The sequence below is a fragment of the Mustela putorius genome, unplaced genomic scaffold (genome assembly GCF_011764305.1).
Source record: "Mustela putorius furo isolate JIRA1106 unplaced genomic scaffold, ASM1176430v1.1 tig00000139_pilon_pilon_pilon, whole genome shotgun sequence".
NCBI classification, from domain to species: domain Eukaryota; kingdom Metazoa; phylum Chordata; class Mammalia; order Carnivora; family Mustelidae; genus Mustela; species Mustela putorius.
The window spans coordinates 663,109-789,890 of NW_025421293.1; the positions used below are offsets into that span (position 1 = coordinate 663,109).

Consider the following 126,782-nt stretch of genomic DNA (forward strand, 5'->3'; position numbering starts at 1 on the left):
CGGGCCGCGTCCACGGCTCTGCTTCGCTTCCTGTCCTGGTTGCTTTTCCTTCTCTGTCCGACCTGGCGCAGGATCTCCAGCGCCTCGGCCCCTGGGCGGCAGCCAGCTCCGCTTTCCTTGAATGACTGGCGAGAGCAGCAGGGCCAGGCGGGAGTCATCATCAGACAGGGAACAGGCCAGTTCCACCGTCCCTGAAGTTCTGAGTCGTTTCCACCGGGTACTTGTACGTGACCGCGGGAGACCCGTGGACTCACAGTGGAGAACCTGCTTAACTAGAAGTGGCATCACGCATGAGTGACGTGACCTGTGTGCCTCCTGCTGTGACGGCAGCTCCCTTCTGGGGTGCTCCTGCCCCCCAACAGCAGACAGACTCAAGGTGAAGACTATTTTATAAATACACACGTGGAATGCCTCCAAGACAGAGCAAGAGTGAGGAAAGAGGCAGAAGTGAGGCAACCAAACGCAGCACCCGGGTGGGTGGAAAAACTCGCCGTGTGTGTAGCCGGGGCACGAGGGCGGGTTCGACCTCTCCGGGCTGACAGCATCTAAGTACATGGAGAGGAACAGCCGTGAAACCAGAAGGGGTTTCATTTCAGTGACACCCACACCGGGAGGACAGAAGACTAACATCTCAAGGCTGTCTCCAGGGGCTTCTGGGGGGCTCAGTCATTAAGCCTCTGCCTTCAGCTCAGGTCATGATCTCAGGATCCTGGGATCGAGCCCCGCATCGGGCTCCCTGCTGAGTGGGGAGCCTGCTTCTCCCTCTCCCACTCCCCCTGCTTGTGCTCCCTCTCTCGCTGTGTCTCTTTCTCTCTCTGTCAAATAAATAAAATAAAAAATCTAAGGAAAAAAAAAAGACCCTTTCCATAGTGCCGAAAATACTTCTAGGTTTCTACAAGGAAATCGTGGGACAAAGGTCGGAGGACACCTGCAGGCGGCCATGAAGGTCAGGTCATCACTGTCTTGGGGTCAGTCACAGGTGGGGTCTGGCTGGCTCAGGGCGGTCTTTGCTGGAGCGGGTGGTTTCACTTCCCACGGGGATGCTTTGCCTGCAGTCTCCTTCGCCTGAGTTCAGAGATAGCTGGAAAGAAGAACTTAATTAGAAATTACAGACTGGGGCGCCTGGGTGGCTCAGTGGGTTAAAGCCTCTGCTTCAGGGTCCTGGGATCAAGCCCCACATTGGACTCTCTGCTCAGCGGGGAGCCTGCTTCCCCTCTCTCTCTGCCTGCCTCTCTGCCTGCTTGTGATCTCTGTCAATAAATAAATAAAATCTTAAAAAAAAAAATTACAGACTGAGGTTAAAATGGGGGTTGCTAAAATCCTCTTTCAAAAAGGACATAATTGTGATGATTCAGAATGTGCATATGCACTGTATATTACATAAATTCAATAAATTTCCTTCACTGGGTCACGGAATAAGAGAATGTCTGTTTTTAGGAGATACCTGTGAAATAAAAAGGAACATAAGATACAGGGCCCAGGGCACCTTGAATGGCTCAGTCTGATAAGCGTCTGCTTTTGGCTCAAGTCCTGATCCCAGGGTCGTGGGATCGAGCTTCACGGCGCGCTCCCTGCCCAGTGGGGGGTCTGCCTCTCCCTCTCCTCTGCCATTCCACCCCCCCAACTTGTGTTCTCTGGCTCTTTCTCTCTGTCACATAAATGAAGAGTCTTTTTTTAAAAAAAGGCACAATGTCTGTAATTTATTATCACATGGTTCAAGAACAATAAAAATCTTGTATATTATATATAGACAGATAATTATATAGAGACAGATCTCAAACAAATGTAGCGAATATTAACAATTGGTGCATCCACAGTTGGGCACTTGGAGAACAATATATATACTGGACTTAACTGTATTATTCTCACCAATTTTTTCTATGTTTAAAATATTTCTTTTTTAAAAAACATTTTACTTACTTTTGTGAGGGAGAAAGAGAGAGAGAGAACATAAGCAGGAGCAGGGGGAGAGGCAGAGGGTGAGGGAGAAGCAGGCTCCCTACTGCATTGCGGGGACCCCAATGCAGGACTCGATCCCAAGACTCTGGGATCATGACCTGAGGGGAAGGCAGATATTTAACTGACTGAGTAACCCAGGCTCCCCTATGTTTAAAAACTTTCAAAATAGGGCACCTGGGTGGCTCAGTGGGTTAAAGCCTCTGCCTTCGGCTCAGATCATGATCTCGGGGTCCTGGGATTGGCCCCCAAATTGGGCTCTCTGCTCAGCAGGGAGCCTGTTTCCTCCTCTCTCTCTCTGTCTGCCTCTCTGCCTACTTGTGATCTGTCAAATAAAAAATAAAATCTTAAAAAAAATTGTTTTTCAAAATAAAGTTAAAAACAACAATAGGGTTTTTTGTCTGTGAATTACAGAGACGTAGAACACAGTGAATTGATGATTCTTAGGGGAAACTCTGTCCCATCATTCAATTTAATTCATCTCAACAAACATTCTAAGGTCTCTGTGGGTCCAGAATAGTTTTGGGTGCCGCAGAGAATATGCAGCAAATTCCATACACGCCCTTCCTGCCTGCAGAGGGTGAGGGAGGAGAACCAGACAAATACACAGAGAACAAGAATGCAAAGTTGAGCAGGAAGACTAAAGGGGGCACAAGTCAGAAGAGTCACAGAGATGAGACACTTGCAGTGGAGCTGACATCTGCAGGGTGTTCGGAGGTTGGCTGAATGTTCACAGCAGAGCTGGGCTGAGGTCAGGGCGGGTGGAAGAATGAGTATGAGCGAAGGATCAGACGTGGCGACCTGGGCACAGTGAGCGGCGAGCGAGTCTTCGTTGTCCTGAGTGCTTCTGCACTATGAGTCTCAGGAGTGGAATGTAGTGATTCGTCATTTACCCACAACACCCTGCGCTCAACACGCAAATGGCCTCCTTAATGCCCATCCCCTGTTTAACCAATCCCCACTTCCCCTCCAGCAACCTTCAGTCTGTTCTAAGAGTCCCTTATGCTATGCCTCCCTTTCTTTTTTTCTTTCTCCTATATTCATCTGTTTTGTTTCTTAAATTCCACATATGAGTGAAATCATATGGTATTTGTCTTTCTCTAACTCATTTCACTTAGCACAATACACTCCAGCACCACCTACATTGTTGCAAATGGCAAGATATCATTGTTTTTGATGGCTGAGTAATACTCCATTGTGTATATATACCACATCTTCTTTATCCATTCATCTGTCAAAGGACATCTGGGCTCTTTCCATGTTGTTGATAAAGCTGCTATAAACTCAGGGTGCATATATCCCCTCGAATCAGTATTTTTGTGTACTTTGGGTAAATACTGCAGTAGTGCAACTGCTGAATTGTAGGGCAGTTCTATTTTTAACTTCCTGAGGCACAAACTTCCATACTGTTCTCCAGAGGGGCTGCACCAACTTGCATTCACACCGACAGTGCAAGAGGGTTCCCCTTTCTCCACATCCTCGCAACACCTGTTGTTTCCTGTGTTGTTAATTTTAGCCGTTCTGACAGGTGTGAGGTGGTATCTCATCATGATCTGTCTTGTATTTCCCCAAAGACGAGTGATGCTGAGCATCTTTTCATGTGTCTGTTGGCCATCTGGATGTCTTCTTGGGAAAATGTCTTTTCATATCTTCTGCCCATTTCTTAGCTGGATTATTTGGTTTTGGGGGGGTATTGAGTTTGATGAGTTCTTTATAGATTTTGGACACTAACTTTATCAGATATGTTATCTGCAAATATCTTCTCCCATTCCATAGGCTGAAAGGCTTATGTTCTTATTTTCTTTTGCTATTGTTTCCTTTATTTTTTACATGCCCTTGTCATGAGGGCTGACTTCCAGCAGATCACAGGGAGGGAGCTGCTCTGCTACATAGGAAACCCTGACCCAGAAGCAGTCGTCAGTGAACGGTTTAGCACCAAGTTCCCCACGAATGTGCATTGCATGTGTGATAGGCGAGGGAGCAACCCCTGAAAGACTTAAAATCTTAAAAAAAAAATTAAAAGACTATATTTGAGAGAGAGAGAGAGAGCATGAGCAGGAGGAGGGGCAGAGGGAGAAGCCGACTCCCTGCTGAGTGGGGAGCCCCATGTGGGGCATGATTCTGATCCTGGGTCTCTGGGATCATGACCTGAGCCAAAGGCAGAGGCTTAACGGACTGAGCCACCCAGGTGCCCCGAAAGGCTTACATTTTTAACTTCATCAGGGAAATGAGGATTTGGGTTTCTAGGGACAGCAAAACATGTTAAGTATATAGTGGAAGATAAGGGTGATTGAGTAAGGGTTGTTATACAGACCAACTGACGATGAGGTGATCAGTTCTCTCTAAGTTGTTCTCTTCCTGGTAAGAGGGGGGAGCATCTTTACAAATAGAAATTTCCCTTATAAAAGGGAAATTTATGTCCTGTTTCCTGCAGAAAGGAAGAGGACAAAGAACTTGTGTTTTCTTTTTCTCCTTCTCTCTCTCTTTTTTATAATATTTTAAATTTATTTATTTGACAGACAGAGATCACAAGCAGGCAGAGAGGCAGGCAGAGAGAGAGAGAAGGGGAAGCAGGCTCCCCGCTGAGCAGAGAGCCCATGCGGGGCTTGATCCGAGGACCCTGGGATCATGACTCGAGCCGAAGGCAGACGCTTTAACCCACTGAGCCACCTAGGCAGCCCCTCTCACTTTTCCCCCCGTGTTTTCTGTTCCTAATTGCCTTCAACTCAAAATAATCGTTAAGCTACAATGCTAGATTTTGGGGTGGTGTTTCCCGAGCTCCTTCACATCTAATTAAATGCCAGGCTCTACATTAAAATACAAACCCAGTATGGACTGCAGGGGCCGATTTGCTCATGGCTGTGTCTTCAGCACCTCATGCCTGATGGAAGACATCAGGGAAGGAAAACCAAAGCCGCAGGTGAAAATAGCCCCTTGATTTGCGTCATAGAGGGCCTAGCAAGCCCTGTCCAAGAGGCAGGCTGTGGGACAAGAGAGCTGTTCCCTGGAGCGCCTCCCACCTGTCCCCTCACCCCTTCCCCAGAGCTTCTTTCCCTTGAAAGTCAGAGACTTGCCTGAGTAGAGTCAGCCCCTGTAGCTACTCCAACATACAGCCCCAAGCACTCGGCTTCTCTGATGTAACCTAAGACCCTCACCCTGGAGCTCTGGCTCGGCGGTCTTCAAACCTGGTAGGAGAGCAGGATTTAGCTTGGAGCTTTTGGAAAAATGAAGTGTAACAAATATACAGAAAAGTGCACATGTGACATAGTTTGATGAGTTTTCATGGAGTGAACAAACTGGGTAATTTCCAGGTCGGGAAACAGAACATCACCGACTAGCATCTCTCTAGTCCCCCTGCGCCACCTCCCAGTCACTACTTCACTTGCTGTCCCCCCACCCCGCCCCCGGCCCTGTGATTGGGGTGACCCTTCTTCCAGAGGTTCTGCTTCATATAACCCATGAGAGGCTTGGGGTCTAGTTTACAAAGCTGTACAGGTGGTTTATATGCAGAGCCACGTCTGAAAATCACTCCAGGAAGTCACATAATCTTTTTTGTTGTAAGTGGAGCTAGAGCCTTGCTCCCAGTCTGGGGCTCAGCACCCAGAGCTGTCTGGCTGGGTTTACCTGCGGGGCAGTGGGCATTTCCTGCATCTAGGGACTGCAGAGCATGTGGGTGGGAGCTCCCAGGCTCAGAAAGCCCGACTGGTTGGTTCCAGCCTGGGCATGTGGCCCTCGCTCCCTGGCAGGCGTTCCACGAAGAGGTATTTTTGGAAGGTGCAGGAATTCTGTAGCCATTTGGAAAATGCCTGCTCATAGGCTAGGCTGGATTTTCATTTTAAAATGCTGATGTGGCCGAGGGGCCTGACCTGGCCACTTTTCCTGGATCTAGGGGTGGGGAAAGTGCAGAGGCATGCTCTTTTCTTTTCCTTTTCTTTAAATTGTATCACCATTTTCTATCTGTCTCACATCCCTCTGTCCCACAAGCTTCAAGAGCACTGTGCGGTGTCACCTGGGACTTTGATGCTATTTGTAGGTAAGTGTCTCATTTTGTCCTACGTCAGCCAGGACTTGGGAGTCACTTTAGGCTGGGCCAAAATTTAACTTAACCCTCAATTTTCCAGTAAGGATCGTTGTCTCTGGAGCCCTCACCCTGTCTCTCTGCCCACCTAGGCAGGACCCAGAGTGCCTTTCAGTTCTCTTCCCCATGTCCCTTTGCTTTGCCTTTCTTGACAGCTGCAGCTTTTGCCATTTCTATCTCTATTCATTCACTCATCCATTCACTTAACGCACACTAGGCCCCGTGCTGAGAGCAGGACGGAGGGTCGGGAAGACACAGTCACCTTCTGTCATTACCATTTCTTCCCTTTGCCTTGAGACCTGCCTTTGTCCCCACTTCTCCACTCCCCCATTCTCCGGCAGCCACGTGTGTGTGCTCTCTGAAAGATCTCTGCTCCCTCACTTGCAAACATAACCTGTCTTCTCTATTTTCTGTTTCCAAGCCCCCTGCTCCTGACTCTCATTTCCAGCTCCCGTGGACTGGAATAGAGAATAAAAATTAAAAATTAGGACCTGGCATGATTCTCTTCCCCACATCCGAAGGCCTCTCCCCACTTCCACCGCTCACCTCTGCCACCATCCTCGGTCCACGCCACATTCTGGAATGGCGATGCCATGAAAGGAGATTTGCTGCACCAAAACCCAAATCAAAGCTAACCTACCCCCCAGGTAAAAGCAGTGGAGGGCTGTGCTGCCTCCCTAGTTCTCCTCCAAGCTGGAACGTTCCTCGATGTGTTGACCAGGCTTTCCTTCCCGGAGGTGAAATACCATGGTCCTTACCCTGGGACAGGCCTTCCTGGGAGATGAATCCTGAGGTGGGAGCTGTGCGAGGCTGGCTTTAGGGGGGCAGTGGGTTCCAGGCTGTCCCTGGGGTGTCAGCTTGCCCACTCCTCTTTTTCCTTGGGCCTGTGGGGGCTGCCTAGGCTGTTTGGAAGAAACAAGCCCGAGTCCTTTGAATTGCCCCTGGATGGCTTCGGGGATAAAGCTGTCTGTGCCCTCAGTGAGGTTATTGGAACCTGAGCAGGTCACCTGGAAGAGGTAAGGCTGGGGAGGGAAAGTCCCACGCTCACTCTATGTGTCCTGAATAGGTGGCTTATTAAATCACACAGAGCCCCATAACATGTCATGTAGAGGGGTTCATATAGACTTCATATAGACTTGAATGGTGAGTTTTGCAGAAGAGAGGGTTTATTTTTATTTTTATTTTTTAAAGATTTTATTTATTTTTTTGACAGAGAGAGATCACAAGTAGGCAGAGAGACAGGCAGAGAGAGAGGAGGAAGCAGGCTCCCTGCTGAGCAGAGAGCCCGATGTGGGGCTCGATCCCAGGACCCTGGGATCATGACCTGAGCCGAAAGCAGAGGCCTTAACCCACTGAGCCACCCAGGCGCCCGAGGGTTTCTTTTATTAATTCTGAATTTGTTTTAAACAGGTAAGCCAAGTACAGGACACAAACTTTCAAAAAGTGCCTAAGTATACAAATATGGTTAAAAAAAAAAAAAAGTCTCTTTCCCACTCCTGTCCCCAAGCTCTTCAGTTTTCCATCCAGAATCAGCCACTGCTCCAATTCACGTGCAACCTTCTAGCGATCCTTTCTCAGAACCACAAGCATGTGTGTGGGGGTGGGTGGGAGTGTGTTCTTACAAAAATGCAAACGGGTAAATTATATACACTGTTTTTAACTTTGTTCTTTTCACTTAAGAGTGTATTTTGGAGTGTTTTTTTCTTAACATACACTGTATGGGTTGGGGGTAGATTTAGAAACCAGAAAAAACTCTTCCCAAATGACTCTGAGCTTTGCTTCGCTTCAAGCAGCTCCTTGTTTCTGGCTGCCTTTTATAGTGTGGCCCCTGGGCCACCTAAAGCTGTCCTGCTTTGGGAGACATCCTGCCAGGGGGATGACAGGCAGGGGGCCCACCTCCCTGCCAGACTCCACCGAATTGATTTGTGTCCTCTCTTCTTCCTGGATCCCCCCATCTGGGACTTGCTCTCATGGTTTACTAGGTGAGACACAGCTCCAGCCCCTCACCTGGGTACTCAGTTGTTTTCAGGTCTTGTAGTTGGATGAAGTATTTTGGGGGCAGTAAGAACATGTCAGTTGCAATTCTGTTTTGCAGAGGAGAGGGGCTGGCGACAGGCAGTGGTTTCAGGTCACGGTGAGCATTTTTCCTGAAGAGTCTGGAACGCTGGAAGTAGAATGGGAGATAGCCCTCAACATTAAAAGGCCAGTTAAAGGACTTTGGGGGCAGCCCTTGGGTCTTTCTATAATCACTTTGTAGAGCTATCTCCTTCCTTCTCTTTCTCTTGCTCTAGGCCTGCTGATCTTGCTCATTTCCTTTTGATGAGCTTTGTGATCCCAGTGGTCCATTTCTTCTGCCCCAAAGCAGCTTGGGACAAATCAGACCATCTTCTTCATTTGATTTAGACGTTCCAAAGAAATTTATCATGCTGGTATTTGTTTAAATTTTCTCAGATCATATTGCTTACAAGATTTTGCTAACTGAATAAAGAAAAAACAAAGTTAGATATACTGATCTCTTGTTCTTAGAGATGCACCAGAGCCAGGGGCTTTCAGAGGTTTGTTGTCTCTTTTTTTTTTTTGAAAAGATAAAAATATTTTGGGGCACCTGGCTGGCTCATTTGATAGAGCATGTGACTCTGGATCTTGGGGTCAGGAGTTCGAGCCCACGCTGGTGTACAGATTACTTAAAAGTAAAATCTTAAAAAAACAGTAACAGCTTTATTGAGATATAAGTCATATGCCATACAATTCCCTTATTTAAAGTACACAATCCAATGGTTTTTAATATATGCATAAAATTGTGTAACCATCACACAATCAATTTTAGGACATTTTCATCAATCACCCCTAAAGGAAACCCCGTACGCATTAGCAGGCACTTCCCATTTTCCGCGATCCCCTCAGCCCAAAGCATTTACTAGTCTACTTGCTGTCTCTATGGATTTGCTTATTTCAAACATTTTGTATAAATGGGCGTCCGTAGTATAGGGTCTTCTGTGACTATTTTCTTTTACTCAGTGTAGTATTTTCAGTATGACAGTCCACACTGCAGCGTGTGTCAGAGCTTCTTTCCTTTTCACGGATGACCAAGATTTCATGTACGGATACCCCGAGTTGTGTTAAACCGTTGATGGACACCGACGTTGTTCCCGCGTCACTGGCTACCGCGGGGAAGTCCCTGGGCGGAGCTCACTGGGACGCGGCGGGTCTCATTCTGCAGCGGACGACACAACCCGGTGTGGCTGACAGGAAACGTGCCTCCTGGACTTCAGGGGTTCGATTCCGGAGCCCCAGCGTTTGCTATCTGGGCTCTGTCCAAGGGGAGGAGCTGACGCCACCGAGGCTCTTACCTGAGGGACCCGCGGCGCCCACTGACGGGGCAAGTGCGCTCTGGATTTCAAGGGCGCAGAAGCCCAGGCTTTCAAAGGCAAAAGCCACAAGGGCACATCGTTTGCTTTAGAATAATCAGGGCTGGCGGGGCGCCTGGTGGCTCGGCGGGTCGGGCCTCGGCCCTCGGCTCCGGTCGTGATCGCAGGCCCGGGATCGAGCCCCGCGTCGGGCTCTCTGCTCCGCGGGGAGCCTGCTTCCCCCGCTCTGCCTGCTCCGGGTCTGTCTGTCAGAGAAATAAGCAGAATCTTCAAGGGAAACACTCCGGATCGCCACCGCCGACCTTCCACTTGCGGACACGTGGCTGCTCGGCCGCGGCCGCGACCTCCGGACTCCGCCCGCGGAAGGTTGACGCGAGACGCCGCTGAAACGAACCCGCTGCCCCCGACAGGAGCCGAAGGTCCCGCCGACGAACGCGTCCGAGGTGTCCCCGGGGCCGGACGCGGCCCTGCTGCCTCAGCGCGACTCCGGCGACGGCGCGAGCGCGTCCCTCACGGCCCCTCACAGGCCGCCGCGACAGGCCGGCCGAGGCCACGCGGGTGGGAGGGGCGGCTGCGGGCGCTCCCCGCCGTCCCTCCCAGCGCCCCCCCCTTTTCTCGCATCCCCGCGTCACTTCTTCCTTCAGGCATCGGCCCCCGGCCCTGCGGCGGGGTCGGCGGTCGCTCGCCCTGTCCGTGCGGGACGCAGCGCGGCGCGACTGCTGCGGGCTCCGAGCTCCCTCCGGAGAGCGAGCTTCCGCCGGCCGCGGCCGGAGAGGTGGTCCTCGAAGCCACGCTCCCCGGAGGAGCTCCTTTTCCCGGAGCGCGCCCGGCTTTCCCGGATGAGCGCTGCGGGCGCCGGGATGGGGCGCCGTGGACCGCGTCCCCAACCCCGCTCCGGGTCAGCGAGGGCAGACGCGCCATCGCTAAGGCAACGCGCACTCCGGGGAGGCGGCGGCTCGCGGGCCTCGCGGGGAGCACGCACGCGCAGGGACGCAGGCACGCCCTCCGGCCGCGACGTCAGGCCCCTCCCGCCCCTTAGCGCGCGCCGGACCCGGCGCCGGGCCGACTGCCGCCTCCCGCGGGCGGCCCCTAGCGAGAACCACCAATCAGAGGAGCCGACACATCGGCCGGGCCGGGCAGGCTGCAACCAATCGCTGCGTCCGTGTGACCCCGGGCCCGCCCGCGAGGCTGGCGGCCGGCGCTGAGGCGGCGACGGCGGGAGTCGCTGCTGAGGCGGCCGCGGGCGCGGGTCGCGTCGGCGCTGCTCCGCGGGGCCGGGCCGGGCTGGCTGCCGCTGGCGCCTGGCGGTGAGGGCGGACTCCCGGGGCGGGCGGGATGGCCCCCGCCCAGGGCACTGGGAGCAGCGGCTGAGCGCAGGATGCTGCGGAGGCGGCGCGGCGGCTCCTCACTGGTCTCAGGTAAGGGGGCTCCGCGCTGGCCGTGGCCCGGCTGGGAGCGCCGCCCCGGTCCCGGCCCCGGCCCCGCCGCCCACCTGGCTCCGGGCCCGGCCGACTCCGTCCGGGCATCCCTCGGCCCCGCGTGCCCTCCTGCGCGCGCGCGTCCCCTAGTCCGCCCCGGGGCGGCCGTGCCGCCCCGCCCCCGAGCGCGGCGCCCCTCGCCCCGGCCGGCTGTGCGCCCGCGGCCGCTCCCCTTCCCGCGCGCCTGCGTTTCCCGGCCTCCGCCTGGCGGCCGCGGGCGAGCCCCCTCCCCGCTCATCCCCGCCCTCCCCCCCTTCCGCTCCCCGCTCCGTGCGCTCCCCTTCCGCGGCGCCGGCAAGGGTCTCCAGCCCTTCGGTCTGCAGCCCTTCGGGGCGCCGTCCGGGACCGGGACCCCCGCCCTCCCGGCCCATCCCGTGGGGATCGCACCGGACGGCTGCCCGCGCCGCACCTGGGCTTCTCCGCAGAGGCGCCCGCATCCCCGCCCTCGGAGCCGCATCCTCCGCAGCTTTCGTCGCCCCCGCCCCCATGTCCCGGGGTTTTGCCCTCTGGCTCCCCGCTGCCTTCCTGACCCAGCGCGCCTCTTCCCCGCTCGCGGTCGGCAGGCGCTTCTTTTCCTTTACGCGCAACCTTCGGCCGCCCCGACGCGCTCCGGGGCCCGATCTGCGGTCTTTCCCGGAGGCGCGCGGACCGCGGCGAGGCGGCCGGCGCGGGGCCTGGCACACAGTAGGCGCGCGGCGCGGGGTGCCTGTGCGGGGTCGCCGGCCCCTCCTCCCCGGTCCCCGCGCTCGGGATGGGGCCGCGAGAGGGCGGGTCCCGGAGGGGTCCGACCCGCCGTCGGGAGAGCGCGGGGAGCCGGCCGGACACGCTGTCGCGCTCCCGAGTGGGGCAGACGGATTACGCGGCCGGTTTTTACTCTTTGAATTCGTTCACAGAAAACCCTGAGTTTAGCTTTTTTTTTTCTTTTTCTGGTCACACATTGTTTTATGCTCCTGGGCTTTGTAGAAGATCCCTAGGGAGCGTCGCGGTGGGATCACCGCCCCCCCCGCCGCGTTCTCTCCCGGGACGCGCCCCTCGTTCGCCTCTGCGCGGGGCCGGCGCCGGGAGTTTTCCTCCTGGAGGAGCCTGCGGGACCCGTGTGGAGGGGTCGGAATCGGCCCTGGCGGGATCACGAACGCTGGGGACCGAGAGTTCCAGCGAGTTCTGTGAGCGGGAGAGCCCTCCCCCCGCCTCTCCCCACACGTTCTGGCGAGCAGAGCAAGTGGCTGCATTTTTTTTTTTTAAGTGAAATAAATGTTACTTTTCACAGTGATGAAAGCGGTGATACCGGCGTGAGCCCGCGCTTGCCACGTTGGCTTGAGTGGTCCACAAGCCGCGGGGACTCCACAGCGGCTCTTTCTCCTGGGGTCTCCAGAGCTGACCGAAGGTCGTGTCCCCGCCGGTGCTGTGCGCGCGCCCGGATGCTGCCTTTCCTCGGCCTGGCGGGAGGCTTGGGTTCGCGGCCTGCGCCGGTCTTAGGCTCTCCAACCTGGATGGCTTTCTACAGACTTTGTCACTCTCCTCTCTTTGTCCTACTCCTGACGCTTCCTCATTGCTTTCTTCACGAAGAGCAGAAAATTCACGGAAGAAGCAGGTGGTCTTTAGCCCGGAACGAGGAAGGGTCTGCCATTTTCCCGTGTGCCTGTGCCGGATTTCTCATCCCCTTTCCCTTTATCGGAAGCAGGAGTGTCCTCGCCGCGGCTGACGTCTTGGATCTCTCTGTTCTCATTTTCTCTCCTCTGTGCACAGGGTCAGGTTTACATCTTCCAAAACAAAAACAAAAAGCTTCTCTCTCTCTTTTTTTTTTTTTTAAGATGTTATTTATTTATCAGAGAGAGAGAGGGGGAGAGAGCGAGCACAGGCAGACAGAATGGCGGGCAGAGGCAGAGGGAGAAGCAGGCTCCCCGCTGAGCAGGGAGCCCGATGCGGGGCTCGATCTCAGGACCCTGGGATCATGACCTGAGCCGAAGGCAGCCGCTTAACCCACTGAACCACCCAGGCGTCCCCAAAAAGCTTCTCTTGATGCTTCCCTCTTTAATTTTCTCTGATTAATGGGGTCTTCTTTAGAGTTGCAGTTTTTGTTTTTTCTGTTCTCTAACAGAGAGATGGTGTGATGATACTTCCTCTCAGGGCTTCAAATAGTACCTGTATATTTAGGGTTTTCTAAGATGTGTATTCGGTCCCCATTTTTCTTGAGTTTCAGGTGTTCTCTATTTTCATGTATCTTTTGGACGACCAGACTTGGATACTGAGTGCTCCAGACTTGGTTTGCTTTTGCTTTCCCTTCCTTTTACTCACATAGCCCCCTCAAGTACATACAGACGCTCCTTGTCCTATTTTAGGCCTTCACCCTAGAAACGGTGGAATCTTCTTCTCTCCTTACAGTAAGTCAGTCATTGCTCCTGTTTTTTCTACCTGAAATCTTTTTCTCCACCAGAAGATTGGTTGAGGCCTGGGTTAAGTTTTTCCTGAGCAGACATGGTCATATCCAAGCCCAGCACCACCTCTTCCTCCCTCCCTCCCTTTCTTCCCTCCTTCCCTCCTTCCTCCTTCCTCCATTTACCCAGGCCCTACTTTAAAACCACCTTAGGGAGCCTTTAAACGTCAAGGATGAGGGGATGAAGGCTTCCACACAAACTGATTCAGTTGGTTTGGTGTGGTGCCAGATCTTGTCATTTAAAAAAATGTTTCCTTGGGCACCTGGGTGACTCAGTTAAGTGTCTGTCATCAGCTCCCATCATGATCTTGGGGTCCTGGGATCAAGCCCCATGTTGGGCCCCTGGGGAGTCGCCTCCTCTCCCCTCCACTCGTTCTCTCTCTCCTTCTCTCTCTCAAATAAATCTTAAAAAGAAAAAATTAAAAACATGCTCCCTCTGTGTTGGTAATTAAATGCAGCTAGGGCTGAGAACTGGGCTGAGAGCTTGAGGAGGGACTGATAGAACCCTGAGGAGTTATGGTATTTAACTCATTTAAAAATTAGGATAAGTGTTATCTTGTTGGCATGGTTAGTTGCTTATTTTCCTGGTATTTGGTACATGTACCTGTTAAAGTATATACTGTTTAAATTATTTCTCAAGGGCCAATTTTTGTCACGACTAGGAATTCCTTGAGGTCTGGGACCACGTATGCTGTTTCTTCTGCACTGCTCATGACCCTTCTGAGAGCAAACATGTGGGCTTTCCCCTTACAGTTCTCCAGCGGTCCAGACACCTTTTGGGTCCTACAGTTTAACCCAATTATGACACCACCTATCTGGAGTAAGTGCAGACCCCAGAGATGAAGAATTCAGCCCCGCCCACCTCCTCCAGACCCCACTGCTGTGCCACTTGCAAGTCCCTGTTCTGACCTGTACTTTTGACCAACTGGCTGTAAATTGGGGGCTTTCCACAACCCGCTCCTCAGGTCAATAATTTGCTGTAATGACTCACAGAACTCTGGAAAGCTCTTTACTTAACCATTACCTGCTTATTATAAAGGGTATAACTCTGGAACAGCAAATGGAAGAGATGCCTAGGGCAGAGTATGTGGGAAGGGGCATGGAGCTTCCCTGAGCTTCCTTGCTTTCCCTGGGGGCACCATCCTCCTGGCATCCCCATGTGTTCACCAACCCAGAAGCTCTCTGAATCCCTTCACTTAAGGGTTTTTATGGAGGCTTCATTGTGTAGGCATAATCATTGGGTGACCGTGATAAACTCAATCCGTAGCCCTTTCCCTCTATCCTGAGGTGAGGGATTGGTTCTTCTGGCATCCAGTCTCCATTCTCCAAGATAGGGTTGAAAGGGGCCTATTATGAATAACAAAAGATGATCCTCTCACCCTTCAAGAAATTCCAAGGGTTTTAGGAGCTCTGGGTGGGGAGCCAGGGGTGAAGACCTAGTTTCTACTCTGATAATTTTTGCGTCACAATATTATACCTTATTTTTTTGTCACGGCCTTGTACAGTACTTAATATATTTTAAAAACTTGATAAAAATTAGTTGAACGAATCAGTTGGTAAATAATGTAGAACAGATCTTGAATTCACAGTTTACAAGATGACCATCTGTTTCTTGGCTGATTAACAGGTCACTAGTCATACTTGGATAGTCACTCTTGTTTAAAAAAACACACACTTGTAATAAATTAGATTGGATTAAGATAAATAATATTTGCTCTTATGATTTGGCTTTTAACATGGCTAAGCTGTTGCATGATTATAGAAGTTCATTCAGACCTCGTCTTCAGTAGATGCTATTTAAAGTCGACTTTATGGATGGTTGAGACATATGTATCTTCCATCTTTTTTAAACAAATAGCTCTGATTTTAGACTTACAAGCTTTGGAATTTTCAAGTAGAACAAAACCTGTCAGATTGATAAAAGGTCTTGAACATTGGCAGAACTACTTCTTTTTAAGAGAATTAAGAAAGTAGGGAATGTGCATTAAGCCATCTACATATAAGAATCTCATTGGTTGGGGCGCCTGGGTGGCTCAGTGGGTTAAGCCACTGCCTTCTGCTCAGGTCATGATCTCAGTGTCCTGGGATCGAGCCCCACATCGGGCTCTCTGCTCAGCAAGGAGCCTGCTTCCTCCTCTCTCTCTGCCTGCCTCTCTGCCTGCTTGTCACCTCTCTCTGTCAAATAAATAAATAAATAAAATCTTAAAAAAAAAAAAAAGAATCTCATTGGTGTTTTTGAGGGGGAAGTTTGTAATTCCCAAATATTTAATTACTGTTATAAGAAGAACCTATAATTGCTCATATAATAGTACCATATACTTTGTAATAAGTTAGAACTAAGATAAAAACTATAGAGTTGTCTTCTTGTGTTCTTTAGTTTTCTTAATATTTTTGTTGGTTTTTCTTTATAGAATTTGTGGTTGATGGTTCCTTTTTATTTTTATGTTTTAAAGATTTTATTTATTTGACAGGGGGAGAGAGAGCACATGTAGGCAGAGCGGCAGGGAGAGGGAGAAGCAGGCTCCCCAGTGAGCAGGGAGCCCGATGTGGGACTCGATCCCAGGACCCTGGGATCATGACCTCAGCTGAAGGCAGTCACTTAAACAACTGAGGCACCCAGGCACCCAGTTCCTTACTTTTTAATATTTGAAAATGTTCTGCTGCCTTTTTCAGACCTCCATGATTTTAGGTGAGGTATCCTGTATGAGTGGAATTTGTGTTTCCCTATATGAGATGTATCCTGTCTCTCTGGCTGCTTTATTTCATTTATTTTTAAAATATTTTATTTGTCTCAGAGAGAGAGAGTGAGAGTGTGTGTGTGTGTGTGCTTGCACAAACGGGGGAGAGGCAGGCAGAGGGAGAAGCAGGCTCCCTGCTGAGCTGGAGTTGGAGTTGAATGCGGGAGATGGATGGGGGACTCAGGACTCATCTGGTTGGGGACCCTGGGTTCATGAACTGAGCCAAAGGCAGACATTGACTGAGCCACCAGGCATCCTTCTTCCTGGCTGCTTTAAAGGCTTTTTCTTTGTCTTTAGCTTTCAGAAGTTTAATTATGATATGTCTTGGCATGGATTTGTTTGGGCTTATCCTATTTGGAGTTCTTAACTTTTTTTTTTTTTTTTTTTTTTTTTTTTTAAGTAGGCTCCATGTCCAGTGTGGGGCTTGAACCCCACAACTGTGAGGTCAAGAGTACGTTCCATGCTGTACTGAGTGAGCTAGCGGGGCACCCCTCTGTTAGCTTTCAGAACTAGAAGTTTATGTCTTTTGCCATTTTGGATGTTTCAGCCATTTTAAGGATAAATTTTCTCTTTTTTTTTTCTTTTTAGAATAATTTTTCAGCAGCACTTAGGTTGGGTAATTCCTGTTGTTCTACTTCCAGTTTCAACTTCACTTGTTTTTTCTTGTATTCAGTCTGTGATTGAGCCCAGCTATTGACATTTTGTTGTGGTTATTTTTCAGTTCTATAATTTCCATTTGGTTCTTTTCTGTATCTGTTATTTCTTATAAACTTGATTTTGTTGTTTGTTTCAGTAGTGTATCATTGCTCATTAAAGCATGATGGCTGCTTTAAAATCCTTGTCAGGTAATTCTGACATTTGATTCATGTGTGGTATTAGTATATGTTAATTATCTTTTTTATTCTTGGTTCTTGGTATGATGATTGACTTCTGATTTTTTCCTAGACATATTTGATATTTTGTTTGGAGACTGGGGATCCTATTTAAATCTTTGGTTATAGAAAGCAGTCGACCCAAGAGGTTTAGTGTGTAGGTCCCAGCCTCCCTTTTTTTTTGGTAACAGCTTTATTGAGTTAATAAGTCACATACCATCTATTTGTCCATCTTAGGTATGAAATTTTTTAGTGTATTTACAGAGTTGTGCATGCATCATTACAATCAATTTTAGAACATTTTCGTTACCCCACAGAAAAACTGCGCACTTCTTACCTGTCACTCCCAGCTGTCCCATTTTATTTCTGGGCAACTAGTGATCTGTTTTCCATCCCGTAGATTTGCCTGTTCTAGACATTTCATGTTACTGGTTACTGGTTTCTTTCACTTAGCATAATGTTTCCAGTGTTCTTCCATGTTGATGAATGTACCAGCATTTTGGTTTTTTGTATTGCTGAATGATATTTTAATAATAATATTATTTTATATTATTGTATTATTTTAATACTATTTTATAATGCTTTTTAAAAAAGATTTTAAAAAATTTATTTATTCATAAGAGTCAGAGAGACAGAGAGAGGCAGAGGCAAGAGAAGCAGGCTTCCCGAGGAGCAGGGAACCCGGGGCAGGTTTTGATACCAAGACCCTAGGATCATGAACTGAGCCAAAGGCAGACACTGAACCAACTGTGCCACCCAGGCGCCCAGACATAATGCTTTTGACTTATCCGTTAATCAGTTGGTGGGTGTTTAGATTGTTTCCACTTTTTAGGCTATTATGAATAATGCTGCTTTGAACATTTGAGTTCAAGTTTTTGTGTGGATTGCTGGTCATATGGTAATTCTAGAACACTAAATCTAACATTTAGAGGAATTGCCAGATTGTTTTCCAAAGTGGTTGCCCCATTTCATATTTCTGCCAGCAATTTATGAAGGCTGCAATTACTTAGCATCCTCGCCAACACTTATTGTTATCTGACCCTTTGATTCAAGCTATCCTAATGGGATGAAGTAATATTTTGTGGTTCTGATTGCATTTTGCTGGTAGATAATAATGTTGAGCATATTTTCATGTGCTTTTTGGCTGTGTGTATGTATTGAGAGAAATCTCTGTTCCAGAGAGAAATCTCTGTTCTATTTTAAAATTAAGTTATTGTTGTAAGATGTCTTTATATAGTCTGGATACTTAATCAGCTATATAATTTGCAAATACAAATGTCCCATTCTGTGAGTGTCATTTCACTTTCTTGATGGTGTCCTTTCAAGCACAAAGGTTTTTAATTTTTGTGAACTTCAATTTATTAATTTTTTTCTTTTGTTGCTTGTGCTTTAGGTTTCATTTTTGTTGTTGTTTTCAGTATGCTCCATGCTTGACATGGGGCTTGAATTCACAACCCCAAAAGTCACATGTTCCACGAGCTGAGCCAGTCAGGCACCCCCTTTATAAACCATTTAGGCTTCATATTTATTGCTTCCATATTTATTGCCACAGACCATTGCCTGATTCAGGGTCATGAAGACTTAATCTTATGTTTTCTTCCAAGAGCATTAGAGTTTCAGCTCTTATATTTAGGTTTTTGATCTTACTTGTGAATTTTGTATGTAGTGTGAGATAGTGGTCTATCTTTATGTTTTTGTTTTAGATATTCAGTTATCTCAGCACCATGTGTTGAAAAAACCTTTTTTTTTTTTAATTTTTAAAAGATTTTATTTATTTATTGGGCTGAGAGAATGTGTACAAGTGGGGGAGCAGCCAAGGAAGAGGGAGAAGGAGACTACCCGCTGAGCGAGGAGTCTGATGCGGTTCTGTCCTAGGACCCCACAATCATGACCTGAGCTGAAGGCAGGTGCTTAACCGATTAAGCCACACAGGCACCCCTGAAAAAAAACTATTCTTTCCTCCTCTGAATTATCTTGGCACCTTTCTCCAGTTGGGATTTTGGAAGGGATTGCATTGAAGCTATAGATCAATTTGAGGAATATTGCTTTCTTAACAGTATTAGTCTTCCAGTCCATGAACATGTAATGTCTTTTCATTTGTTTAGATCTTCTTTTGAAAGATTTTATTTATTTGAGAGAGTGAGCGAGCACATGTTGGAGCACATGAGTGGAGGGAGAGGCAAAGGGAGAGGAGGAAGCAGACTCCTGCTGAGTAAGAAGCCCCATGTGGGGCTCCATCCCAGCACCCTGAGATCATCATCTGAGCCAAAGGCAGTCGCTTGACTGACTGAGCCACCCAGATGCCCCCATTTATTTAGATCTTTTTTATTTATTTTAAAAATATTTTATTTATTTATTTAAGAGAGAGAGAGAGAGAGACAGAGCAGGAACACAAGCAGGCCGAGTGCTAGAGGAAGAAGCAGGCTTCCTGCTGAGTAGGCAGCCTGATGTGGGGCCCCATCCCAGGACCCTGGGATCATGACCTGAGCTGAAGACAGACGTGTAAAGACTGAGCCACCCAAGCACCCTTATTTAGATCTTCTTAAATTGCTTTCAGTAATGTCTTCTCATTTTCCATGTATAAGACTTGCATTACTTTTGGTAAAACTTGTTTCTTAATCTTTTATTCTTTTGATGCTATTGTAAGTGGAATTATCTTCTTAATTCCATTTTGGGATTGTTATTAAATATAGAAATACAGTTGAATCCTATATATTAGTCTTATATCTTGCAAACATCCCTAACTCATTTAACAGTTCTGATGGTTTTTTAATGTGTTATTAAGGATTTTATGTATACTTGATATATCATCTCTGATGAGAGACAGTCTCACTTTTTCCTTCCAATCTGGATACGTTTTAATTTTTCTTGCCTAATTGCGTTGGCTAGAACCTCTTGTACAATATTGAATAGAAATAGTGAGAGCAGACATCCATCCAGTCTTGTTGATCTTACAGGGTAATCATTAAGTGTGAAGTTAGCTGTGAGTTATCTTAGATGTCCTTTTTCTTTCTTTCTTTCTTTTTTTTTTAAAGATTTTATTTATTTATTTGTCAGAGAGAGATCACAAGTAGGCAGAGAGGCAGGCAGAGAGAGAGGAGGAAGCAGGCTCCCTGCCGAGCAGAGAGCCCGATGCGGGACTCGATCCCAGGACCCTGAGACCATGACCCGAGCCGAAGGCAGCGGCTTAACCCACTGACCCACCCAGGCACCCCATCCTTTTTCATGTTGATGATGTTCTTCTCTATTTCTGACTTATTCCTTGTGTTTATCATGTTAATTTCTTTGCTGATTATCAGTCTGTTCAAGTTTTCTATTTCTATTTCTTCCTGTTTTAGTTTTGGTAGTTTATATGTTTTTTAGAATTTTATCCATTTCTTCCAAGTTGTACAGTTCATTAGTGTGTAATTTTTATAATATTCTTATACAGTTGTTTGGATTTCTGTTGTATTGGTTATGATCTCTCTCATTCGTGATTTTATTTATTTGGTTCCGTTCTGTTGTCTTTTCAATACGTCTGGCAAAGGGTTTATCAATTTTATTGATTTTTTTCTTAAACAACGGGCTTCTGGTTTCATCAATCTGTTCTATTGTGAGTTTAGTTTCTACATCACTTATTTCTGCTCTAATCTTTATTATTTCATTCCTTTTGCTGGTTTTAGGCTTCATTTGTTTTTTTTCTAGCTCCTTTAGGTGTAAGGTTATGTTGTTTATTTGAGATTTTTCTTCTTGAGGTAGACCTGTATTAATGTATACTTCCCTCTTAGCACTGCTTTTGCTGCATCCCAAAGGTTTTGGACTGTTGTGTTTTGTCATTTGTTTCCGTGTTTTTTTTTTTTTTTTTTCTTCTTCCTGGTTTACCCATTCATTGTTTTATTAGCACGTTGTTTATCCTGCATGTACTTGTGGTCTTGCCAGACTTTTTCTTGTGGTTGGCTTCTAATTTCATAGCGTTGTGGTCAGAAAAGGTTCATGGTATGTTTTCAGTCTTTTTGTATTTGTTGAGGCCTGTTTTGTGACCTATGTTATGTGATCTATTCTGGAGAATTTTCCGTGTATACAAAAAGGAATGTGTTTTAGGATAAAATGTTCTGAATATGTCTGTTAAGGCCATCTGGTACATTGTGTCATTCAGAGGCATTGTATGCAGAACTTTGCTTCAATAGAATTATTTTCATTTCTTCTCCTTTGAGTTCATCCAGATTACACATTTTACATTAAAAGCCCATCAACTGCAGTTTTGTAATTACTGCTTTATGCAGGTGTCTTTAATTCAGGTAGGAAAAGTGTTCTAAACAAACATTGCTTTTTAAGTAGGCTCTACGCCTAGTGTGGAGTCCAGCACAGGGTTTGAACTCACAACACTGAGATCAGGGGTCAGACTGAAGCACTCACTAAGCCACCCAGGTGACCCCTCAAATATTTTTATTTCTTGTCTTTTGTATTTGTGTAGCAATCTTTATTTGATGCTGTTTATTTTTCCGTGTGGATTTCATTTACTTACTAATGCCTTCATTTTAGCAGTAAGGGCTTCCTGTGTTTCTTGTACAACAACTCTCCAAGTGACAAATTCTCTGCTTTATTTATTGGAGTTTCTTAATTTCTCCTTTATTTTTGAAGGATAGTTTTGCTGGATATAGAATTCTTGATTGATAGTTCTTCTAGGTGTAGACTTTGTCTCCCACTGTATCTGGCTTCTGTGGTTTTTGATGAGAAGTCAGTTGTTAAATCTTGTTGAGGATTTTATGTGATTAATTTTTTCTCCTGGTGCCTTCACATTCTTCTGTCTTTGGCTTTTGAGCTTGATTTTATTGTGTCTAGGTGCACATCTATTTGACTTACCCTATGTGAGGTTTATGTAGTTCCTTGGAAGTCTAGATTAATGTTTTTCATTGAACTTAAGATTTCAACCACTTACTTATATAAATTTGTTTTTTTCTTTTGTCTCCTTCCAGAATTTCTGTTTTATGTATTTTAATCTGCTTGATGATATTCCACAAGTTCATTTCTCTTCATTCTTTTTTGTTTCTGTTCTTTAGACAGGGAAATTGATCTATCTTGAAGTTTTGTGATTCTTCTATCTTAAGTCTGGTGTTGAGCCTCTTTAGTGAATTTTTCATTTCAATTATACTTTTCAGCTCTAGGATTTGTTTGGTTCTTATGTATTTTTTAACTTTTTAAAAAAGATTTATTTTCGAGATAACAAGAACAGGAGGAAGGGGCAGAGGGTGAGAGTTTTTTTTTTTTTTTTTTTTTTGAAGAGGTATTTATTTTAGAGAGCATGAGCTGGGGGAGGGGCAGAGTGAGAGGGAGAGAAGAGAGAAGCAGACTCTACTGAGTGCAGAGTCCTATATAGGGTTTGATCTCACAACCCTGAGGTCATGATGTGAGCCAAAATCAAGAGTCAGTCACTTAACCAACTGAGCCACCCAGCCCCACCAAGGGAGAGAAAGCCTTAAGCATGGAGCCCGAATTTGGGGCTCAATTTCACCATCCTGAGATCAAGACTGAGCCAAAATCAAGAGTTAGAGGCTTAACTGACTATACCACCTAAGTGGCTCTTGGTTCTTCTTTAAATAAATTTTCATTCCTATTTATTTTCTCTCTTTGGTGAGAAATTATTCTCATAATTTACTTTGATTCTTTGGGTGTGATCTTAGTTTCTTGAACATATTTATATGATCTGATTTAAAGTCTTTGTCTAGGAAGTCTAACGTCTGAGCTTCCTCAGAGATAGTTTTACAGATTTTTTTTTTTTTTTTCCCGTCTGTGTATGGACAATACTTTCTTGGTTTTTGGGTGTGTGTCATAGTGGTTTGTTGAAAATGGACATTTTAAATAATATAATGTGGCTACACTGGAAATCACATCTCTCTCTCTCTCACTGTTTGTTGTCATTTGTTTTATTACTTTTGGGGATAAATTCTTTAAATTCTGTATTCTTTGTTCTGTGTGAGCACTGAAGTCTCTGCTTGATTAGAGCTTAGTGGTCAGTGAATGATTGGACAGTTTTCATTAACTATCTTAAACCTGTAATCATCCAGCCTTTGCTGAGGGGTTGTTTCTGTGTGTATGTGTGTGTGTTGTGGCTTCTTTCATGCACCAGCAGTTTACAATGTGCCTTAGCCTTTACTTCTGCCTTATATAGAATATCAAGCTAAAGATGATAGATTAAGGCCTTGCCAGGTCTTTCCTGGGCATGTGCTTGCCTTCTAGATACTTTGGAGCTTTTCTCAGTCCTCTGTGTACCTTTCATTCTTCAGTTTTTCCTTTTAAGATTTTTTTTTTCTAAAGACTTGCTAATTTATTTATTTCTTTCTTTCTTTCTTTCTTTCTTTCTTTCTTTCTTTCTTTCTTTCTTTCTTTCTTTCTTTCTTTCAGATTATTTATTTATTTGACAGACAGAGACCTCAAGTAGGCAGAGAAGCAGGCAGAGAGAGAGAGAGAGGAGGAAGCAGGCTCTCTGCTGAGCAGAGAGCCTGATGCGGGGCCCAATCCCAGGACCCTGGGATCACGACCTGAGCCGAAGGCAGAGGCTTTAACCAACTCAGCCACCCAGGCACCCTTCCTTTTAAGATTTTTGATGGTACGTATTGTTTGCCTTAACTGTTTGTCACTGCCAACAGCTGTGACATTAAGCAAGTGTCTCTGGGTTGTGTTTTTTTTTGTTTTGTTTTGTTTTTAAGATTTTATTTATTTATTTGATGGAGAGAGAGAGAGATCACAAGCAGGCAGAGAGGCAGGCAGGTGGGGGGGGAAGCAGACTCCCGCTGAGCAGAGAGCCTGATTCAGGACTTGATCCCAGGACCCTGAGAACATGACCTGAGCCGAAGGCAGAGGCTTAACTCACTGAGACACCCAGGCATCCCAAGACTCTGATTTAACAAAAGCCCTGGGGGCAGGATGGTTCCCACTGTGGAGGGTGGGGGGTGTCTTCTGAATATAAGCCCTGAGTAAGAAGCTTTTCCAATGAGCTGCTAGACAAATAATCCAGAGATGTGGTTCTAGGGGGAGCTCCTAACCTCTTCTGCCTTGTTAAGCAGCTACTAGAGTGCTGCTGTTGACATCTACCATGTTTTCAGGTTGTTGGTTTCCAAAGCTTCCATGGAGTTGAAGAGAGGGGGAGAGGGCAAATGAAAATGTCCTAATGCTCTCTGTGCTTACTGGAAGTCTGCTATTTTTCCTGAATAAAAGCTTCTTGGATTGTTGCAAGTCTTTGGTAAATCTTTAGATTTTTGAAAGAGTTGATTTTGACTGTTGTTGCCATTGTTCTCATTACTATTATAGAGGATCAGGCTTTTATTTTAGGTCCTTATTTTGTCATGCTAGGTGTGTTTTCTCCAGCCTTTTTTTTTTTTTTTTAAAGCATTGATGTAATAGGGTTTATGTATTACATTTTAGCAGATTTGTTTAGGTCATTGACAAGTCTGAGATTAAGCAGTTCTGTTTTTCCAGTTTTGTTTGCTATTATTCCCCTATATTCTGGCTAAGCTGATTAATATTCTCTGAATATGTGCTGTCTTCTTCCATTTTGAGGCTTCTTGTTATCTTATTTTCTCTGCTCAAAATATTCTTTCTTCCCTCATTCCCACAATGGGAGTCCTGCTTATTTTCTAGATTTATTCTTTGATGTCATTTTTCTTCTACCTTTTTGTGAGCCCATGCATGTAATCCCTTCTTTACATTCCTTTATGTCTTTTTTTTCATAACTTTTGTGTGACCTTTTTATTATTATATCATGTAATATATATAGTTTTTTATTTTCTTCCCCTGCTAAGTTAGTTCTTTGAAGGCAGATGATGAATCATAGTTACTTATATGTTCAATAAATGTTCATTTAATTGGAGTGTAGGAGTGAGGTTTTGTAGCAAGAATGTTCTACATTTTAGGTATTGTTACTGGGATCAAATTTTATTCATTCATTATTGAACCCAGGGAAATTATCTATTCTGGAAAATTAAAAAAATTTAGGTAATATATGACTGTACACACACATACAGTTTTTGAAGATGTACAAGAATACAAAATGATAAAGGAAAAAAATAAGTTTTTCCAATTGAGATTGTTATAGTTTCTCATTAGAGGTTTGAGGCTCAGCCTTTTTTTTTTCGGTCCTTAAAGGTTTTATTTATTTATTTTACAGGGAGAGAGAGAAAGAGAGAGAAAACAAGCAGGGGGCTGGGGCGCCTGGGTGGCTCAGTGGGTTAAAGCCTCTGCCTCAGCTCAGGTCATGATCTCAGGGTCCTGAGATTGAGCCCCACATCAGGTTCTTTGCTCCTTTCTCTCTCTGCCTGCCTCTTTGCCTACTTATGATCTCTGTCTGTCAAATAAATAAATAAAATCTTTGAAAAAAAAAAAAAAAGAAAAGAAAAGAAACAAACAGAGGGAGAGAGAGAAGCAGGCTCCCCACTGAGCAGCAGGGCTCCATGCCAGGAACATGGGATTGTGATCTGAGCCTAGGGGAGACACCTAACTGACTGCAGCACTTGGTGTCATAGACATAATATCTCATGACAGAAGTGGAACTTATTTACATGTGAGAATGACTGTGCTAAAATCAAACTAAATGATAAAAACCACAGGGAAGGTTGGGCTAATTGCCATGCTAATTTCTAGCCTCCATATATATCTTTTATCTCTTAGGACCAGCCCTAGTTCTCCATTCTTAATCCCATCTAGATGATACCTTCAGGGATTAGCAGAAAGTGTGTAAATGTGCATGTGATGCTCATTAATGCAAAGAAATAGGATGCATACATGCATTCCGAGTTTTCTTTATCATCTCATTAGATGAGTTGTTGATAATCGGGATAATTCAGAAGCTTGGTATATTTCTTAAAACATGCTTGCTAATGAAAACCTTGTAGCAATATTACCTAGTCTTATATTCAGTTAATTTGAACCATACTTGTTGCATACATGGCTTTTTGTTCCTGCCAAGAAAACAAAGCTATTGCACAGGTAGCACCCTGGAATAGCAGTTGCAGTTTCAGATTCAGACCTGGGTTTCAACTTGATCAATGGTTTGCAAAGTATGATAGATACTTTACGAGTTACCCTTTTTGAGCTTCAGGTTCCTCTTTATGTTCAGTGATTCTAAGACAGAAATATTACTTTATGTTCTGATTTTTGCACGGAGTCTAAGGGATTAAAAGAAATAAGATTTGATTTATTCATCAATGAGTGTGAGGTAATAAGAGGTAGATGAAATAAACCGATCAACAAACAGAATGGATTAGAAGAACAATGCTTGGAGGAGAAAAAAAGGTGAGTTTTGAAACGTCAGTCCTTCTGAACATAGTGAAAAACTATTTTAATGTTGGAAAGGGAAAGATCAGTATTCTATTCATAGGAAAATGTTAGGTGGCAGAGGTTTTAGTGAGAAAGAGTTTTAGTGGAGCCACTCAGTGCATATTTATTGAGTGCTCAATATGCAAATATTTTGTTATATGCTATAGGGGAGACTGAAAAGATGGTATTGTCAGTACCTTCCAAGAACTTATAACTAAATAACTCTCACAGAATTTAGTTACTTTAACTTACTGGTGGTCAAGAAGCCATTGACTTAAGACAAACCATAAGAGACTCTTAAACTCACAAAACAAACCGAGGGTTGCAGGGGGTTTGGGGAGGGGAGGCATAGGGTGGTGGGGGATGGACACTGGGTAGGGCATGTGCTATGGTGAGTGCTGTGAAGTGTGTAAGCCTGATGATTCACAGATCTGTACCCTGGGGAAAATAACACATTATATTAATGTTAATTAAAAAAAAACAATAAACCATTGATGTCTCAGAAGTCCCTATTTTCAAGAACGTCACAGTCCACTGAAGAAACAAGCAGATTATCCATAGAAGAAGTAAGATGATATGGATAAGTACCAGGGTGCTATGAAGGACACCTTATGTCATATAAGACAGAAAGCTGTCAGGAAAGCTTCCTAGAAGAGTTCTCATTGAAACTGAATTTTGGGGGCGCCTGGGTGGCTCAGTGGGTTAAGCCGCTGCCTTCGGCTCAGGTCATGATCTCAGGGTCCTGGGATCGAGCCCCACATCGGGTTCTCTGCTCTGCAGGGAGCCTGCTTCCCCTCTCTCTCTGCCTGCCTCTCTGCCTACTTGTGATCTGTCTATTGAATAAATAAAAATCTTTAAAAAAAAAAAAAAAGAAACTGAATTTTGAAGAATGAGTCAGTTATACGTGGTACAGGCCACACTAGGTGAGTGTGTGTGTGTAGGGGGGTGTTGAAGAGTGATGAAAGATGAGGCTAAAGGCTAGATCAGGAAGGGCCTCACATGTTGTGCTGATATTGAGGATATCTGGAAAGGTTTTAAGCAGGTGAGTGTCGTAAGTATATTTACATTTTACAAAGATCACTTCTGAAACAGGATAATGAATAAACTGATTGAAGGTCAGACAGTACCAGTTATTAGGCTATGGAGTTATGCTTGTGAGGAAGTGTGAGGGTGAGGATGAAGGTCATGCCAGCAGGGGAGGAAACGGGAAGAGAAGAGATTCATGGGACATGAAGCAAGAGGCATTGACCGCACTTCACAGGTTACCCATGGAGAGGTTAAGGGAGAAATTGCAAAAAGGCTCCCAGATTTTTAATGTGGGCATCTGAGAGGATGCCCACATACCAGCAGAAGAAATTGAGGTTGAGGGATTTACTGGGAAAGATGCATTCCATTTGGTCTTCCTTGAGTTTGACCTGCCAGTGGAACATAAAACATAAGAGTTGAGTTGTGCCTTTGCCTTTGAATGAGATTTGGGATAGAAGCCTTGGTTGCAGGCACGTTTGGGAGGCGTCAGAACATAAGCAGCAGGTAGCTGTAGATGAAGCAGAATGAGTGTAGGAATGTGGATGAGGGAACCCAATACCCTAAATTAAACAATTGTCACTGTTTTGTGATGTGTTTGAAACGTATTAAATTTGTGTACATAGTTGTGATGTTTTCTTGTGTACATAGTTTGTGATGTTTGTATACATAGTTGAGGCTATATTTTTCTTTACTGTTAGTGTCATAACAGTTAAAAGTTTTGTTAATACTTTAATATTTGTGTGGCCTTTTTCCCAAAGTCTTGGAAAAACTTTTTTTTTTTAACCTGCTATAAATGTACATTCAGTTTAAAAAATCCTATTGGGATAATGATTGAAATTGTAAAAATTTTTATGACTTCCAGATTACTTTGTTTTTGTTTATTTGTAGTTCTTGCTTCATTTTTGACATTTGTTAAACATTTGCTTTGTTTCACATGACACTGTAGGTATTTCACAGATTTGAAAAAATTTCACTACGTGTTTATTATTCATCTGTATTTTCCATGCTTTGTATCTTATCTGATATTCATGCACTCACTGCATGATAATGAATGTATTTTAGTTTGTGCTTTAAGGGAGTTTATAATCTAGTGGGGTAAACTAACCGTACAGTGCATGTGCATGAGTGTGCAAACCGATGTGTCTGTTATCAAGTGCTTTACGTTACAGAAGTTGGAACAGTGGATTCTGGGGTAAGGAGAACAGGAGAAGAACACTTGAGGAGACACGTCTAAAACAGAGAGAGGGGTAGGACGTGGGCGGTGGCAGCATGACTAGAGGGCAAGTGTGGAGGTGTGGATGGAGGAGCGGTCCTGAGGGCGGGCAGGCTGCCTGGGAGAAGTGCCGGGAAGGGTGCTGCAAAGGGTGCCGCAGCCTGTGGTCTTTTTTTTAAATTGTTGAAGTATGGTTGACATACAGTGTTGTGTTAGTTTCAGGTGTATGATAGAGTGACTCAGCCATTCCCTGTATCACCCAGTTCTCCTGATGCGCACTTTTCCCTGATCCGCGTCACCTATTTAACCCATCCTCCCCACCAGCCTCCACCAGCCTCGCCTCTGGAACTATCAGTTTGTTCTCCTTAATTAAGAGTCTTTTTCTTCTTTTCTCTCTCTCTCTCTCTCTCGCTTTTTTCCCACAACATAGTGATTTGACAGTTCTATGAATTACTCAGTGCCTACAGTGATAAATGTAGCCACCATCCATTACCATGCAACATTATTACAGTATTAGTGACTATATTCAGCATGGTGTACTTTTTATCTCTGTGACCGATTTTATAAATGTAAGTTTCTACCTTCTTCATTCCTTTCACCTGTTTGGCGCATTCCTCCAACCCCCTCTACTCTGGCAACCACCAGTTTGTTCTCTGTATTTATGAGTCTGTTTTTGTTTGTTCATTTTTTTTTTTTTTTACATTCCTTGTATAAGTGAAATTACACGGTTACTTGTCTTCTTCTGTCTGATTTATTTCACTTACAGTAATGCCCTTTAGGTCTATCCATGTGGCAAATGGCAAGATTTCATTCTTTTTTTCTGACTACTATTTCATCATACACACATACACACAAACACATATACATACTTAATGTGTGTATCGCATCTTTTCCATTCATCTATTGATAGACTGCTTTCATATTTTGTCTATTAGAAATAATGTTACAGTGAACATAGGGGTGATTTCATTTTCTTTGGATAAATACCTAGTAGTGGAATTACTGGATTAAATGATAATCTGTTTTTAATTTTTTTTGAGGAACCTCCATAGTGTTCCACAGTGGTTGCCTATTGGTTGTACCTATTTACATTCCCAGTAATAGTGCACGAGGGTTCTCTTTTCCCCACATCCTCACTCAACACTTGTTTCTTATCTTTTTGGTAATACCCATTCTTACTGGTGTGAGGTAATATCCCATTGTGGTTTTAATTTGCATTTCTATGATGATTAATGATGTTGAGCATCTTTTATGGGTTTGTTGGCCATCTGTATGTCTTCTTTGGGAAAATTTGTTAAAAAATGAATTAAAAATGTGATGTATCACATTAACAAAAGACAAAAGCCATCATATCAATAGATTCAGAAAAAGCATTTGACGAAATACCTAGTAGTGGAATTAAATGATTAATTTAATTCATATCCTTTAATTTAATTTACTTCTTAATTAATTATATTCATATCTTCATATCCTCTGCCCATTTTTTATTTGTTCTTTTTGGTGTTGAATTGCTTAAGTTCTTTTTTATATTTTGGGCATTAACCCTTTATTGAATATATCATTTGCAAATATCTTCCTCCACCCAGTACTTTGCCTTTTTGTTTTGCTGATGGTTTCCTTTGCTGTGAAAAAGCTTTTTATTTTGGTGTAGTCCCAGTAGTTTATTTTTGCTTTTGTTTCCCTTGCCTGCAGAGACATATTCATAAATATGTTGCTAAGACTAATGTCCGTGAAATTGGTATTTATGTTTTCTTTTAGCCGTTTTATGGTTTCATGTCTCACGTTTAGGTCTTTAATCCATTTTGAGTTTATTTTTGTGTAGAGTGTAAGAAAGTGAGAAAAGTAAGAAAATTTCATTCTTTTGTAGGTAGCTATATCCAGTTTTCCCATCATCATTTATTGATGGCACCGTCTTTCCCCATTATATATTCTTGCCTTCTTTGTCATAGATTAATTGACTAAGCACGGTTTTATTTCTGGGCTCCCTACCCTGTTGCATTCAGATCTATATGCAGATCCATATGTCTTTATTCGTGCCAGGACCATGCTGTTTTGATTAGTATAGCTTTGTAGTTTATCTTGAAATCTGAGATTTGTGATACCTCCAGCTCTGTTCTTCCTTAAGGCTGCTTTATTTATTTTGGGGTCTTTTATGGTTCCATATGAATTTTGAGATTGTTCTAGTTCAGTGAAATATACTATTAGTATATTGATAAAGATTGCATTAAATCTGTAGATTGCTTTAGGTGGTATGGACATTCTAACTTTAACACTATTAATTCTTCCAGTCCATGAGGATAGTTGTGTGTTTATGTTTGTTTGTGTTGTCTTCAATTTCTTTCATGAATGTCTTACAGGTTTTAGAGTATAGGTCTTTCTCTTCCTTGGTTAAATTTACATCTAGGTAATTTATTCTTTCGGGTGCAATTGTAAATGAGATTATTTTCTTTTAATACTAACTGTTGTTAGTGTATAGAAATGCAACAGATTATGTGTATTAAATCTGTACTCTGCACCTTTACTGAATTCCTTTATTGGTTCTCATAGTTTTTTGAGGGAGTTATTAGGGTTTTCTATATATAGAAATGTCTGCAAATAGTGACAGTATTATGTCTTTCTCAACAGTTTGAATTCCTTTTATTTTTCTCATCTGATTGCTATGGCTAGGACTTCCAGTACTATGTTGAATAAAAATGATGAGAGTGGGAGTCTTCGTTTTATTCCTGACCTTAGGAGAAAACTCCCGGTTTTTCACCATTGAGTATGATGTTAGCTGTAGGTTTTTCACATATGGTCTTTATTATGTTGTGATATGTTCCTCTAGATCCACTTTGTTGAGCGTTTTCATTATTAATGGATGTTCTATTTCATCAAATGCTTTTTCTGAATCTATTGATATGATGGTTTTTGTCTTTTGTTAATGTGATATATCACATTTTTAATCTGTTTTTTAAGATTTTATTTATTTGACAGAGAGCACAGGACGGGGAGTGGCAGGCAGAGGGATAGGGAGAAGCAGGGTTTCCACTGAGCAGGGAGCCTGATGTGGGACTTGATTCTAGGACCCTGGGATCATGACCCGAGCTGAAGGCAGACACTTAACTGACTGAACCACCCAGGCACCCTACATTTAAAAAAAAAAAAAACTTTATTTATTTGACAGAGAGAGATCACAAGTAGGCAGAGAGGCAGGCAGAGAGAGAGAGGGAAGCAGGCTCCCCGCTGAGCATAGAGCCCGATGCGGGACTCGATCCCAGCACCCTGGGATCATGACCTAAGCCGAAGGCAGACGCCTTAACCCACTGAGCCACCCAGGCACCCCTTACCCTACATTTTTTAACTGAACCCTTTTACATCCCATTTGATTGTGGTGGATTATTTTTTTTACTATGTTGTTGAATTTAGTTTGCCAATACATTGTTAGCGATTTTTGTATCTATGTTCACTAGAGATACTGTTCTGTAGTTTTTTTTTTTTTTTTTTTTTTTTGTAGTGTCTTTGTCTGGCTTTGGGTCAGGGTAATGTTGGCCTTTTAGAATGTATTTGGGAGTTTTCCTTCCTCTTCTATTTTTGGAATAGTTTGAGAGTAATAGGTATTAAGTCTTATTTAATTAAGCATTTGGTAGATCTCACCTATGAAATCATTTGGTCTTGGACTTTGGTGTGGTGGGAGTTTTCCATTACTGATTCAATTTTGTTACTATAATGGGTCTTTCCAAATTTTCTACTTCGTCATTCAGTTTTGGAAGATTGTTTCTAGGAACTTACCATTTCTTCTAGGTTGTTTTGCTGGCATATCATTTTTCATAGTAATTTCTTATAATCCTTTGTATGTCTGCAGTGTTGTTATTTGTCCTCTTTCATTTTTCATTTTATGTATATTTTTTTTTCTTTATTAACTTGAAGAGTCTGGCTAAAGGTTTATCAATTTTCCTTATCTTGTCAAAGATTCAGCTCTTAGTTTCATTGATCTTTTGTGGGTTTTTTGTCTTGATTTAATTAATTTTGCTGTTTGTTATTTCCTTCCTTATATTAACTTTGGGCTTTATTCTTTTTTCCCCCATAATTCTTTAGGTGTAAGTTTTGATTGTTTATTTGAGATTTTTCTTGTTTCTTGAGGTAGGCATGTATTGCTATAAATTTCCCTCTTAGAACTGCTTTTGCTGTATCCCAAAGTTTTGGACCATTGTATTTCCGTTTTTATTTGTCTCCATGTGTTTTTTTATTTCCTCTGATTTTTTCATTGACCTATTGGTTGTTAAGTAGCATGTTGTTAAACCTCCATGTGGTTGTGTGTTTTTCTAGTTCTTTTCTTGTGGTGGATTTGTAGTTTCATACTATTGTGGTTGGAAAAGATGCTTGGTATTGCTTTAGTCTTTTAAAACTTATTGAGACTTGTTTTGTGGCCGAATGTGATCTGTCCTGGAGAATGTTCCAGGTGCACTTGAAAAGAATGTATGTATTCTGTTGTCTTTGGATGGAATGTTCTGTATCTCTCTATTAAGACCTTCTGGTCTAATGTATCATTCAAAGCTACTGTTTCCTTATTGTCTGCCTGTATGACCTATCCATTGATGAAAATGTGTTAAAATCCCTTACTATTCTTGTATTCCTATTAGTTTCTCCCTTTATGTCTATTAATATTTGCTTTATTATTTAGGTGCTTCATTGTTGGATGCATAGATATTTAGAATTGCTATGTACTCTTGTTGGATTGATTTTGATCCCTTCATCATTATGTAATGCTCTTCTTTGTTCCTTGCTACAGTTTTTGTCTTAAAGTTTAATTTGTCTTATATAAGTGTTTCTACCCCAGCTTTTTTTTTTTTTTCCCCATTTCCATTTGCACGGAACGTTTTTTTTCTATTTCTTCATTTTCAGTCTGTCTGTGTCTTTGGGTGTTGGTTTTAGGTTTTTCCTTTCAGCATTTAGACTATATCATGTTATTCTTTTCTGGCCAGCAAAGTTCCTGCTAAAAAATCAACTGATTGCTTTATGGGGTTTCCCTCGTATGTAACTGCTTTTTTCTTCTTGCTTTTAAGATTCTCTCATTATCTTTTAATTTTTGCCATTTTAATTATTGTGTGCCTTGGTGTCGACCTTTTTGGCTTCATCTTGTTTCAGGCTCCTATTCTTTAAAAACCCTTTAAAACACATTATCCACTTGACTCTCTTAGCAGCATTGTGAAAAAGAGAACTTGCAGATTTTTAAAATGTTTTTGCATTTTTTCTCCCGTCTTCTTTTTATAATTTCTACTTTAAGTGCAAAAAAGAGTTCATTATCATTATCATCTTCATTTAACAGATGAAGAAACTGATGCTTAATGATTTAACTAGTTTCATAAACTTAAAAAAAATGGATTTCGGATTAGAGCCCAGGTCTAATACACTAGGCTTTTTTTTTTTTAGTATTATTATTACATTAATTCAATGCCTGCTTTTTTTCTCCTTTTAATTCTAAAAGTTAGGAGATTAGTAAAAACATTATATAATTGAATTATTGAATGAAAGTATGTACTTTGAGCAAATTTGCTTTTGTGTGTGTTCCCTCTCAAGGGTAGTATACATAGATGAGAAACATGAATGAAGAATCTGGAAGAATGGTTAGCCTACAATGACTCTGACTTACAGATCCGAGAAGGTTAGAATTTGGCAACTTAAACTAAATATTTTGTTTTACTTCACTTTAACCATTTATTATGAAAAATTTCAGTCATATCCCAAAATAGAGAAAATGATATTGAATCCTCAGGTACCCATCACTTAGCTTTTGTAGTTATTAACTCATAGCCATCTGATTTCATGTATAACTCCCCTCCCTACTCATAATCTGCTGTCAGATATTTTTGAAGCATTTCCCAGACATCATTTTATTTCACTGGAATCATTGAAAATGTTCTGTTTGAGTTTAACTTGTACTCTTGTGTCTATTTATGTCATAGGGATTAGGTCCAATTCTTTGTGTTTGACTGGCTCTTTTCCCTCTTGACCATGGGGTTTTTTGAAAACAAAACCCCAGAACACTGCTCCTTTAAGAACATGGGTTCCAGTAGACTTCCCAAAGATCATCAGCTTTGTATACTATATTCTTTTTGTCATTTGCCATTTGTTGTCAGTGGTTCTAGTTGCAGACCCCAGTATATGGCAAGTAAAAGGTGTTCCCCCAGCTCTGAGCTGACATGAGAATCAGTCTTGGGACAGTGGTTTGTTTAATGGAAGTTTCTGTGGAATGGCAAAGCTGTAATTTAAATTAACCCCTGGAAACAAATTAATTGACAAGTTTAAAGGCATGATATACTTATGTTTCCCTTTGCTAAAAAATTTAGGGAATAGAGAAACCCACTGTGGAACAGAGTTTAGACAGCAGGCAAAATAGCATTGGCTGTTGCTACTTCCTATATTGGTTGAATAGGTGGAAGAGAGGAGCTAATGGGTAACGTTGTAAAGAAACATTTTAGAGATTGTTACTTTGTTTAATTTATCTTTTCCTAGGGCATTTGCTCATCATTTCTTTGTATTGAGCACATGGCCACTTTGTGATTATAAAAGCAGGGTGTGATGTATGTGCTCTTGAGTACTCAGGCCTGGGACTATGTGCACTGAGTGTTTGGTATGGCCTTTCTGACTACTGACCTCCATACCCCTACTTCTGTTTACTGATCACTGTTTTTGATTAGAAATCTTTATAAAATTTGTAAAGATCTAAGTAGGGAAGTATAATGTCATCACTCTCTTCTCTAGAGAGTCTTTCATTTCTGGGAGTCCTGCATTTGGCTTACTGAGAAACAGTGGTCCTATTAATAGTGATTTTTCAGATATGTTTGTTGCAGTGTTTAATGTTTTTTCTTTCCCCTGGAGACAAAGCCAAGACTGAACTTTTTTGTGTTCTCTTCTAGCTCAGCCTCAGCTCTGTGAATGTCCCAGTTGGGAAAATACTGATACTGCTTGTTTGAAAATTAGTGAAATGGACAAAGGTCTCTGTGTGTGGATACATGTGCTTTTGTGTGTCTTTGTGTGTGTGTATGTGCATGTGCACAGTGGTTGAATATATAAGGATAATGGTCAGACCAGCTTTTGATGTACTTTTTTTTTTTTAAAGATTATTTATTTATTTGACAGAGATCACAAGTAGGCAGAGAGGCAGGCAGAGAGAGAGAGAGAGAGGAGGAAGCAGGCTCCCTGCTGAGCAGAGAGCCCGATGCGGGACTCCATCCCAGGACCCTGAGATCATGACCTGAGCCGAAGGCAGCGGCTTAACCCACTGAGCCACCCAGGCGCCCCTTGATGTACTTTCTACTTAAATTATAGGGCTACTTTTTAAAAAGAATGAGGAGAATTCATATCAAGGTGTGAATAGAGACTTCATTTCCACAGCATCTCTTGTCTAGAGCAATGTACTTCCCAGTTTGGTTGGTTTACTAATGCTTTTTGAGGACTCAGTGTACAATGTGACCTCATGCTCTGTTACTCATGCTGTGGTAGGGGGATGAAACCTAGACAAGGATTCTGAATTTCTGAGCTTAAATCTTTTGGAGTAGGGGCGTGTGGGTGGCTCAGTCGTTACCCATCGGACTTTGGCTGTGGTCATGATCCTAGGATCCTGGGATCATGCCCCACATCAGGCTGTCTGCACAGCGGGTGCCTGCTTTGCTCTCTCTCCCTCCTCCTGCTTGTGTTCCTGTTCTTGATGTCTCTCTGTGTGTGAAATAAATAAATAAAATCTTTTTTTTAAAGCTTTTGGAGTAAATAAAATATACATGATAAAATTAAAAGCAACCTTTGAAGAATGGGTAAGATTTAGGGGTGCCTGGGTGGCTCAGCCGTTAAGCGTCTGCCTTCAGCTTAGGTCATGATCCCGGGGTCCTGGGGTCGAGCCCTTCATTGAGCTCCCTGCTCTGCGGAAAGCCTCCTTCCCCCTCTCCCACCTCCTCTGCTTGTGTTCTCCCACTTACTGTCTCTCTCTGTGCCAAGTAAATAAATAAAATCTTAAAAAAAAAAGAATAGGTAAGATTTAGAGAAGTGGTGGGTAAAAACGTGCTGTTAGGTCCTCCATTTGTGTATCTATAAAATGAGAGCATTGGATCAAATTAGGCCCCTCTTAGCACTGATGCTGTCTGATTATGTGATTCTTCAAATTAAGAAACATGCACAGAGGGAAAAGTAGGCTTCATAAGCTTAGTGAAAAGCATGAGAATGTTTCTGGGAAACCCCAAATCCCTTTCTTTCCCATTTTAATACCCCTTACAAGGTCTTTGACCAGCATCTTACCTGAATTCAAACATGCTGAAGGGGACATTGAACATACTTTTTTCCCCCTTAATGTATTGGGGAAGACAGTATTTAATATAAAATACATTAAAAGTAAGACAGTATTTAATATAAAATACATTAAAAGTGAAAATTTGAAAAAAAATCCAAACTGTGTTGACACAATTATTAAGTATGCTTGGATATGTCGTAAGGCTTTGTTTTTCCACATTAATCTTAGTAGAGCAGGAGTTGGCCTTCATTTTAGTTCTTTTTTTTTTTTTTTTTAAGATTTTATTTCTTTATTTGACAGAGAGAGAGAGATCACAAGCAGGCAGAGAGGGAAGGGGAAGCAGGCTCCCTGCTGAGCAGAGAGCCCAATGTGGGGCTCCATCTCAGGACCCCAAGATTACGACCCGAGCCAAAGGCAGAGGCCTCAACCCACTGAGCCACCCAGGTACCCCTTCATTTTAGTTCTTATGAAACTTCTAATTTAAGAGGTATCTTCTCAGTTAGTATGAACAAGAAGATATATTGTCCTGACCTCTGTCAGTGTTATTTTTGATCTCTACAGAGATTTCTTGACAAAATCAATAGAAAAGAAATTTAACCAAATTTAATGTTGGATGTCTTAAGTCTTTTCAAGGCTATTTTGAAAAACAGTACTAGGCTGTGAGCAGAGGAATGATGTGTTCTGACTAAATTTTTAAAAGATCCCTCCCCTCTGGCGGTGCCCGGGTGGCTCAGTTAGTTAAGCGTCTGCCTTTGGCTCAGGTCGTGATCCTGGGGTCCTGGGATTGAGCCCTACATCGGGCTCCTTGCTCAGCATGGAGCCTGCTTCTCCCTCACCCTCTGTCTGCTGCTCTATTTGTGCACGCGCGCTCTCGCTCTCTCTCTCTCTCTGAAAAATAAATAAATAAAATCTTTAAAAAAAAATCCCTCTGACTGTTGAGTTGAGAATAGGGGACAGGAGTAGAAATAAGGATATCTTTCCATAATCCTGGTGAGAGATGCTGGTGGTGCAAATGAAGTGGTCAGATTGTGACTATATTTTGAAGATAGAGCCAGTAGAATTTTTATCAGATTTGGATGTAAGATATGAGAAGGATATGAATCAAATATGTATTAAATGTTTTAAATTTGAGTATATCCCACCCTTAGTATTCCACACACTTTGACCTCGCAATTCCTCTTTCAAAACTTGAGTTTAAGAATATCATAGCCTGGGTGGCTCAGTGGGTTAAAGCCTCTGCCTTAGGCTCAGGTCATGATCTCAGGGTCCTGGGATCGAGCCCCACATTGGGAGCAGGGAGCTGAGCAGGGAGCCTGTTTCCTCCTCTCTCTCTGCCTGCCTCTCTGGCTACTTGTGATCTCTGTCAAATAAATAAATAAAATCTTAAAAAAAGGAAAAGAATATAATCACATGGACAAAGATGTTTGTTTATACAAGAATATTTATCACAGTGTTAGAGTCATGAAAGTTTAAAAACAAGTAAATCATAATAAGAGAGTTGGCCAAATAAATGTTGGTACATCTGTAAGCAGAAAGAGTTAGGTGTCCACAGAAAAAGAAAGATATGACCTTTGTGACACTGAGAGGCCATTTTTAAAAGATTATTTATTTATTTGACAGAGAGGGAGATCACAAGTAGCCAGAGAGGCAGGCAGAGAGGGGGGGAAATCAGGCTCCCCGCCAAGCAAAGAGCCCGATATGGGGCTTGATCCCAGGACCCTTAGACCATGACCTGAGCCAAAGGCAGAGGCTTAACCCACTGAGCTACCATGGTGTCCCACTGAGAGGCCATTTTAAGCCCCCAGCTGTTGCCCCCCGCCCCCCCGCAATTATCTATGTCCTGCTTACCCAGGCGCACTTCTTGCAGAACTTTCTTGGAGATCAGAATTAGAAAGAAATGGAAAGGGCGCCTGGGTGGCTCAGTGGGTTAAGCTGCTGCCTTCGGCTCAGGTCATGATCTCAGGGTCCTGGGATGGAGTCCCGCATCGGGCTCTCTGCTCAGCAGGGAGCCTGCTTCCTCCTCTCTCTCTCTGCCTGTCTCTCTGCCTACTTGTGATCTCTGTCTGTCAAATAAATAAATAAAATCTTAAAAAAAAGAGAGAAAGAAATGGAAAAACCTAAGTAGTTAAGGGTTTTTGTTCTGTTTTGTTTTTTGTTTTAAGATTTATTTATTTTAGAGAGAGATCGAGCCTTAAGTTGAAGGCTCAAGAGAAGGAAAGACTCAAGCTGACTTTGTGCTGAGCTTGGAGCCTAAGCAGGGCTCAGTCTCACGACCCTGAGATCACGACCTTAGCTAAAACCAAGAGTCTGACACTTAACCAACTGCACCACCCAGGCGCCCCACTAGTTAATAATTTTAAGGAAATAAAGGGAATGCAAAAACTAAGTCTACCAGGCCAGGAAATAGCCCAACCATAGCAGGGACAATAAATCAGTGGTAAAAAAAATTCCAGTGCTGTTTCATAAGCAAGCAAAGCTCTGCATTCCTTTCCTGAGATAAGGAGCCCCAAATCCCAACCAGTTTATACAAGATCTCAGAGCATGCCCATATAGCCCCTCTAACGGTTATATCTGCTTCCTTGTAATGTTAAAGTCTCCATCCTAGAAGGAGCACAAGCTTCAATAACATAGCATAGGATGTATGTATAGGTCTGTTTTCTAAGTACAAGAGGGCAACCTTATGCCCACCCTTATAAGAGCTTCCGTTTCTGAGTATTTGTCCTAACCCTAAATAGAAGGAACCCGCTCACCCCTGCTCAGGGATTCACTGCTTTGGAAGTTATTTTTCATGATTTCCTTTATTTGCTGCAAATAGTTCCCTTTGTTTGCCAACTCTACTTTGGTGCAGTCTCTACCTGTAACTCACCAAGGAGCAAACTCACGGTTTGGTTAAAAGTTCTTTCAGTAAAGTATTACGCAGCCATTAAGATGATTTTATAAGTATGCTTCTGGACACATAAATATGTTAATATTTTTCCAGTTTTTGTCTTTTTATATGTTCTACTGAGAATTTGGGATATTTTAATGCAAAGTTATCAGATACTCTTGGTTGCTACTATAGTAACTTAGTGGTTCTTGTCATGTTAGCTTTTGGTTGGTGAATATTTTGTATCTGATATGTGCTTGGGGAAGAGTTGGTTTATGGGTATCTTGCTTTTTGTACACTGAATTTTAAATTGTTGCTCAGATAATTTTTGAAAAAGTCTCATTTATTTATTGCATATTGAAGTCAGAGGTTGGTAAGTTAAATGTAATTTAAAATACATATAGTACTAAATTTTATCAAAAAGCTTTGCCATTTTCAAGTGATTTCTTAGTGATTACTGCTCTTCCCTCATACAACATGCGGGATGCATCTGCCACCGCACAAACAAATGAAATGTGCTAGAAGAATCATGCCTATAGAACTATCTAGAATGAGGGACGCCTGGGTGGCTCAGTTGGTTAAGCAGCTGCCTTCGGCTCAGGTCATGATCCCAGTGTCCTGGGATCGAGTCCTACATCGGGCTCCTTGCTCCGCAGGGAGCCTGCTTCTCCCTCTGACTCTGCCTTCCACTCTGTCTGCCTGTGCTTGCTCTCGCTCTCTCTCTCTGACAAATAAATAAATTAAAAAAAAAATCTTAAAAAAAAAAAAAAGAACTACCTAGAATGAAACCCACCATTATTAGAGTTAATTTGGTTCCCTAAGAGCACTTTTCTTTGCTTCACTAAGTAAGTTTTATTTGCTTTGTTCAGACTTAAATGAATTTTTATTTCATCTCAGTGTTTATAAAATGGAAAACATAAGATTTTTCTAGGACCATTTCTCTGCTTTTGTCAGTGAAACCCATCATTTGTTTCATGTATTCCTATTACCACTGAATTTATCCCCACTAAATAATACTTGATCAGAAACATTAATTGGAAGATTCAGAATCATAAACTCTCCTGTTTTTGATCTTTAATCTTTTTTCCCTGTCCCCCACATTTCCTTGCAAATTTCTCTTGATTATTTTTTTTTGTTTTGTTTTAAAGATTATCATACAGTAAAATAGACTTTTTATTTCGGTGCATATTTCTGTGAATTTTAATACATATATTGATTTGTCTAACAACTACCACAGAACACAGAACACAGAATAAATATTTCCATCATCCCAGAAAACTTTATTGTGTTATATCCCTTTAAAGTTATAGTCTTGTGATCCTGGGTGGCTCAGTCAGTTAAGCATCTGCTTTTGGCTGAAGTCATGATGGCCCAGCATCCGGCTCCCTGCTCAGTGAGGAGTTTGCTTTCCCGTCTCCCTCTTGTTTCCCCCAACCCTGCTCATGCTCTCTCTCTCTCTCACTCTTTCTCAAATAAATAAATAAAATCTTAAAAAAAAATAAATTTACAGTCTTCTGGCATCCAATGATCTGTAGTTTTGCCTTTCAAGAATATTTTATGAATAGAACTGTTTTGAGACTGTCTTCTTTCTTTTTATACGATATACGTTACCTTCGGGATTCATCCACATTGTTGTGTGTATCAAGAGTTTGTTCTTTTTCAGTGCTGAGGAGTATTCCATCAGTGGATTTACCATGGTTTATCCGATTTACATGTTGCATGTGTTTTTAGTTTTTGGTGATTATGAGTAGAGCTGCTGAGGACATTCATGTGCAGGTTGGTGTAAACATAGATTTCGTTTCTCTAGGATAAATGCTCAGGAGTACAGTGACTGGGTGGTATGATAAGTGTATGTTTACAGTATCAGGATCCACCAAACACTTCTTCAGATGTAGCATTGTGCATTCCCAGAAATACAGAAGTCCCGCTACTCATGCTCGTCAGCACTTGATAGTGTCAGTGTTTTTTTATTTTAGCCATTCTAAGAAGTGTGTAGTGTGTTGTTGTTGTTTTAACACAATATTATTGAGATGTAACCACATACCAAAAAATTCTCTACAATCTAGGTTTAGAACACTTTCGTCACCCCAAAAAGAAACCATGTAGTAGTCAATTCCATCTTCCCTTTCTCTTCAGCCCCAGGCAACTACTAATTTTTCTGTCTCTACAGATTTGCCTGTTTTGGACACTTCATATAAATGGAATCATGTAATATGTGGTCATTTATGAGTTTCTTTTAATCAATTAGCATAATGTTTTCAAAGTTTGTGTATAAGAATTGTATATCAGTACTTCACTCCTTTTATGGCTGAATAATACCCTGTTGTTTGGATATACCATGTTTTATTTATACGTTTGTCAGTTGGTGGACATTTGTGTTACTACTGTTTTCTAGCTATAAGTAGTGATGCTTTGCACAAGTTTTCTGGAGCACATGTTTATATTTCTCTTGTGTAGACTTGCTGGATCATATGTTAGTTCTACATTTAACCTTTGGAGAAACTGCCAAACTTGTGTAAACGGGCTGCGGCATTTTACAGTCCCACCCACCAGCAGCATATGCGCAGTGGATATTCCAGTTTCTCCACGTCTTTATCACCACTTGTTATTTATTTGTGTTTTTGATCATAGTCATCTAGTCGGTGTGAAGTAGTTCTGATTTGCATTTTCCTGAAGAATATTGAGCATCTTATGTGCATGTTAGCCCATTTATGTCTCTTCTTTGGAGAAATGTCTGTATGGGTTTTTGCCTACTTTTTAATTGGGTTATTTATGTTTATTGTTGAATTATAATAGTTCTTTATATATTCTGGCTACGAGTCCTTTATCAGATACATGATTAGTTTCTCCCATCTTTTGTCTTTCACTTTCACATCAAAGAAGGATGATGTTCTTTGAAGCACAAATGTTTTAAATTTTGATGAAATCTAATTCATCTGTTTTTAATTTGTCTCTTGTACTTTTGGTCTTATGTCTAATGAACTGCAGCCACAAAGATTTATACCTCTCTAATCTCAGTTTTATAGTTTTAGCTCTGACATTTAAGTCTCTAGTTAATTTTTTTAAAAGATTTTATTTATTTATGTGAGAGAGAGAATGAGAGAAAGAGAGAGAGCATGAGAGGGGAGAAGTTCAGAGGGAGAAGCAGATTCCCTGCTGAGCAGGAAGCCCGATATGGGACTTGATCCTAGGATTCCAGGATCTTGACCTAAGCTGAAGGCAGTCGCCCAACCTACTGAGCCACCCAGGCCTCCCTCTAGTTCTTTTGAGTAAAGTTTTGTGAGCAGGTATTCAGCTTCTTTCTTTTACATGTGGATATCCAATTGTCCTAATACCATTTGTTGAAAACGATGTTCCTTCCTCACACAGTTGTCTCAGAACCTTGTCAAGAATCAGTTGACCACATCAAAAGATGCTCCACATCACTCATTATCAGGGAATCGCAAGTCAAAACTACAACGAGATATCATATTGCACCTGTCAGAATGGTCAAAATAAAAAAATATGTGAAAACAAGAAGTGTTGATAAGGATGTGCACAAAAAGGAACCCTGTGCACTCTTGGTGGGAATGCAACCTGGTGCAGCCACTGTGGAAAACAGCATGGAGTTTCCTCAAAAAGTTAAAAATAGAACTACCATAGGACCTAGTGATCGCACTACTGGGTATTTAATCCCAAATTACCAAAAAAAAAAAAAAAAAAAAAAATCAAAGGGATACATGAATCCCTGTTTATTTATTTTTTTAAAAAGATTTTTATTTATTTATTTGACAGAGATCACAAGTAGGCAGAGAAGTAGGCAGAGAGAGAGGAGGAAGCAGGCTCCCTGCTGAGCAGAGAGCCCGATGCGGGGCTCGATCCCAGGACCCTGGGATCATGACCTGAGCTGAAGGCAGCGGCTTAACCCACTGAGCCACCCAGGTGCCCCAAGAAACAGACTCTTAGTAACAGAGCACAAACTGATAGTACCAGAGGGGAGGTGGGTGGGGAATTCGTGAAATAAGTAATGGAGATTAAAGAATGTGCTTACCATGATGAGCACTGATCAATGTGTAAAATTGAGTCACTATATTGTACACTTGAAATTAATATAACACTGTGTGTTAACTATACTGGAATTGAAATAAAAAACTTAATTAAAAAAAAAAAAGAAAGAAAACTCAACTTACCAAAAATGTAAGGGTGTATTTCTGGATTTATAATCCTATTCTAGTCTTTCATATGCTTGTTTTTATCCAGTACTACATGGTCTTCATTACTCTAGCTTTGTAGTAAGTTTTCAGATTGGGAATTGTGAATATTCCAGCATTGTTCTTTTTCAAGATGATTTTGGCCAGAATGAGACTATATGAACCTAAAACAGGATTAAGTAACTCCCTGCTTAAAATTTTTAAATCAGCCATATCTGATTGCATCTTTCATAAAATGTCATATTCCTAAACTGACCCACAAGATTTATGATCTGACCCCTGTCCATTTTTCAAGTTTCATTATTCACCCACTTTTTCTCTTGCTTTACCCTGCTCCTTGAAGGCTTTGAACTGGCCTTCCATTGCAGGACTTCTGCATATCTACTTGCTTTTGCTTCGAATGTTCTCTGCACTTCACCTATATCCTGTTCACTGTTCAGATCTCTACCTAAATGTAATCTTTTTAGGTAGTCTGTCCCTATTATTTTAGAAGATTTTATTTATTTTTTGCGTGCGTGTGTGCACGAGAGAGAAGCGTGTGCGCGAGCGTGCGAGCACATGCACACATGAGCGGGAGAAGGGGGAGGGGTAGAGGGAGAAGCAGGCTTCCTGCTGAGCAGGGACTCCAACTCAGGACCCAGTCCCAGGGCCCAGGGATCATGACGTGAGCTGAAGGCAGAAACTTTGACTAAGCTACCCAGGCATCCCTGTTCCTGTTATTTTAAAAATATTTGTTTTTCTTTACCTACTCTGAGAAATAACAAATATCATTGAAAAATGAATTTTTTAATATTTTTTATTTATTTGAAAAATTATTTTTTTTTTATTTGAAAAATAAAGAACGGTGACTACTGGGAAACCAGAGGGTAAGCGTTTAGTGTGGTAGATACATCTGATGCCAGGTTATTATTTGATCCTTTGGTCCTTATTTTCTTTGAAAGCCCACAGAAGTATTTTCTTCTCACTTGAAATTGAAGGTTATTTGAAATTGCCAGAATGTGTCCAGATTGGGTTTATTGTCATTTATTTTGCTTAAAATGTTGGTCCTCACATCTATAGATAATTTGTTTCCATTTCAGCAATGTTTTCTTCATTTATGCTTAATAATTTTCAACCAAAATATTATTATTCTAGGGTTAAATCTTAATTTTGCAACTTAATTTTGCAATTTTGCTGTTTATAAAAAACATCTGACCCCTTTTAAACCGAATACTCGTATAACATCTTAAGTATGTCTTTTATATCATGGATGCAGTTTTCTGTATAGATAGTTCAGTGCTATGTTGTTACCAGTGTTCTTTGTTCTTGTTTTAGGGAGAGCACACTGGTGGGGGAGGAGGGGCAGAGGGAGTCGGGGAGAGAATCTTAAATAGGCTCCACACCCAGAGCACAGCCCATGCAGCCCATGCACAGCCCATGACCCTGACATCATTACCTGAGCCAAAATCAAGAGTCAGACACTTAACCAACAGAGCCACCCAGGTGCCCTACTACTAGTGTTCTTAATCAGTGCTTTTTTCTTTGGTGTCTTTTTTTTTTTTTTTAAGATTTTATTTATTTATTTGAGGGAGAATGAATGAGAGAGAGCACGAGAGAGGAGAAGGTCAGAGGGAGAAGCAGGCTCCCCAAGGAGCGGGGAGCCTGATGCGGGACTCGATCGTGGAAGTCCGGCATCATGACCTGAGCCGAAGGCAGCCGCTCAACCAACTGAGCCACCTGGGCACTCTTTCTTTGCTGTCTCATTAAGCTGATTGTTTAATCTCAATGTATTCTCACTTTGTTTTCCCATGCTGTAGCTTTATAGTACAGTACATTGCCTGGCACATAATATGTGTTCAGACACGCAGTGAAAGGAATGGATATATGAGCAAACGAAAACCAGATCTTGGTGTATCCTACTGAGACTCTCAAAATATTTTTCTAGGAAAGTATTCTTTAAAAAAAAAAAAAAACCAGCTGTGTTGAGGTATAACTTTTATACAATAAGATTTACCATTGTAAGCGTCCAATTTATTGATTTTTACGAAGTTTTCTAGAGGTGTATAACTAACACAGCAGTCCAGTTTTAGAGCATTTCCATTCCTGCAAAAACTCACTTCATGCCTTTGTCATTAAATTCCTGCTTCCAACCTCTGCTTTCTGTCTCCCTAACTTTGCCTTGTGTGGACATTTCATGTAAATCTGTGCTCATGGAGCTGCTCAAATGCACACCTGCACACTCAACATTGTTTTCATTTCTAAGCATGGCTCTCCAGGGGCTGCCTTCCTGTCAGTGTAGCTTAGTGGACAGTGATTGGGCTCAAGTGTCTTAAGACGGTGTGACCTTTCATCTGCCGGTGGATCTTCATGTGCGTAGCGGAGCACATTCAGAGTTCGGGCGTTTCATATCTGCGCGGGTGCTTACCTTCCCGTCACTCCTTTCATGTCTCCTCTTCGCCTCCGTGCACCTCTTCACTGGCCAAGAGCTCGCCAGTCATGACTGCATAATCGTCTCCACACACTGCTCACCCGTTCTCCTGAACGACTTCTTTCCTAAACATGCTGTGTTCGGTCATGTCTTAGTGCAAGTTCCTGCTGCTGAGAGTACCCTCCCTCTTGGGCTGTGTTCTGTCGTGTCATGGTGCGCAGGAAATTGTACACAGGTTCCTACTGCTCAGAGTACCCCTTCCTCTTACTTTCTTTTGAGGCTTTTATAGCTTCCTCTGGTAGACTGATGTACTTCTTTTCATTATACTGTCTTTGTCCTGTTGGCTTGTTTCTACTAAGGCTCTGGGTGCGTTTTGTCATCGTTTGCACATCTGTCTGCTCATGAGACTGTTTCCTGAGAGCAGGAGTGACGGCATTGTATTTGTTGTCAAAGCTTATCCTCAGCCAAGCCCAAGTATCTGGCCTGTAGTATCTAAATAAATGACTTGCAGGATAAATAAACTGAATCTTTGTTAAAGTTTCGGCAGTTGTATATTTCTTCTGTAATTTCTCTTTAGAGTAGAATGGAGAAAAATGACTTCTTAGGGGTGAAGCAAATCTGAATGCCAGTGGTTAGATTGCAGGCATACTTGGACATATTAAATATTTGCATGATTCACTGATAGAAATAGTTTTATTTTGCCATTCTCTGTAAGGTACCTAGCTTCAGAATTGTATGGTTTTGTTTTTTTTTTTTTAAGATTTTATTTATTTATTTGACAGACAGATCGCAAGTAGGCAGAGAGGCAGGCAAAGAGAGAGGAAGGGAAGCAGGCTCCCTGCTGAGCAGAGAGCCCAATGCGGGGCTCGATCCCAGAACCCTGAGATCATGACCTGAGCTGAAGGCAGAGGCTTTAACCCACTGAGCCACCCAGGCAGCCCAGCTTCAGAATTGTTAAATTAAGAAAAGCTGTCTCTGATTAGAAATGATTTCTTTTTGCTTGCATTTGTGTATACTTATGTTCCAAGAATATCACAGTATTTAAGACTGCTTCAGCTTCTTTCTAGCTAAAATGTAATGGTGATCACTGATGACTAAGTTGTAAACAATTTCTTTTTTTTGGTAAACAGTCTTAATGTGATGATAAAATAACTTTTTCCTTTTCCCATTAGATGTTCATCTGCTTTCTGCAACAGAATCTCCATGGCCTGAACATTTTCTGAAAATTATTTTGAGCAGACTATCTGTTTAATAACAAGATAACCACATCAAGATGGTTGGAAAACTGAAGCAGAACTTACTATTGGCATGTCTGGTGATTAGTTCTGTGACTGTGTTTTACTTGGGCCAACACGCCATGGAATGCCATCACCGAATAGAAGAACGTAGCCAGCCCCTCAAATTGGAGAGCATAAAGACCACTGTGCGAACTGGCCTGGATGTCAAAGCCAATAAAACCTTTGCCTATCACAAAGATATGCCTTTAATATTTATTGGAGGTGTGCCTCGGAGTGGAACCACACTCATGAGGGCCATGCTAGATGCACACCCTGATATTCGCTGTGGAGAGGAAACCAGGGTGATTCCCCGAATCCTGGCCCTGAAGCAGATGTGGTCGCGGTCAAGTAAAGAGAAAATACGCTTGGATGAGGCTGGTGTCACTGATGAAGTGCTGGATTCTGCCATGCAAGCCTTCCTACTAGAAATTATTGTTAAGCACGGAGAACCAGCTCCTTATTTATGTAATAAAGATCCCTTTGCCCTGAAATCTTTAACTTACCTTGCTAGGTTATTCCCCAATGCCAAATTTCTCCTGATGGTCCGAGATGGCCGGGCATCAGTACATTCAATGATTTCTCGGAAAGTTACCATAGCTGGGTTTGACCTGAACAGTTACAGAGACTGTTTGACCAAATGGAATCGTGCCATAGAGACCATGTATAACCAGTGTATGGAAGTTGGCTATAAAAAATGCATGTTAGTTCACTATGAACAACTTGTCTTGCATCCTGAACGGTGGATGAGAACACTCTTAAAGTTCCTTCAGATTCCATGGAACCACTCAGTGTTACATCATGAGGAGATGATTGGGAAGGCTGGAGGAGTATCTCTGTCAAAGTGAGTAGATGTCATTATTATTTTTATTACCCTATATTCAGGCAATAAAGGGGTGTGTGTATGTGTGTAAACTCCAGCTCTCTTTTGGAATAGATACAACTTCATCAGTGAGTTTTAAAAAAAATTCTCTAGCTAGCTCATTATAGACCTTTTCATTTATTTAATTCATCTGTATATTTAGAATTATGGTCCTTTTTATTTTTTTGATGGAAGCAAACCCAATTTATAGCAGTTAAAGGTCTTTTTCACAGACCTTAGGCCTTAATGTCCATCATTCAATTTTAGTGACTCCTGATTTCTAATTTCTAGATACTCTTATTAATAAAGATAGTTGGCTTTTTGTGTAGATTAACATGAGAAGCTTCTCACATGTTGGTAAGCAAGTGGTGAATTCTAAGCATTTAGGGATTTTTAGTAATAGAGAAAAATAAAGGCTAAGATGATCTAACCCAGTCCCTTCGCTTTACAGGTTGGAAAAGTGAATCAGAAAGTAAAAATGATTCACTCAAATTGAGGTGGAAAGACCAGAATTAGAATCCATGCCTTGGTCTCAGTGGGCTAGTGCTGTTTTCCATGGCATTTCATAACATGTAGTAATTCTTTTGTCATCTGAAGGGTATTGATTTTTACGTAGAGGTAGAGAACCCCACAGGTTGGAAGCTTAATCCCTAATCCATCTGTACGGGAAGTTCCTTAGATTCAAATACTTCTAAAACCATTGCATTTTCCCCTTTCTTATGAAGTGGTGACTGGGGTGCTCTGACTTGATCTGACATTGTGATTTGATGACATATGTACCCAGAATAAGGATATAAAATGAAACTACTTAATTCAGGTAGCATCTCCTTATGGGGAAAAGTTGGGTGTAAGTAAGTTTTATTTTTTTCCATTTATAAAGGTAATAAACAGGTACCTGCTGTTTAAAAAAAAGAAAGAAAGAAAAGATAAAACAGTGTACTTCTCCCCTAGGTACCCTGCTTCCTCCTACCAAGGAGTGTCTTCTTGATTCCTTTTTTCAGTGTGTAGCACTTGTGCCCGGAGTATTAATTCCTGATCTAGATGATTTGAAAGGAACAGCTGCGTTTCTGCACTTACCTTATGGGGTATTGGTTATAAATTATTAGGTATTATCACTCTAATGGTTCGAGGTTATTTTTATTGATTCAAAGGAAATTATATTCCTAGCTACTGTCATCATAGTTTATTGTTCTTTCCAGATAATAGACCGTAACTAATTTCTAATCACCTGTATTCCTAGGTAAGCATTTCACTTTATGTGCTTGAATTTTGGCCCAGATATTCTTTTTTTTTTTTTTAAAAGATTTTATTTATTTGACAGAGATCACAAGTAGGCAGAGAGGCAGGCAGAGAGAGAGAAGGGGAAGCAGATTCCCTGCTGAGCAGAGAGCCTGATGCGGGGCTCGATCCCAAGGACCCCGGGATCATGACCTGAGCTGAAGGCAGAGGCTTTAACCCACTGAGCCACCCAGGCACCCCATGGCCCAGATATTCTGATGCTGTTTCCTTCTAGTGGTTTAAAATAAGCCTGATAGACATCCCCACACCCACTCCCAGTCTGTCCAAGTAGGGATTAAGGAGATATGCTCAAGGTAGATTTCAGTGGAAATAAGGAAAAGATTATTTTACATATATAATTACTATGTTTAAGGCAAACATGGAGACTGAGGAAATTCTATAGAAACTACAAATAAATGGATTTTAGAAGGGGAAGAGACCTTACTTAGCATTCAGTTTGAGGCATGGAGACCCACTGAGGTTTTGCACCTTGTCAAGAATCACACCTGGCAGAGCCATGACTAGACCTTGCAATGTTTATTCCAAGATTCTTGGTATCATATGAGTTATTTTTAAATTAAGGCATACCTATAAGTAAATGCACAGATATTCAGTGTACAATTTGATATGTGTTTACATCTGTATACACCTGTATAATCACCATCCGTATAAATATATAGAAAATTACCAGTGCTCGGGAGGCTCCTTTATCCCTCTCTTGGTTAACATCTTCCTCAGCCCAAAAGAAACCACTGTTCTGACCTCTGTCACCAAGGGGCTCTGATGTTATGTGTGAAGTTCAGAAATAGTCTTGCTTGTTTTTGAACTTCATGTAATGCAAGCATGCTTATTCATTATTTTTTGCCTGGCTACTTCCATTTAACCTTAGATTTACCCATAACCTTGTAAAGAGCAGCTGTTGATTCTTTTTCATTACTATGTAATATTCTAGTATATAAATATAACAGTTTATCCATTGGTACATTGCTGGACATTTGATGTTTCCAGTTTGGGACTATTATGGGTAAAGTGGCTAAGATCATTCCTGTCCATTACTATTAGTGAACGGAGCATTAATTTCTCTTGGGTATATGCCAGTGAGTAGAATCGCTGGATCATAAGACATCTCTATATCTCCATATTTAGATGTCCTTAACAGATACTTGTTTTCCACACGATCTGTACCATTCACGTACGGCTATATTTTACAGAAATGTGTTCTAGTTGCTTTGCAGCTTTGCCAACACTTAGTATTCTGAGTCCTTTTAATTTTAGGACCGGTACAAGTATTTTTTGTTTTAAAGATTTTATTTATTTATTTGACAGAGAGAAATTACAAGTACACTGAGAGGCAGGCAGAGAGAGAGAGAGAAGGAAGCAGGCTCCCTGCTGAGCAGAGAGCCCGATGCGGGACTCAATCCCAGGACCCTGAGATCATGACCTGAGCCGAAGGCAGCGGCTTAACCCACTGAGCCACCCAGGCGCCCCGCAAGTATTTTTTAAACCTAAAAACAAAACAAAATAACATTTGGGTTCTTTCCTATAAATATTTTTTTTCTGGAAAAATTGTTTAAAATAAGTATTTTAATACTTATTGTGGTATTATTTAGTCCTGAAGTACTAAAAATATTTAGGCAGTTTTGAAGGCTTGAAGATACTACCAGATGACCCAGGAACATATGCAGAAATTATTGAAGACAGTGGTAAGGAAAACTTTCACAGTTCTACCTCCCCTATTGTGTTAACTAAAAAAGCAATGCTTTTTTTGCTTTGCTTAGGAATTTCCAGTTATTTTCAGTCAGAGAGGTACATCTCGCCTTCCTGGTCAGTTCCAGTTAGAGTAGGAGCATAAGTTAATCACTTGCTAATATATGTGAGAGTTTCTCTATGAAAGAATTTGGTGGAAGAAAACATTCTTTCATTCTGGGGTGGTTTAGGGAATCTTCATTAGAGACTACTGTGTATAAGTTAAGCTTTAAAAAAAAAAAACTGAAAATAAAATCAAAGGTTTTAATGAGTGGGGAAGAGATAGAAGCAGATTGCTTTAGCTGGCTAAAGTGTAGGTCTGCATTAAGATACAGCTATAGAATTTTAGGTACACTATTAATCCTTGATGTTTTTAGACAGTCATTTCAAGGCAAAGTAGTAGAATAGTTTCTCCAGTGATTGATGTTGTACCTTTGATGCTTTGAATACGGTGTTCTGTTTTAACAAATTATTTACCCATACTGTTCAACATTATATTAAATTGAGCTGTAGTCTTGATTACTATGGCTCCAAAAATGATACAGAGCTCACTGATCTCTTTATTTCTTCCAAACTAGTTGAGTAGAAAAAAAATTGAAGCATTTCTAAATGTCTTTTTGCCTTTATCTTTCAAGAAATGTTTATACAGAAAGGTAAGGAGGAGTACATTTTAAGGAAAATAACATGCAATTAGGTGGGTTCTAGTAGAATTCTCCAAGTGATTGAATATGTAGTAGGATTTTGCTAATGACGGAATGGTATCTACTGCCTGCCTGCTTCTCAGATAATTGGAGTAGGAAATGGAATAAAGTTTGAGGCTATTTACATTAACTTCGACTCATGAATTGTGGAATATTTGTGGAATTTCAGTCATTTCCATCTGGGAACATTCAGGAAATTACTAGTGTATACAGCATTGTTCCTGCTTTTAAACTCTTTCAGATACTATGAAATTACCTGGAACAAATAAAAATCATCAGTAACAATAACAGAAAAGTGCACCAAGGTATACTTAAGGTCGACTAAAATAAACAAGTAACCTAGGATCAGTAAACAGATTTACTAGGTGAAAAGAGCAAAGCCAGAAAACACTATAAAGATAAGCCTTAAACAGAAGCAGGTGTAAGAATCATAACTACAATTCAGAGAGAAGTTCTCTGCCCTTTGGGCAGAAAAAAAGGTGTAGAACTGTTAAGCACAAAGAGGTTAGAAGGAAAAATACAGTAGCAGTGGTAAGTACAAGAGAAAAAAATAGTACAATATTTGGTACTATACAATATAATATACTATATAATACAATAATTGACACTCTGAAACTTCTAGTAAGTAAAGCAGAGAGAAAACTAGAAATCAGATCCAGAACAGAGATAGTATTAAATAAAAATAAACTCAGTAAATTTTAAAGAACTAATTGGCTTTATTAATTCATGAATCATGCGTAGCCCATTTAGCAAGTGGGGGAGCCCCAAAAGTTTACAGAAAAGGGAAGGCTTTTAAAGATAAAGAGACAGTGGGAAAAATGAAATTATTCGGAAAGAAACCATTGTTTTAGGCAAGATTGCCCTCCTAAGGGGAATAGCTGGGGTCTAACAGTAAATTTGCTAGTGCTGACCAGGAAGTTCCCATGTAGAGTGATTAAAGGTTAACATTTCAGTGGATGTGAAGCTGCAGTTAGATGGGGTATTAAGACTTTTTTTTTTAATCTTTTAGGAACAAGAACCAAGTTTTTTATTTGTTCATTTCTTACATTCAAATTATTCCTCAAGGACAGTCCTTGGTCTGAGCCTCTTTGCTATCATACAACTGCAACCCACCTCTTTATGGGGTTTTCCCTCCCTGTCAGTTTTACAGAGGCCCACCCTAACCCTAACAGAGGAAGTAAGGACCTGCCAAAAGGAGTGAATTTTGAATCCTGCAAGCCTCCTAGTAGGTCCTTTAAACTCATGATGTAAATTCAGGGGAGTTGACCAATAAGGTGCCTTATTTTGCTTCTAGAAAGTTAGGACCATAGTTAGATTTTCTTCTAGCCTGAAATAAAAGGTTGTCCTAAATTCCAGAGGTTGACACCTGTATCAGTGGCCTGAGAGAGAAAGATGAAGACTTTATCTTTCTAGGCCAATGGCAGAGTAAAGGAAAGGAAAAGGAGAAAGATTTCAGGATCTGTTAAAGTAGGCAATCCTGATCCGTCGTCTTGAGTGGAAGTCTGTCTTGACGATGGATACTGCTCTTCCTCGTAATTTGATTTGAAGGTCTGCAGTGTCTGTATTGGGCTCGGTGTCTTGTGGAGCCTTTAGCTGGGTGATGCGGACTCAAGGCTTACCACCTTCTAATTTTGCAGACAGTGTCGGTGGCCGGGAGCAGTTGGTAATGTTCCTTCCAGGTGGGGCTGAGCTATTTTTCTCTCCTGTTTCCAACATGCCCAATCACCAGTTCTAAACTGTGACCTTTGGATTGGGATCCCGATAGACTTCTTCGGCCTGTTGATAGACTTGATCGTAAGACCTTAGAGGCTTAGAGTAGCTTGTACTTATGTAAAGTAACAGGGGACCAGAGGAAGGTTGTGTATTGATGGGATTCCAAGAAATCTGCAAGGTTTTTGTCTCTGGAATTAATCCTACGAGACTGCCAGCGCCCCGGAGCCCTTCCAGCAGTTTGCATTTTAAAAAGTCTTTTCCCCGTTTCTTTCTTCCTTGGGAGTCAGTGATAATGGGCTGTGTTTCTAACTCCAAGGGACTGAAAGAATAGAAGTTTCTCCAAGATGGACTTTTGCTTTCCTAAGGCCAATAATTTACAAGCTGTTTGAGATAAAGGAGTTTGGGGATTGGTGAAGAGATAGGTGAATTTTGAATTGCCTCTGGAGCTGAGTTTTGTTTTGCAAACAATTTGCCAGATTAGGACAGTTGCTTTCAGTTCCTCAAAGAATTGGGGTGTAATTTAAATGATTTCATACATTGATCCACTTATCCAACTAGATTATCCTCAATTGGTTTCTTTCCCTCTGGGTAAAGAATTTTAATTATAAATATTTCTGGCAGTATTGAATAACCCCGCTCAGGTGTAAGGGCCCCAAAGAGGGTAAAGGATATTAACTTCCCAAAATCCAGTCACTCCTACTAAAGATTCCCTAAAAAAGAACCAACAGCTTGTATGTTCCAGGCAGGCAAAAAGCCAAGTCCAGATGTGTAAACAAGAAGACAGTCCTTCAGATAGTGCATGAGGGTTCCTTTTTCTTTGTATCCTTTCCAACACTTGTTGTTTCTAGTGTTTTTTATTTTAGCCATTCTGGCAGCTGTGAGGTGATATCTCATTGTGGTTTTGATTTGCATTTCCTTGATGATGACTGATGCCGAGCATTTTTTCATATGTCTGTTGGCCATCTGTATGTCTTCTTTGGAGAAATATCTGTTCATGCCTTTGCCCAGATTTTGATTGGATTATTTGTGGGTTTTGGTGTTGAATTTTATTAGTTCTTTACGTATTTTGGATACTAACCCTTTCCCAGATTTGTCATTTGCAAATATCTTCTCCCATTCTGTAGGTTGCCTTTCAGTTTGTTGATTATTTCTTTTGCTGTGCAGGAGCTTTTCATTTTGATGTAGTGCCAGTAGTTTAGTTTTGCTTTTATTTTCTTGCCTCAGGAGACACATCTAGAAAAACATTGCTATAGCTGATGTCAGGTATGCTCTTTTCTAGGATTTTTGTGGTTTCGGGTCTTATATTTAGGCCTTTAATCCATTTTGAGTTTATTTTCATGTATGATATGAGAAAATGGTCCAGTTTTATTCTTTTGCAGATAGCAGCCCAGTTTGTCCAGCATCATTTGTTGAAGAGATTATCTTTTTCCCATTGCATATTCTTTCCTGCTTTGTTGAAGATGAACTGACCGTAGAATTGTGGGTTTATTTCTGGGCTCTATTCTGTTCCATTGATCTATGTATCTATTTCTGTGTTATTACCATACTGTTTTGATTACTACAGCTTTGTAATGTAACGGAAAGTGTAGAGCTGTGATGCCTCCAGCTTCGCTTTTCTTTCCAAGGTTGCTTTGGCTATGCAGGGTCTTTTCTGATTTCCATACAAATTTTAGGATTGTTTATTCTAGTTCTATGAAAAATGCTATTGGTGTTTTGATGGGGATTGCATTAAATCTATAGATTGCTTTGGGTAATACAGCCGTTTTAACAGTATTGTTCTTCCAGGCCATGTGCATGAATTATATTACCATTTCTTTGTGTCAACTTTAATTTGTTATATTAGTGTTTTATAGTTTTCAGAATATAGGTCCTTCACCTCCTTGGTTAAGTTTATTCCTAGGTATTTTATTATTTTGGGTGCAATTGTAAATGGGATTTTTTTTTTTTCTTTCTGCTACTTCATTATTAGTGTTAGGAAATGCAATGGATTTCTGTAAATTGTTTCTTTATCCTGCAACCTTACTGAATTCATTAATCAGCTTTAGTGTTTTTTTTGGTGGAGTCTTTAGGGTTTTCGGTATGTAGTATCATGTCATCTGCAAATAGTGAAAGTTTTCTTTCTTTCTTTCTTACCAGTTTGTATGTCTTTTATTTCTTTTTGTTGTCTGATTCCTGTGGCTAGGACTTCCAGTACTATGTTGAATAAAAGTGGTAAGAATGGACATCCTTGACTTATTTCTGATTTTAGGGGAAAAGTTCTGTTTTCACCATCGAGTATAATGTTAGCGGTGGTTTGGTTTTGTTTTGTTGTTGTTGTTTTTCATTTCAGGACTTCATTATGTTGAGATTTGTTCCTTCTAAGCCTAATTTGTTGAATGTTTTTTTATCAGGAATGTATGTTGTACTTTGTGAAATGCTTTTTCTGCATCTATTGAAATTATCATATGGTTTTTATCTGTTCTCTTGTTAACGCAATGTATTACATTGATTGATTTGAGGATATTGAACCATCCTTACGTCCCTGGAAGAGCACCTTATGTTTTCAGTGGCCATTTGTGGTTCTCTTGTGAAATGCCTGTTTGTGACTTTTGCCCATTTTCTAATGCGTAAGTTTTGTCATTTTCTTTTTGCTAGACTTTATCTGATATGTATGTTACAAACCGCTTCTCTTAGTAGCTTGTCTTTTTTTAAGATTTTATTTATTTATTTGAGAGAGAGAGTGAGAATGAGAGAATGAGCAGGCAGAGAGGGAGAGGAAGAAGCAGACTCCCTGCTGAGCAGAGAGCCGGATGCGGGGCTCAGTCCCAGGACCCTGAGCTAAAACCGAGAGTCAGATGCTTAACTGACTGAGCTACCTGGACACCCCTAGAGCAATTTTAGGTTCACTGTAAAATTGAGCAGAAAGTATAGGGAGTTTCCATATATTCTTGGCCCCCACATATGCAAAACTTCTTCCACTATCAAAATCCCGAACCAAACTGGTACATTTATATAGTTAACGAACGAACAGTGATACATCATTTTCATGCAAAGTCCGTATTTTATAGTAGGGTTCACTCTTGGTGGTGGTGTTCGTTCTGTAGGTTTTGGCAAATGTGCACTGTCAGGTATCCACCATTACAGTTATAGACAGAATAGTTTCACTGCCCTGAAAATCCTCTGTGGTTCACCTTTTTGTCCCTCTCTGCTCCCAACTCCTGGCAATAACTGGTCTTTTTACTGTCTCCATAGTTTTGCCTTTTCCAGAATGTCATACAGTTAAAGTCATACAATATGTAGCCTTTTCAGATTGGCTATTTTCACTTGGTAATACGCATTTAAATTTCGTGGCTTGACAGCTTTTTTTTTTTTTAAGCACTGAATTATATCAATTCTGTTGATTTTTCTCAAAGAACCAGGTTTTGGCTTTTATTTTCTCTATTGATACCTTGTTTTGTTTGTTTGTTTTAAGATTTTATTTATTTATTTGACAGACAAAGATCACAGATAGGCACAGAGGCAGGCAGAGAGAGAGGTAGAAGCAGGCGCCCCACTGAGCAGAGAGCCCGATCCCGGGATCCTGGGATCATGACCCGAGCTGAATGAAGGCAGAGGCTTTAACCCACTGAGCCACCCAGGCACCCCTGATACCTTGTTTTTAACTTCATTGAATTCTGTTCTAATTGTTACTTCTTTTGCTCCTTTTCTTTTCTTTTGCTCCTTCTTTTTTGAAATATGCACTTAATGGTGTAAACTTCCTTGTAAGCACCGTTTTCACTGCATTGCACATATTTTGATAAGTTGTATTTTCATTTTTATTTAGTTTAAAATATTTAAAATTATTCTTTGATCCACATATTATTTAGAAATGTGTTGTTTAATCTTGAAGTATTTCGAGTTTTACGAGCTATGTTTCTCTTATTGATTTCTAGTTTAATTCCACTGGAGTTTACAACAATACATTGGATAGGGGAGCCTGGGTGGCTTAGTGGGTTAAGCTTCTGTCTTCGGCTCAGGTCCTGATCTCAGGGTCCTGGGATCGAGTCCCGCATCGGGCTCTCTGCACAGCAGGGAACCTGCTTCCTCCTCTCTCTCTGCCTGCCTCTTTGCCTACTTGTGATCTCTCTCTGTTCAATAAATAAATAAAATCTAAAAAAAAAAAAAAGAATACATTGTATAACCTCTGTTCTTCAAATTTGTTTTTATGGCCTGAATGTGATCTATCTTGGTGTAGGTTCCATGTGAACCTAAGATAGGTATGTGTATTCTGCTGTTGTGGAGAGAAACGATAATGTCTGTTATATCCAGTTGGTTGATGATGTGTTGAGTTCAGCTGCATCCTTGCTGATTTTCTGCCTGTAGGATCTGCCCATTTCTGATAGAGGTGTGTTAAATTCTTCAACTATAATAATGGACTTATCTGTTTCTCCTAGAAATTCAGACCTTTGTTGCCTCATGTCTTTTGACTCTTTGTTGTTAGGTGCCTACACATTAAGGATTATTAGGTCTTCTTGAATAATTGATCCCATTATCAAGAATACAGCTACTCTACCTTTGATTGGTGTTAACATGTTATATCTTTATCCACCTGATTATCTTTAATCTATTTGTATAGATTACCTTTAATCTATATGTGTCTTTATATTTAAAATGGGTTTCTTGAAGCAAACATATAGTTGGATCTTGTATTTGATCCACTCTCACAATAACTTGCCTTTAATTGGTACATTTAGACCATTGATGTTCAGAATGTTTCTGATATAGTTGGATTAATATCTACTATAATTATTACTTGTTTTTATTCATCGCTTTGTTCTTTGTTCCTGGTTTTTTTTTTTGGTCACTCTTTTTGCCATTTATAGTTTTGACTGAGCCTCTTACATGATTCAATTTTCTTTCCTTTCTTAGCATATGAATTATACTAAAAAAAATAATTTTTTTGTGGTTGCCTTTTCGTCTGCAGGTAACACTATACCACTTGTTGGGTAGTGCAAGTACCTTATTATAACAAAATATTTCTATTTATTCTCTGTCCTTTGTATCATTGGTTTGATTCATTTCACTTATACATAAGTATTCATACTAAAATTCCTTATTGCTATTATTATTTTAACAAACTCTAGTAGAGCCGTTAAGAATAAGAAAAGTGAAAGTTTTGAATTTACCTTCACTTATTACTTCTCTAATGCTTTTCCTTTCTTTATGTAGATCCCAAGTTTCTGCCCAGTTCTAAAGAACTCTTTTAAATTCCTTGCAAGGTAGGTCCACTGGCAACAAATTCCCTTAATGTTTGTCTGTGACAGTCTTTATTTCCCCTTTACTTTTGAGGAATAGTTTCACAGTATACAGAATTATAAGTATGTGAGGTGCCCCCCCCCCATCAAGGCTTTAAATATTGCACTCCACTTTGATTGTTTGCTTGGTTTCTGAAGAGAAGCTGGAGGTAATTTTTATCTTTGCTCCTGTATAGGCAAGATTTTTTTCCTCTGTCGTCGTCTTTTTTTTTTTTTTTTTTTTTTATTTGACAGAGAGAGAGATCACAAGTAGGCAGAGCAGCAGGCAGACAGAGAGGGGGAAGCAGGCTTCCCGCTGAGCAGAGAGCCCGCTTTGGGGCTTGATCCCAGGACCCTGGAATCATGACCCAGGCTGAAGGCAAAGGCTTTAACCCACTGAGCCACCAGGCACCCCCCTTTTCCGTCTTTTTTCTCTCTCTCTCTTTTTTTTTTTTCAGTTTTGAAATTTCTGTTGACATACCCTCTATTGACAAAGCTCAGAGATTTTTTTCTCAGCTGTGTTCACTCTGCTAAAGAGTCCATCAGAGGCCTTCTTCATGTCTGTTATAGTGTTTTTTTTTTTTTTAAGATTTTATTTATTTATTTGACAGAGATCACAAGTAGGCAGAGAGGCAGGGGTGGGGTTGGGGGGGGGGGAAGCAGGCTCCCTGCTGAGCAGAGAGCCTAATGCGGGCTTGATCCCAGGACCCTGAGATCATGACCTGAGCTGAAGGCAGCGGCTTAACCCACTGAGCCACCCAGGCACCCCTGTTACAGTGCTTTTGATCCCTAGCATTTCTTCTTTCTTAGAATTTTTATCTCTGTGCTGTATAGTATCTCAGTTTTTACATGTTGTCACTTTTCCCATTAGAACCCTTACACATTAATCATAGTTGTTTGAATTCCTGGTCTTGTAATTCCAACATTCCTGCTGTATCTGAATCCAGTTCTGATGCTTCCGGTCCTTCAAACTGATTTTTGCCTCTTAGTATGCCTTATAATTTTTTTGTTGAAAGCCATGCGTGGTGTGTACTGGGTGAGAGGAACTCTGGTGAGTTCTTCAGTGATGTGGTGCTGTGGTGTTGGGGGCCAAGGAGGCCTTCTGTCATCTGAGGAGTAGGTCTCAGTCTTGTCTTGAGCTGGTGCCCTTCAGCAGTGACCTTCACAAGTACCCTTGTTGTGTTGCCTTCCCCTGCCCCCGTCCCTAGGTTAAGCAGGATGACTGGAGAGGACTGAACCGGAGTATTTTCCTTCCCTCAGGTCAGGTAGCCTCTGGTCAGTTAGTTTCTTTTGAGGGCAGCCTTTATTAAGGACAAAGGCTCTGGCATATTTCAAAATGGTTACTTTTCTCCTATCCCTGACAGAAGCAGGAGGTTTTTCTCTGATTTTTACAGCGAGACCTGGTTGTATTCCAGATGATAAAACTCTGGGGGTGCCCCTCAAATCTTTAACTCATAGGTTTGCCTACTCTGAGCCTCCAGCAGTTTGTCAACTATAGTTCAGGTTTTCCTTTTTTTAAAAAATTTTATTATTTTATTTTATTTTTATTTTTATTTTAGAGAGGGAGTGAGGGGAAGGGAAGAGAGAAAGGGAGAGAGAATCTTTTTTTTATTCACATATAAATATTTTATTATGTTTCGTTAGTCACCATACAGTACATCCTGAGTTTTTGATATAATGTTCCATGATTCATTGTTCGCGTAGAACACCCAGTGCTCCCAGCCATCCATGCCCTCCTTAATCCCCACCCCCAGGCTCGCCTATCCCTCACCCCCTCCCTTCTAAATCCCTCAGTTGGTTTCCTGGAGTCCATAGTGTCTTATGGTTCATCTCCCCCTGTAGTTTAGGTTTTCCATCCCAGTACTGCTTTCCCTAGAGGTTTCTGCTCTGGTAAGTCATACTTCTTGGTATCTGCCTGTCTGTCTCCCACTTTGGGGTTTGCCTTCTGACCTCACCTACTTGATAGATCTAAGATGTTGTTCTTTCAGTTTGTTCAGCTTTTTACTTGTTAGGGTGGAGGGGCGACTTCCAGTCTCCTTTCATGCTCAGTGAGAAACTGAACGTCGTCTTCTTATTAGAAAAATTCTTTTCCTCTTTGCGTTTTGTTCCAGATTATTTTATTGCTTTGTCTTTTATATTCACATTTTATCGTTCGAAATATATCTAATCTTCCATAAATATCTTGTATTTTTTTCAACTCAGAATTTTCATCATTCCCAATTTGATTTGGGTCTTTTATATCTTCCTTGTTCTATTTATATGTGTTTTTTCCACACTTCCAAGTAGTTCTCCCAATCTCAAAGGACACTGATGAAATATGGCACAAATTTAACTCAGTTATGACACTATTTACCTGGAGAGTGTCATATTTCCCAGGTTAAGGGCTCAGTCCCACTGGACCCACAAGACTGCTTCTACTTGCCAGTCACAAGTCTAGGTTGTCACCTGTGCCTCTGACCAACTGGCTGCAAATTGGAGAGTCCTGCAGTTCCCTTGTTGGTTCCATTAATTTGCTAGAGCCACTCACAAAACTCGGGATACCAGTTTACTTATTCTTTATTACAAAGGATATTAAAGGATACGAATGAATACCTAGATGTAGAGATACATAGGGTGAGGTTTAGAAGGGTTTTGAGAACAGGAGCTTTTTCTCCCTATGGAATTTGAGGTGTGCCGCCCTGCAGGTATGTAGGTGCCTTCACCAACTTGGAAGCTCTCTGAACTCCTCCTTTTGGTCTTTTGGGGAGGCTTCATGACATAGGTGTGATTGATTAAATGATTAGCTACTGGTGACTGACCTCTATCTCCAAGCCTTCTCCCCTTCTAGGAGGTTAAGAAGTGGAATTGAAAGTTCCAACCCTCATATCACATGGTTGGTTCCCCTGGCAACCAGCCCCGTCCTTAGTTTACCTTTGGGCTTATTAACATAAGGACAGATGTTATCCCTCTCCATTCTTAAGACATTCCAAGGGTTTTAGGAGCTCTGTGGGAGAAATGGGAGGTCAAGACCAAAGGTATATCTCTTATTATAAATCACAGTGTCACACAAGTCTTATATACTTTTATAACTCAATTCCATGAGAATACTGAATAATTATTTTAATGTGTTTATTTGTTATTATTCTAGTATCTTTGCCAGTTTTTACTGGTTTTTTTGTTATTGTTTTTTCCCCTTAGTTATCTGTTGTATTTTTCTGCTTCTTTGCATTCTTAAGGTTTGTTCTGCAGTGCAATTAAATTATTTGGATAGTTTGATCTATTTGTGTTTTAGTTTTATGATTTGTTAGGTAAGTTAGAGGAAGTGCTTCATCTAGGCCTAATTATTCCCCAGTATGGAGTCAAGAATTTCCTAAGAATACTACCAGTATCTGTTGAATTATGGGTGATTCTGTTCCCCGTGGTAGTAACAGGTACTAGTCCCAGCCCTATGTGAGCCCTGGACACAGTTCTGTGTTATTACTTCAGGTGGTTCTTTCTCCTTAGCAGATCTCCTAAGTTTTCTGTGCACTTTTCTCCTCTTTGATTGGCCTTCAAACTAACCACACAAGTTTTCTTTCAGCTCCATTTCCTTAACTTGTGGAATCCACCAAGCTCTCTCTGGGTTCCCCTGTTGTACCACAGCCTATAAACCTCTCGGGGAGTAAGCTGGGACAATTATAAAGGCTTATCGTATTGGTTCCTCATCTCAGGCATCATTGTTCTTTAATACCTAATTTCCAGTGTTTCATGCATGTCCAGCATTTTATATCATATTTTAGGGTTTTTAAAAATTGTTTCAGATATTGTTTCCTACTGAATTTTTTTAATAAAGATTTTATTTATTTATTTATTTATTTAACAGACAGAGATCACAAGTAGGCAGAGAGGCAGGCAGAGAGAGAAGAAGGGAAGCAGGCTCCCCACTGAGCAGAGACCCTGACTCAGGGCTTGATCCCAGGACAGGTGAGATCATGACCTGAGCCGAAGGCAGAAGCTTTAACCCACTGAGCCACCCAGGTGCCCCTGATTTTTTTTTTTTTTTTAAGATTTTATTTATTTATTTGAGAGTGAGAGAGAAAGAGAACGAGAGAGCACACAAGTCGGGGGAGGAAGGAGGAGAATCAGATTCCCCCCTGAGCAGGGAACCCAACTCGGGACTCCGTCCCAGGACTGTGGGATCAGGACCTGAGCTGAAGGCAGGTGCTTAACTGACTGAGCCACCCAGCCCACCCTGCCCCACTGAATTATTTTGAAGCATTTTATTTATAGATACTTTAGTGTGATCCTTTAAAAGTTAAGAGCTCTTCAATTTTAACTCAAGGCTTTGGTCACCACTATATCTCTGAGTTCATGAAACATTTATAAATTCATGTGCTTATTTCCCAGTTTATCAGTTTTGTCCTGCAACAGTTGTTTGATAATCAGCAGCCAACTGTCTTAAAGTTAATGCTTTGGTAAAAGTAGCAAGCAACCTTTGTTTGACAGTAGCCAGACCTCCAGGATCCTGTAAATCTTCTCTAACATGAAATTTCTTTTAGAAACTTCTTTATCTCTTCCCTTCCCAACTTAAAAGTATATAATCAGTTGCCCCTCACAATGGCAGTGCAGCTCTTTCTGCCTACAGGTCCTGTGCCTGTGCTTTAATAAAACTACCTTTTGGGGCACCTGGGTGGCCCAGTTGGTTAAGCATCTGTCTTCAGCTCAAGTCATGATCTCAGTGTCCTGGGATAGAGCCTTGTGTTGGGCTCTCTGCTTGGTGGGGAGTCTGCTTCCCCTCTCCCTCCCCCTCTGTACTCCCCCAACCTCTCTCTCTCAAATAAATAATAAATAAAATCTTTAAAAAAAAAACAAAAACCCTTTTGCACTGCAGACACCTCAGGAATTCTTTTTTGATCATTCCCTCCCAGACCCCACATCAAAATCACACCATTATGTCCTTCTTCAACTTGTTTATGTTGTCCTGGATCCAGAGACATATAATACCTGGATTTTTTTTTTGAACTAGAAAAATCTCTGTAAGACTCATTCTAGATTAGGTGTTTATCATTTTCATACATTAAAAAAATACATTTGATACATCCACTTTCTTTCCCCTAATACATAAGTTGTCAGTTTGAGTTCATATCCTGACTTTACCCCTTACTATGGGGCCTCAAGTCAGAACCTTTTTTTTTTTTTTTTAAAGATTTTTATTTATTTATTTGACAGACAGAGATCACAATCAGGCAGAGAGGCAGGCAGAGAGAGGAGGAAGCAGCCTCCCTGCTTGAGCAGAGAGCCCGATGCGGGGCTCGATCCTAGGACCCTGAGATCATGACCTGAGCCGAAGGCAGGGGCTTTAACCCACTGAGCCACCCAGGCACCCCGAGTCAGAACTCTTTATGCCTCAGTTTCTTCATCTGTAAAATGGTGATACTTCTGGTGCTTACCTCAAATGCTTGTAAAATATTATGAAATATTAATTAATATGTATGTAGAAATCTTAGGTCAGTGTTTGGCACATAACAACCGCTATAAAAGTATGTCAGCTTGTGTTATTTTTACCACTACCACTACATATATTACTACACGTATACATGCAGAGAGAACCACTTAACCTTTCTTAAGTGACATATATTGACAAAGATTAGGTGATTGTGTGTGGTCTTTTATTCCTCTGAGTCCTTATTCGTTCTGGGATATTGGTAATTCCTGGCCTCCTGGATGCATTCTGTGGCAAATTAAGTCATGATCTCCTCTCCACTGTGGCTGAGTTGTTGGCTCATACTGACCTTTAGAGGTCTGGCTGTCATATTCGTTTAAGCCCTGATCTTGGGCAGTAAGACCTACAGCTCTCAGCTACGGAATCTCTTTGCCACCCCTAGGGCAAGCTCCTTTCTCATGGTAATTTTGCAGTAATAAAATTCTGCTAAGAATCCTGTGCTCCCCTACTCTTTTTCATTGGGGCATGCAGAAAACTCTGAATGCGGTTACGTGCCATGTGGGAGCCAGGGGACTCTGGATATGTAAATTCATACTCTATTCCTCATCTTTTATACTGATCCTGTAAGGCTCCCTGGCTTATTAAGAGGGGCATCCATCCTACAGAGCAGTCTCCTCTCAGAACCCCAACTGGGAAATAAATTAAAGTCCCTCTCTTTTTAGCTTTTTCTTCAACCTATAGCATGTCTTTTCTTTTTCAGGACTTTATTATGGAGGAAGGAGGTCCGTATAGACGTGTGTTACTGCTGTCTCCTTCCCACTGTTCTCTTGTCCTTCCAGCAGTCCCCAGGAGCCCGCTCAGAGCAGGCTTTCTGTTTCCTGTGTCGCTTTTCTTAAGGCAAAGTGGCAGGTCTGGTACAGGGAGAGTATAACCAGCTTCCTGACAAGGAAACACAGGTTGGAAGATACCTAGAAATACTGTATTTACTAAATAAAATAAAAAAGAAAAAATACATTCTGGGATAGAGGTGGGTTTGCCAATTTAGATAGAGGTGAAGGAACGTTTCTCTGAGGCAATAAGATCGGAACCCTTCAGGACTTGTTTTGAGTCTTGACAAAACTAACATCAAGACTGCTTATGAACAGACTCAAAAGGCAGGCTCCGTCATGGCCTCTTCTCCCTGCCTTGCAGTTAGCATCTCTCCTGTCCCGACTGCCCAGCTCTATAGCTAAGTCTTTATAATACATGTATGCTTCATATGCTTATGTTTAAAAGTATATTGCCTTAGGATGCAGAAGCCATAGAAAACCTAAGGCAGTTTTTCTCCAAGCCAGACTACAATATCAGAACTACCTGGGACACTTACTAAAATTACAGCTTTCTGGACTCTGTTCCAGTGTCATAATTATTAATAATTTCACATGAAATCTTATATTATTGAATTCATGTTACTTGAGTGGAAACAGTTTTCTTAGTTGTCCATATAGCCACACAACAATATAAACTGTCATCAGCAAATGTTTGATAAATTGAGTTATTGGGAAACTAGGAGTGATGCATTTTAAAGTAGCTTTTAAAGTTTTATTTTGAGATGACGTAAGCAAAAATAGAAGAGTCAAGAAATCTGAAATTTAGTACTTCCAGTAAAAGCAACAGAAAAACTGGCAAAGGTTGTTAGAATCAACTTTTCAGAACTCTAGTAATTAAGCAAAGGTTTGCAACAACTTAGGGAAATACTTACTCATGGAAAGTGGCTGAATTTCAGTAAGAAGAGTGAGCTTTATGTCATTTCTGTTTACACTAGTCCCATTTCCTATCCCCCAGGTCAGCTGAGCCTAAAATAACAGCCTGTGTTCTCGGTATTTGAGAAAATAGACTAATGCTCAAAGATTTGTAATTATTTGTTTTGCCTGGGTTGGAGGCTCCCAGGAAGATTGACTTTAAACCCTTGTCGTTATTTCTTCTGACTCACAACTGGCCAAGTGCTAAACCTGCTGGGAGCAGGAAGAGCAGCATTTGTCAAAAATATTCATAAGCAGGGGCACCTGGATGGCTCAGAGAGTTAAAGCCTCTGTCTTCGGTTCAGGTCATGGTCCCAGGGTCCTGGGATCGAGCCCCGCATCAGGCTCTCTGCTTAGCAGGGAGCCTACTTCCTCCTCTCTCTCTCTGCCTGCCTCTCTGCCTACTTGTGATCTCTGTCTGTCCAATAAGTAAATAAAATCTTAAAAAAATATATTTATAAGCAAATAATTTTATTACTGCTACCTGACACAATAGAAAATAGTTGGGTCAAGCAATAGACAAAAAGTCTTAGAATTAGATGTCCATACGGCTTGGAAAACTCCCAGCATATTCCTGGGAATATTAAAAGCCATATACTGGGGCAGGACTATATGCACGCCTAGGGAAGACTTCTAAGAGGGCCCTAAGGCCTCATCTCTGGCCCATCTTGAAGGTCTGTGGAAGCAGGAAGTGAAGGCTAAGACAGAGTTGTGAACTGCCTGGCTGAGGGTTTAAAGTATACTCTGAACCAACAGTCCTCTGTAATGATTGGGAGATTTTTTGGTTCCAGGGATTTAAAGTAAACGCTCCAATCATTAGCTAACCTCTAAGCTAACAGAACATAGATCAATGCATACATAGACAAAGAAGGCAGACTTTACAAAATTGATTTTGAAGAGTCTCTAAACATATAACTACTTAATAAGTAGCAGTCATGAGAAACTCTGGAAGAGAGAGAATCTGATTTGCAGAAACGCCACAGTATAATATGCAAAATGTCCAGTGTTCAACAAAAAAAGTACAGGCATGCAAATAAAAATGGAAAAATATCAATAGGAACTGTTTAGAGGAAGCCTAGATATTGTACTTTGACAAATACTTTAAATCAGCTATTTTAAATAGTTCCTCAAGGAATCAAACCATATCTAAAAAACTAAGGGTAAGTATGAGGGAGGGTAATGTTAGCAGGATGGCAGACTACGAGATCCCAACCCTCCCCCTCCCCCCAAAATAATGATAAAGTCAACTATCACAGATGAGGAAAATTCTGGGAAAATGGTGGGGTGCAGTTAGGGGACTGCAGTGAACCAGAGGGGTGCAGAGACTAGAGATGACTGCATAAATGGGATAGGTAGCATTCTGCCTATGTTGCCCTTTCCCTCAGGCCAGCAAAGTGTTGCAGGGAGTTCCCTTGGCCATGAATTCCCCTGATTGGGAAAGAGGGAGAGTCAGCAGCCACAGTTACCACGGCAGAGGACTCCTGTGTTCTTTGCTGATGCAAACCCCAGCTGCTAGAGCTTTCTCATGCCAGAGACGTTGCATCCCCTGGAACCAGAGCTGCCAGATGCTGCCCCCACGCCACGAGTTGGAACAGTCACTCTCCCTTACCAGCCCCCGTGCCCCCCTTGATGTGCAAGCCTGAGCATAGCTTCCAGCATATGCAGGTACCACTGAACACCCATCCATGTGTCCAAGAGATGATGAGCCCACCACAGTTGCTCATGTACGGCCATGGCACCAGGTGCGTGCTTGCCATGGTTGCACATATGCAGCTGGAAGACCAAGTGTCCTCACTGACCCCAGAACTGGCACACCTCCACATCTGGACTTGGAGCTGCTATACATCTAACCCAGCTGATGACCTCACGTCTTCTCCTGGAGGACATCTTTCCCTAACTAAGGAAGGTTGGAAGGAGTTACTGCTTCTTCAGATGAAAAGACAGCAGTGCAAGGCTAAAAGGAACACAAAAACAGGAACATGTGACAATCAGAGGAACACAGTAACTTCAGTAACTGAACCCAAAGAAATGGAGATCTATAAATTGTCAGAGAATTAAAAATAATTGTTTTTAAGAAACTCATAAGCTACAAGAGAATATAGAGAACTCAACAAAATCATGACAACAATACATGAAGAAAACAAAGACTTCAACAAAAAGAAATCATTTAAAAAAATTAAAGTCTGGAACTAAAGAATACAATAGAGAGCTTTAACCTCGTACTCAAATAAGCATTCTCCAATAAGGAGACAAGAACTCAAGGATATATTATTTGAAATTACCCAGAGAAGGAAGAATAAAGAATGAAGAAACCTATCAGATTCATGGGCTGCCATCAAGCAAAACCATATATGCATTATGTGGGTCCCAGAAGGAGAGGAAGGAGAGAAAAGGACAGAAAGCTTTTTTAAGAAATAATGGCTGAAAATTTCCCAAATCATGGGGGGAAATTGATACCCAGATTGACAAAGCTCAGAAGTTTCCATATAAGGATCAACCCAAAGAAAACTGCACTGAGACATATTATAATCAAATTACCAAAAGTCAAGGACATTGTATATCTTAGACTTACACAATGTTATATGTCAATTATATCTCCATTAAAAAGTGAAATAAAGGGGAAAAAAAAGTAAAGGACAAAGAGAACTTCGAAAGCATCAGGAGAAAAGTGTTTCATCACTTAGAAGAGAGCCCCATAAGAAGTGGATTTCTCAGCAGAAACTTACTGGCCAGGAAAGGGTGGGGTGATATATTCAAAATTTCAAAAGAAAAAAACTGCCAAAGAGGAACTCAATTTCAGGCAAAATTATCCTTTTAAAATGAAAGAGAGGTAAAGTTTTTCCCAGATGAGAACTGAGGGAGTTCATTACCATTAGACCTGCCTCACAAGAAATGGATGCTTAAGGGAGTTCTTCAATTTAAAATGAAAACAAGCTAGACAGCCAGATGAAAACATAAGTCTCGTGGGTAAAGGTAAATATGTAATCAATGTAATAGTATAATGGTGGTATATAAATTACTTTTAACCCTAATGTAAAAGTTAAAAAACAAAAACATTAAGAATAATTATAAACACAAAATTTAGTTAATTGATATACATTATAGAAAGATGCAAACTCTGACTATGAAATAACAATGTATGTGTGAAGGCCAGTGTAGAATTTTTGTATGTGATTGAAGTTAATTTTTGTATGTGATTGTTGTCAACTTAAAACAGAAGATTGTAACTATAAGATATTTTATAGAATCCTTGTATCCACAAAGAAAAAAAAACCCTATCATAGATACTTAGAAGAGAAAAAGAAAGAATCAAAGGGAAACCATTACATAAAGGCGTCAAAAAACGAAAGAGGTCAGCAAGAAATGAAGAGGGAAACAAAACAGTAGCAAAACAGCAAAAAATAGCTGTAAGCTCTCACCTGTCAAGAATTGCTTTAGGGTCATCTGGCTGGCTCATTTGATAGAGCATGTAACTTGATCTCAGGGTTATGAGTTTGAGGCCCATGTCGGGTGTAGAGATTACTTAAAACAAAAACAAAAAAAAAGAATAAATGTAAAGAGTTTAAATTTACCAATTATTCAATATGTATTCAGCTTTAGTGGCTGAATGGATTAAGAAAATAAGATCCACTGATTTTTTTTGGTGTTGGGGGCTACAGAAGATTCATTTTAGACTTAAGGACTCACAAGAAGTATGAAGAGAGTGGATCTTATGTATATTTACCACACACAAAAGGGTGCTTTATATGTTTTTCTTTCTTTAGTGTAGCTATTATTTCACAGTGTTCATATTTAAATATCATATTATACATGTTGTAAATATATACAGTTTTTAAAAAATAAAAATAGAAATAAAGCGAAGTATGAGAACAGTGTCTCACAAAATAGAGAGTAAAGAGATGGAACTGTATGAAATCAGATAGGAGTTCTGGAGTTGACAATAAGTGAGATGAAAAATTCTCTCATTAGACCTAAAGATTTGAACTGAAAGAAGAAAGAAACCAGCAAACTTGTAGATAAATTAATTGCTATTATCCAATCTAAACAATAGAAAAAATATATATGGAACCTGTGGGATACCATTAAGTGTACTAATATACATATAACAGGAATCTTACAGTGAGAAGATTTACTGAATGAGCAGAAAGAATATTTGAAGAAATAATGATGAAAACCCCAATTTTAATGAAAAACGTGTATCTAATGCATCCAAGAAATTCAGTGAACTCCAGGTTGGATAAAACCGAAGACATCCATACCTAGACACATCATAATCAAACTTCAAGAGACAAAGAAAATCGTTAAAGCAGTAGGAGAAAAGGACTCGTGCCATGCTAGAGATCCTCAGTAAGAGTGTCAGCTGCCTTTTTCATTAGAAAAATTCATTCCAGGGCACCTGGGTGGCTCAGAGGGTTAAACCTCTGCCTTTGGCTCCCATCATGATCCCAGGGTCCTGGGATCCAGCCCCACATCAGGCTCTCTGCTCAGCGGGGAGCCTGCTTCCCCCACTCTCTTTCTTCCTGCCTCTTTGCCTGCTTGTGAGGTTTCTCTATCAAATAAACAAAATCTTTTAAAAAAGAAAAATTCATTCCAGAATGCATAAGAGGGTGTATTCGAAGTGCTGAAAGGCAGAACTCAAGAATTGTGTATCTGCCAAAACTGTCCTTCAAAAATGAAGAAGAAATGAGACAATCCTTACAAATAAAAAGGGAGAGAATTTGTCAGCAGTAGATCTGCCTATGCAGACACTAAACATAATCCCTTCAGGACGAGATGAAGGAACACTAGACTTGACCCTGTATAAAAATTAGAGAACATGGATAAAGTCAACTACATAGGTTGACTCACCACTGGCCAAGATGGTCCATAGAAAAAGGAAGTCTTCCAGAGATCACTTACTTTAAAGACAGAAAAGATAAAAGTCGCACTTCAGTCTTTTCCACCTTTCTGGAGCCCTGCTGTCTTCCATCATGCAGCATATGACTTCTTAATAGGTTAATGAGGCGAGATCTTTTCACCATTCCTATTCTACTTAAAAAAAAGGTAAATGAAAGAGTGGGGTTATTACAGGAAATACAAATTAGAACTATAGCGAGAGACCCCTGCATGTCCACCAGAATGGTTAATTTTAAATGGATGGACAATTCAGAGTGTTGGCAAGGATGTGAAGCAACTGGAATTCTTAATGTTGGTGGGATTATAAACTGGTATAGGGTAGTTACTGGGTATACACATAAAATTTTGAATTAAATGCTAAAAAATGTTGATGTTCCTAAAGCTCTGTTTGTACTTTATATTATGTAAGATAGTTTAAAATCTTGAAATATATATCGTTGTTCTGTCAGTGTTGTTCAAATCTGGGGTAAATAATAGTATGTAATTAGATCATGTGGAAGGAAATTCAACCACAATTGCATTGTTTATAACTGCTAAAAGTCTTAGTTAAGATATAATTTGTTAACATAATTTACCTTTGATGTAAAAACATAAACCTAGTTTTAATAATCTGATGTTACCCTATTTGACCTTAGGGTAATATTTAATTATTTGGTCACATGGGTTAATTTTTTAAAATTTTATTTATTTATTTGAGAGAGAGAAAGCACAAGCAGGGGAGAGGATGAAGGAGAGGGAGAACCAGATTTTCCACTGAACAGGGATCCCAGTGTTACTTGATCCTAGGACCCCAGGATCATGTACCAAAGGCAGATGCTTAACCAACTGAGCCACCAATGTGCCCCATACATATGTTAATCTTAAAGTCCTGAATGGGCTAAGGGCAGTTACTACCAACATTTTACCATGTGTTGTTATTTCATGCTGGAGGGCCAAAGTAGAATGAGCAAGTAAGTGAACTTTCAAGAAATAAAGTGCCGGGGACCTGGGTGACTCAGTCGTTAAGCAACTGCCTTCAGCTCAGGTCATGATCCCAGGGACCTGGAATCGAGCCCCACATCAGGCTCTCTGTTCAGCGGGGAGCCTGCTTCTTCCTCTCCCACTCCCCGTGCTTGTGTTCTCTCTGGCTGTCTCTCTCTCTCTTTCTCCCTCTGTGTTAAATGAATAAATAAAATCTTAAAAAAAAAAAAATAACGTGCCAGTTTTTCACAATTACTTGTAGGCTGTAAAAAAGAAACGAAATCTGTTCCTTACAAAGAATGCAAGTTTGGCCAAACACCAAGATGTTGCTGCATAGAGAAAATAAAACAACCAGAGACAAAACCACAACAGAGCTGCTTTCATCCCAGAATGTTCAAGGACAGAAAGAATAAGGACTGGGACGTGACCAGGCACGGGGCAGAGGAAGAGTAATCAAGGGAGTCGAGAGATTTTTATTTTTTACTTGACCTTGTGTGAACTGTTAATCTAAACCTAGAAATGCTGACTTCATCTGAAGAATCAGAAACAGATTTCTCCAGTTTATTCATTTATTCAACAAACATTTATTGACCTTCTGTTATGTTCTTGGCATCATTATAAATACTTGAGATAGAACAGCAAACAAGAGGCACAAATTCCTGCCCTTACAGAACATATATTGAGAGTGGGGATGGGGTAGGAATGCGTACATACATTGTACATGTTGCAGTGAGTCTCTGTTAGGTGGCTGCTTTTCTCAGTTTAACCTTTAGCTGTCCATTCCTGCTGGAACCTCCAGGTTAATGCTGCTGTTTAGGCCCATTACCCTTTCTGAGACCCTTGTTAGTACTTAAATAACAAAATCTTCTTGTATATGAATTGATTGATTTGTCTTCATAAGTGGTAAAGAAAAGAATTAGAAATAGACCGAAATTATATGGAAATTTAGGACATTGGTATGATACCGTAAACAAAGGAGTATTGTAGTGCCCATCCTTATCGGCAGTTTTGCTTTCCACACTTTCAGTTAACCATGGCTAACCAGAGTCTGGAAGCCAGTAATCATTCTGACATATCAGAAGGTTAGTAGTGGCCTGATGCTGTGTCACAATGCCTATATCATTCACCTCACTTTCTCATCTCATGGGCAACTTACCATCTTAAAACCATTAATACAGTATAATCAGGTATTTTGAGAGAGAGAGACCATGTTACAAAACTGTTACATAGACATTGTTATAATTGTTCTATTTTATTAATAGTTATTGTTAATCCTTATAATGCCTAATTTATAAATTGAACTTTATCTTGGGTTAAAAAAAAAAATAGTGTACAAATGGCTTGGTACTATCTGTGCTTTCATGCATCCACGGAGGGTTTTGGAATGTATCCCTGGTGGATAAGAGGGTACTACTGTCATAGTCTTGGATCCTAAAGTCAATGTGGATAAACTTGAAAATACTAAAATAGAGAAAAATGGTAGAAAGGATAAATAAAAATGAAAACTGATTTGAGATGATCGACAAAAAGGTAAACCCTTTGCTATATCAGTGAAGGTATAAGAGAGCAAATGTGTACCAGCTAAAGGATGAAAAAGAAGAAATAATACAGGTATAAATGAAATTAAAAGAATTATATGTGAAGACACCTTTGTAATAAATTGAAAGCCCAGAGATAGTAGCTAATTTTTCATGATAGATGGAGAACTTAAATACATTGATTAACATCAAAGAGATTGAAAAGGTAACCAAGAGAGAATATTCAAAAAGGCATAGATGATTCAAAATTGAATTCTTTTTTTTTTTTAAGATTTTATTTATTCATTTGACAGACAGAGATCACAAGTAGGCAGAGAGGCAGGCAGAGAGAGAGAGAGAGGGAGGAGGAAACAGGCTCCCTGCTGAGCAGAGAGCCCGACATGGGGCTCGATCCCAGGACCCTGGGATCATGACCTGAGCCGAAGGCAGAGGCTTTAACCTACTGAGCCACCCAGGCACCCCCAAAATTGAATTGAATTATTTCTTACAAATGAGTCCGGTGCTGTTTAAACAAGTTTAGGTCATAAAAAAAAGAAGGAGGGATGCCTGGGTGGCTCAGTTGGTTGGACGACTGCCTTCGGCTCAGGTCATGATCCCGGAGTCCCAGGATCGAATCCCACATCGGGCTCCCAGCTCCATGGAGAGTCTGCTTCTCCCTCTGACCTCCTCGCTCATGCTCTCTCTCACTGTCTCTGTCTCTCTCGAATAAATAAATAAAATCTTTAAAAAAAAAAAAAGAAAAGAAAACTTCCTGCTCATTTTATGAAACCAGACCCCAATAGAAATTACACAAAAGAAAACCAGAATTTTCTTAACCATATTGATGCCAAAATTATAAATCATAGTTGTAGGTAAAATATTAGTAAGCAGAATTCAGTAGTGTATGAAAGATTGATAAGCTTTTATGACCAAATAATATGTATTTCAAAAATGAAAGAATGTTTTATATCAGACAAATCTATTGGCACAGTTCATTACATCAATAAATTAAAACCAAATGATCATATTATTTAATGTTGAAAGGCTCTTGGTAAAATAGTTGTGATTCATAATAAAAATTTAAGAAGGAATAGGAAAAAAACTGCCTAAATATGATAGACTGTTCACCTAACATATTTTCATGGAACACAGGTTATGTTCGATAGGCTGAGGTTATAGCAGTTAACAAAACATACAAAACAAATAAAAATAAGCCCTTTCTTCATGGAACTTACATTAGCATTTGGGAGCTATCTCATTAAAAAAAATAGGCAAGTTAAATATCTGGTTCATCAGATGGTAATGAGTCCTATAGAAAGAAAGAAAGTAGAAGATAGGTTATTAAGAGTTGGGGTATAGGGGATAGTGGGAAGTCCTGGTGGGTAAGGTGGTACTTCTGCAAGAGACCTAGGGGAGAGCAAGAGCAAGTGAAAAAAACATAAAACTGCTGCCTTATGGAGCCCACAATCTAGTGGGCAAAGACGAAAAACCCCCAAAACCACATTAAATAGGAAGAACATACAGCATATTAGGATGTTATAAATGCTATGAAAAAAGAAAAATCAGGAGAATAAAGGGGACTAGGAAAGAGTAGACTTTTTAAAAAATTTTTATTTTATTTTATTTATTTATTTGACAGAGGGATGGAAAGAGAGCACAAGTAGGCAGAGCAGCGGGCAGAAAGAAGGAGAAGCAGGCTCTCCACTGAGCAGGGATCCTGATGCAGGACTCGACCCCAAGACCCTGGAATCATGACCTGAGTCAAAACTAGTCACTTAACCAACTGAGCCACCTAGGCATCCAGGACTTTTAAAAGTTTTTTTTTTTTTTTTTTAATTTTACATAATCTCTACATCCAACATGGGGCTCAGATTTACAATCCCAAAATCAAGAGTTGCATGCTCTGCTGACTGAGCCAACCAGGTGTCCCATGGACCAAGGGGATTTTGAAGGGCAGATTATAATATGAAATAGAGTGATCATGGTATTCCTCATCAGCATGAGATCTGAGGAAATCTTAGAGGTGAAGAGTTAGCCAAGTAGACATCTGGGAAAGAGTGTTCCAGGCAGACGAAATAGCATTGTAAAGACACTAGTGAGGAGCATACCTGGTCTACCCAAACAATTGCAAAAATGTCAATGGAGCTGGAGCAGAGTGGGTGTAGGAGGGTGTGGAAGTCAGATTAGGTTCTATCGGGCCTTGTAGACCACTGTAAAGACCAATTAGAAATAGTTTAGGGGCGCCTGGGTGTCTTAGTGGGTTAAAGCCTCGGCCTTCAGCTCAAGTCATGATTCCTAGGGTCCTGGGATCAAACTCTCTGCTTGGCAGGGAGCCTGCTTCCCCCTCTATCTGCCTGCCTCTCTGCCTACTTGTGATCTCTTGTCAAATGAATAAATTTTTAAAAAAATCTTTTAAAAAATAAAAATTAGTTCAATGTATTTTAATAAGGCAAACACCCTTATATAGCTACTGTCCATGTCAAAAAATTTAACTATGCCAGTCAGTCCAGAAGCCTTTCCATGTATCCTGACCTCAAAATAAATCTCTGGCTTTCCCCCTAAACTATACACTATTCTGACACTTAGAAGTCCTTCCTGATGTTTCTTCACAGTTTTATCATCTGAATATGCAAGCTTATATATTATAGTCTCATCCGTTAAAAACAACCTAGCACATATTTTAAGTTTCTCTTGATTTATAGATTTCCAAATGCTCAATTCCTGTCATAACCATACACTATCTTTTGAAGAGCCTATGTCATTCAGCCAGGAAAATTATTTACCATCTGAATTTTGCTAATTGCAAAATCTTTTCAATAGGACTGCTGATTGTCCAACATATTCATAATTCTGTATTTAATACAAATTAGCATCTGAATCTAGAGTCTTAATCAGACTCAAGATCTGATTTGGCAAGGCTATCTGTTATATATAGTTGTCTTTCTTTTTGTGATTTTAGCAACCTTTGATCCTCAGTGCCTATATCCATTAGTTTGTTTCATCTTGCAAAATCGTGATTTCATTTCTCAATATTATTTGGAAAAATTTTATAAAGAGATATATCCCTGCATCTACTATCTGATTACCCAGGATTATAAGCCATACAGGAAGAGAAAGCATGATAAATACTTGATTGTTATTCTTTATTTGGTAGTTTCCAAGATAATGAGTTGGTTTCTTTTCATATCTTTCTGAGAGACTAATTTGATGATTTCAATCTGTTGCAATTATTATTTTGTTGAAGTTCAAATTGTCCCATCTCTAGACCACTATAAACTCTACAAGAGGTCCATTTTATACTATAGACACCCGTAGATTGAAAGTAAATTGAATGAAGAAACATCTATCATACAGACGGATGAAAAAAAAAAAAGCCAGTAGCAATACATACATCAGATGAAGCAGACTTTAAAACAAAGACTGTAACAAGAGACAAGGGCACTGTATAATAATAAAGAGGACAAGGGCGCCTGTGTGGCTCAGTCAGTTAAGCCACTGCCTTAGGCTCAGGTCATGATCCCAGGGTTCTGGGATTGAGCCCTGCATCGGGCTCCTGCTTGCTGAAGAGCCTGCTTCTCCCTCTCCCTGCCACTCTGCTTACTTGTGCTCTCTCGTGCTCTCTCTCTGTCAATAAAATAATAATAAAGAGGACAATCCAGTAAGATGATATAGCAATTTTAAATATTTATGCACCTAATATAGGAACATCCAAATATACAAAAACTGTAACAAACATAAAGGAAATAATTGATAATAATACTATAATAGTACGGGACATTAACACCTCACATCAATGACATATCATATTAACAGAAAATCAACAATGAAACAATGGCTTTGGGTGCGCCTGGGTGGCTCAGTCATTAAGCATCTGCTTTGGGCTTGGGTCATGGTCCCAGGGTCCTGGGGATCGAGCCCTGCATTGGGCTCCCTCCTCAGTGGGAAGCCTGCTTCTCCCTCTCTTACTCCCCTTGCTTGTGTTCCCTCTCTTGCTTGTCTTTCTCTGTCAAATAAATAAATAAATAAAATATTTTTTTTTAAAGTGGCTTTAAATGATCCACAGGAACAGATGGATCTAACAGATTATATAAATGTATAAAACAGCAGTATACAGCTTTTCAAGTGCATGTGAAACATTCTCCAGAATAGATGGCATAGTAGCCCACGAAACAAACCTCAACTAATTCAAGATCAAAATTATGCCATTCATAATTTCAGTATAAAACTAGAAATCAACCACTAGAAAAAGTCTGGAAAGACCACAGATACATGAAGATTAAAACACATGCTACTAAACAGTGAATGGGTCAAGTAGGAAATAAAGAAGCAATAAAGAAGTACGTGGAAACTTGGGGCACCTGTGTGGCTCAGTCAGTTAATGGCCACCTCTCAATTTCAGCTCAGGTCATGGTCTCAGGGTCATGAGATCAAGCCCCACATGGGGCCCCATGCTCAGTGGAGAGTCTGTTTGTCCCTCTTTGTTTCCCTCTCCCTTCTCCGGCTTGCATGTGTGCATGTGCATGCGTGCACTCTCTCTCTCGCAAATAAATAAAATCTTAAAAGAAGAACATGGAAACAAATGAAAATGAAAACACAGTGGTCCAAAACCTCTGGGATGCAGCACAAGTGGTTCTAAGAGGGAAATTTATAGCAATACAGGCCTACGTTAAGAAACAAGAAAAATTTCAAATAACCTAACCTTGGCACCTACGGGAGCTAGAAAAAGAACAACAAAGAAAACCTAAAACCATCAGAAGAAAATAAATAGTAAAGATTAGACCGCAAGGATGTAAAGGAAGATAGGGAAACTATTAGAAGATTGTTGTAGAGCAGAAATAAGTAATCTAGAAACTAAAAACACAGTAGAGCACATCAGTGAAGCCAGGACCTGGTTCTTTGAAAAAAAAAAAATCCGTAAAATTGATAACCCTCTAACCAGGCTTCTCAAGAAAAAAAAGAAAGAACTCAAAATCACATGAGAGAGGAAAAATATAACCAACACCACAGAAATACAAATAAGCATAAGATAAAGTTATGGAAAACTACATATCAACAAATTGGGCAACCTGGAAGAAATGGATGAATTCCTAGAAAAATACAAACCAAAACTGAAACAGGAAGAAATAGAAAACTTGAACAGACCGATAATCAGCAAATAAATTGAGTAGGTGATCAAAAGTCCAGGACCAGATAGTTTCACAGGTAAATTCCACCAAATATTTGAAGAAGAGTTCACACCTATTCTTTTTAAACTATTCCAAAAAAAGGAAAAGAAAGGAGAACTTCCAAATTCATTCTGTGAGGCTAGCATTACCCTGATACCAAAAACAGGGATCGACTCCACTTAAAAGAACATAACCACAGGCCAATATTCCTGATGAACGTGGGTGCAGAAATTCCCAATAAAATACTAGCAACAATACATTTAAAAAGTAATTCATCATGATCAAGTGGAATTTATTCCTGGGTTGCAAGGGTGGTTCAATATTCACAAATAAATCAATATAAAAGAAAGGATTAGACCCATATGATCATTTCAATAGATGTGGGAAAAGCATTTGACAAAGTACAACATCTATTCATGGTGAAAACCCTCAAAAATAGGTTTAAAGGGAACATACCTCAACATAATAAAGGTCATACAGTAAAAACCCTCAGCTAATGTCCTCCTTAATGGGAAAAAACTGAGATCTTTTCCCCTAAGGTCAGGAACAAGACAAGGATGTCCACTCTTAGCACTTTTATTCAACATAGTACTGGAAGTCCTAGCCACAGCAATCAGATAACAAAAAAATATATAAGTCATCCAAATCAGTAAAGAAGAGGTAAAAACATTCACTATTTATAGATGACATGAGACAATATGTAGAAAACCCAAAAGACTCCACCAAAAAACTACTAGAACGAATGAATGAGTTCGGTAATGTCACAGGATACATAGTCAATGTGCAGAAATCTGTTGCATTTTTATGCACCAATAATGAAGAAGCAGAGAAAGTAAGAAACCAGTCCCATGTACAACTGCAACAAAAATAATAAGACACCTAGGAATAAACTTACCAAAGAGGTGAAAGGCCTGTACTTTGAAAACTATAGAACACTGATGAAAGAAATTAAAGATTACCCAAGGAACGGAAAGGGAGATACCTAGTCTACTGGCTCCATCAGTAGAGCATGTGACTCTTGATCTCAGGGTCATAAATTCAAGCCCCACATTGTGTGTAGAGATTAGTTAACAAAAGAAAAAAAAATTATACAAGAATTTAAGTGCATAGGTCGCTGTCAGCACCCCTAAATACCGTGGTATTTAGTGGTAAACAACATGGCGTGTGCAGTGTTCAGCCATATAGATGTCTTTCAGACGCCCTGTTGCTTCCTTGGCCTTCCCGCCGCTCATTCATTTCATGCAGGTATTATGGTTGTGTTGGTTGTTTCCAACCACCAATTTTGGAATTTGTAGGGTATTTTGGAGTTTATAGGGAAACCTTTTCACTTAGTTTTGTTTTAAATGTTTGTGTTTTTTTGGCTTTGCTATCTGGTTTCTTTGTTTTCGTGGATGATTTGTCAAGATTAAAAGACCTGTTCTTGGGGCTCCTGGATTGCTCAGTGGGTTAAAGCCTCGGCCTAGGTCGTGACCCCGGGTCCTGGGATTGAGCCCCACATCGGGCTCTCTGTTCAGTGGGGGACCTGCTTCCCTTCCTCTCTCTCTGCCTACCTGAGATCTCCATCTATCAAATAAATAAATAAATAAATAAATAAATAAATTCTTTGAAAAAAATAAAAGACCTATTCTTGTGGCTTCTCAGATTCCCTCTCATTTTCAGGACTTGGATTTGGAATACTTAGGGAGGCATTGCAGAATTTTGAACAGAGGAGTGACATGATCTAACTCTATCTGGTGTATATACTGCATATAGACCGCAAGGATGTAAAGGAAGATAGGGAAACTATTAGAAGATTGTTGTAGAAATCCAAGTGAGAGATAATGAATGTTGGGTTGGACTGGGAGGTGGGGAGTAGTAGCTGTGGATTTAATGAGAAGTGATCATATTTGGATATATTTTGAAGTATAAGTTGATAAGATTTTCAGATGGATTGGATGTGGAATCAGAGTAGTCAAAAGACAGCTCCAGTTTTATTTTATTCTGCATAGCAGAGGAATGGAGTTGTTTTCAACTAAGATTGGGAGGGCCATGGATATAGTAGACTTTGAGGATAAGATCAGGAGATAAGTTTGGACTGCGTTGAGCTAAGATAGTTATTAGACTTCTGTGTGGATCTTTATAATTCCACTATTCCATGGACTGAAAAAGACATTGCTTATTATAAAAATTTGGAAAATACAGAAAAGTTAGATAAAAATACAAAATTCACAATCCTATCACTGTCATTGTTAATATTTTGATACGATTCTGTATCTATAACATCAAATTGAATTTCTGTTGTGTACACATAAAAAAAAATCCACTTTCACAAGACATAACCTAAGTATTGTCAAGAATGAAATAGTCTTTGAAAACATGACTTTTTAAAAAAGATTTATTTATTTTATTTTATTATTATTATTTTAAAAATATTGTTATTTATTTATTTGACAGACAGAGATCACAAGTAGGCAGAGAGGCCGGCAGAGTGAGAGGAAGAAGCAGGCTCCCCGCTGAGCACAGAGCCCGATGCGGGACTCGATCCCAGGACCCTGGGATCATGACCTGAGCTAAAGGCAGAGGCTTTAACCCACTGAGCCACCCAGGCGCCCCATATTTATTTATTTTAGAGAAAGAGAGAGTGCACGACCAGGTGGAGGGACAGGAGGGAGTTTGAGAGAGAGAGAAGCAGACTCCCCTGCCAAGTGTGGAGCCCAATGTGAGGCTTGTCCTCATTACCTTGAGATCATAACCTGAGCCAAAATCAAGAGTTGAATGCTAAACCTACTGAGCCACCCAGGTGCCCCTGAAAATACGAGTTTTAACTGTATTTCGTCTTTCGTTTTCATCTAATGAATATAACCATATGGGTTGTATACTCTTACCCATTCCTTTTTTTCATGTCCGTTGCAGCCCTGACGCTTGCTTTAGTCTAGAGAATTTGGTTTCCTGTAGTAGTTGCTGTGTATCATAATTCAGACCTGTGGTTTGGCAGCCCGCCTGGCTGTAGTGTTTAACTAAGACTCATGTAAGATCCATGCTTTTAAAATGAGTGTTTTGGAAGATTTTATACACCTCAGTTATTTAGGATTTTGGCCTTGTCCCCATTCCCTGAGGACGAATGGCTTCCATTATGAATGCTGCCGAGAGAAGGGAGCCTGGACACTTGGGACTGGGGAAGACCGCCGATTCCCAGGTATCTTGCCTTGCAGTGCTCTGCTTGGGATGTGGATGTTGAAAAATTCTAGTCTGGTAGGCTGTGTGTCCCAAGGTCCCAGTGAAACTGATGGGTACTGGAATGGTAACTAAATTATGCTCTAGTACACTTCACGCCTAACTATTGGTTAATTTCTAGAAAGACCGAAGGAGTAAGGGATTTGATGAGCTCCATCCAGCTGCAGGTTGTTGTGTAGAAAAGATTAGCAGGCTTTCTGAACAAAGCTCATTTCTCTCTAATGACTGTATCCTTTTGAACAGAGATCAACAAACTTTCTATAAAGGGCCAGGTGTTTTTCGCTTGACCAGCCATTCAGTTTTTGTTGGAATATTCAGCTGACTTAAAGCTAAAGCAGTCATACACCATTTGGAAACAAGTGGGGTGGCTCTCCACATGTAGGTCTCCATTCTCTAAGTGCAGCAGGTCTCTCTTGTGTTAAAGTTGATGGGGTCCTTCTATAAGGAAGGGTGTCACCTGAGACACCCACACACAGACCCTACATGCCCTTAAGGTGTAGTCTCACAGAATCCCAAGGAATAATCATTTTATTTTCTCTTGTCTTTTGTTTAGGAGTAGAGTCCCTTTGACGGATTCATTGTCAGATAATGATTATCTGCAGTGAGAGCTCATATACTTTTAAAAAGGAGGTCTTACCTTTTATTAGAACACTATTTTGAAGGACTTCTTATGTATTATGATGTAAAACTCTCTTAAGTTTTTTTAAGCACTTTCATTTTGCAGTCATTTGGCCAAAATCTGCTAATTCAGATCCAGTTTAAATCTAGGTGTCACTTCATGTTTATTTCACTTGTATTTATTTATTTTATCCTAAGATTATGAGTTATTTAGTCAAATATAGGGAGTATAACCATACAAGTACAACGTAAATTTCTAGATCAAGAGATAGGATACATTTATTCTGTAATACTGAAAATCATAAGTAGTGCTGCTTTTCTTTCTTTAGAAAAAAGGATTCAACAGAAAAATAGAACAAATGAATGTTTTGCCTACTTACTGGATTATGGTTGGCTCTTTCCCCCCTAATATTTTATTATAAAAATTTCAAACATACAAACAATTGAAAGAATTATACCTACTAGTTTTAATTAATTATTGCTGTATTTGCTTTACCACATCTCCATCTCTCTGTCCCTCTAGTCATTCATCAGCCATCTTACATACTTATTTGTTTAATTTTGATGCCTTTCAGGTAAGTTGAGCAGCTGTTTTTGTAAGCAGTCTTAGCTTTGTTATTTGTGTGTGTGTGTGTATGTTATAATTGTTAACCCATTTTGTGCAGATATTTTCAGCTGATCATTTTTCCTGTTTCTAGAAATGAAGTTGCTGATAATAGCTATCAAATTTAGGACATTAAAAAAAGGTCTGCTAAATAGTGTTAAGGCTGGTTAGTATCCCCTTTCTCAATAGATTTATAATCCAGACACTTACAGTTTTTAAAGCTATCAAAAATAATTGCCATTGGCCTTTTAACATTATTATGTTTTGGTATTCTAAATAAATACTTCATATTATATTGTTTTCAGAGTGGAAAGATCTACAGACCAAGTCATCAAGCCAGTCAATGTGGGAGCACTGTCAAAATGGGTTGGGAAGATACCCCCGGATGTTTTACAAGACATGGCAGTGATTGCACCCATGCTCGCCAAACTTGGATATGACCCATATGCCAATCCACCGAACTATGGAAAACCTGATCCCAAAATCCTTGAAAACACTAGAAGGGTAAGTGAGATTTTCAAAGTAAATTGAGAAAACTGGATATGGAATTTGGGTCCTGAAAGGTTTTTTCTTATTTTCCTCCTTATTTTTTATGATCAGAAATTTAAGTTTGAAAAATTCTATTTGTAGAATGCTTTATCATGAGAACACTTCCACTGCATTTGAAGGGTAACTGTGACTTTTCCCAGGAATTATGGGGACAGTTCTTTAATCTCCTTTGTCCAATTTCTAGAAGTGGTGCTTATTGTTGGGAAAATTTATTCTCATAGATGATTACCACAAATTTGCCAGGAAAAAAAACGGAATTATTAGTGATCTCAACTTGTAGGTTTTTTTTTTCTTTTGAACTTAGTAACTACTTTACTTTTAAACCTTTGTTTAAATGGGGCATGATTTCTTGATGCTTGAAAACTGAACATTGACTACATCAGAAGAATTATTAAACAGGTGTAATAAGTTACCTTCTGATTGAAAGCTGTTATTAAAGCGTAATTACAGGGGAGCCTGGGCGGCTCAGTCCTTGGGCATCTGTCTTCGGCTGAAGTCATGATCTCCAGGTCCTGGAATCGAGCCCCGGGTTGGGATCCTTGCTCAGCAGGAAGCCTGCTTCTCCCTCTCTCACTCCCCCTACTTATATGTTCTCTCCCTCGCTCTCTCTTTCTCCATCAAATAAATAATCTTTAAAAATAAATAATAAAGTATAATCACAACTTTTTAAAAAATAAATTGTGCTCAGATCTTTAAAATATTGTTTCAGAAAAGCTGAAAACTCACAGAGCTAATCTGAATGTATACCTTTCCCATATAATATCTATCAAATCAGAATTTTCTTTTTTTTATTGTTTAAAATATACGTAACATTACATTTAGCATTTTGGCGATTTGTAAGTGTAGAGTTAAGTGGTGGTAAGTACATCCACACTGTGTGCACTGCCACCACCGTCCATCTCTAGAACTTTCTCATCTTTCCTAAACTGGAAGTATATACTCATTACCTTTTCCCCTCCGTCCAGCCCCTAGCAACCATGGTTCTACCTTCTGTCCCTGCATGCATTCTTTTCTAAAACTGCAGTTTAAACAACACAACTATGTTAGCATAAGTTTAGTGATATCTTGATGTCAAGATTAAAATTCCTTCCTTTTCTCGGGTATTCTCTTGCTTATGTTAGTGTCCTTCTTTCCCTACAACCTTACATCATCTCTTGATTCTGTCTTTCTTTTGATACCTTTAATTGACAAACACACATTTCATGAGGTTAATTCCATGCAGATTTTTTCCTTAGGTATTACATACTTCAATTTTCCTTTTTCACATTAGTGGCTATGTGTAGGAAGAGCTAACTTCTCTCTTTTTTTTTTTTTTTTTTAAGATTTTATTTATTTGACAGAGAGAGAGAAAAATCAGAAGTAGGCAGAGAGGCAGGCAGAGAGGGGGTGGGGAGGAAGCAGGCTCCCTGCGGAGCAGAGAGCCCGATGCGGGGCTCGATCCCAGGACCCTGGGATCATGACCTGAGCCGAATGCAGAGGCTTTAACCCACTGAGACACCCAGGTGCCCCAAGAGCTAACTTCTTTTAAACCATCATATATATAGCTAGTTTAAAAATTTTTTTTAAATAACCTTTATTCTCTTTATGATTTCATATATACAGATATTTTATTACAAAATTATAAATTTTATAATACTTATTTTATTTATTTATAAAAATCTTATAAATATAAAATTATAAATTTTATAAATTATAAAAATATAAGCTTGGTGTATATAACATAAAATTAAATAGATAAGAGAAGAAAATAGACTTATGTCTGTTATGGTGTGTCTTGCATACACATACCGTTCTTAATATTTCAGTGGTTTTCCCTTCCTTCTCTCCATATTGTTAAACAAAGGTAAGGTTGCATTGTTTTATAATGTTAATTTTGCACACAAACACAATTTTGTATCCCGCCCTTTCCTTGTAATAGTCATGAGCATTTTGCTTTCTTTATAAAAAAAGATTTTATTTATATGATAGAGAGAGAGCAGAGGCAGAGGGAGAAGCATACTCCCCACTGAGCAGGGAGCCAATCTGGGACTCGATCCCATGACTCTGGGGTCATGACTCAGGCTGAAAGCAGATGCTTTAACTGACTGAGCCTCCCAGGTGCCCCTCAGTATGTTCCCTTTTTTAAACATAATTTTTCATAGTTACATAATATATTATCATATGAACCACCTCAAATCCTTTCTGAAACACAGTTGCAGGTCCATAAATGAATGAATAAATAAAATATATTTCCCGAGTATATGTTCTGTAATTTATTTTATCATTTTCCTTTTGTTGCTTACAGTCTTCTGTTTGACAGATTACGCTACAGTGAACATCTTTGCACAAAATAAATTTTAGATTATTTTTTTAAGGTTAGATTAATGAAAGTAGAATTAAACCAGGTACAGATACCTGAAACTTTTTAAGTTCCTCGATATATGTTGAGAATTTCTTTTTAATCTATCTGTATAATAGGTATATTATCTATCTATATCTATCTATATTATCTATATGAACTATCTGTATAATAATTTTATTTTCTATTTTTGCTAATTTTAATAGGTTTCATTGATTAATATAATTGAACATTTCCCAGTTATTACCTACATGCATATATGCTTTTATGAACCATCTTTGAAGTTTTAAAAAAGTTTTACATTCTAAAGATGAAGTACACATCAGTCTAACATCCATAATCATAGTCCTTGATAATCTCTTGGTAATTGTTAATTCATAGCTTTCTCTTTTGTACAATAGTGAAATGTTTCTTATAAGCCAGAAACATGTACAAATGATATTTAGGGTTTTCCAGGCAGTAGTAGTTTTCCTACATGCAAGCTGACTGGCTAGATTATTCTTGGCCTGCTTGAGTGGTAGGTTGGGAAGAATGTTGTGGTTTGAATTCATGTGACTAGAGAATTTGTTTCATACACACTTGTGGTTTTTTAAAGGGTCTCTGAATGTACACTGGGAAAAAATAAAAAACCTTCCCCTCATTTCTATTTCTGAAATGACACATAATTTTGAGGAAAAAAAAAAAGATGAAGTGTGAACTATAATTGCATCTTTGAGCACTTCATGATAAAACATACAAGCTGACATTCTCGTTTTGTGGGGCAGGATTTCATAGCCCTTCTTGTAATCCAATCTGTGTTTTTTTCAAAGCTTCTTTGCTTGCAAAAACTCAGAGGCTAATATATCCAGCACTGAAGATCATGAAGTTTCATAAAGTAATGCTTAAAAAGTGATCTTTGATTGTCAAGTGTGATGTGAGAATGGCTCCAAAGAAGGAAGGTAGCTAGGGAGATTTTTTTTTTTTTTTTAATGGGATGGGAGTGGGAAGAAATTCACATTTTGACTGGGAATGTAGAATCTGAAACTCCAGGCCTAAAAGTGCTGGTTTTCATACAATTCTGGGTAGTCTAGAAGTATTGGTATCTGAGTCAACATATTTGGGGTACATATTGCCCAATTTTGAATAGAAAATCATGTGCTTGATGGTTGCTATGACTCAGATGGTAAATTGGAAATTAAATGCTAACATATTCCATACTCTTTCCCATCATAGTCTCTAATCCCAAATTCTGGCATGTTTAAGTAAATAGTGGCCTCTTGGTTGCAGTCTTAGACTTCCACTCTCCCATAAGTTTTTAATCTTTTTAGATTTACAAACCTAATTGAGAATCTGATGAAATATATGGATCCCTACCTTAGAAATAGAGACAAAGAGATGCACAGAATTTTATCCACAATTTCTGTGAATTCACAGGTGTCCCTTAAAGCCCCTCGCATTAAGGACTTCTGTTTTGTAGTCCCCGTGATCAAGCTCGTCCACTCATGTGGCTTTGATTATAGACTATTCGCTGATGACTGTAAATCTGTATCCCCCAGCGGGTTTCTTTTGTAAGCCCCAGGTTCCTTATTTCCAGCTGCCTTTTGTGTATCTCTACCTACATGCTCACGAAGACTTCAAACTCAGTGACCACAGTAGAACTTATTTTCCAGACTTATTCCATGGTAGGCAGAAGCTCGATGGAATTGTTCACTAAACTGAGCAGAATTCCAGAGCAGGGGTAGGATAGGCTAGCTCATCTACACTTGAAGCATCTGTGTGCCACTGAGAAGACGGGAGGAGTAGAGTCCTCAGGCCACATGAGTCAAGCCAGAAAACAGCTTAAAGACCTAGCTACTAAGCCTGCAGAGAGAGCTGAAAAGCAGATCAAAGTATGAATTGCCCGTGTTGAAAAGCTGAGTAGACAGACCTAGTAATGAGCGAGGAATCAGATGGAAAAGCAGGTATCAGCTGTAGCAAGCAAGAAGGAGCTTGACAGAAGGCATAGGAACTAGTGATAGAAGTGTTAGAGATTGTTGATTCCCTATTCCATCTTTTCCTATTAGTAGGAACTATCTCTTAAAAAATAAACTAAAAATTCCTGATACTAATTTTTCTAGACTTTCTTATGGGTGGGGTAAGCATGTGACCAGATTTCATCAGGAGATGTCTGCTAGGGTTTTCTGGGAGACATTTAACTGTCTGAGAAAATAAAGATTTGTATGAAGAGAGCTTATCTTTCTTTCCCTTCCTACTTTTGAACATTGCTGTGGAAGAAATCATGTGTGGCTCTTCTGTAGCTTCCTGCAGATTGTAAGAGAAGATATCGCTTATACTCTGAAGATGGCGGGAGGAGGACAGAGAGAGCCTGGGACCCTTGATTGCTGAGCTACTGAGCCTAGCTCAGGACTGACCATATCTACCTTACCTCTGGACTTCTTATGTGTTTGAACTACTTTTAACCAATTGTTCTGTAATTATATCTTAACTGCTAGTGGAGTCCTATTCCTGGGTGTGTGGAGGAAGCAAAGCCAAGCCAGTGAGGCAAGCAGAGCAAGTCCAAGAGAGAGTCTGGATCTGTTTGGAGTGCTGGTTGTCTGTGAAGATCGTCTTCAGCTCTGCTCTTGCCACATCATCCTTCACATCCAGGGAAAAATCCCCCCTTGGACTCCTTTCCTGTAATTGGGCTTCTGGGACATACATAGTAGGAATATTCCAACTAATGCTGTGCTTGGTGAATTTGAAGGATGATAAATCTTCAGCTCCTCCTCATTTCCTTGATTTCTTGTACTCAAATTTTAGCTGTTTTAGTTAAAGGAATACTTACCATATTCTCTTAAGATTTTCGTAGACCTTCAAAGCAAAAACTGTAGAATTAAATTCTATTCCTTATTCCAGCTCCCCAACCCCCCCCCCCCCCAGTATTTTGCCTTGGTTTTGAAAACGGGCAGAATTGTTCCTTTGGGCATTTTATGAAGAATATATGAGGAAGTTCAGAGCAGTACATTTTACCATCTCTCAGAATACCTTGGTCTATATTTAGATCTATCATTTAAAAACTTTAATTATTTTATTTTATTTTTTTAAATTTATTTGACAGACAGAGATCATAAGTAGGCAAGAGGCGGGCAGAGAGAGAGGAGGAAGCTGGCTCCCCGCTGAGCACAGAGCCCCAATGTGGCTGATCCTAGGACAGGGATCATGACCTGAGCCAAAGGCAGAGGCCCCAACCCACTGAGCCACCCAGGAGCCCCTATAAGACTTTAATTATTACACAGATAATTACTAAATAATTGCTCTAGGCATAATACCTAGTTGCTATAGAAGAAGCAAAGACTGGGTTTGTATACAGGAAGAAGATGTGGGTAATTATAAAAGATATGACATAGAAATAATAAGGTAGAAATAATAGAAATAATAATAAGGTAATGATAAGGTGACAGAAAATTTTCCACTGTGTTCTAAAAGCATGAAAACTGGTTGTCAGTACTCAGGAGTTTGTCCACTAGGTCATTCTCAAAACCCGAGACTATCCCAAGGGAATAGTCAAATCTTTGTTTCATCTTCTCTGTCACCATTTTGGCACAGTCATTCACAAATGTGTCACAATAACTTGTATTTTCTGCCAGAAATCCTCTTCACAGTAATGAATTTCGTGCATTTGTATTTGCTGTGTAGAGTGTCTTCTTTGTCTTTTACTTGCCTAGATCAAATGTCAGCGGAGACCCTTTGTTATGTGTAAAAGCCACACATTCCTTACTTGTGTCATTCCTGATATAATACATTTAAATTATCTTTTTTAACAACAGTTATCTTCAGATGGGATCCTGTGTGAAGGCCTGTGGGGAATCCAGTCTCTTAAAAGAAGCACTTTCCGTAGTTCCTCTCATCTTTCTCTTTCTGCTTTCATTAGTGAAACCATCTTTTGAGGGAGAGAGAACATCTGAAGTCAAGAGGTTTGTTTGGGTAGCTTTTTACACTCTCCTTGGAATTCTAAAGAAAGAAATCAGTTCTCTTTATCTCAATTAAGACCTATTCTAAACATTCGGAAATGATATACTAAACAATAATACTCAGCTCTTAGAAAATCCATATCTATAATGGGAATATAATAAACCAGAATACAGATCATGATCTCTGGGTCCTGGGATGGACCCCTGCCATAGGCTCTGCGCTCAGTGTGGAATCTGCCTGAGAGTCTGTTTCCCTCTGTCCCTCCCCAACACTTGCACGCACACTTTCTTTCTCTCTCTCTCAAAATAAATAAAATCTTTTTTAAAAAATTCCATAAAGATACTTGAATAAAGAGAAACATCACTGTAAAACAAAGATATGAAAAAGCTTTATGCTGAAGAATGGAGAAATTTTCTAATAAGTAAATCATTGATTACATTGAGGACCACGTCCATGTTACTTCCTTAAACCCAAGTTTACCAGTGGCCTCAAAGAAGGCATAATAACGCTTGGACTCACCATTACTATCCGTTTCCAACTCCAGATCGGAAGAGCTGCCCTAACTAGAAAATCAAGAAGTTAGAGTAATTAGCTAGTCTGCTAAATCCTAACCCTATCATCTCCCCTCTTTCTGTGGTCACTGTGTCTTTCTGTATCCACTGAAGTCCCAGCTCCAGGAAAACAGCATGTCTGGAGTATAAGGACCATATGATAAAGGGCAGAATGGATGCTACAAAAATCACTCGCATGACACGGAGCGCATTTGGAGTGCCCTTCTGGAATGCAGAGCGCAAGGACAGAGATGAAAACGTTAGGAGAAAGGACAGTATACGTATGAGAGAAGGAAAATTAGAAATTAACCAATGAATCATAGTAATCTCTAAAGGAAAAATCAGAAGAAATAGAACAGAAGCATTAATTGAATTTGTCACTGTAGGAAAGTTTCTAAGGCTGAAAATACTTGAAGAATAAAAAGGGCTTACTATTTTCTAAAGAACATATGAAAAAAACTGTCCATTTGTTTCACCCAACTGTCCATTTGTTCCTGTATCCAGGATATAAGGATGATCGGTTTTCTCTCTCCTTAAGAAATATAGTGAAGATACATTTGTAATTAGCTGCAATTCAGTGTGATAACTGCCATAAAAGTAGGCCATTTAGGATGCCACGAGGGCACCGTATTGATGGTACTTGTATGTATTAACTATCTTCCAGTGTCTCAAAACTCAGTTTTGTACCTTTGAAGAGAAACGATTTTGCACTTTTGCCTGGTAAGTGTCCTGTAGTCAAATATTGTGATTTTTCAATCATTCTGCAAGCTTAACTTATTCCCCAGGAAATCAAAGTCTTTTTATTTTTAAAGATTTAATTAATTTATTTGAGAGAGAGAGGGAGGGAGAATATACAGAGGGAGAGTGAGAAGGAGATGCAGACTCCCCACTGAGCAGGGAGCCCGACCTGGCACTCAGTCCCAGGACCCTGAGATGATGACCTGAGCGGAAGGCAGATGCTTAACCAGCTGAGCCACCCAGGCGCCCCTGGAAATCAAAGTCTTAATGCTAAGTTTGCTATGTTAAACTGCTTTATATAATAGAAATAAGTTCCTATTTCAGTTATTACTCTTTCCTAATTCAATTCACATTCCAACCCATCTTTTCAAACTTCAGTTAAAAATCAATACACTGAAACGTATTGTTTTCTTAAAAACATTGTTGGAGTGGATGGTCATGCTTCTGAGCTGATTAATTTTTTTTAGATTTTATTTATTTATTTGACAGAGAGAAAGATCACAAGTAGGCAGAGAGGCAGGCAGAGGCGGGGGAAGCAGGCTTCCCCTGAGCAGAGAGCCTGTTGCGGGCCTCAATCCCAGGATCCTGAGACCATGACCCAAGCCAAAGGCAGAGGCTTAACCCACTGAGCCACCCAGGTGCCCCTAAAGATTTTATTTATTTATTTGACAGAGAGAGAGACATTAAGAGTGGGTACACAACCAGGAGGAGTTGGAGAGGGAGAAGCAGACTTCTGCTGTGCAAGGAGCCGGTTGTGGGGCTCGATCCCAGGACCCTGGAATCAGGACCTGAGCCAAAGGCAGATGCTTAATGACTGAGCCACCCGGGCGCCCCTTAATTTTCTTCTTGATACAGAAAATAACATTTACCTAGTTGCTTCTAGGCAGACAAGACCATGGAGCTCTCCAAGAACCCAATCTGAGATTTGCAAAGCTGCCAAAATATTTTAAGACAAATGAGAATATGTAAACATACATGTTATCAACTGTTTCATATTTGTGTTTCAGAGATAATAAGTTTCTAATAAGCCACAAGAGCCCAGTGGGATTAAGGATGTAAATTTCAAAATCTAGATTCTTTTCTGTATTATCATATCTGGCTGGAGTTCTGTTTTCTCTGAATGTGAAAATACCAAGTCATAATTTCTCAAGAGGGATACTTATTACATTATTAAAAACAGTGAATACAGGATAAATAGCAGACCAAGTATAGACCAATGATGAAAGTTTGTCATGAACTAAGGGTTATGATTAATCCAGTTTTGTTCATTTGTCTAGAATTGGAAGGAGAAAGGAAAAAAAGGATAGATGGATTATATTATAGAGTTTATAGTGGGTTTACAGAAAGAAGGAAGAGTAAACTAGAGTTTACAGTGAAATTTGAACTCAAAACCATGGGTTGTGAGACTAATCTTTTAACCTTTGTATGTGCACACACACACACATTTTATAGAAAATGATAAGCAAAAGCAACACCTAAAGTCTGTAGTGCCTAGTATAGTGCTTAGCACATAATATGGTCATTAGTATCTGTTTCTGGAGATTGTTGAAAATTCTCTATTTTGAAAGAAGATTTTGAATTAAAGCAGGGATTGGCACTTCACAGCCCACAGGCCAAATCTGGCCTTTGTAAATAAAGTTTTATTAGAGTTCACTGTGTTTGTTTATTTATATATTGTCTATGTGTGTTTCTGCACTTTTGCAGAATTGAGTAGCTTAGAAAGTGACTGTGTGGTCCTCAAAGCTTTAAATATTTACTCACTGGCCTTTTACAGAGTAAGTTGCCGACATCTGAGTGTAATCCTCAGTTTCAGCCCATATGCAGATTGTATATTTCTTAGAATCCAGTTAGCTTTGTAAAGTTAATCTATTTGTTGTGTTGAAAATTGTCTTGGTCCCCTGATTTTCTCCAACCTTTTTATACTTAGAGAAAAATCTGAAGGACGTCATATGCCTTTAACCTAGATCATTAGTTGAAATTTTGCCGTAGTTGTTTCATCTGTTCATCTCTCCATGTACATGTGCGTGAACACATACATGCTTTTTTGGTTGCTGCTGTTGCTGCTGCTGAATTACTTTAAAAATTTTTAAAGATTTATTTATTTATTTGACAGACAGAGATCACAAATAGGCAGAGAGGCAGGCAGAGAGAGTGGGGGAAGCAGGCTCCCCACTGAGCAGGCACCCTCTTTTACTGATTTTAAATTTCAGGTCTCCTATTCTTAAGTTTCCAAATTTTAAATTCTCTGCTTCTGTTGTTGTTTAAAAAAACAAAACAAAACAAAAACCATCTTGGGATGCCTGGGTGGCTCAGTTGGTTAAGCGTCTACCTTTGGCCCAGGTCATGATCCTAGGGCCTTGGGATGACAGTCCCACATCGGGCTCCTTGCTCAGCAGGAAGCCTGCTTCTCCCTCTGCCTGCTCTGCCCATTCTGCCTACAGCAATCCGTGCTTCTCTTCTCTCTCGCAAATAAACAAAATCTTTAAAAACAAACAAACAAACCCATATTGTTCTTATTCCTTCATCTTATTTCTTAAAAATTTTTTTTTTATTTGTTTATTTGACAGACAGAGATTACAAGTAGACAGAGAGGCAGGCAGAGAGAGAGAGGGAAGCAGGCTCCCCGCTGAGCAGAGAGCCCGATGCGGGACTCGATCCCAGGACTCTGGGATCATGACCTGAGCCGAAGGCAGCGGCTTAACCCACTGAGCCACCCAGGCGCCCCTCCTTCATCTTATTTCTACAAGAATATTAATTATAGTTCGTTTACATTTTCTTTTTCTCATTATATTGTTTTTATTTCCTCTGTGATCCCTTTTTCTCTTTCTTTTGGTCTCTCTCTTTCATGGTAGAGAAGTTCTGCAAATCTCCTGTGCATCTTGGCTGTGAAGCACAGAAAGTTGACTGTGGTTCTGTAGATGAAGATTGAGGTTAACTATAGGTGTGTTTTCTCAGCTGGCTTTTTTTTTTTTTTTTGGTCAGCTTTCTTCATGTACGAAGGCACACTCATACTATGTACATTCTCTGAAGTTAGGTAGGTAACTTGTGTCTGGAGGCTGCAAACCACTTTTTATGGAATTGCTAAATAGAGGAACACATTCTATGTTGTACAGAGGAAAAGATTTTTTAAAAAGGAGAGAAATGTAATTTCTCTAAATTAAGCTAAATCTTTAGCTTTACTGTTAATTTTCTGTAAGAGACTGTAGGTATAATACTTTGTGAGTCTGAAGGCAGTTGCTCAAAGCCTGAGTACACAGGGATTGCTCGCTCAACTCTGCCTTTGCCCTCTCTAGTAGGCCTTCCAGGTCTGTGTCTAACAAGTTATAAAGTTTACTGCACTGCTTTTGAGCCACTCATAGAGCAAAACACTTAAAGTCTGAAAGAAATGCATGTAAGTATGTGAGTTCCACATATTCAAAAGCTTTACAGCTTTTACTTGTGGTACTGACAGTGTGCTTCCATTTGAGAGGCTACGACTGGCAACAGACACAATTTCCAAAGAAATCACTCAAATAAAAAAGTAAATTATATATGTTTTGGGTTTATAGCATACGTGTGTCTTTAAATTTTAAAACAGTGGTTTATGTAGAAGAATGCTCTTATTCTTAGAGGTGTATGCTGAAGGAGCATGGTATCTGTAACTTTAAAATAATTTGGGGCGCCTGGGTGGCTCAGTGGGTTGGGCCTCTGCCTTTGGCTCAGGTCATGATCTCAGGGGTCTTGGATCGAGCCCCACATCAGACTCTCTGCTCAACAGGGAGCCTGCTTCCCTCTCTGCCTCTCCCTGCCTCTCTGCCTACTTGTGATCTCTCTCTCTCTGTGTCAAATGAATAAATAAAGTAAAATAAGATAAAAATTAAAATCAATAAAAGAAAAAAAATAAGTAAAGTTGAGAAAATCTCTTAGAAAGTAGAGCAAAAAGACCCAACAGATGACTTGGAGGGAGGAAAAAAATTAGAAGCTTTATTTAGGTATTCCAGTGTTTGACTAATTGAAGAAAAATAAAGTGATAAGGAGGAAATTATCAAAATTTTAATAAAAGGACATTTCCAGAAACAGAAGGACATGCATCTCCAGTAAGTTTGGTGAAAAAACTAATCTCATCAAGACACATAATCATGGGACGTCTGGGTGACTCAGTCATTAAGCGTCTGCCTTTGGCTCAGGTCATGATCCCAGGGTCCTGGGATCGAGCCTCGCATCGCATCGGGCTTCCTGCTCAGCAGGAAGCCTGCTTCTCCCTGTCCCACTGCCCCAGCTTGTGTTCCCTCTCTTGCTCTCTCTGTCTCTGTCAAACAAAATCTTTAAAAACAAATCTTAAATCTATCATAAAATTATAGAACACTAGGGATAGGAAGAAAAATTTTCAAACTTCTAGAGTGAAAGCAGAGGTCACATAGAAAGGACCAGCCATTAGAATCATATCCGCCTTGTCAACCCAAGCATGGGAAAGGAGAAGAGTGGAGTAATGCTCTAATTTCAAAGAGAAAATTATTTGTCAGAATTATATAACCAGATAAACTTTCAATCAAGTATTAGGATAAAATAAATATATTCACAAAAGATTTGCCTTTTTTTTAAAAAGGATTTACTTATTTATTTTAAAAAGAGGGGGTGGGGTAGAGCATCTGAAGCAGAGACCGACTTGGTGCTTGTGACCAAGTCATCTCGTGACCCTGACACTATGACCGGATCTGAAGTCAAGAGTTGGACACAGCTGGGGGCGTCTGGGTGGCTCAGTGGGTTAAAACCTCTGCCTTTGGCTCGGGTCATGATCTTAGGTCCTGGGATCGAGGCCCACATCCGGCTCTCTGCTCGTCGGGGAGCCTGCTTCCCTTTCTCTCTCTCTACCTGCTTTGATCTCTCTCTCTCTGTTAAATAAAAAAATAAAATCTTAAAAAAAAAAAAAAAGAGTTGGACACAACTGACTGAGCCCCCCAGGCAGCACAAAGATTTGCTTCTTATTACACCCTTTCTCAGGAGCTACTGAAGAATGTGCCAGAGATGGAGGATTAACCAAGTAAATGGAAGACCTGGGCAAGGAAGTGGGAATCAGAACCGTAGAGGTATGAAGAATGAATACCTAAGATGGATGTTCCTAGAAAAATCCCAAGACAACACCTGAGCGGGAAAGCTGGAGAACAAGCAGTTCAGTTGGAAGTGAATGGAGGGATTCAGGAAGGAGGTTTGGGGAAAGGGGAAAATGGAAGAAGGAATGTAAACGCCAAGAATCGTAGATGCCTAGAGCGGAAGTCTACCGCTGAAGGCAGTGCTGCTGGGAGTTCATAGATGCGTAAACGGTGAATCGCCAGAGGCTCGGGGAGAGTTCAAAAGATTGAGAGTTCAGAAACTCTGGGGGCACAGTCTTAGAGAGCCCCACAAGGTTCTCAGAATAAAGATCAGAGATAAAGCCTCTGGTGCTCTGACAGAGGGAAGGGGAAAGTAACCATTTTAAAATAAGCTTGGGACACTTAGAACAGCTTGCCTTCGAGTAGACTGTTCTGCCAAAGTCTAACCAACCGACTTGGGGGAAGGGAACTACCCAACTCTAGACCCTCCAGTTTTCCTGTCTTACCTAAAAGAGTCAGAGGGGAAGCTGAGAAGCACTTACAATGGTTCCGACCCAGGCACACAGGCTCACTAAAATACTTAGATGTGATTATGGGATTATAGAACGCTTTCTCCCCCAGTCCTTAAACACACATGCCCTACCACCACGCCAGTCAGGCTCTTGTGCAGTAACAGTGCGTTGCTACTAAAAGAACTACAATGCTCAGATTCTACTTTTAAAAGAAGAGCAACAAGGAGTACAAAAACAAGGACACTTGAAAAATTTTAGCTTCTGATACGTAGCTCCAACAAACAGTAATCACGGGCTCATTTCTAGCCAGATAAACGTAAAACCACACACCGAAGGCTTACTTGCCCTACCCCTTTTACTCAGTATATCATGCCCACTTGTGACGAAAACAAACCTACAAGATGTGCTAAAATAAAATAAAAATAAAATAAACAGTTGGAAGAGACAATAGAAGGTATTGAAACTGGATATATGCCAGAAATTTTGGAATTACCAGACTGAGTACTTAAAATAGCTATGATGAGGGACGCCTGGGTGGCTCAGTGGGTTAAGCAGCTGCCTTCGGCTCAGGTCATGATCCCAGCATCCTGGGATTGAGGCCCACATCGGGCTCCTTGCTTGGCGGGGAGCCTGCTTCTCCCTCTGCCTCTGCCTGCTGCTCTGTCTGCCTGTGCTGCTCTCTCTCTAACAAATAAATATTTTTTTTTAAAAGATTTTATTTATTTACTTGACAGAGATCACAAGTAGGCAGAGAGGCAGAGAGTAAGGAGGAAGCAGGTTCCCTGCCGAGCAGAGAGCCTGATGTGGGGCTTGATCCCAGGACCCTGGGATCATGACCTGAGCCAAAGGCAGAGGCTTTAACCCATGGAGCCACCCAGGCGCCCCCAAATAAATAAATTTAAAAAAATTGTTAAAAGAGCTATGATGAATACGGTAAGGACTTTGATGGGAAATGGCTGACATGCAAGAACACCGGGGAAATGTAGGCATAGACATGGAACTGACAGACTCCAAAGGAAATGCTATAGAGGGCCACCTCGGTGCCTCGGTCGGTGAAATGCCTATCCTCAGCTCAGGTCACGACCGTGGGGTCCTGGGATCGAGCCCTGCATTGGACTTCCTCCTCAATGGGGAATCTGCTTCTTCCTCTCTCTCTGCACCCCCCCAACTTGTGTTGTGCTCTTTCTCTCTCAAATAGATATATTTTTTAAAAATCTCTTATATAAAAAAAGAAAAGGCTGCATGTTTTATGGTTCCAACTCTATGACATTGTGAAAAGGCGAGATTGAAGGTAGTAAAAAGATTGGGGGAAGGTAGGGAGGGTAAGTAAGTGGGGCAGGGGGTTTACGGTAACGGGACGGTTCTGCATTTGATGGACAGTGGGTATCTGTCATTACGCATTCATCAAAACCCATAGAAAGTACAACACGAAGAGTGAACCTTAGTGCAAGCTGAAGACTTTAATTAGTAACAGTCAGTGAATCCCAGTTCATTAATTGCAACAAATGTACCGCAGTTACAAGAGCAAGATTTTAATAGGGAGAACTGTAGGAGAGGGAGAGGACACATGGGGATTCTACTTTCGGCTCAGTTTTTCCGTAATCCTAAAACTGCTCTAAAAGCTAGAGTCAAAGGGCACTTGGGTAGCTCGGGGTGGGTAAGTGTCTGCCTTGGGCTCAGGTCATGATCTCAGGGTCCTGGGATCGAGCCCTGCATCGGGCTCTCTGCTCAGCGGGGAGCCTGCTTCCTTCTCTCTCTCTCTGCCTGTCTCTCTGCCTACTTGTGATCTTGCTCAACCTGTCAAATAAATAAATAAAATCTTTAAAAAAAACTCTTAAAAAGTCGAGTCTAATTTAAAAATATATGAGGTTATTACTAACTCTAGCTACAATAACAAAAAATAAGTTGTGTAAGAAAATGTAAATATGTGGTATTTATATTGTCTTAATAGTGGAAACTTACAGAATGTGACCTTAACCAGAAATTATTACGTAGTTTTTGAGAGAGTAGTAGAGGGGAGTGTCGCAGCCCTGATAGCCTCATGTCTCATGATAGAAAGTGGGTAACAGGAGTCCGTGTCTATGCTCCTATCTGAAGGCGTTTCCTTCCCGTGGGTACCCAGTTCCATCTCCGCACGTCTCCTGCATCATTGGATTTTGCTCTCCAGCAGGACCTTTCCTGTCAACCAACAGATAAACCTTTAGGTCTTCTGTCTTAATTAACACGCACACACAGCCCCCTGCTCCTTGATTCTCGTTGTCCAGCCCTGCTGTTCATTTCTTTGCTTCCTTTTACATCAGAACTGACGTTTTCTGTACTCCCTTGTCTCCAGTTCCTGTCCATTTTCTATTTTACATCCACTCTCCATACAGAATTTTACAGCTACCATTCTACTTAATTTGCTCTTGTCAAATGGACGGTGACCTTCATGTTGCTATATTGACTGGTCAATTACCGTCTTAGCTCCCAGCCTCTTTTTGGTACAACTGATTACTTCCTCCTCGATAGGTTTCGTTCACTTGGTTTTAAGGACGCCACTTTTTAAGTTTTCCTTCTGTGTTACTGGTAGCTTCTTTTCAGTCTTTGCTGTTTCTTCCCCTCCCCCTGACTTCTTCATGCCAGAATGCCCCCATATCTCAGTCTTAAGTCCTCTGCTGTTGTTTCTCTACCCTGAGCCTCTGGGTTATCTTTTCAGGTATCAAGGTTTTCAACACCATCTGTAAATTGATGATTTTCAAATATATATATCCCAACCCAGGCTTCTGTGAACTCTAGGCTTGTATATCCAGTTGGTGACTTGACATTTTCATTTATTGTCCAGTCGACATCTCAAGCTCAACATACCCAAAACTAAACTATTGATCTTCCCCTGAAAATACGCTGGAGCCAGAACATTTCCTAAGTCAGTTAATGGCAACTGCATATTTCCACTAGTTAGTTGCTTAGGCCAGAAACCTTGGAATGATCCTTGACTACTTCTCTCTCACACCCCACATCTGATCTGTATAATATAGAAAAATAAAGACCAACATACTTACCACTTCTCACCACCTCCTTGTCATCCTCTCTTGGCTGGATTACTGCTGTAACCTCCATCCTGCTGTCCTAGGCCCTCTACAATGTAAACAGAGCAATTAGGGTGACCCTTTTAGAATGCAAGTTCAATCATGGTACCTATTTGCTTCCCATTTCACTACACTGGACAAACTACTTAATTCTCTGTGACTTAGTTGCTTCATTTGTAAAATAAGAACAAATAACACCTCCCTGCAGAGACTGTGGGATTCAGTGAGAGAATACATAGGAAGCACGGGCTTAACCCGAACCTGAGGCAGTACTGTTAACTGCTGTTCTTACTACTTTTATCCCCCAGTGAGCCCTCCATGTCAGGAGCCTACTTTTTCCTCCTCATCATGCCTTTGGGGCCTGAGGTGAGAGGGATCAGTAGGAAGGTTTGGATTCTGAGTGCCTGGCTCATCGCTGTCAAGCACAGTCCTCAGTCCATTAGTACCAGAGAATAGCATGTCCAAAATGACTGTTGATTTAACCAAAGGAAATTCCATCCCTGATTTTGCAGTTTTTACAGGCAACGTAGTGCTGGGTTTCCTGCACTAACTAGGAATTGCTTTGTCAGTAGAAAGTGTTCTTCTGTGTGCCATAGTTTCTCTCTTGTGAAGCATTTGCTCCCTAAAGGATAATGAAGGAGGCAGCTTTCCACTTATTTTTTGATTAGCCTTTTATCTGATGTCTTATCCTGACCCCTTTTTGGTTTGTTTTTATGAAATTTGTGACATGTAATTTGGGGTGTTTCCCCCTTTCATATAAGCCTTATCTCTCTGGAACTATTGCTTCCTGGAAGACTCACAATATTCCATGTTCCCACTCATCTTTTCTGTCCTGACAGTGCTGGGTGGGGCCTTCTAAGCCTCACTCTGCCAGCGAAGTGCTGGGTAACCCCCTGGGCTTTCACTGAACCTTCTGCTTGAATTCTGGTAGAAGAGTCTAGCTAAAGGAGAGGAGAGCCGGGTTTGGGAGTCGGAGGATATGAGGAATATAAGAAAAGTTGCATGGGGACCTAACCCACTAACTGGAAGAGGGACTAGGACAAATGAGCCTTGTTCTGTTCAGTGATGCAGCCAGGACACAGGACCCTAACTAAGCCTGAGTAGCGTATGCCCCAGGGGCTTGGAAGGGTTGGGAACCGTGAACAGAGGGAGAAGGAGAGATTCCCTACCTGAGAATCTGGTGGGAAAAAACAAACAAACAAACAAACACACAAAGAGGAACAAGAAAAACATCCACTTGGCTTGAGCCCCTGCAATGGTTCTCGTGTTCGCTTGCAGACAGGCACAGTGGAAGTCAGAATTAACATGAAACACAACTCCAGGGGCTTAGATCCTTCCTACATCAGAAAGCTAATCACAAAGTAATACGATGTTGTATGGCAGTTATAGCTCAGTAATCTGGGGGTATGAGGAGTGCTGTGCAGAAAGCCGGAACAATTTTGGGGCTGTGGTGATAGGGTAGAACAGAAAAGACTCTTACATGCAGAGTAAGAGGAGTTTTTCAGGGAGCAACTAGACCAGACCCCCCCCCCCCCACTCCACTGCCGCCCCCATGACCTGGAATTTTTCGAGAGTCTGAAAGAGATGCTAGTAGCTTTTGAAACAGCCCTGACAGATGCAGTGTTGTTATCCTGCACCCCCTTAACTTCCACTGTGATGTGTCTCTGAAGACGTGTCTGTATCCCAAAATCCGACATCTCTGTTTTAATGTAGTCATCTCTGGGACGGGATAGAACGGAGGTTTCAGAAACTGCAGAGAAAGAGACAGGCAGAAAGTACATTCATTCTCTGAGTTTCTTAGGCAATGCTGCTTTTAGAAGTCGATCAGTCATCTTATAACCAAGGAAGAATCCCTTAGGTCTGTGGGCTTTAGGATTCACCATTCAGAAGCTTTAGTTTTGCTCGGAGAGACTATTCAGTGACTGTCTTCCCAGTAACCATCTGTAGTTTCTCACCATACTTTCTCAAGTTCATCAATTATCAAACTTTGGCTCATGGAGACCTTCTTTACTTTTGATTGGCACAAATAGTTCCCAGCTTTTTTGCTTTTGTAGTGTTGAAACAAACATCCTGGTATTTAAAGAGTGTGTATTTGTGTGTGTTGGCAGTAAATTTTTAGCATTAAGTTACTGGCTTAATTTGTTCAATTTTGTTCTTGAAGTATAACTTACAGAAAAATTACACAAATCATAGCTATATAAATGGTACAACCTGGGATGTCTGGGTGGCTCAGTTGGTTCAGTATCTGCCTTCCGCTCAGGTCATGATCCCAGTGTCCTGGGATTGAGTCCCTTGCCAGGTTCCTTGCTCAGCGGGGAGCCTGCTTCTCCCTCTGCCTGCTGCTCCCCCTGCTTGTGCTTGCTCTCTCTCTCTCTCTGACAAATAAATAAATAAATAAATATCCTTAAAAAAGAGAGAGAGAGAGTACACCTTCACAATTGGTACCCATATATGTGCCTGCCCCCCCCCTCTCTCTCTCTGACAAATAAATAAATAAATAAATATCCTTTATAAGAAAAAAAAAGTACACTTTCACAATTGGTACCCATATAAAGACTGAAAATTTCCAGTACCCTGGAAGCCTCTTTCATACCCTTCCCAATCACAACCGCCTCCCTCCTCCCCAGAGTAAACAGTATCCTGATTTCTAACATCATGAAGTTGTTTTGCCATTTTACAAACTTTGAAGTATTTTAAATGGAGACATGTATGTCATTTTTAGGGGCCTGGCTTTTATCCCCCTCCTCATATGTGCTGGGATTCATCTGTGCTGTTATCATAGCAGTAGTTCATTTTACTTAATTGCTATTCAGTATCATTGTATACCACACTTATTTATTCATTCATTCTAATTGCATTGCTTGCAATGCCATCTTTATTGTTAACCAAGTATCTGTATACAAGGGTCTGTTTCTAGGTTCTTCATTCTGTTTCATTGATATGTTTGTCCATACTTGTACCAAAGCTTTTCTGTCTTCTGTGTGACTTAATTATTATCTTTATATATGTAATAATATATATTAAAATATATTATAAGAATTATAACTATATGTGTGTATATGTATGAGCTATATAATTGGCTTATTATAGCTGTATAACAATACACCTTAATATCTAGTAGAGTAAGTCCCTCACTTTGTTCTTTTTAAGATTATTTTGATTCTTCTTTTTTTTTTTTTAAAGATTTTATTTATTTATTTGACAGACAGAGATCACAAGTAGGCAGAGAGGCAGGCAGAGAGAGAGAGAGAGAGAGAGAGAGAAGCAGGCTTCCTGCGGAGCAGAGAGCCCGATGCAGGGCTCGATCCCAGGACCCTGAGATCATGACCCGAGCCGAAGGCAGCAGCCCAAACCACTGAGCCACCCAGGCGCCCCTATTTTGATTATTCTTGGCTCTGTGCATTTCTATATAACTTGCAATCAGCTTAAAATCACCTCTTCCCCCCTGCCCAAAAATGTGTGCTAGAATTGGGGCAACTGGGTGGCTCAGTGGGTTAAAACCTCTGCCTTCGGCTCAGGTCATGGTCCCAGGGTCCTGAGATCGAGCCCCACTTTGGGCTCTCTGCTCAGCAGGGACCCTGCTTCCCCCTCTCTATCTGCCTGTCTCTCTACCTACTTGTGATCTCTGTCAAATAAGTAAATAAATAAAATCTTTTTTTAAAAAAATGTATGCTAGAATTTTGATTGGAATTCCTTTGTTGAGGAGAATGAACATCCTTACTATATTGAATCTTCTAACCCCTGTAAGTGGTCTCTCTGTTTATTTGGTCTTTAATTTCTCTCAATAACGTTTTATAGTTTTCTGTGTAAAGATCTTATACATCTTGTGTTAGAATTATTCTTAGGTATCTGGTGGGGGTTTTTCGATGTTGTAAATGGTGTTATTTTTTAAAGTTATTTCCTTATTATTGCTTGTATTAAAACATAATTTTAAGGTTGCCTGGGTGGCTCAGCAGGTTAAGCGGCTGCCTTTGGCTCAGGTCATGATCCTAGGGTCCTGGGACCAAGTCCCACATCTGGCTCCCTGCTCAGCAGGGAACCTGCTTCTCCTTCTGCCTGCCACTCCCCCTGCTTTTGCACACGCTCTCTCTGAGTAAAAACAAATAAAATATTTAATATAAAATAAAGCAACCTAATTTTATATACTGAAAAGGGTAGGGCACCTGGGTGGCTCAGTTGGTTATGCAGCTGCCTTCAGCTCAGGTCATGATCCCAGAGTCCCTGTATCAAGTTCCACATCAGGCTCCCAGCTCCACGGGGAGTCTGCTTCTCCCTCTGATCTTTTCCCCTTTCATGCTCTCTCTCTCAAATAAATAAAATCTTTTTTTTTTTTTTTAGATTTATTTATTTGACAGAGAGACACAAATGGAGAGAGGGAACAGAAGCAGGGGGAGTGGGAGAGGGAGAAGCAGGTTTCCCTCTGAGCAGGGACCTCCGATATGGGACTCGATCCCAGGACCCTGGGATCATGACCTGAGTTGAAGGCAGACACTTAATGACTGAGCCACCCAGGTGCCCCTCAAATAAATAAAATCTTAAAAAAAAAGTGTAAGTTTTTTAATTATAAGATTTTATGAGGTTTAAAGTATATAACTTTATATATCATTTCATATTCTTTTTTTTTTTTAAGATTTTATTTATTTATTTGACAGAGATCACAAATAGGCAGAGAGGCAGGCAGAGAGAGAGAGGAGGAAGCAGGCTCCCCACTGAGCAGAGAGCCCGATGCGGGACTCAATCCCAGGACCCTGAGATCATGACCTGAGCCAAAGGCAGTAGCTTAACCCACCGAGCCACCCAGGCGCCCTATTATTTCATATTCTAATATTCAAATTATTATGAGAATATAGGGGACATTTAGAGAAGTAAATTGGCAGGGGGCACCTAGGTGGGTCAGTTAGGTAAGACTTTGGCTCAGGTCCTGGGATCAACCCCTGCATCAGGCTCCCTGCTCAGCAGGGAAACTGCTTCTCCCACTTCTCTCTGCTCGTGCTTTCTCTTGCTATCACTATCACTATTTCTCTCTCTCTCTTTCAGATAAGTAAAATTTTTAACAACAACAAAAAAAGAAAGAATAAAAACAAAAAGAAAAGAAAATTTGAAATAAATCTAAGATTTGTATTGGTGAAGATTTCAAAAGGATATCAGGAGGAGTCTGTTCCTGAATTGTGTGAATTCTCTGTTGGTTGCTTGAGAGAGATGGCCCAGGGCTTGTTTTCTCTCTCAGCTAAAATGACTGGGGCTTGGAATGTTAGGATGCTTTTTTTTCTACTTCAGATACTCTGAGGCCTCTCCAAGCCAGCCCACATTTGGGAGCACACAGGCAAATGTACAAGAGTTGAGACCAGAGTGAGTGGGAATTTCACTCAGTCCTTCAATGTTACCTGTTTTTAAACTAACATTCTAAAACTCACTGAGAATGAAGCAGTAAATCCATCCACCATCAGGCATTGCAAGTATCGTGAAGTGATGATGACACTGTTTCCTTAAATTCACAGTTGGCTTTTTTCCCCCCCAGGTCTATAAAGGAGAATTTCAGCTCCCTGAATTTCTTAAAGAAAAACCTCAGGTACTGTATCTGCTTCTGTTCTTAATGTGATAGATGGGCTCTTGTGTCAGAGGGATCTTTTTAAAGAGTACTGTGCTGGTGGTAAAAATTGGCCTCTGGTAGCTGTTGGTTTTAATTTGAGAGAGCTCAGTGTCAGTGTCTTAATTTGAGAGAGCTCAGTGTCAGTGTCTTCCAGAATTAAGGAACTACTTTATCGATAACTAAAATCTGATTGCTGGAGGTGTATAAACCATACAGTATTCCACATATAAGAAGCCTGGCAGGCAGGCTCCAAGATGGAGGAGGAATAGGAGACCTAAATGTCATCTGGTCCCAAGAATTCAGCTAGAGAGTTATCAAGCCATTCTGAACACCTACGAACACAACAGGAGATTTAAGAAAAGAATAGCAGCAACTCTATGAACAGAAAAATGACCACTTTCTGGAAGTCACAGTCTATCCCTTCATTGTATTTAACATTGTATATATGTGTGTGTGTGTATATATATATATATATATATATATATATATATATATGTTTTTTTTTTCTTTAAAATTTTGGGATGCAGATTCTTTTAACAGACCAAAATATACCCTAAATCTAGTGTATGGCTTTGTTCTATTAACCTGACTGATCATATTCTCCCCTTTTTTTAAACCTTTCTTTTTTTTTTAATCAACGTCTTATCAATTCCTTTTTAAAAATTTTTTCTAATTTTCATTTTTACAGTCCTATTCCATCCCTTCATTGTATTTACCCTTATTTTTCTATATATGTAAGTTTTCCTTTATTTAAAATTTTGGAGGCAGTTTCTTCTAACAGACCAAAATAATTCAAAAGCTAATGGGTGGCTCTGTCCTATTGACCAGCCAGACCTTTTTTTTTTTTTTTTTTTTTAAATCCCCTGGTTCCAGATCTCTTCTGATTTGTTTAGTGTATATTTTTCTAGGGTCACTGTTACCCTTGTAGCATTTTGTTCTCTTGTTCATCTATTCTTCTCTGGAGAAAATGACAAAAAGGAAAAACTCTCCTCAGGGGGGGAAAAAACAGTATTGACTGCCGAGGATCTAATCAACATGGACATTAATAAAATGTCGGAACTAGAGTTCAGAGTAATGATTATAAAGATACTAGTTGGGCTTGAAAAAAGCATAGAAGATACTAGAGAATCCCTTCCTGGATAAATAAAACTAACCACGTCGAAACAAAAAAGGCTATTAATGAAGTACAATAAAAAATGGAGGCTCCAACTGCTAGGATAAATGAGGCAGAAAAGAGAATTAGTGATATAGAAGACCAAATGATGGAGAATAAAGAAGCTGAGAAAAAGAGAGATAAACAACTATTGGATCACAAGGAGAGAATTAGAGAGATAAGTGATACCATAAAGTGAAACAATATTAGAATAGGGAAGAAGAGAGGGGGCAGAAGATATATTAGAGCAAATTATAGCAAAGAACCTCCCTAATTTGGGGAAGGAAACAGCCATCAAAATCCAAGAGGCACAGAGAATCCCTTCAAAATAAATAAAAAAGGTCAATACCCCAACATATATTAGTGCAACTTACAAATCTCAGAGACAGAGAAAATCCTGAAAGTAGTTTGGGACAAGGGGTTTGAAATCTACAAGAGGAGAAGCATTAGATTGGCAGCAGACCTCTCCACAAAGACCTGGCAGGCCAGAAAGGACTGGCATGATATATTCAAGGTAGTAAATGAGAGGAACATGTAGCTAAAACTACTATATCCAGCCAGGCTGTCATTGAAAATAGAAGGAGAGGGACGCCTGGGTGGCTCAGTTGGTTAAGCAGCTGCCTTCAGCTCAGGTCATGATCCCAGCGTCCTGGGATCAAGTCCCACATCAGGTTCCTTGCTCCGCAGGGAGCCTGCTTCTCCCCGTGACTCTGCCTGCCACTCTGCCTGTGCTCACTCTTGCTCTCTCTCTCTCTCTGACAAATAAATAAATAAAATCTTAAAAAAAAAAGAAAAAGAAAAAAAGAAAGAAAATAGAAGGAGAGATAAAAAGCTTCCAGGACAAACAGAAACTAAGAGTTTGTGATCACCAAACCAGCCCTATAAGAAATACTGAAAGTTGTCCTCTATGCAAAGAGAAAGCCCAAAAGTAACATAGACCAGGAAGAAACAGAGACAATATACCGTAACAGTCACCTTACAGGCAATACAGGGTACATATCTTTTAATAATTACTCTGAATTTAAATGGGCTAAATGCCCCAAGACACAGGATATCAGATTGGATAAAAGAGCAAGACCCATCATTACACTTCTGCAAGAGGCTCATTTTAGACCCAAAGACACCTCCAGATTTAAAATGAGGGGGTTGAATACCATTTATCATAGTAATGGCCATAAAAAGAAAGCTGGGGTGGCAGTCAAATTAGATTTTAAACCAAACACTGTAATAAGAGACAAGGAAGGACACTATATCATACTTAAAGGTTCTATCCAACAGGAAGATCTAACAGTTGTAAATATTTATGCACCTAACATGGGAGCAGCCAATTATATAAGCCAATTAATAACAAAGAAACACATCAATAATAATACAATAATAGTAGGGACTTTAACACCCCCCCCTCACTGAAATGGACAGATCATCTAAGCAAAAGATTAACAAGGAAATAAGGGCTTTGAATGACACGCTGGACCAGATGAACTTAACAGATACATTAAGAATATTCCATCCCAAAGCAACAGAAAACATATTCCTCTCTAGTGCACATGGAACATTCTCCAGAACAGATCACATCCTGGGACACAAATCAGGTCTCAAATGATACCAAAAGATGGGGATCATTCTCTGCATATTTTCAGATCACAGTGCTTCAGAACTAGAATTCAATCACAAAAGGAAAGTTGGAAAGAACTCAAATAGGTGGAGGTTAAAGAGCATCCTACTAAAAAATGAATGGCTCAACCAGGAAATTAAAGAATTTTTAAAATTCATGGAAACAAATGAAAATGAAAACACAACAGTTCAAAGTCTTTGAGATGCAGCAAAAGCGGTCCTGAGAGGAAGGAATATAGCAATACAAGCCTTTCTCAAGAAACAAGAAAGGTCTCAAGTACAAAACCTAACCCTACACCTAAAGGAGCTGGAGAAAGCATAGCAAAGAAAGCTGAAACTCAGCAGGGGAAGAGAAATAATAAAGATCAGAGTAGAAATCAATGAAATAGGAACCAAAAGAACAGTAGAACAGATTAATGAAACTAGATTAATGAAACTAATTAATGAAACTAGATTAATGAAACTAATGAGCTGGTTCTTTGAAAGGATTAATCAAATTGATAACCCCCTGGCCAGACTTATCAAAAAGAAAAGAGAAATGACCCAAATTATTAAAATCATGAATGAAAGAGGAGAGATCACAACCAACACTAAGAAATGCAAACAATTATGAGAACATATTATGAGCAAGTGTACACCAGCAAATTTGACAATCTGGAAGAATTGTATGCATTCCTAGAGACATATAAACGACCAAAACTGAACCAGGAAGAACAGACCCATAACCAATAAGGAGATTGAAACAGTCATCAAAAATCTCCCAAGAAACAAGAGCCCAGGGCCAGACGGCTTCCCAGGGAATTCTACCAAACATTTAAAGAAGAATTAATACCTATTCCTGAGAAGGAAAACCTCTAAACTCATTTTGAGTTTAGAGAATTACAGACCAATATCCCTGATAACATGGATGCAAAAATTGTCACCAAAATACTAGGTAATAGGATCCAACAGCACATTAATAGGATTATTCACTACAACCAAGTGGGATTTATTCCTGAGCTGCAAGGTTGGTTCAGCATCTGCAAATCAATCAGTGTCATACACTACATTAATAAAAGAAAGAACAAGAACCATATGATACTCTCAATAGATGGTGAAAAAGCATTTGACAGAGTACACCATCCTTTCTTGATCAAAACTCTTCACAGTGTAGGGATAGAGGGTAATACCTCAGTATCATCAAAGCCATCTTTAAGAAGCCACAGCAAATGTCATTCTCAAACTGAGAGCTTTCCCCTAAGGTCAGGAAGACCAAAGGAATGTCCACTATCACCACTGCTATTCTATATTGTGCTAGACGACCTAGCCTCAGCAATCAGACAACAAAAAGAAATTAAAGGCCTCTGAATCAGCAAAGAAGAAGCCAAATTCTCACTCTTTGCAAATGATATGCTACTTTACGTGGAAAACCCAAAAGACTCCATCCCCAAACTGCTAGAACTCATACAGGAATTCCGTAAAGTGTCAGGATATAAAATCAATGCACAGAAATCAGTTGCATTTCTCTACACCAAGAATAAGACAAAAGAATAAGAAATTAAGGAGCCAATCCCATTTACAGTTGCACCCAAAACCATAAGATACTTAAGAATAAATCTAACAAAAGAGACAAAGGATCTGTACTCAGAAAACTATAGAATACTCATGAAAGAATTGAGGAAGGCACAAAGAAATGGAAAAACGTTCCATGCTCATGGTTTGGAAGAACAAATATTGTTAAAATGTCTATACTGCTGAGAGCAACCTACATATTAATGCAATCCCTATCAAAATACTTTTGATTTTTTTCACATAAATGAAACAAATAATCCTAAAATTTGTATGGAACCAGAAAAGACCCCAAACAGCCAGAAGAAGATTGAAAAAGAAAAGGAAAGCTGGCAACATCACAATTCCGGACTTCAAGCTGTATTACAAAGCTGTAATCATCAAGATAGTATGGTATAGGCACAAAAATAGATGCATAGATCAATGGAACAGAATAAAGAGCCCAGAAATGGACCCTCAACTCTATGGTCAACTAATCTTCAACAAAGCAGGGAAGAATGTTCAATGGAAAAAAGGTTTCTTTACCAAATGGTGTTGGGAATATTAGACAGCCACATGCAGAAGACTGAAAATGGACCATTTCTTATACCACACACAAAAATGGACTCAAAATGGATGAAAGACCTCAATGTGAGACCGGAAGCCATCAGAATCCTTGAGGAGAACACAAGCAGCAACCTCTTCAACCTATCACAGCAACTTCTTCCTAGAAACATTGCCAAAGGCAAGGGAACCAAGGGCAAAATGAAATATGGGTACTTCATCAAGATAAAAAGCTTTTGCACAGCAAAGAGAACAGTTGACAGAACCAAAAGACAACCAACAGAATGGGAGGAGATATTTGCAAATGACATATCAGATAAAGGGCTAGTATCCAAAATCTATAAAGAGCTTATCAAATTCAAATAATCAAATAATCTAAGAAATGGGCAGAAGATACTAACAGACATTTCTGCAAAGAAGACATCCAGATGGCCAACAGACACATGGAAAAGTGCTCCACATCACTTGGCATCAGGGAAATACAAATCAAAACCTCAGTGAGAGAGCACCTCACACCAGTCAGAATGCTAAAATTAACAAGTCAGAAAATTACAGATCTTGGCGAAGATGCGGAGAAAGGGGAACACCTACACTGTTGGTGAGAATGCAAGCTTGTGTAGCCACTATGGAAAATAGTATGGAGGTTCCTCAAAATGTTGAAAATAGAGCAACCCTACGACCCAGCAATCATACTACTGGGAATTTGCTATCAGTAATTGGCTTGTAAATAGGAAATGAAGACTCAGCACTGAACTTGGTTTCTAAAATCATTCCAGATAAGGATTGGTGAGGGAGTCATACCTCCTCACAGACTCTGTGAGGTCGTGTTGCCTGAAGCGAGCCTGAACTGAGTGGGCTGGGCCCTCTAGGAGAAGCTGCATCTCACACCGGGGTTGAAGGCTCTGTCTTCTCAGATCCTTGTCCAATAACAGTCAGCCATTAGTAGTTGATATTAGTATTACTTGAGAATTTCATACTACTTCCAAGGCATATTCTTATTAGCGTATGTTCAATTTTAATCCTCCCATTCATTCATTTATTCAACAAATGTTTACTCAATTTCGGTCATGGGTGAGAAGTTGGAATGAGTCCTCAAGAGTCAGAGAGAAAAAAGGTCTTTTTAAGGAACTTCCGATCTCCCTTGAAGACTGATCAATTTTTACAGACAAGGGGGCCCTGGGCCCGGAGCCTGGGCTAGGCGTGATGCCCCCAAAACCTGGATGGAGTCATGAATAAGCCATCAGTCACTTGTAGGGTGTGGCAGTTGGAGCCAGAGAATAATCCAAGAGGCAAGTCTTGAAGGAATGTCAGATCCAAAGACTGTTTTGCATAATAAGTTTGAAGGAATCAAGAAAGGAAATTTGAGTCTAAAATTAAAGGGATACCTCTGCTTCACAGCATACACAAAAATCATAACCAGGCCAATTATAAACCTAAACGTTAAAGGCAAAAATAATAAAGTTTTTAGGAGACCACAAAGGAGAATATCTTCATGACCTTAAAAGGGAAGGATTTCTTAGATCATAGAAAACACTAATTGTTAATTTCAAAATGGATAATTTGGCGCCACTAAAATTGATAATATTTACTTATTAGAAAGCATCATAAAGAGTATAAAAGTATACCTTAAGTGGGATAAAATAATTTGAAACAAAGGATTCATTTGTAGACTGTAGAGGATTTCTACAAATCTATCAGAAAAAAAATTGCACAAAAGCCTTACTAGGACTTTAAGCCCCTTAGTATGGTTAGTTTAATGCATCCCACACGCAAATACTTAGAAAAAGGCTGTAAAAGACTTTTATTTAACTTATAATAAATTAGAAAATTGAAACTCACAGAACCCTCAGGTTTGGTATAGCTAAAGTGGCTCACAGAACTCAGCGAAGTGCCGTATTTACAGTTTTATTATAAAGGACACAAATCAGGATCAGCCAAATGAAGAGACAGGGCTATGAGGTTCCCAGACACAGAGCTGTGCCCATTCCCCATGAATCAGGGTACTTCTCCCCATCAGCAGCACACCTGTGCCTTCACTGAACTGCAGCACCCGCAGTTTTTTATTGGGATCTAATCACATAGACATGATTGATTGAATCATTGACTATGTAGTTGAAGTCATTCCCGGTCATCCGCTACCCCAAGGCTGGGCTGACTCAGTCCCAAGTCTCTAACCACAGGTGTGATCTTTGTGTGACCAGCCTCCATCCTGAGTTATCTCATTTTGTAGCTTAAACTCCAGTATGATCCAAGCAGCTCCTGAATAATGAAGATATTCCCTTTACCCGGGAAAATCCAAGAATTTAGAGTCTCCCTACCAGGAACTAGAGACAGGCCAGTCAGGTTCTTTATTATATAGTTGTAGCAGACTGAGTTCATTGGAAAATCTGTGATCAGAGCTGACAGGCTATCCCTGATATTTCCAAGGTCTTTTAAAATATCGTTTGCTTCCTTTGACAGACTGAGGAAGTGGAGTAGCAGAGCCAGGAACCTCTTCCATACATGAGGTGAGAGTTGGGGGACATTCTTTGGTCTTTGGGTTTCCCTGCTTAAGCTCTCTTAGGAGGCAGTATGGCTGGAGTAGAGAACACAGCTCTGGAGTCCGTTGGCCGAGTTGGAATCTGGGCTCTGTGGCATTGAACAAATGGCTTCTCTGTGTCTTAGCTTCCTCATCTGCAAAACGAGGACAATATTAGTAAGAGAGTAGTAGTAAGAATTGAGCATAATAATGTCTACAAAAAGCTTGGCACCTAGTAAGCACTCAAACAGTGTTAGTTTTTATTTTTAATATGAGGAGGAGTATAAGATACTAAGATATTTTAGCTGAAAGAAATCTGGAGACCATTAATCCCAATAACCTGTTTGCAGATAAGGAAACTGAGCGGGTTATTTGTCAAAGTGACATCGCGGGAAGGTGAAAGCTTCTTCCACCACCCTGTGCTGCTTCTGTGCATGCTGGATGTGCAAATGTTTTTGCAGTAGTATTTTTGGAAATTGGTCAAGTCTGTGCTTGCTGGTTTTAATGTACGATGAGATCTTATGTTGGTAACCTATATTGTCTCTTGTAGGTGGGGGCTACAGTTGGGCTAGGCCAGCCATACCTAATAGTCCCCTTTATATCTGAGTATCATCAGGTACATGTCCAGGGACACCAGCCAATTAGTGGAAAAGCTGGTTTCTGAACCCAGACCTCCTAACATTGCTTCTCAGAGCTCATGCCCCTTTCCCACACGTCCTTAAGATTCTGTTTTGTTCTGAATGATGTGGTAATGCCTTAGATCATTTGGAACTTGAAAAACTTTTTAAAAAAACTGTTTTTTCTTATAGTTTTGCTTGCTGTTTTATTTTATTTTATATAATAACAATGTATTGACTGCATACTCTGTTCAATGCATAGAATATCAAGCATTTTATATATGTAATATATAAATGCCATATACATGGGTGCCTGGGTGGCTTAGTCATTAAGTGTCTGCCTTTGGCTCAGGTCATAATTTCGGGGTCCCGGGATTGAACCCCACATCGGGCTCCCTGCTCTGTGGGAGGTCTGCATCTCCCTCCCCTGCTCCCCCTGCTTAAGTTCCCTCTCTTGCTGTGTCTCTAGGTCAAATAAAGAAATAAAATCTTTTTTTTGAATGACATATTATATGACACACTATGTAATATATAATATTATATTCATATATGTACATATATGAGTGAATTCTTTCAAGGTTCAAACCACTCTGGCAAGTAGGTGGTATTATCCCTGTTGTACTGATGAGAAAATGAAGACTGAATGATTTGAGTAAGATTTTTATGACTTGCTGGGTTAGTGGATAATAGAATGAAAAAGCACATGAACACGGCTATGCCATGTCAAGATCATGGGAGACTCTGAGCTAATAATAATAGGTTTCAAGATTTATGACTACCTTTTTGCTAAGGAGGAAATGCTAGGTGCTAGACACACACTCTGTAGACGTATGTAGCAGCAGCAATCACACCTCTTATAGATAACTTCCGTCCACGAAGTGCACACACAGGGACCCGCGTATCGAATACTTTACAAGATGGAATGTAGTGTCCGTGGACTCGGCCTTCGAGTTGCCTCGACAGCATCACCGCAGCTCCATATGCTTGTTGCGGCCTGTAGGGCCGCCTGCCGTGAGAGAAGGACTGGGAAGAAGCAAGGAAGGCGACGGAGCATCTCCGGGACGACAGTGCTTCTGAGGCAGCTGCTCTCGGAACCGGCTGTCCTCCTCCCTGGCTGCCTGGCTGATGCCGGGACCCCAGCCGGGAAGGAGGCAGCGTGCTGCGGGGAGAACAAAGTGTGACTCCGCGCTTGTAACCGAGCTCTGTTTGTCTGCCCCAGGGAAGACTGCCGCCTTTCAACAGGAGGGAGATTCTAGGACTGGCTGTCCCCCGTTGAGATGAGCAGAGCGCGGCCCGCATCTCCGCTCACTTGCCAGCTCCTTCGACTGAGAGCGTGCGCTGCCCGTGCTCATCTGGGCCTTCCCGAGTGATCTGCTTCCCCGTGCGGCCCTCCTGATCCCCATGGCGCGCTCGGCCGCTGCATAGGAAGCCCAGAGGGAGCATGTGCTTCCTGCTAAAACTGCTCTGGTCCTCCTCTTTTCTGACCAGATTCCAAACTTGTTTTAAGGGGAGGGTTTTGAATGGAATTCTCGAAGCAAAACTGGGCAGTTTCATCTTGGGATAGGTTATCTGTACATGTTCTAATGTTTTGTAGAACACTTCCTGTTTAAATGTATTGATGTGGATAATATTAAATATCTTAATTATTTAAATAATTCATTGTATTGTTTTTGAGAAGTTGAGGAATTACCGTATACATTTACAACTTAATGACTTTTGTATTTTATTTTTCAAAATAAAAGCTTTAAATGTGCAAAGCATTCTGGTGGTTTACATGTTTTCATTACTGTGACTTCAGAGAAGCAGTAAGACCTTATCAGATGGTGACTGATAAACCGGAGTTTCTTCAGTTGGCTCTATTGTAGATAATTCCTTCTCTGCATCATAGCTTCAATTAAGTTTTTTTATTTTAATCCCGGTGTAGTTAACACACAGTGTTATATTAGCTTCAGGTGTACAGTATGGCAATTCGGTACTTCCTACGATGCCCCGTGCTCATTGCAAGGGCTGTCCTTGATCTCTGTCACAGTTCATCCCTCCCCCACCTCCACCTCTCTCCCCTCCGGTAACCATCAGTTTGTTCTCTAGAGTTAAGAGTCTGTTTTTTGGGGGCACCTGGGTGGCTCAGTGGGTTAAGCCTCTGTCTTCAGCTCAGGTCATGATCTCAGGGTCCTGGGATCGAGTCCCGCATCGGGCTCTCTGCTCAGCAGGGAGCCTGCTTCCTCCTCTCTCTCTCTACCTGCTTCTCTGCCTACTTGTGATCTCTGTCTGTCAAATAAATAAATAAAATCTTTAAAAAAAAAAAAAGAGTCTGTTTTTTGGTTTGTTGCTCTTTTTTTTCTTCATTCATTCGTTTGTTTCTTAAATTCCACACAGGAGTGGAATTACATGGTATTTGTCTTTCTCTGACTTTGCTTAGCATTCTGCTCTCTAGCTCCATCCATGTTGTTGCAAATGGCAGGAGATCATTTTTTATAGCCAAGTAATATTCCATTGTTAGTGTGTGTGTGCCACATCTTCCTTATCCATTCATCAGTTGATGGATACTTGGACTATTTCCATAATTTGGCTATTGTAAAGAATGCTGCTGTAAACATTTGGGTGCATGTATCCTTTTGAATTAGTGTTTTTGTATTCTTTGGGTACATACCCAGTAGTGTAATTATTGGGTTCATACTATTTTTTTTAACTATTTTTATTAACTTTTAATGTATTATTTGCCCCAGGGGTACAGGTCTTTGAATCACCGGGCTTACACATTCTACAGCACTCATCATAGCACATACCCTCCCCAATGCCATAACCCAGCCACCCTCTCCATAACCCCCCCACCCACCGGCAACCCTCAGTTTGTTTTGTGAGATTAAGAGTCTTATGATTTGTCTCCCTCCTGATCCCATCTTGTTTATTTTTTTCCTTTCCCTACCCCCACAACCCCTCTCCCTGCCTCTCAAATTCCTCATATCAGAGAAATAATATGATAGTTGTCTTTCTCTGATTGACTTATTTCACTCAGCATAATACCCTCCAGTTCCAGCAATGCTGTTGCAAATGGCAAGATTTCATTTCTTTTGATGGCTTCATAGTATTCCTGTGTGTGTGTGTGTGTGTGTGTGTGTATCAAATCTTCTTTATTGGGCTCATACTATTTTTAACTTTTTGAGGAACCTCCATACTGTTTCCCGCAGTAGCTGCACCAGTTTGCGTTCCGACCAACAGTGTACAAGGGTTCCTTTTCCTTTTCCTCCACATCCTCCCCAACACTTGTCATTTCTTGTTTTTTATTTTAGCTGTTCTGACAGGTGTGAGGTGAGATCTCATTGTGGTTTTATTTTGCATTCCTCTGATGATGTGTGGTGTTAAGCATCTTTTCACTTATCAGTTCGCTATCTGTATGTCTTTGGAGAAATGTCTGTTCTTGTCTCCTGCCCATTTTAATTGAATTATTTGTTTTTTGGGTATTGAGTTGTATCAGTTCTTTATATATTTTGGATACTAACCCTTTGTCAGATATGTCATTTGCAAATACCTGTTCCCATTCTGAGGTTGCCTTTTAGATTCGTTGTTTTCTTTGCTGTGCAGAAGTTTTTTATTTTGATGAAGTCCCAATAGTTTATTTTTGCTTTTATTTCCCTTGCTTCATGAGACATATCTTGAAAAATGTTAGAACTAATGTCAGAGAAATTCCTGCCTGTGTTCTCATCTAGGGTTTTTATGATTTCAGGTCTCACATTTAGGTCTTTTTTTTTTTTTTCCACATTTAGGTCTTTAATGCATTTTGAGTTTATTTTTGTGTATTGTGTAAGAAAGTGACTCAGTTTCATTCTTTTGCACGTGGCAAGTTTTCCCAGCACCACTTATTGAAGAGACTTTTTCCCATTGATGCAATTCTTTCCTCCTTTGTTGAAGATTGACATGCATCTTAACATCTTAAGATTTGGCTGTATTTTATTTCATAAAGACTTGCTATCATCCATTTGTCTCAAATCTTGTTCTGTTTCATGCCTACATATTACATTTAAGGACAAGTTTCTGTTCCCAGCTGTTTCCTGGAAGTCATTGTTCTACAATACAGAATGACCAGATAATAATAGTAATTTCTATTTATTGAGTGTCTTCTTATGTGTGTGAGGCACCAAACAAGATGTTTTATGTGTTTTCTTATACCTGGCCTCAGAATTCTGCATCTTCTGGTCTTACCCATCAGCAAATAATATTTTCTACCTAGTCACTCAAGCCAGAAACCCAAGAGTCTTTTCTTCCCCTTTTTTCCCCATGTACAAGATCTTTGATTCTACCTTTAAAATATTTCTTGAGGGGCACCTGGGTGGCTCAGTGGGTTGAGTCTCTGTGTTCGGCTCGGGTCGTGATCTCAGCTCTCCTGGGATTGAGCCCTGCATCAGGCTCTCTGCTCAGCGGGGAGCCTACTCCCTGCCCCCCCTGCCCCGTCTCTCTGCCTATTTGTGATCTCTGTCAAATAAATGAATAAAATAAATAATAATAATAAATAAAAATAAAATGAGTAAAATCTTAAAAATATCTGTGTGTATGTGTATATATATATATATATATATATATATATATATATTTCTTGAAGCCATCTATTTCACTTCAGCCCCACTGCCCCCACTGTAACGTAAGACAGTACCATCTGTTACCAGACTGTTGCCGTAGAGTCTCCTAGATAATATCCCTTCCCTACTCCCCCCCCCCAGTTCTGTTTAGCACGCAGCAGAGTAATAGTTTTACAATGCGCATATAGTTATCCTTCCCCCTTCGCCTCTCTCTCAGAATAGAATCATGTTAACTGCCATGACCCAGCCACCACCCTTCTCTCTGCCTCCCCCACCTCACCCCTTATGTTCTAGGGTTCTTTGCATCTCCTGGAAACACACCAAACTTTTCCTGCCTTTGCACATACTATTCCTCTCTCTGGAATGTTCTTCCCTTTGCTCTTTGCCTCAGGCCTCCTTCGCAGGTCTGGTCTCCATAAACTCCATTTCCTCGGAGAGACTTTTCCTGGCCCCTTGAACGAAAAAGTAGATGCCCTTCCTGCCTCTCTTCTTCACGGTATCACCTTATCAGACTTTGCAGTTTTTAATCTGTTGACTTTTTTTTTTTTTGTAATTTATCAGTCTCCCGTACTGAGAGGTAAGTTCCTGGAAGATAGAGACTGTATCTTTTCTTGTCCCTTTGTGTATCTCTGACACCTAGCAAAGTGCCTGGCACATTCCAGGAACCCAGGAAAATACTTGGTAAATTATCAATTCTCCCAGAAACCTCTGGCATGTCATTTTACAGATGAGAAAACAGGCTCAGCTGGATCAATCCCTTAGACAAGGCCCCTCAGGCAGTGCCATCATGGTGAGCAGCACTTCAGTCCAAGCCTGACTTCAACATCCCTCTTTCCAGTCCACTTGCCCAGGCCTCTCCCCTTCAGTTGGAAATGAATACTGCTGCCGAATCAATCCTTTGTTCAAAGCCTTCTTTGATTCTCTGCTGCCTAACACATTGCCACTAAACCGTCCTGCCTCCACAATGTGACCTCACCACTTCCTCGCGTACGGTACACCTCCTGCCTTCACTCCTTGCTTCTTCCAGATGCCTAGAAACCCGCTCCCCTCCACCTGGGAAATCCCAGCCTCGTGAAGGGCTCGGCTGTATTCAGTGCCGTTTTCTCCTATACAACTGCTGCAGCCTCCCAATAGTAACAAAGTCCGCTTCAGCTTAATGTAATCATGATTTGTTTACTACCTGTGTTATTCTTACATCATTAACTTTGTAGGGAGGAGGTCACATACTCCTCTAGAGCCTATCTGAATGGGAGAGGAGGACTTTTTTTTTTTTAAGATTTTATTTGACAGATAGGGACCACAGGTAGGCAGAGAGGCAGGCAGAGAGGAGAGGTGGGGAAAGCAGGCTCCCCGCTGAGCAGAGAGCTCTACGCTGCCAAAGGGCTCGATCCCAGAACCCTGAGATCATGACCCAAGCCAAAGGCAGAGGCTTAACCCATTGAGCCACTTAGGCACCCCAAAGGGTTTTGTTTTGTTTTTTTTTTTTTTAAACCATAACGCAGCCTGTCTCCAGGACTGGCCCCAAAGGAGACTGGATTTGTATTCCCCATACCTGCCCACCCTAGAGATTCCGGTGTTAGCGGTGGGCATGCATGGGAAAAGGGCAGAGAACCATGGCACAGAATGGCTGACTGGGGGGAAATAGGAAACAACAGCGTAACTGGCCTGAAGAAACAGATGCTGTGCTATTTCCATCCATGCTGACATTCCTTCTTTCACAAAGCTTGCTTTCTTTCTGGCCCAAGCACATTTCTTTTGCACCCTATGAAGAAAAGTGTTTCTGTTTCCTGTTGACCTCCTCAATCACATGTATGAAGATGACCGTCTATGAGATGTTGTGATTTGGTGAAATCAAATGGCGCTCCTATTAACCAGATGAAAGATGGTTGGAGTAAAATTTAAAAGGAGGTAACAAGAAGGGATCAGGTAGACATATGCCCTCTGACTGACTATCCGAGAACTTCCCGGAGCCAGCCTAGCCATTGGCCATAGCAAGTGAACCCACAAGGCCAGAGAGAGGCTGGTGTCCTTGGAGGCCACAGGAAGAGCTTGGAGACAGCATCAGCCATGAAAATCATTGAATTTAAAAATGAGAGGGAAAAAAAGAACCCTCAGTAATCCCTTAATCAAGCAATCCATCTAGTAATATTTAATCAAGAACTTGTCATGGTCCAGGCCCTGCGCTAACCATTTTATATGTTTAAAATAATTTAATTTTCATAATTACCATCTGAAGTATGTACTACGATGGCCTCCATTTTACAAACATTGGCTTGGGGGTAAAGCAAGGAGTACAGCTAGTGACAGTCAGGATTCAAACATAGGCACCCTGGCTGTGGAGCCAACACCTTAACCAATACCCTGCATCTCGATAATCTTTATACTAGAATAGAAGCTTGCCGTTAGCATTGATCGCAACTGTTTAAGTACCTCCCTTGTACTTAGTAATTTGCTGGGTATAGTTGGGTGGTGTGCCAGAAAGTACAGGCAGAGGACTGCCTTTAGGAATTTATGGTCTTGGTAAAAATCAAGGAAAATGCCCATAAAACAATTATTTCAGGTTCTAACAAAATTTATGTAGTATCATCTACCAAAACCTGGCTAGTCGGTGATATATAAGTAATGGTCTAGGCAAGATTCCATTCAGTGTTACAGCCAAATCTGTATTTCTAGAGGAACTGTAGATCACGGAGCTGTCTGGTCTTTCCTCCAGAGGTCCATATTTTCAGCATTGAGTTCCCTTTCCTGCTCGTCACTACCCACTGCCGTCTTCCGCAGAGACTCTAGGTCTTTGTGTGAAGCAAAGCGCTCCCTTCTTAGCTATTCTGAATTGGGCAAAAGAGGTAAGTTTTATTCATTTTGTGTTGAAATCCTAACAAAGCTGTTCATTATTTGAGTATTGGGCTGTGTGTGTGTGTGTGTGTGTGAGAGTGAGAGTAGTTTTGTTACAGATAAAAATAAATGACTTTGATTCTTCCTTTGGAGCTGATTATTACTGAAGATCCAAAATTGAATCATTTTCACAATAAAACCACTATTTTTGTTATGTGTTATAAAAATGATTTTAAGGCCTTACCTGAGAAAGCCTAAAATGCCCCCTACTGGTCGAACATGGAATGACTGCTGAACGTAGGAAAAAGTTTTCGAGCTGAAAACAAAAAAGGAAATACTTCTCGCATGTGCGCAAAGCTTTCTGTAAGAAACTGTCATTACAGTAGTTTATGGAAATAAAAAAGCTTAAGAAATCTAGCAAAAGGGCATGCTGGTTAAATGAATCGTGGTATATCCACATAATAGAACTGAGCTAATAAATATAGAAAAACATTTAATAACATGGAAAAACGCTCATGTTACATTAAGTGAAAACTTGAGATCACAAAGCTCTTTATTATGATCCCATTTTTATTACTTAAAGGATAGGTAGGAAACTAAATAGAATAGCTAAATTGGTAAACTCAAAGGACGTGTTCCAAAATATTAAGTGTTATGTCTTGTGGTGGAATTGTGGAGATGCTTGTTTTTGTCTTTCTGCTTAACTCAGTTTTCCAAACATGCTATGATCATAAACAATGAATTATTATTACATTCTTAGATATCATTAGTTTATGAAAAAGAGACATGGAAATTATTTACAGGAAAGGTTTCAGAACATCAGTGGAATGGACAGCTTCATGTGATGCCATTTCAATAGTGATTTATTTCAGTCTACATATTTTCCGAGAATGTCACCATCTCGAAATACTATTTTGAGGCCTCCATATCCTGGGAGAAGAATTTTATCTCCCAACTTTCAGGCTAATTGGTTGAATCTCTCCACATTTTCCTTTAGAGCCTGATCAACAGCTACTACTGTTGCCTACAATACTTTCTCTGAGATTTTTCTGGAAGCAAATGCTTTTTTTTTTTTTTGGTTACAGTTTTGGCTGCACTCCTTGCAACTAAACTTAAAGAGGGTAAGAAAACTTTCTCAATGGCTGTCCTGCAGTGACTGGCTGCCACAGTGCCTACTCTGCTCTCATGCTGCCACCACAAGGAGAACCCCCAAAACAATACTTTTTTTAAAGAAATAAGAGACCAAACCGCCTAATCCTACAGGTAAAAAAGAAACAGAAAATTGGGGTCTTGAGTAGTATTGCAACTTAGCCCAAACTACACATCTAGTTAGGCTTAACAGTGACTTTCAGTTCATTCGTTTTCTAGTAAGTCTCATGTATCCAGCCTTCAGATGGTTAGGAATATTAATAAACTGAAGACATGGCTATTTGTTGTTCTTCGCAAATAAATAACTGAGACTTGAATCAGAAATGAAGCAGGCTATCAGCCATTTGGATGTTTGGACGGAGCACATTTGAAAAGATCACAATGCATTTGGATGCATTTATTTAACTTACATGGGGCTGGCAAGTTAGAGCCAGTGAGGCAAGTCTGGCCACATGTGCTGTGTATGTCTTGTCTGTGGCTGCTTTCTCCCTACAGCTGCAGGCTGAGTAGAGACAAACTATACGGTGTGCCAAGATGAAAATATTCCTCTGTGTCCCTTAATAGAAAAAATACACAAACCCCTGCTCTTAGAGATTATTTTAATCCTATCCTGCCTCAGGATATTTAAATATTTCATTACACCTTAATGTCTCTAGCCAACCAAAGGGGCTCTCGGCCAGCAATTCCAAGAAATGTCAGAACAAACATCAGAGCCAAACCCAACAAAGTCTCTGAGCGGGTTGGGATGCCTAGGAAGACAAAGAATGTAGAATGGAGGAGAGGCCCCCAAAAAAGGCAACAGCAGGAGACAGGGTGCGTTTTCTCAGGTGCAGGGTTGTGTTTCCCCTAAATTCTTTTTCTACTTGCTAGAATCATATGGAGGTCATAGATATTTAAGCTGGGAAGTGCTTAACCCTGAAATGATAGACCAGAGAAAATGCCACACGAAGTGGGCATGAGGTGGGAAAACTGGGGACGTGGCTCCATTACGTTCACCCACTAGATTTAACCAAAACGCTTCCAGAGGTGACTGGAACCAGCCTCACTTAGAGACATAAGATACAAGAAAGTAACATGCAGTAGTAGGTAGGACAATGACGGACCCTCAAACCACATTCATGAAACACCATTTTCATGGAATTCTAGATGTTATTTTTACATTTGTTGCATGTTATTTTTGTTTTAATTATAACTAATAAGTGAAAATATAAACATTCATCAAAAGCCTATACGTAAAGAGCTTGGGATGAGAGTCCTTCAGGGCCCATGTCATCTTGCACGGTGATGTCCACGGTCACCAGTGTGAACCCAAAACCAAAGAGCATTCCCTTACTGTTCACTCCTAGGACTTCTTACAGCTTGATGGGAGCTCCTTCCCACCAGCCCAGAGTGATGGCATTCTGGAATTTCCTACCTCTTTGATATTAATAACAGCAATACTAATACTAATATAATATATATATAATATAAACCCTATGTACTAATAATACCAATAAAATACAAGAGTAAAAATTATATGGTGATAATAATTTGAATGTGATCACTGCACAAATTTCTTTTGGCATTCATCTATTGAGTTCCTGTGTGACGTGCATTGTACCGGACCTTGAGAGATATAGTAAGACAATAAAACAGATGCCTCCACTCTGCTTTTTGACATCCAGGAAGGTATAAACCAGGAAGTCTGCTACAGCCACAGCAAAAAGGAAAAGTTTCAACTCCTCCACATTTGAGCTTGCCTCCCAAAAGGGAAAGAATCATGGCCTCCAAATCAATGTTCACTTTCCCTCTCCACATGTCAAGTGCACTGATCTTCTTGGTGAAAATTAGGTCATGTGTGGAATCCAGGATACAAGGTACTCTGGGAAAAGTAGCTTTTAGATTTCAAGCTTCTACCATTCAGTGAGGCACACTTGAGAGGGACCAGAAAAGCAGTAAGAGAGCCAGTGTGAACACTGGTCACATTTTTCCAAGCAGATGATAGGAAGAGAAGCCCAGGCAAAGGAATAGAGGTGGGTAATGAATGGGGTGCACCAGAGGCTGGGGGAGCGCTGAGCTGGATTGAGAGCAAGTGGGCCATTAGCCAAGGTTTTGTGCCTTGGGAAGCTGTTGGCAAACAAGACTATGGGCCTTGTTTCTCAAGGCTGGGAGAGCAAGGGAAAGCCAACCTTCTAACTCCCTCCTCTCAGTCATGGTATTTCTCCCTTCGTGTACAATGGATAAGAAACAAGGGGTTGAGCGAGAATTGGGGGAAATAAGAGGATGGAAACATTTGGTGGGAAGATGCTGAGTCAGGTTTTGAACAGATTCAGTCTGAATTGCCCTTAGGGACATCCAGTTAGAGATGTGAAGCAGTTTTATGTAAGATAAGGATATGAAGTTCAGGAGAAACAACTGGGTTGGAAATTTAAATTTGAGGAACTTTAACATATAGACGGTGGTTGAAACCATGCGAGTGGACAGAATGACCTTGAGAGTGTATGTAAAACAAGAAAGAAGAAAGCCAAGTGCTAATTCCAGGATGCAACAGCTCTGAAGAGGTGAAGGGTGAATGAACCATACAAAGGAGATGGGAAAGAGAGAGGAGAGACAGAAGAGGCTCATGAAATTCAAAGGAGGAAGAAGGAGTTTTAAGAGAGAAACTGGCCAACAGGGGCATGCTTCAGAGAGTTCAAGAAGGACAGATCGTTGGGCTTGGCGATTAGGAGGCCACTCTGATCTTGGGGACAGCAGTTTCGTGAGGGGGAGAAGTCTACCTCGCGATGGGAATAAGGAAGTGGAGGAAGCAGCGAGGACTCTTGTCAGGATACTGGCTATGAAGAGACGGAGAAAGGTGTGCAGCCTAGAGAAGGATGCAGTGCTGAAGAAGAATTTGTATTTATTATGCTGGGAGAAGCTGGCACATAAATATAGCCTGTAGCAAAAGAAACGATGTAGAAGAAGAGACTGAAAATTCAGGAGAAAAAAGGGCTACCGGATGGAGCAAGTGCAATCCTGGAAAAGTCAGAGCCTGCTTTGGAGACTAAGCCTCAAACCCAGAGAAGAGGGTTAACGCGGAAGGGAGATGGTAGGAAGTGCAGGAGTTCTTTAGGCCTGATAGCCTCACTGCTCTATGCAGTAAAAGCCAGACTGCCATTTGCTGGAAGGAGGAGCGATTTCCTGGGGTGCAGAGGGATCTTGGAGAGAATAATCAGATTGGAAATAGAAGAGGAAGCTGACTTAGATATTGACTGGTTTTACTGCGGTAAGCCTTTGCCACTCAGACAAATAGTCAATCACTGTACACCAGAAACCAGTATAATGTTATATGTCAATTACATCTCAATTTTTTAAAAAAGCGAGAGCTGACTCGAAGAGACCATGGACAGATGGCCCCGTGGCACTGTTAATCATGCATTTATAGGGTACCAGCTCACATGGTGATGGCACTCACCCAGAAGCAGAGCATGGAAGGCTGATGGGTTAATCTGGTGGACTTTGTCAGGTGCTGGAAGGGGAACACACAAAGGCATTCCTCAGGGAGATGCTTAGATACACAGGCCCTGGGTAGGCCAGGGGAGAAGACAAAACGTCAGGCTCCCAGCTCAGCCGGGAGCCTGCTTGAGATTCTCTCTCCTTCGCCCCCTGCCCCGCCCCCCATTCTCTCTCTCTCTAAAATAAATAGATCTTGAAAAAAAATAAAGTCTAAAAACAGCTAAAATTAAACTGCATTGCTTAGAGATGTAGACGAGAGTGGTCAAGCCTGGAAAACAAGGAAAGGGCTGTCAGAAAAGTGAGGATGATGGTGACCTCTGGGAGAACGGACGTGACCTCTGGGAGAACGGACGTGACCTCTGGGAGAACGGACGTGACCTGGGAGAACGGAGGTGACCTCTGGGAGAATGGACGTGATCCTCCGGAGGGAGGCCCCTGGAGCACGTGGGGCTGGCGCTGTCCGGCTCTCGACGGAGCTTCTGCTTTACACTCGCTCTTCACTACACACATACAGTTTTGCGTTTTTGTGTCGTGACTCCCCAGGAAAGAGAAGGCGGCACGGACTGATCCCGTATTTAGGAGGGGGCAGGGGTCCGGGGCGAGTCCGGACACGACCGGGCGCGCAGGCTCCGTGGGAAGCAGGCCTCGAGCTCGCGTTCGGCGCGTCTCTCCGGGAGACCCGGGCAGGAGCGGCGGCCGCTCGCGTCGGGCTTGCCGCTTGGTTTGCCCTCGGAGACGTGACCCCGGGGTCCGCACGGGCCTCTGCTCCTCACCCCGTCCCTCCCGACGGAGCCTCTCCCCGCGGCGCTCCGGTGGCCGGGCCCGGACGCCGCCGCCCGCCGACGGCCCTGCCGTGCGGGAAGGCGGCCCGGCCCTTCCCGCTCATAGCGCAGGGCCCCGCCCGGGCCGCGGCCCCCGGAGCCCCGCCGCGCACGCGGGAGGACCGGAAACCCCGTTCCCGCGGGAAGCCCCGCCGCACGGCGGAGCGGGCAGGCGTCCTGGGCCCCCGGGCCGCCCTCTCACCGCTCCGCGCGGCTCTGCTTCCGGAGCCGGAGCCGCCCCGCCAGCCGTCGGTCCCGCGGCCTTCCCGGGCGGATTCCCGGGGCGGAACTCGGTTTCTCCGCGTCCGCGCTCTCCCTTCCCTGGTTCCTCCCGACTCACCCCGACGCGCGGGGAGCCCAGGCTCGGCCCCGCGGGCCCCGCGCTCCTCCGGCACCTCGGCGGCCGCCGCCCCCCTCCCCTCCCGCACCTCAGCCGACT

General features: G+C 40.9%; 1 protein-coding gene across 5 annotated transcripts; it reads left to right on the forward strand.

Annotated features, from left to right (window-relative positions):
- Nucleotides 1-10,597: 10,597 nt before the first annotated feature.
- Nucleotides 10,598-115,253, forward strand: TPST1 (tyrosylprotein sulfotransferase 1). Of its 5 annotated transcripts, none has more exons than XM_045074897.1 (6): nucleotides 10,598-10,820; nucleotides 47,350-48,295; nucleotides 83,464-83,662; nucleotides 105,429-105,479; nucleotides 112,819-112,865; nucleotides 113,427-115,253. In XM_045074897.1, the coding sequence occupies exons 2-5, from the start codon at nucleotides 47,451-47,453 to the stop codon at nucleotides 112,834-112,836; spliced, it is 1,113 nt and encodes a 370-aa protein (XP_044930832.1). In that variant the 5' UTR covers nucleotides 10,598-10,820; nucleotides 47,350-47,450; the 3' UTR covers nucleotides 112,837-112,865; nucleotides 113,427-115,253. The 5 variants fall into 5 exon arrangements, with proteins under 5 accessions (XP_044930832.1, XP_044930833.1, XP_044930831.1 ...); XM_045074898.1 differs by having other exon boundaries at nucleotides 114,354-115,253; XM_045074896.1 differs by having other exon boundaries at nucleotides 114,713-115,253.
- The last annotated feature ends 11,529 nt before the right edge of the window (nucleotides 115,254-126,782 follow it).

Bases quoted from the DNA above. Each gene is read 5' to 3' on its own strand.
- TPST1 (XM_045074897.1), top strand. From the start codon at position 47,451: ATGGTTGGAAAACTGAAGCAGAACTTACTATTGGCATGTCTGGTGATT. The intron at 48,296-83,463 runs GTGAGTAGATGT...TATTGTTTTCAG, and splicing joins GGAGGAGTATCTCTGTCAAA to AGTGGAAAGATCTACAGACC. The intron at 83,663-105,428 runs GTAAGTGAGATT...TTTCCCCCCCAG, and splicing joins TCCTTGAAAACACTAGAAGG to GTCTATAAAGGAGAATTTCA.